General features: G+C 43.1%; 3 protein-coding genes across 4 annotated transcripts in view; 2 read left to right on the top strand and 1 right to left on the bottom strand.

The window, feature by feature from the left end:
- slc10a3 (solute carrier family 10 member 3) overlaps nt 1-542 on the top strand; it is a 2,195-nt gene extending 1,653 nt beyond the window's left edge. The window contains exon 1 of the mRNA XM_086109452.1: nt 1-542. This exon is cut by the window's left edge and continues 1,653 nt beyond it. The gene's annotated coding sequence lies outside the window, so the exon portion shown is untranslated.
- Nucleotides 543-17,338: 16,796 nt separating this feature from the next.
- Nucleotides 17,339-78,862, top strand: fanca (FA complementation group A). The gene is made up of 42 exons (XM_086108356.1): nt 17,339-17,576; nt 17,931-18,040; nt 18,563-18,656; nt 20,420-20,559; nt 23,271-23,366; nt 23,617-23,690; nt 28,446-28,555; nt 30,270-30,380; nt 30,560-30,623; nt 30,870-30,982; nt 31,123-31,199; nt 34,049-34,190; nt 36,155-36,288; nt 37,320-37,430; nt 37,649-37,744; nt 37,825-37,881; nt 38,008-38,090; nt 38,243-38,303; nt 43,974-44,023; nt 45,150-45,220; nt 45,326-45,424; nt 51,964-52,097; nt 52,205-52,275; nt 55,255-55,354; nt 56,385-56,572; nt 57,198-57,288; nt 59,323-59,514; nt 59,659-59,732; nt 59,807-59,935; nt 66,425-66,497; nt 66,584-66,747; nt 66,833-66,938; nt 68,193-68,252; nt 68,331-68,435; nt 69,943-70,058; nt 70,150-70,306; nt 71,137-71,199; nt 77,589-77,682; nt 77,965-78,046; nt 78,171-78,312; nt 78,393-78,491; nt 78,580-78,862. The coding sequence occupies exons 1-42, from the start codon at nt 17,516-17,518 to the stop codon at nt 78,664-78,666; spliced, it is 4,281 nt and encodes a 1,426-aa protein (XP_085964482.1). The 5' UTR covers nt 17,339-17,515; the 3' UTR covers nt 78,667-78,862.
- A 336-nt stretch (nt 78,863-79,198) lies between these two features.
- adat1 (adenosine deaminase tRNA specific 1) lies at nt 79,199-105,194 on the bottom strand. 2 transcript variants are annotated; one of them, XM_086108357.1, is made up of 10 exons: nt 105,134-105,194; nt 104,897-105,041; nt 97,424-97,492; nt 91,914-91,968; nt 90,229-90,359; nt 87,561-88,224; nt 87,222-87,367; nt 86,056-86,155; nt 85,817-85,903; nt 79,199-79,499 (listed from the first exon to the last, which is right to left on the bottom strand). In XM_086108357.1, exons 2-10 carry the CDS (start codon nt 105,036-105,038, stop codon nt 79,367-79,369), a joined length of 1,527 nt encoding a protein of 508 aa, XP_085964483.1. In that variant the 5' UTR covers nt 105,039-105,041; nt 105,134-105,194; the 3' UTR covers nt 79,199-79,366. The 2 variants fall into 2 exon arrangements, with proteins under 2 accessions (XP_085964483.1, XP_085964484.1); XM_086108358.1 differs by lacking the exon at nt 105,134-105,194 and having other exon boundaries at nt 104,895-105,041.
- Nucleotides 105,195-118,985: the final 13,791 nt, after the last annotated feature.

A 118,985-nucleotide genomic window follows, 5' to 3' on the forward strand; every position in this document is an offset into this window, starting at 1 on the left:
CTGCAATTTTTGGGAGAAAAAAAAAAAAGAACCTTCTATACCACTATGGGTGGGGCGCGGGGAAATACAAAACAAAAAAACAGCTTATACAGTTTTGCATGCCTGGTGGTTTTCACTTATGAAAAGGACAGTTGGCTGACTTTTTGTAGGTTGTACTTTTCATATTTCTATAAAAAACCAATGGCCTTATAACTTCTAGAGCGCTATTTGTCTCATTTCTCTGTATGTTATACTGTGACATTGTGTACAATTCCCAAGAAAGAAATACCTATGTAAAAGACTATATTTTTCTACCGGTAAATTACTTTTCTAAACAAATTGCAGATTGATTTGTATCATGTTTACAAGCAGTTCTATGTGTCTTAGCCAGTGGTGGGAGAAATGCAAGTAAGGGGTGTGGAGCGTTTTGAAGGTTTGTGTTTCAAATGAAAAAAAAAAAGAATTTTAAATTATTTGCTATTGATTGTGTTTGATGGATCTGTGTATCCACATACTTGAATATCAAAGCGAAAAAAACCCTAATAAAATATGACAAAAGAGCACTTTTTACAGTGTTTGTGTGGTTTAACAACACAACTTGCACTTTAATGTGCTACACGTAGCTGTGCGCCGTAAACGAAAATGCATGCCGTGGATATAAACGCACTCCTGTTCAAATGGCGGGGTTTGTGATAAAATTGGAATAAGATCAATAATTTCAAAACTTTCCAGCATAAATGTGACATGTAACCTAATACCCAATTGAAAATATATATTTTTAAATTGTTTCGAGGGAGAAAGTAAAAATAACTGCAATCATGTGGTTGCACAAGTCTCCTCTCAACTGGGAACGAAACTGTGTTTTCAATTATTAATCACATTTTCAACAAGTGAGCACATGCCACAATTTAAAAGTGCCCCTGAATAATCCCACCTCAAGTTCAATCGATCTAATATGCTTTACTAACATGTTTTATGCTTTTTTTGGGATAAAATGTTCCTATGTATCACAATACTTTTTATTTTAGCTTGTTTTAATAGTTGAATGTTGCAAGATATTGGCTGTTGTTACTATTGAAAATAAAACGTAAACAAATTGAAAGCTTAAGTTACAAAATAATTTTTACATTTAAAAAGTATCATGCCAAAACTACCATTTGTCTTGTCACCCCGACACACGGCACAGTTAAATGTTTTGAAAGTTTGAGGGGGGGGGGGCAAACTTTCAATACTTTGAACTGATTACCATATGTTGACCCCCACCATATATGAATGATTTTAGCATGTTTCAACAACAGTAGGATGAAGTGGCCCTCATCTTCCTTTCATTTTCCTGTACATGGCCCTCAGTAGAAAAAGTTTGGACGTCGATGCCTCAATGTTTTCAACAAAAGCTTTGGCAAGGCACATCCTCTTTCTGCAACACCGAGCATTTTGAAAGAGCAAATACAACATTTCCTCATTGATTGCTTTGACACCCAAATGCAAAATGTTTGTGATACAAAAACAAGACCAGGATCAATGATTTAAAAACCTTTTCCACCATTCATGTGACCAACCTTTTTGAAAGGCAAAGTCAAAATGAAAGAGTAAAACAATGTGGCTGTACAAGTGTGCATACCTTCTATAGCTTGGGATGTGGCTGTTAAATTTATTCGAGGTTAATCACAGGCACTTGACATGGTGGCAGGTCTGTGATGTGTACATGAGTTTGAATTTGATTGGTTGATTCTGAACACAGCCACATCCACTTATAGGAGGGTGTGCATAGTGGAGTTGTGGTAGAACCACATTACAGTATTTCAGTTGCATCCATTCGTTTTCTCTCTTGGAATTACTTTGAATACAGTTGCAATGTTCAGATTATAGGTAACGTCATTGGTGGAAAAGGTAAAAGAAAAAAAAGATCTTATTCTGAGTTTTTCATGTCACAAAAAAAAAAACTGGCATTTAAATAGTATAGAATAGAATGGTATTTTGTTTCTATTTTCACTGTCACCAAAACGATGAATATCCATTCGGCATCTTACTTCCCTCGCCCCGCATGTGAATTAAAAATGAATAAATAAATAATGAGTACATTAAATAGTTTTCCATTACAGCTCTGTGGTCCGTGCTTTATATTGATTTTCTTAGGCCAAACAAAAAAGATAGTGTGTTTCCGGTAACATGAAATTTCAGCATAGGGTCGGTAGGTCGGACAAAGTTTTTTTTTGTAATTCCCCCCCCCCCCCCATCAAAAATGTAAACAAAATAAACATAAAACAAGGAGACATTGAACGCCCCGCTCGCCGCCGAAGGCAACGTCCCCGCCGCTCCGCGGTCGGCGCTGCCGCCGCCACCGAATTAAGTTTTCTCCCCGCTGCGGACTCGGGGGACCAGGGCGCGCCGCAGCCTCCGTCGTTCTCCTCCGCCCTCGGTTTTTAACTGCGGTCAAGCCAGCCGCCACTCGCAAAATCGAAGTCAAGTGAGCCGCCACTGCGATTGTCAATACTGTGCATTACGGTAATCTGTCGCCAGCGAGCGGCGTTGGCCACCTTCAAAATAAAAGATCCACCACTTATGCATAAACGTCATTTGTTTGGGTTAAAAGAAATTAATAAAAGTAGAAAATAAGTAATTTCTTCGCTGTCGGGTAAAGATTCACCGAGGAAGAACAAGAACTCTCAGAACAGCACCAATAAGCGTTCTCAAGTGGAGATAGAAAATAAAGTCAAATTTCACGTGATATTAAAAATAAATAAATTAATTAAAGAAAACTATCTGGGTGATCGCGCAACCACACTAGGGCACGCCAGGTACACAACCACAGTACTGGCATTCAGATCGAATGTTCCATGACTAATTAAAATGCATCTCAAATATGACATTTTGAATTCCTCTGCTTATTTCAAAAGATTCTTGAAAATGAATTTCAGTTATCCCTCAATCAAACCAGACCTGCAAGACACGAGAGCACTGTAGGTATCCAACAAGACCATTCGGTTCTGATGTCGGCCTCTGAAAAGTGACAAGATGGCCTGCGTTCTGACATGACTTGCATTCTAACATGTTGATCTTTTCGCCCATTTATAGAACATCCTAAAAGAAGGAATCCAGCACCCCAGCTCTCCACCCAGACCACCCTCGTCCGGATCCGATTTTGCATTTTGAAATAAAAGGCCTCTGAAAACTGTCATGTTGACCTGATTTCTGACAAGTTGGCCTGAACGCCTAACATGTTGACATTTTCGACCGTTTTGAATAAATTCCTAAAAATTGAAACTTTGTTATGAGGGCTGTAGGTCTGGGAATAACTACAGCACTCCAGCTATCCAACGTGACATCTCCCGTCCGAATCTAATTATGCATTTGGGAATAAGAGGCCTCTGAAATGTGGCAAGATGACCTTATTTCCGACAAGGTGGCCTGAACGCCGAACATGTTGACATTTTCGACCGTTTTGAAAAAATTCCTAAAAATTGAAACGTTGTTATGAGGGCTGTAGGTCTGGGGATAACGACAGCACTCCAGCCATCCAACCTGACCACTTTCGTTCGAATCCGATGTTGCATTTGGGAATAAAAGGCCTCCCAAAAGAGAAAATATGACCTGGGTCCCGACAAGTTGGCCTGAACGCCAAACATGTGAACTACAATAAAACCCACTAGAAATAAAAGATTAATTTGTCGCTAGTTGTTTTCAACAAAGAGGGTGTCGCTAAGATGATGAGAAGAAGTCTCCAGTTCAACTCAGAACAGAATGAGAATTGAAAAATGCTCCCACGGATGCCGATACCAAAAGATCGGTGATTGGCTCATTTCGCTGTCAATCAAAAAGAGATTCAGCCTCAGACAGATCATCAGAAAAGCTGAGCGTCCGGGTCAGCCGATAAACACCCACTGTCCATAGACTCCCAGAGACGCTGAGCGTCCGATGGGCGGGACAAAACCAAAAAATTATCCAATGACTCGTCTCGTTTCAATGCATTGGGACTCTCCCGACGCCCTGTGTTCGCACGGTCGATGCTCAGCATCAACACGTTTTATCACAGTGAAGCTGCAAGAATGAATGAGAAGACAGTCGCATCGTAACCAGTAATAAGCTGATTCGGAACAAAAGTTGAGTGTGTTGTAGCGGGTATGAAGTCAATGACATGGACACACAATTGTATGTACACTGTCATGATGACGAAAGGCATGTTAAAAATTGTTTTTTTGTGGATTTTAGATGGAAGAAAGGTGCACATTTCTTTCCATTCAAAACTGTTGTACTTAATGCACTTTGTAGAATGCTAATTATTTCAGATGAGGTAATTGCAACCACCTGGGACGGGCCAATTGTTGATTGGACCTGATTGGCCTGAAGCTTAAGTGAACTCCCTTTATAAGAGGAATGAGGAAGTCACTGGGGGCCGGACAACTTGGAGAGCAGTGCTACACGTGGGCTGCTTAAAACTGGTCAACTGTCACTCCTGAAAATAAGGAAAACTGAAAAATCACCTTCCTGAGTCCTGGCTGAATTGCCTTTTTATTCTTTTTTCACCTGGCCTGCTGTTTCGCCGCATAACATACACACATATATTTGATCACTTATTTTTAGACATTTTAGGGGAAGCTGAGCTCCCTTTGCAGTCTGAGAGCAATCACCTCCGGTTGAAAGGCTTCATTGTATCTAGTGATGGGTCCATGAGGCCTCATGAGGCGTGTCGACACAATGACACACTGTGTTGATACTGTACTGATACTGTGTCGCTGACCACTGCCACCTGCTGGACCTTCAAAATCCCTGCAGCCAACCCACTTGACAGACTGAACAAACTGATTTGATGATGACGTGTATACAATGCACGACCTCACTCTACCCACAATAGCCACAAGCACCATTGTTTATGTTGTTGTTTATGCTGTTTATATTGTTTATATTGTCTATACTGTTCAGATTACATGCCTTTTTTATACAGTGTAGCTGCTATCCTTTCTTAGCTGTGTGTGTTTAATGCACAGCATGCTTGCATGCATGTATGCACTGAGGATTGAGAGGAAGACATTTCATCTATGCTGCATGTCATACATAAAGCATATTTGACAATAAAGATGACATTGACCCTTGACAATATCATTCACATCCATGCATTCATATTGTATCATTCAATGTGTTTCAATAATGTGAAAATCATGTGAATGGGGATGCTTGTGGGCTTTGTCTTCACAAATTTTGATTTAGAAAAATAAGATTCTCCAGTGTTTTAAATTTCAGTCTGTTGCGTTTAATGCATGCTATTTCCCCTGTTGTGGAGAACACACACACACAATGGAATAAGACATGTCAAAAATCCGGAGAGGCACTTGGTGAGACAAGGAGATTTTAATAAATACCTTATTCTCCAAAAGGAGATCAAAATGGCTCTACACGGCTGACAATTTATATTTGTCCGGAAGCTGCTCCATAATATGCACGTACTGTAGCGACGTCACTCGAGTGAAGCGCGTCTCAGCAGTCGATAGTCTGCTACTCTGCTGTGCGCGCGTGAGCGCGAGCACGTACTCGCGGCGCCGACCCAACCCACGCCACATATTAAGCTTTGAACTACGACAACAGCTAAACTAGCCTAGCCAATGTAATGAAGTCAGGCGGACACATTTTTTCTGATAATCAGTGTGTTTTCCGTATTGCCCAAACATATATTTTTATTCGAGCGAGGGTGAGGTCTGGCTTGTTTTTTTTTTTTTTTTTTAAATCAGATTGAACAAATCAATCAAAAATTGAACAAATCAGAATACAATTCTCAACAAACAGAAAGGGTCTGGCTTGTTTCGGCAATCGGCATCGTGTCGCCAGACGCACTTCCTTAGGATACACTGTGCCGGCTTTTACTGCGTCAACGCCCCCTGCACTGAGTCGACGCCCCCTGGACTAAGTGGCGCAGCTTCGACTGTGCCAAGCAGCCGATGCAGTCTAAACTGCACCGGTGCAGTTCACGTGTCAATCACGTAACGTAATGAAGCAGCACATGCACCGACACGTGGTTTGCTCTGTGAGCCAGGCGCATGCGTCAACGCATCAGTGTCGCTGGACCCATCACTAATTGTATCGTATTGTAATAATTTAAAGTCTAGATTAAAAAAGCAACTTGTTTATCCATCTCCACAATAACCATATTACTTTTTACAGATGATACACACACCAGGTCCGGTTGGGGGATAATTGGGATTCAATTTTTAAGAATTTTTTCAAAACGGTCAAAAATGTCAACATGTTAGACGTTCAGATCAACTTGTCGGGACCCAGGTCATCTTGCCACATTTCAGAGGCCTCTTATTCCCAAATGCAGAAACAGATTCAGACGGGAGATGTTCCGTTGGATAGCTGGAGTGCTGTAGTTATCCACAGACCTACAGACCTCACGGGATACCGAAAACTCAATTTTTGGGAATTTTTTCAAAATGGTCGAAAATGTCAATATGTTAGGCGTTCAGGCCACCTTGTCCGAAATAAGGTCATTTGCCACATTTCAGAGCCCTCTTATTCCCAAATGCATAATCAGATTCGGACGGGAGATGTCACGTTGGATAGCTGGAGTGCTGTAGTTATCCACAGACCTACAGCCCTCACGGGATAACGAAAACTCAATTTTTAGGATTTTTTTCAAAACGGTCGAAAATGTCAACATGTTCAGGCGTTCAGATCAACTTGTCAGAAATCAGGTCAAGATGCCAGTTTTCAGAGGCCTTTTATTTCAAAATGCAACATCTGATCCGGACGATGGTGGTCTGTGTGGAGAGCCGGGGTGTTCTCGTGTCCCCCAAACCTGGTCCTGCTGAGGGATGATTAGGATTCCTTCTTTTAGGATGTTCTAAAAATGGACGAAAAGATCAACATGTTAGAATGCAGGTCATGTCAGAACGCAGGCCATCTTGTCACTTTTCAGAAGCCAACATCAGATCCGAATGGTCTTGTTGGATACCTGGAGTGCTCTAGTGTCCTGCAGGTCTGGTTTGATTGAGGGATAACTGAAATTCATTTTCAAGAATCTTTTGAAATTAGGAGAGGAATTCAAAATGTCATATTTGAGAGGCATTTTAATTGGTAATGCAACATTGGATCTGAATGCCAGTACTGTGGTTGTGTACCTGGCATGCCCAAGTGTGTCGACAACCTGGTGTGGTTGCGCGATCACCCAGATTGATTTTTATTTTTATTTTTTTTAATATCAGATGAAATTGATGTGGAATTACCATTGACTTTATTTTCTATCTCCACTTGAGAACGCATTTTTGTGCTGTTGTGAGAGTTCTTGTTCTTCCGGGGTGAACGTATCGTTAGCTGACAGCCAAGAAATTGCTTATTTTATATTTTTATTAATTTCTTTTAACCCGAACAAATGATGTTTATGCATTCGTGGAGGCGCTTTTATTTTGAAGGTGGCCAACGCCGCTCGCTCGCGGCACACTACGGTAATGCAGAGCAGTGGCAATCGCAGTGGCGGCTCACTTGACTTCAATTTTGCGAGTGGAGGCTGGCTTGACCGCAGTGGTTTTTACTCGGCCCGTGGCGTTCATCAAATAGTTCGCTGAATTTATTCGATACATCAATGGATGCTATTTTCTTAACATTACGGTGCGAGCATGCGACTATAACACAGAAAACCCGGTTTAAACTGTCGTCGGAGATCGCCGCCGCCATGATTCAATGTTGTTGACAGACGACAGGGCGAACGACAACTCGCTCAACGTGAATATCGCGAGAGTTTGCACCGATGTAAACACTACACCAGGGGTGCCCATTAGGTAGATCCTGATCTACCGCTAAGACAGGTCCCAAGTAGATCCGAGGAGTGTCGAGAAGAAAAAAAACAAACATCCATTTGTGTGTCTTTGTACATGTTAGTAATATATTTTTTGTGTTAATATATACTAATCATCTTATCAGTCTCATTTTCACTAAAAAAATATTTAAAAAATAAAATAAAGCAGGTAAATCTTAAATTTACGGTGGCGCGTGATTACGTCACCGGAAGTTGTTAGCGCTCAGCAGTTTGCAATTGCACCTTGTGATCAGAGCTGTTGCACTCTATCTTTTATCGTCATGATTCTCATTCAGTTTGCTTCGTGTACAATTCACCGAGGGCACGAGCAAAGAATAGGAATCTAGGAGGGCCCAGGGAAGCACTTGGTACGTGTGAGCTACGATAGTTAACAGGCTGCAAAAGTGCGTCGCATGCCTTCGTTTCAGGCTGTTTCTCATCATGGCGTGCGCGTGCGCGTGCGCGCGCGTGTGTGTGTGCGTGTGTGCGCATGCGCGCGCCGGTAAGGGTAGGTTAGTTGATCGAAAAGTAGATCTTCGATCCAAAAAGTTTGGGCACCCCTGCACTACACCATAGGTATCAAAACTCAGGTCCTGGAGGGCCGCTGCCCTGCATGTTTTCCAAGTGTCCGTGTTGCAGCACACCTGATTCAAAAGATCAGATCATCAGCAAGCTCTGCGCAAGCCTGACATTGAACCTGTTGATATAGCGAGGGTTCACTATTGAAAAAAAAACGAGTGTTTTTGTAATTCCATACATCCACATTGGTTCATCTCATTTTACACTTAATTGAAAGTGTTAAGAATGTTACTTAAAATTGTACAGTTGATGTTTTATGATTTACAGTTGAACAAACGACACATTGATTCGGATGTTTTGGGGCGATCTTGTTTTGGTGAAGCAACAAAGGCTGGTGGAGGGAATTATAAACAGTTTTGTAATTGTCATTCAAGCATTGGTTGGAAAGCACAAAAAAAAAAGATTTCAGTTGTTTAGTACTCCCTCTCTTGAAAGAAGAATTGAGTTAGACAGGATTTAGGCCAGATCATGGTGTCAAAAAAAAGTTTATATCTTATTTTGATTTTTAAAGTCACACAAACCTGGCATTTAGTGATGGGTCCAGCGACACCGATGCGTTGACGCATGCGCCGGGCTCACAGAGCAAACCACGTGTCGGTGCATGTGCTGCTTCATTACATCACGTGATTGACACGTGAACTGCACCAGCGCAGTTTCGACTGCATCGGCTGTGTCGACACAGTCCAGGCTGCTAATTGACACGTGAACTGCACCGGCGCAGTTTAGACTGCATCGGCTGCGTTGACTGTCCAGGCTGCTTGGCACAGTCCCGGCTGCGCCACTTAGTCCAGGGGGCGTCGACTCAGTGCAGGGGGCGTTGACGCAGCAAAAGCCCGCACAGTGTATCTAAGGAAGTGCGTCTGGCGACACAATGCCGACTGCCGAAACAAGCCAGACCTCACCCTCGCTCGAATAAAAATATATGTTTGGGCAATACGGAAAACACACTGATTATCAGAAAAAATGTGTCCGTCTGACTTCGAGCGTCATGTCGGCTGTCATATAATAGGCTATTATTATATGAGAAGTGCTTTGTGAACGTTTGTACTGTACGTCATACTCCAGTTGATTGAGAGGTCCCGCCTATAAGGGGAAGTTCCAGAAAGTGACTGCAAGTGAGCACACCGCATGTTTGATGACTCTGCCACGTTCTTATTAAAAGTCACATAAAACGTAAACCTTGTCTGCTGACCATCATTACATCGGCTAGGCTAGCTTAGCTGTTGTCGTAGTTCAAAGCTTAATATGTGGCGTGGGTTGGGTCGGCGCCGCGAGTACGTGCTCGCGCTCACGCGCGCACAGCAGAGTAGCAGACCATCGACTGCTGAGACGCGCTTCACTCGAGTGACGTCGCTACAGTACGTGCATATTATGGAGCAGCTTCCGGACAAATATAAATTGTCAGCCGTGTAGAGCCATTTTGATCTCCTTTTGGAGAATAAGGTATTTATTAAAATCTCCTTGTCTCACCAAGTGCCTCTCCGGATTTTTGACATGTCTTATTCCATTGTGTGTGTGTGTTCTCCACAACAGGGGAAATAGCATGCATTAAACGCAACAGACTGAAATTTAAAACACTGGAGCATCTTATTTTTCTAAATCAAAATTTGTGAAGACAAAGCCCACAAGCATCCTCATTCACATGATTTTCACATTATTGAAACACATTGAATGATACAATATGAATGCATGGATGTGAATGATATTGTCAAGGGTCAATGTCATCTTTATTGTCAAATATGCTTTATGTATAACATGCAGCATAGATGAAATTTCTTCCTCTCAATCCTCAGTGCATATATGCATGCAAACATGCTGTGCATTAAACACACACAGTTAAGAAAGGATAGCAGCTACACTGTATAAAAAAGGCATGTAATCTGAACAGTATAGACAATATAAACAATATAAACAGCATAAACAACAACATAAACAATGGCGCTTGTGGCTATTGTGGGTAGAGTGAGGTAGTGCATTGTATACACTTCAGCAAATCAGTCTGTTCAGTCTGTCAAGTGGGTTGGCTGCAGGGGTTTTGAAGGTCCAGCAGGTGGCAGTGGTCAGCGACACAGTATCAACACAGTGTGTCATTGTGTCGACGCCCATCACTACTGGCATTTAAACAGTATGTGTATACTTTTTATATTCACTGTTGGCATCTACAGCATAGGTGTCAAACTCAGGTCCTGGAGGGTCGCTGTCCTGCATGTTTTCCAAGTCTCTCTGTTGCAACACACCTGATTCAAATGAACAGGTTCAATGTCAGGCTTCCGCAGAGCTTGCTGATGATCTGATCATTTGAATCAGGTGTGTTGCAACAGGGAGACTTGGAAAACATGCAGGGCAGTGACCCTCCAGGACCTGAGTTTGACACCTATGCTCTACACAAAAATGTAGAGGGTTGTTTGAAAAAAAACAACCCTCTAAAAGTTTTTTTTCGACGTAGAAATTCTGGGTCGGTCGGGTTACCGGAAACACACTACTTTTTTTTCTCCGCCTTATTCAATTCGATCATATTTATTTCAATTAAAATAAGTGAATGTGCCTATTTCCTCATTAAATACATGGACCGGAAGGGCGGCTTCGAGAAGCAGTGCGCCCTCACAGTGCCTCTCATGACAACCCACTCATCTGGTATGTCATACCAGGTATGACGTTCGTAGAGAGTTGGAGCATGCCCCGTTTGCTGTCTTTCTTCATGTCACTAATATACATTATAAATCACACGTACTGCACACGCTGAGGTTTAACACTCTAAGATAGTTAATGAATGAATGTGTTTGACATGTTGTGTCTTTCTGATTGGCCAGATATGTGAGTGCAAGTCCACTGTTGAGCTTGGAAAGTCCTGTGCCGCTTTGACAAGTGCCATTGCTTTGCTCCATATTGGCGCAATGGGTCGAAGAAACACAGCGCTCTTGGACGAAGCCTTTTTAAAATTATTGTTATTTATTTAACATTTTGCAAGGCATATTGAGATTGTCAGGCAGTTCATGTACGAGTGAAGCTTAGACCCTATGCTATTTTAATTTGAAAAACAATAGATTAGCACAAAAATACAGTTGGCCTTTTATTAAATGTTCTTTAATTTTTCATGCTATCACATTCCTGGAGGTGGGGCTCGTTGGCGAGCGCCTGGTGGCCGGGCCTACACCCATGGGGCCCGGCCGGGCTCAGCCCGAAGAGGCAACGTGGGTCCCCCTTCTCATGGTCTCACCACCCGTGGGAGGGGTCAAAGGGGTCGGGTGCAATGCGAGCTGGGCGGCAGCCAAAGGCGGGGACCCTGGCGGTCCGATCCTCGGCTGCAGAAGCTAGCTCTTGGGACATGGAATGTCACCTCTCTGGCAGGGAAGGAGCCCGAGCTGGTGTGTGAGGTAGAGAAGTTCCGACTGGATATAGTCGGACTTGCCTCCACACACAGCCTGGGTTCTGGTACTAGTTCTCTCGAGAGGGGTTGGACTCTCTTCCACTCTGGAGTTGCTCATGGTGAGAGGCGCAGAGCAGGTGTGGGCATGGTCATTGCCCCCCGGCTCAGTGCCTGTACATTGGGGTTCACACTGGTAGACAAGAGGGTTGCTTCCCTCCGCCTTCGGGTGGGGGGACGGGTCCTGACTGTTGTTTGTGCATATGCACCAAACAGCAGCTCAGCATACCCACCCTTTTTGGAGTCCTTGGAGGGTGTGCTGGAGAGTACTCCTGCTGGGGACTCCCTTGTTCTACTGGGGGACTTCAATGCTCACGTGGGCAATGACAGTGAGACCTGGAGGGGCGTGATTGGGAGGAACGGCCCCCCCGATCAGAACTCGAGTGGTGTTTTGTTATTGGACTTCTGTGCTCGTCACGGACTGTCCATAACGAACACCTTGTTCAAACATAAGGGTGTCCATATGTGCGCTTGGCACCAGGACACCCTGGGCCGTAGTTCGATGATCGACCTTGTGGTTGTATCATCAGATTTGCGGCCGCATGTTTTGGACACTCGGGTGAAGAGAGGGGCGGAGCTGTCAACTGATCACCTGGTGGTGAGTAGGCTCCGATGGTGGGGGAAGATGCCGGTCCGTCCTGGCAGACCCAAACGTATTGTGAGGGTTTGTTGGGAGCGTCTGGCGGAATCCCCTGTCAGAAGGAGTTTCAACTCCCACCTCCGACAGAGCTTTTCCCATGTTCCGAGGAGACGGGGGACATTGAGTCCGAGTGGACCATGTTCCGTGCCTCTATTGTTGAGGCGGCCAATCTGAGTTGTGGCCGTAAGGTGGTTGGTGCCTGTCGTGGTGGCAACCCTCGTACTCGCTGGTGGACACCAGCAGTAAGGGATGCCGTCAAGCTGAAGAAGGAGTCCTATCGAGCCTTTATGGCCTGTGGGACCCCAGAGGCAGCTGACGGGTATCGACTGGCTAAGCGGAACGCAGCTTCGGTGGTCGCCGAGGCAAAAACCCGAGCGTGGGAAGAGTTTGGTGAGGCCATGGAAGCCGACTTCCGGACGGCTTCGAGGAAATTCTGGTCCACCATCCGACGTCTCAGGAGGGGGAAGCAGTGCACCACTAACACTGTGTACAGTGGGGATGGGGCACTGCTGACTTCGACTCGGGACGTTGTGAACCGGTGGGCAGAGTACTTCGAAGACCTCCTCAACTCCACCAACACGTCTTCCTTGGAGGAAGCAGAGTCTGAGGACCCTGAGGTGGGCTCTCCTATCTCTGTGGTTGAAGTCACCGATGTGGTTAAAAAGCTCCTCAGTGGCAAGGCCCCAGGGGTGGATGAGATCCGCCCGGAGTTCCTCAAGGCTCTGGATGTTGTGGGGCTGTCCTGGTTGACACGCCTCTGCAACATCGCGTGGTCAACGGGGAGAGTGCCTCTGGATTGGCAGACCGGGGTGGTAGTCCCTCTTTTTAAAAAGGGGGACCGGAGGGTGTGTTCCAACTACAGAGGGATCACACTCCTCAGCCTCCCTGGTAAGGTCTATTCTGGGGTGCTGGAGAGGAGGGTCCGTCAGGAAGTCGAGCCTCAGATTGAGGAGGAGCAGTGTGGTTTTCGTCCCGGCCGTGGAACAGTGGACCAGCTCTACACCCTTAGCAGGGTCCTCGAGGGTATGTGGGAATTCACCCAAACAGTCTACATGTGTTTTGTGGACTTGGAGAAGGCGTTTGACCGTGTCCCTCGGGGAGTTCTGTGGGGGGTGCTTCGTGGGTATGGGGTACCGAACCCCCTGATACGGGCTATTCGGTCACTATACCACCGATGTCAGAATTTGGTTCGCATTGCCGGCAGTAAGTCGGAATCGTTTCCAGTGAGGGTAGGACTCCGCCAAGGCTGCCCTTTGTCGCCGATTCTGTTCATAATCTTTATGGACAGAATTTCTAGGCGCAGCCGAAGCGTTGAGGGCGTCCGTTTTGGTGGCCTCAGTATTGCATCCTTGCTTTTTGCAGATGATGTGGTGCTGTTGGCTCCTTCAAACAGGGCTCTCCAACTCTCACTGGAGCGTTTCGCAGCCGAGTGTGAAGCGGTTGGGATGAAAATCAGCACCTCCAAATCTGAAACCATGGTCCTCAGTCGGAAAAGGGTGGAGTGCCCCCTCCGGGTCAGGGGAGAGATCTTGCCCCAAGTGGAGGAGTTTAAGTATCTTGGGGTCTTGTTCACGAGTGAGGGCAGGAGGGAGCGAGAGATCGATGCAGCGTCTGCTGTGATGCGGACGTTGTATCGGTCTGTCGTGGTGAAGAAGGAGCTGAGCCAAAGGGTGAAGCTCTCAATTTACCGGTCGATCTACGTTCCAACCCTCATCTATGGTCACGAGCTATGGGTCGTGACCGAAAGAACGAGATCCCGGATACAAGCGGCCGAAATGAGTTTTCTCCGCAGGTTGTCCGGGCTCTCCCTTAGAGATAAGGTGAGAAGCTCGGTCATCCGGGAGGGGCTCAGAGTCGAGCCGCTTCTCCTCCACATCGAGAGGAGCCAGATGAGGTGGCTTGGGCATCTGATTCGGATGCCTCCTGAACGCCTCCCTGGTGAGGTGTTCCGGGCATGTCCCACCGGGAGGAGACCCCGAGGAAGACCCAGGACACGCTGGAGTGACTATGTCACCCAGCTGGCCTGGGAACGCCTCGGGATCCCCCGGGGAGAGCTGGAAGAAGTAGCTAGGGAGAGGGAAGTCTGGGCTTCCCTGCTAAAGCTGTTGCCCCCGCGACCCGGCCCCGGATAAGCGGAAGAAGACGGATGGATGGATGAATGGATGCTATCACATTATTGAGCAGTGTTAAATTGACTGAAGCATAAATCAAAGCTTTGAAAGTAAGGATGCATGATAACTTGTTTCTACTAGACATAATCCATAACTTCCTGCTTCCCCAAACCAATAACGAATGCCTTTAATACAATACACAGTACTGTATATGTATGCGGCCCGGCGGGCCAGTGGTTAGCGCAGGGTTCGGCAACACGCGGCTCTTTAGCGCCATCTAGTGGCTCCCCTGAGCTTTAGAAAAAAATGTTTGAAAATGGAAAAAGATGTGGGAGGGAAATTAATTTTTTAGTTTTAATTAAGGTTTCTGTAGGAGTAAAATCGTGACACAAACATTCCCAATGCTGTAAAAATGTGTATGTGTAGAATAAATATTACATGTCAACGTTTCTGTCAAGAAAGATTTGCATCATAGCCTGCAACACACGTTTTTCTATTAGCAGGGTGGGATGCAAGGCAGGTGGCTGTTGCCAAATAAATAAATAAATAATGGTGTTTCATGTACAATTCACAGAGGGTACTGGCAAAGAGAATCTGGAGGGCCGTGAAAAGCATTTTTAAAACGGTACACGTGAGCTGCGATAGTCAAAAACGCTGCAAAAGTGGGTCCCATGCCGCCGCGTCAGATCTCAACGAAAGTAGGTAGGCATGTGTCTGTAAGTGTGTTGTGTATGCACTGGTCGATCGCGGTAGGTTGGTTGAACGAAAAGTAGATCTTAGGTCAAAAAAAGTTGGGCAGCCCTGCTCTACAGAATACTCTGCACGGAAGGAAAAACATTTAATCGTGAAGGCTCATTGTGTAATTGTAGCAAACGTAGTCATTTTGATAGTAGGCTAATACAGCTCATTTACAGTGTAGATATAGATACATGTTGCAGCTCTGAAAGGAGAGGTGTGGTGTTGGTTTTTTAAAACGTACACTTTATTCATGCTTTTAACAGTCTCGACAAACAGACACATCTGCATCCGACTCCATCCCTTCTCTCCTCTCGTTTGACTCGAGAGGCGTTCAAAGACAGCCTCCGAAAAACGGAAATTAATGATCACTTCAATGACACTAAGAAAACACACCAAAACAGAAAATCAAGCGAGGAAATCACAAAATAAATTCTACGGGGGCGTTTGTGAACACACAACAAAGGAATGAATAACATAAACAATTCTGAGACAGTCCAGTCTCCTACATACATTCAGCATGTGTTACCTTCATTGTACATTTTATAGAAGGCTTTTATTTTTTTGCGGCTCCAGACATATTTTTTATTTATTTTTTGTCCTATATGGCTCTTTCAACATTTTGGGTTGCCGACCCCTGGGTTAGTGCGTCGACCTCACAGTGCAGAAGTACCGGGGCCACATACAGACTTGGTAGATGTCAAGTGGGCCGAACCATTAACATTACACCATATTGTGCTATGAATCACCAAAATATCATCTCTTTCCTTTGTTTTGGTCTCAAGAAGCGTTGATTGGCGCCTTCATATCATTTGCTGCGTTGGGTCTATCTTGGTGACAGACTGAGACTGCTGTTTCTTCCCCGATCAAAACAATGTTTGTCTTCTACTGTGATCAAAACAGTGTGCTCCCTAGCGGATAATCCATGAATTGCATTTTATTCAAAATATTCATTCTGTGTCTTTAATGCATTTTTTTTCACTTTTAAATGATTCCGCGGGCCGGATCGAACCTCCTTGGGGGCCGGTTCATGGGCCGTATGTTTGACACCCCTGGTCTAATGCGTGTATAATGCCATATATTTTGTTTGTCTAATATGTTAATCTCATAGACATGTTGTACTGTTCTGCAATGTTCCCTCTAATTGTCTGTGCGCGTGAGCATTCACATCAAATCCCTGAGAATTTCTTGGACCACGGTTATAACATGAGATATGCACACGGCGGCCAAACCATTATTTCTAAACCTGAAATAATAACACGCTACATGAAGTAGCTACGTTACAAAAAATGTCACACCACTTTTATATTGAAACGAAGGACATCATTGAATCGTGAATATTGTGACATGAATAAAATTCATTGTAGTTGGTAAGAATTGATTCGGAATTCATGCCACGTTTTATGTTGTAAATTGGCCCAAATTGAAATCAATGTACGTAAATGGTAAGTTTGTGATAATAATAAATGTTATAACATTAAAACGATAATCAATGGGAGTGTGATATTAGTGATGCTTTTATCACAATATTTGAGTATAAAGGTGCTTGAAAAAGTAAACTTAATGTTGCATAGTGTTACTACTATTTTACAAGAACTGTTCAGCTGTAACTTGTTATATACGTAATCACCTAAAGAAGGATCTTAAGGAAAAAATGATACTTTTCTAAAATTCACACTTTTCAAACGATGTTAAACAATATTCAAAAATTTGGTGGTGAATATTAATTGACTAATTTAAGACGATCATTGTACCAAACATTTAAACGCCGTCGAGTGTAGGCTATTCAAAATGTTGGTTTGTTATGCACGTTCTCAGTCAGCAAAGGCTACTCTGTAAATGGCCGGGGACCCGGTTCAAAATGGTGGCTGTGTTGCACGTCATAAATCAGGAAAGGCTCTATCCTGTATCTGTAAATGTGCCCCGTTCTCCCGGTTCAAAATGGTGGCTGTGTATATACGTCCTCAATGAGGAAAGGTTCTCTCTGGTTGAAGTCACGAAAGCGGCTTGCCAGATCCTCAACGCTGATTGGCTTTGGCATTAGCCAATGAGAGAGAAGAGCGCCAGAGCGGTGGGGAGAAAACATGGAGGACAAGATGAACCGTACCAGTTTTCATACATTTTCATAAAGTTGCAAAGGTCAACTACATAGTACAGAAGATGGTTACAAGGCACGGTCAGTCATAGAAACTGTGAGCGTCATAGCGCGACCTAAATTAAAAGGTTTTAGAAGCAGCAAGTCCATTCAGTAGTTTACTGAAATGTCACTGAGTGCTTCGCGTGACCGTGTCTCTCAGAAAAGAATTGTGTCGAGTCTTCTCGGTGAGTAACAAGCAACTTTAGTGTTACAAATACCCTTAGCCTGCCTGAGAATGTAGTCAAAATCAATCTTGGACAAGGCTCGGCAATAACCATTATGACTAGTTGTTTGACATTCGGCGCGGTCTCTTTGAAAGAAAAAAAATCTTACTCTTCCTGCGATGGGGATGAGGATGACTCAATAAAGTAACGTGTGACCCATATCAACGTAAAGATTTTTTAAAAATATGCTCCCAAATAAATTGAAATGAGCAATTACGTCATATGGTCAAGTTTTATTGTGTGAGCGCCATATATTTTGAACATCTGGAAAATGTCAGCGCATGTTGTGGCTCATCTGGCTAATTACGTTCCCAGCTGGTCGTGTTGTAAAAAGACTGAAGCAAGGAGATGGTCAGCTGCAGGAGGCAGCGATCCAGCTGTTAGAGCAGCAACAGGATCTCTGCAGCCTATTCAAGGAGATTGGGGTGAGTGACTGGTGTCCATAAGAAGTTCATAACATCCATCCATCCATCCATTTTCCGAACCGCTTGATCCTCACTAGGGTCGCGGGGGGTGCTGGAGCCTATCCCAGCCGTCTTCGGGGACACCCTGAATCGGTTGCCAGCCAATCGCAGGGCACACAGAGACAAACAACCATCCACGCCCACACTCACACCTAGGGACAATTTAGAGTGTTCAATCAGCCTGCCATGCATGTTTTTTTTGGAATGTGGGAGGAAACCGGAGTACCCGGAGAAAACCCACGCAGGCCCGGGGAGAACATGCAAACTCCACACAGGGAGGCCGGAGGTGGAATTGAACCCGGTACCTCTGCACTGTGAAGTCGACGTGCTAACCACTGGACTACCGGGCCGCCCTAAATTCATAACATTAAACATTAAAATGCGTGATAAGAAATAGTCATCTTGTGGTTCTGGCTTTTGTTTGTGTGCTTGAGACATGTTCAGACATGTGACATGTAAGAGTAGTTACTGTTGTTTTTCCAGAATCCAGATCCAAGCAATCCTTTCAACACTGACAAAGCTGAGCAAATGAATCAGACTGAAGGCATCTCATTCGCTATTGCAGGTTCACTTTTGGGTAAGACTTATGTTTCTTGGCTTGGCATCATTTAAAAATGTTTTTATGTGACATAGGCCCGCACATGACTTTGACCTATCAGATGCAACCTCAAATGTGCATCGCCATCCAATAGGTGAACAGTATCAAGGCATGAAATAACTAATGATGAACATTCAACTCTAATTGCACCACGGGGATAAATAAAGTTTTCTGAATCTGAATCTGAAAAAGTTTCTATAATTAATTAGCCAATAATACATTGGTCCTTCTAATTTTGCCGCATGTTAAATATTGCAATAATATCGATCACAATATTCAACACCTGCATTGCATATCGCATGGTTTTCCAATACAGTGGTACCTATACTTATGAAATTAATTGGTTCTGGAAGAAATTTGACTAGAAAACTTTGTAAGTGGAGACATGTTTTCCATGTAAATGCCCTAATGCGTTGCAAAATTCAGACATAAATGTTTTGTCAAGCATAAAAATGCATCAAAATATGTTACAAATACATTCTACAATTAGATTATTGCACAATAAATGAAAGTTGTGCGAAAGGTCTGCTCCGCAAAACATGCAGCAAAGCTTAAGCTGTAAGCAAATTTTCAGATGGAAAAATACGGACTAAATGGAAGCTGGACTACCTTAAGCGACATATTCAGCAGAAAAGTCATTTGAATGATGTTGGAATTATACAAAGACTCAAGATGGGAAAAGTGATTGGTAAAATGTTGCGGGAGAGCGCAAACGACCGGGAGAAAAAAAATTCGACCCTGATCAAGTTAAAGTTCTAATTGACTATATTTTACTTGCCATTAAAACAAATGCACCAAATATTGGATTGATGTTCATTTGATTCCTATTCAATGCGTTATAATATTACGTTAATTTTCAGTGTTTAAAAAAAAACTTCTATAGTAACAATATAACACTTAATTGTTAAAATAAGTTTTTTTTTCTTCACATTTTTAGGTAGTGGTGTGCCGCGGGATTTTTTCAATGAAAGAAATGCGCCTTGGCGTGAAAAGGATTGAAAAACACTGTTGTAAAGAACTGAGCACAGGATGTCTGCTTTTGTCGACTTTTAACAATTCTTCGAAAATGTCCAAGGCAAACATCAGCAGAGAGAGCGATCGCCCGACTGGTGAACAGTTTTTCTGGGGATTCACATTTACGTAAAAACAAAAAACTATCAGACACCTCATGGCCCGAGAGGCGAATGACGAAGACGCTGCATCAACACATATCTATCTACAGACATCGACACATTCGGTAGAGGTTCCTCTTCGCTAAAGGGATGCCAGGAAGATGCTAGGTAATAGCCAATGGCAGAGCAGCTATAAGTATGTTGCGTTCAGGAAACTCGGAGCTGCGACTAGCTGACCAAACTGTATTTTTACCTTTCGTATCTTGAATTTTCTTTCGTAACAAGAGGCAATAGTTTCCTGTTGAGGTTTTTTGTAACTTGAAAATTTCGTATGAAGATACCTTTGTAAGTAGAGGTACCACTGTATCGTGCAGCCCTAAATTATAATGGATGATTCAGCTTTTGAATAACATGTTCTCTTCACTTGAAAGTTGCAGAATTGATCCTCAGTTACTTCACAGCCTTGTTAAAGCATCCTTGGACCAAGTCACTATTGTGTAAATAGCTTGTCATGAATAAAGTGTTCTGAATATTCAGGTTGACAGATTTTTTTTGGAAAAGCACAATACCAGTGTGTTAAACAAACATAATGGGTGTGATGCCTCTTGTGATTGAGTTTTTTCTTCACAGTGTGTGGGTTGAGACAGCAAGCTGGGCAGCTTGGTGTCCCGTTAGTAACTCTCTCAGTGAAATTCGTGCTGGAGAGACTGAAAGGGATTACTGGAATTGAGGGCGACAAGACGAGGGAAGTTCTCACGGCATCTCAGAGAGTTTGTATTTTTATATTTATTATTGTCTGGTCATTCATCACTGCAGTAATTTGGGTTGGTAGAATTTCATGAAAGGGATGTTCTATGCAGCCTTACTAGTCTACAAACACACCATTCTCTTTAGTAGTGTGTTTATGCAATCTAAGTGACAAATTCCACGCATTTTATCCATCTCAGGGGGTGACCATTTTGCCACTTTCTGTCAAACACATTATTATTTAGAAGGCCCTGTTTAGACTAGTCGAGGTACCTAGAATATATGTAATGTAATGAAATTAATTTAAAAAAAAATTACGTTATGCTTACAGCTAAATATTTGACGTTTATCACATCACCCCCATCCTCCGATAGCTCCACTGGCTTCCTGTCGAACTTAGAATCAACTTCAAAATACTTCTCTATAAATTTAAAGCCATCCATAACCTCACCCCCTCCCTCCCTACCTGTCTGACCTTCAAATTTCAGTTCCCTCTCATTCCCTCAGGTCCTCATCTTCCCTCCACCTCTGTGTACCCTCTGCCCGTCTCAGCATGATGGGGGTGCAGAGCTTTCAGCCGCTCTGCCCCCAAACTCTGGAACTCACTTCCATCCAAAATCTGCAATATTGATTCTCTTCCTACATTCAAATGCCACCGCAAAACCCACCTATTCAAAATTGCATAATCAATTTTAATTAATCTCTTCTTTTATTATGTATAATTTTATCTGTGGTTTTATTGTTTCTGTTCTTGGTTGCAAAGTGTCCTTGAGTGTTTTAAAAGGCGCTCATAAATAAAATGTATTATTATTATTATTATTATTATTATTACTGCTCACTGTGCAGCAGGGGTCCTTAATGAGGTAAAATGAAGGAAACATCAAGGAATGAAATATTGGCTGATACATGAGAGACAATGTCTGGCTTCACTTTGCCCATCACGAGGCAGAGCACGTTCCCCTCCCATTCATTTTAGAACACACCCTATATTATAAACCAATCAGCAGCTTGTGCTTGATCGGGTTTCATCTGTGCCACCTTTTTTGGCCCAGTGAAAAACCGAACGGCACATTGGAACAACGCAATGAGTTTCTAAATGATCAGAGTGAAGAAGAGTGCTCTCAGTGAATATTCCTGAATGCCGTCGAAGTTTTGAAATGAGTGAATATTCATGTTTATCGGGGGTGTAACAAGACATTTTTAGACCGGTACGATACCTATCGATACAAGGCCTAGTGATTCTACACGATCGATATGTCGTTGTTGTTTTTTTAACAATATAATTGCATAGAATGAAGGACAATTCGATGTTTTGATTCAACATTTTTAATACAGTACCAATGGCTTTTCAGTAAATCAACCTGTACTAATTAAAGGTAGCTCCAAATAAAATATTTTTTTTCAGTAGACTTTATTTTAAAAGCACCAATGTGGCCAGCATCAATGTGCACTAATCCAGTGGCATCCGATGAAACTGGGCCGCGGCGCAGACATATCCATACATCCATTAAACCGATGTATTGTTACACCCCTCATGTTTATTAGAATCGTTAATATCCATCATAATAATCAAGATTATTCTTTTTTACATAATCACCCATCCCTCCTCTGCACACTGGTCCGTTTGTATGGACGAGCCGCTAATCAGACTTGGGCTTGCTCAGCCCAGGGCTGTAGCGGCTCCTGCCCAAGGCAAACTATAGGCATGCCTGCTTCCCCAGACACCCTGCTACTATTGGTAGTTCAATTTTAACAAAATGTGAGTTATGTTCTGTACTTTAGGACACTTTTTTCCGCTTCTTGAATATGTCACAATGATCTAACAAGATTAGCTCACTCTATTAATATTTCCCATCAGAGATTTTGAATATGAGTATTTATCAACTAAAAAAATTTGAATTTCTTAAGCCTTTTCTTTTTCCTGAGTTAAAGTCCTTAAAATCTTTTTTGTGGATTATTAGACAATGAGAGAGTCAACTCAACTATTTTACGGTGATTGATAAAAACAACATTTAATCAACATTTAATGCGATTTACCATTTCAATCACTTTTATACTCTCATCTTGGTGATGAAAAGCATCACTCGTGTCATAATTTACGAATGACTGATTATAGAATAATAATGTTGTGCAATTGAACAGTATTCAAAAAATTCTTTTAATGCTATTACACAATAAAATGCACCGCAATAACTGACCTATGGTGTTCTTGACAGCATTTTAAAAAATATGGAGATCCAGACAAATTTTTCTGGAAAGTGCGTTTCTACAGGTTGGCAGCTCTGTGTATGCGTGTTGTGTTCACTGGACAAACATCAGGGCCAAGCATTTAACTGTGCATTCACAACAGAACTATAAAGATGATGATGAAATCGATGTGCGACTTCTTCTGCTGAAAGTGTACTGTGGTTTCTTTGCAACTTCCTGTCTGCTAGTTTTGATCTGTGAATCTAGACTTTTTATATCAAGGTATTACAGTTTGAAGGGTGCTTCCGGGTAATTTAGTTGAAAAGCCACTCATTGACGAGAACATATTGTTAAAAATGGTCGAAATTTACATAAATCGTGGTATCTTCACTCCTAGATGCGAAATAAAAATACAGGGAGCTTTACTCGACCTGGAACGTCATTAATATCGTTCTTCATATTGTCTTGGAAAGATACAGTATATCATGTCTGTCCTGATGTCCACTATGAGTTTGTTCCCTCTGTCTAAGTCTATTGACGTGTCCAGGTCCAACTGGGTGTCCTGCTGGAGTCTACCAGAGAACTGATAATTCATGGAGCCCTCTGCCCCAAGGGGCTCTGGCAGGGGTACATGAATGATCAGGTGTGTTGACATTTAGTGTAGACTGCACATGATTCTTTTCAATAACTTTTATTTCTGAAAGTCTGTTATATTTTGCTCAAAAATATCGTTTTCTTTCATGTCTGCTTGCCAATTGTTTCGATCGGTCTGTATTACATTGCAGGCAGTTTTTATTTTACGAAAGAGTCGAAAATGTTCCACAGAGGAGCGAGCGAGCAGGTATCATGTGCTTAATATTGTAAATGAAATAATGCGGGTTGTGTGTTTACAGAAACTACCGAATCTACATGTGGTGTACCTACTTCAGTGTTACAATATCCTCAAATTGAAAGACATTTTAGAAAGGTAAGGAAAATTTATATTTTTATTGTTTGCATTCATTCACACTTCTTGTTGTTGTTGACACAAAAAGGACAAAATCTGACTTCAACGGACAGTTAGGACGGTGTAAAAAGTCATTGGCACCGCCCTACCCACTCTTGAGGACGTGCACACTGCAAGAATCAAAACAAGGGCACGGACAATCCTACTGGATCCCCCGCACCCTGCCCCACCACCTTTTCCAGCTTCTCCCCTCAGGCAGTCGCTGAGGGGAGATGGATTTGGTGCGCATCCATGCGCACCAAATCCAGCAGACACTTAAACAGCATCTTCCCTCTCGCCATTAACTTCCTAAACAGTCACTGACGTATACTCCACCGCACCAGACACTTCAAAGCGCTCAAGGACATCTGCACAATTGCACACTTCTTGCACTACAAACACTGCTACTGGTCACTTTAAAATGCTTCAATGATTTTCTGCACCAACTGTACAACTGTTATAATATTGTATTCTACCACTGATCACTTTAGCTCTGCTTGATATTTTGCACATTGTCTCACAGTTGTCACTGGGTGGTACCAGTATATATGTATATATATACTGTATATATATATATATACAGTATAAAAAAAATAAAAAATCCTCGTCTCACCCCTCGGGTGGTGTCCGTCCCTCATTCAGCTCGGGTCCTCTACCAGAGGCCAGGAAGCTTGAGGGTTCTGCGCAGTATCCTTGCTGTTCCCAGCACTGCACATTTCTGGACTGAGATGTCTGATGTTGTTCCCGGGATCTGTTGCAACCACTCATCTAGTTTGGGGGTCACTGCCCCGAGTGCTCCGACCACCACAGGCACGACTGTCACCTTTACCTTCCAGGCTCTCTCCAGCTCCTCTCTGAGCCCTTGGTATTTCTCGAGTTTTTCGTGTTCCTTCTTTCTGATGTTTCCATCACTTGGGACCGCGACATCCACTACAACGGCTTTCCTCTGCCCTTTATCTATGATAACGATATCTGGTTGGTTCGCCATTACCATCTTGTCAGTCTGGATCTGGAAGTCCCACAGGATCTTTGCTCTGTCATTCTCCACCACCTTCGGAGGTTTTTCCCACACTCACTAGTCCCCGGCCTCCTTCCTTTTAGCTTGCGTACAGTCTCAGGGTGCTGGATTTGGGATGGAACCCTCCATGCATGGTTAGGAGCTTTCGGGTCTTAACGTCCGTGGTCTGAATCTCTTCCTTTGGCCACCTTATTATTCCTGCAGGGTATCTGATCACTGGCAGGGCATAGCTGTTTATTGCCCGGGTCTTATTCTTGCCATTGAGCTGGCTTCTTAGGACTTGCCTCACTCGCTGGAGGTATTTGGCCGTAGCCGCTTTTCTTGTTGCCAGTTCGAGGTTGCCATTGGCTTGTGGTACCGAGGTACTTGTAGCTGTCCTCAATGTCTGCTATTGTTCCTTCAGGGAGTGAGACCCCTTCAGTGCGGACTACCTTTCCTCTCTTAGTCACCATCCGACTACATTTCTCAAGCCCGAATGACATCCCGATGTCGCTGCTGTAGATCCTGGTTGTGTGGATCAGGGAATCTATGTCCCTTTCGCTCTTAGCATACAGCTTTATGTCATCCATGTAGAGGAGGTGACTGATCGTAGCTCCATTTCTGAGGCGGCCTGTCTTGGTGATTACTTGGCTTTGGGGGTTCAGTCCTATGCAGAACAGCAGTGGGGAGAGTGCATCACCTTGGTATATGCCACATTTGATGGACACTTGGGTAAGTGGCTTGCCATTGGCTTCAAGTGTGGTTTTCCACATCCTCATCGAGTTCGCAGCGAAGGCTCTTAGGGTCCTGTTCACCTTATACAACTCCAAGCATTCAGTGATCCATGTATGTGGCATCGAGTCATAGGCTTTCTTGTAATCAATCCAGGCTGTGCACAGGTTGGTATGCCGGGACCTGCAGTCTTGTGCGACTGTTCTGTCAACCAGTAGCTAATGTTTGGCTCCTCTGGTATCTCTACCAATGCCCTTCTGTGCTTCGCTCATGTATTATCTTAGCCGCAATGATGCCTGACATGAGCTTCCATGTTGTGGAGAGACAGGTTATTGGCCGATAGTTGGATGGGACTGCACCCTTTGAGGGATCCTTCATGATCAGGATCGTTCACCCTTCGGTTAGCCATCCTGGGTGAGTCCCATCCCTCAGCAGCTGGTTCATTTGTGCTGCTAGGCGCTCATGGAGTGCTGTGAGTTTCTTTCGCCAGTAGGTGTGGACCATGTGGTGCTGTCCAGTTCTTCATATCTGAGACTCTTTCCTGTATGTCTGCCACTGTTATGGTAACTGGGTTCTGTTCAGGGAGGTTGCTGTGCTCCTCTCTTATGGTCACCAGCCATTGTGCACTGCTGTTATGTGCAACCTCCTTCTCACATATGCCTTTCCAGTACCTTTCAGTTTCCAGTCTTGGTGGGTCAGCACTGTTGTTAGGACCCGTGCCACTGAGCATACACTTTTGCAGGTTGTGTTGCGAACAGCCTGTTTATTCGTCTGGCCTCATTCTCTTTCGTGTACCGCTTTAGGCGGCTGGACAAGGCTTGGAGCCTTTGTTTGGCAGTTTCGAGTGCTTCAGGTATGGTCATCTGGATGTACCTCTCGGGTATCGGCCTTTTCATCACGCCTCTCTGGGCCTCCGTCAATTGACTCACATCTTTCCGAGCCGCCTTGATCTTAGCCTCCAACCGTCTTTTCCATGGTGGGTAACGTATCTCATGGTTTCCATGGTTGCTCTTATAGCCAAGCATCTCTAGGATCACTGATGCGGAAGCGTATATCAGCTCATTGGTTTCCGTGATTGTTACGGTAGGGATCGCCCTCAGTGCTGCATTCACACTTTCCATGAGACTTTCAGGTGGTACTTCACCGTTGTAATCGGTTTCTAGGTTGCCCAGCTTTCATTCTCGCCATGATCTTAGCTTTCAGGTCAGTTGCTACCTCGCTCAGCATTTCATTCATTGGGGCTGACCTCCCAATCTCTGGTATGACCTCCTCCTCTGATCTGGCAGCCTGGGGCCCTTCACCATGGAACCTGCGTTGTACCTCATCAATCTCAAGTTGTGACAGCAGTTGCCGTTTGTGGATGTTGGAACACTGAGCTACTCGTTGTTTCGTGGTCAACCGTGACTGTGGGTTTCGAAGTAACCATTTAGCCCACATTCTCTGCATGTAACCCCTCTGACTCGGGTTGCTTGAGTAGTAGCATTTCAACAGAGCCATGTTATCGCATCTCGCCCATCTCCGCTTTGTTCCAGTAGCCCGTTTTTCATCAAGGTGCTCGGGTTCCCCAGCACCTGACGCAGACCTTGTTTGGCCGGGCGACGTCTGACAGCTGTCTGCATGTCATTCGTTTTATTGTCTCTCATCATTGTATGAGGTAGGCATTCGCGTGAAGGATCTTGCCCAAGGACCCACACTGGATGGTCTTATGTGCTCATTTTTGCCCCAAGCGGGATTCGAACCACCGTCTCCAACTATACACACACACACACACACACACGCACATACACGTGTTGGTTAATTGATTGATTGTAGGGTCTGTTCTAAAAATATCTCACCAGTGACAGGACATTGTGACTTTCTCGGATTGCTGTAGAGGTCATTTTAAATGTAAACACTGGGAGAGATTTACAAAAGTTAAGTTTTGTATATGATATTTATGCTTCCTATTATTGTGATAAGTCATTAACATGATCAATGTTTTTACATTAATTATTAATAATAATACAACACACAATAATAATAAAACATTCTTGAAGGTATTTTGGTTAGTAGGTAGTTTATATCAAACTGGAAGCCAAGAGCATTAATCAGTACCCAATAAGTAGCTCTTAGTTTCAAAAAGGTTGGTGACCCCTTAGTTTCAAAAAGGTTGCTGACCCCTGGTCTCGAGTGTATCTCACCCCTCTCCGAGCAATTTGTATCGGCATAGAGCTTTAAGTGATCCTGTACCACAACATATGCCACCATTTTATGAATCTATGTGCTCTTTTTTTTTTTTTTTTTTTTGCCCCAAGCGGGATTCGAACCACCCTCTCCCATACGCCAAACCGATGCCTTACCAACTGAGCTATCCAGCCGCTATATTTAAAAAAAAAAAAAATATATATATATATATATATATATATATATATATATATATATATATATATATATATATATATATATATATATATATATATATCTCTCTCTCTCTCTCTCTCTCTCTCTCTCTCTCTCCCCCCATCCATCCATCCATTTTCCGAACCGCTTGATCCTCACTAGGGTCGCGGGGGGCGCTGGAGCCTATCCCAGCCGTCTTCGGGCAGTAGGCGGGGGACACCCTGAATCAGTTGCCAGCCAATCGCAGGGCACACAGAGACGAACAACCATCCACGCCCACACTCACACCTAGGGACAATTTAGAGCGTCCAATCAGCCTGCCATGCATGTTTTTGGAATGTGGGAGGAAACCGGAGTACCCGGAGAAAACCCACGCAGGCCCGGGGAGAACAAACTCCACACAGGGAGGCCGGAGCTGGAATCGAACCCGGTACCTCTGCACTGTACCTCTGCACTGTGAAGCCGACGTGCTAACCACTGGACTACCGGGCCGCCCTATATATATATATATATATATCTATATTTTAGAGCTGTCAAACGATTAAAATATTTAATCCATCATTCCAAGCTTTCATTCCTGCCTCTCACTGATCAACAATGATTTTTGTTGTTGTCATCACTTGGTTTAGTGACGAAGGAGTGAGGTTGTGGTTGGTGCCACAGCTGAAAGCTCTGTGTTGTTGGACACCACCTCAGGAAGAAAAAGAGGCCATGCAAACTCAACAGAAAGTATTGTCAGGTAAGGACACCCTGGTCTGTTACACTGTCACATTAATATTTTCTCCCATTTTCTTGAATTTTGACTTGCTGATCAGTTCACGAAATATCGTAGTAACAGAATTAAAATCAGGAATACTAGAAGAGACTTCAGCTGACAACTGTTATTCGGGACGGATCTACTGAGAATAGCGAAACCCATGAATAATTGATGCTCCCCGAAAGGTGAGCAAGATAATTAGTTGCCTATATTAATAGGTTTAACCATATGTAGACCAAATGCTTACAAACTTTTTCAAACACTTCTCTATGCTTAGTAATAGAGTACCGGTTCAGTACACTGTGAAAAGTATCAGAATTATTCTGGTTTTGGGTTGTTCATTAGAGTTGGTTATTTTGTTTTGGCTTGTTTTTCAAGCTTAGTTCGTTTTAATTCGAGCAAGTTTTCGTTTTTATTTATTTTGTTTGCATTAGTTTCAGTGGTTTTGTTTTTCTAGTACAGGATATTTTTTTCAGAAACATTAAAGAGGTCACAGTTAAGTATTCAATCATAAGAACCTTCTGTCCATCATTGTAAAAAACAACACACTTGGCCATTGTCTTTTGTCTGTGACAATCATAGTCAAAATAGATGAATGGATAGACAAGTAGGCGTGTCGAGGAATACAAGAGACAGACAGGCAGAAGGATGGATAGGTACATGAATAAATGCTGGTGGTTTGTTTCGTTGAAGCTTGAGTTTTACTATGTACTATTTGTTCATACAGCATATGAATCAAAAAAGGAGCACACTTGACTACCTAGCATTGCGTTGTGGGCGAGTTGAGTTCAGTGACAATGAGGAGAAACTCACCAGCGCAACAGGTGCTACGCGATGACGTTGCTTTTATTCAACACGATATGAGAAATACATTTCCCAAACAATTGTTTGACCTTCTTTGTTCCCTGTACAGTTGTGTAGTTGTAAAACCGGAACATTTAACCCTGAAACATATATATGAATTAAACAAAGTCGGAAACAGACATTTTCGCTATAATTATACAGAATTATATATTGATTGCATGGTCTTTAAATGAGGCGTTTGCAAAAAAAAAAATCACATCCTGTCATGTTTGTTTAAACAGTCATTATGACTTGACAATAGAACATATCATCGGTGGAAAAAAAAACATCTGTCTCTTGCCCAATCTTGTACCTCTAATTTGATATAAAGGAATAACCTCTGTGTGCAAGGAAACACAATCTGATAGTGAAGGCGTGACTTACGAGATTGTTGATCAGTTGTCATGATGCACTCACAGCTACGCTAATTGTGGGCACACATAAAACTTCAAACTGATAACCTAGAGTTATAAAAACATCTCCATTTTGAATTAGATGCTTCTCTGGGGTACCAAGCTAAATGGTGAGTGTTAGTCCTTGTGTGCCTGTGATTTGTGCCTGCCAGTGCTCAACAAATTAATGACACCTCATAAGCCATGCCTTCTGTCTCTGATTGGTTGTTGTTTTTTTTTTGTCGGGGTGCACTCGGCACAATAACTGTTGTAACAAATATGCTGAAAATTTTGTTTAAATTACACACTCCCATTTATACTTAACATTTGAAAATTGAAGTATGCTATGTGACGATGATTGAATATTAGAAAAGCCAAGAATAAGACGAAAATGTTTTACTGTCAAGCCATTTGATTTACTTTTGACAATAGCACATTTGTTACAAGCCTCTTGCTTCTAGCTATCTTAGGTTCGTTGGTTGGCGTGGGCTTCCAGTCGAGTCAGGAACAAGCAGCTGTGGAGAAGAAGTGTGTTCTGCTCTGCATCTCAGCACTTGATGATATGCTTTTCTGTGAGTGATTAATCACACAGCGCTGTCTATTTTCTCTGCTACAATGCAGGAGTAAGTTGGCATATTATTTACAGAACTCCATTTACAGCTCACTTTTATAGTGGAGGTGGAATAGTAGGAAGTTTAAAGATGCATTTGTGAGGCAGTTCATTTTTTCAGGGTCTATTTTTTTCTTTCAGGGCTTCTGGACACTGCAGATATAAATTCATCACAGGAGTCCTCTGAAACTGCCACCGAGCGATGGTTCGTTTTTTTTTTTTTCATGAGAGAAACATATACAGTGTTTATGCATTTACAAGTAGAGAATCAGGTCTGCATTCTTTTTGTGTCAACATTTTTAAGCTCATTTGTATTGAGTTAATTTTATGTCACTGTGTGATTTTAATTTACTATTCAAGGAAGTATTTAAGATGCCCAAAATTCTTCATGTGACATACATGACTGATGTAGCTGTTTTCTTTCTGTGGGTGTGTTCTGTATTTGATGCAGGTGTCAGCTATTTGATACCTCATTGTGTGACATTTCAGCTTCTCCTGATGCCCTTCAGCGCTTTTTCATGCACTCACTTACACAGACACTTGCTTACAAGCCTCAACTTGCAGGTAAATACATGCAGCAGTCCCTTTGGATTTAATATTGCTTTTAAGATAAGTCCTTTGTAATTTTATCATCTTAAATGATAGACTGCACAGTTTGGTTACAATCTAAATATGAATTCTATTATATTGACAATTTTTTTTAGTGTCAGATGCAATTGCTCTCCAGAACAAATGGACCTTTGCAAATACCAGTCCGTTGCTAACATCTCTTTTCCGTAAGGTAAGTGTGAGTCTTTGTAAAATAAGATAAGATAACCTTTATCAGGCGCACAACAGGGAAATATGAGGGAAGTCTCTCTCTCTCTCTCTCTCTCTCTCTCTCTCTCTCTCTCTCTCTCTCTCTCTCTCTCTCTCTCTCTCTCTCTCTCTCTCTCTCTCTCTCTCTCTCTCCCCCTCCCTCTCCCTCCCCCTCTGGTCCCTCTCCCTCTCTCTGGTCCCTCTCCCTCCCTCCTCATGTGGGCAGTGACAGTGAGACCTGAAAGGGCATGATTGGAAGAAACGTTTCCCCCAATTAGAACTCCAGTGTTTTTTGTTTTTTTTTGGTTACTTCACTTCTGTGCTCGTCACAGATTGTTCATAACCAATACCATGTTCAAACAAACATACATAGTCAACTTCCATCCATTTTCCGAACCGCTGAATCCTCACTAGGGTTGCGGGGGGTGCTGGAGCCTATCCCTGCCGTCTTCGGCCAGTAGGCGGGGGACACCCTGAACCGGTTGCCAGCCAATCGCAGGGCACACAGGGACGAACAACCATGCGCGCGCACACTCACACCTAGGGACAATTTAGTGTGTTCAATCAGCCTGCCATGCATGTTTTTGGAACGTGGGAGGAAACCGGAGCACCCGGAGAAAACCCACGCAGGCCCGGGGAGAACATGCAAACCCCACACAGGGAGGCCGGAGCTGGAATTCAACCTCTGCACTGTGAAGTCGATGTGCTAACCACTGGACGACCGGGCCGCCTAGTCAACTTCTAATCAGTAATTAGTTAAAAAAATGAATTGTCTGAGACGTAGTTATGTAACCATACAGATACCAATCTATGATTGTATGAATTTTCCATTAAGGGACGTCAAGTCAAAAATATTTTTTACAATAGTATGTTTTCTATTAGTGCCCCCAGTAGGCTAAACACGCTCTTCTGAATAATATTGCTATTGTTCAATGTGAATCAAGCAGCAAAATCAATCAATTTTTATCCATTTCACTGGTGGCCATTTTGCTGGTTGCTTTTAACTGAAAATGACATCACAGTGCCAAAGGGCTCAGCTTGCAAACATCACATCTCCAAACCCAGAAAACAGGTGAGCCATGATAGATCGTTACCTGAGCCCTCAGGTACTGTGATGCCATTTTCAATTGACAGTAAGTAGCAAAATGGTGGCCCCCTGAGATGGATAAAAATGGGGGATTTTGCTGCTAATTCATATTCCATAAAGGCAATATTTATCAGAATGTCGTGTTTAGATGAGTGGGGGTGTATAGAACATATTGTATTGAACAATTTTGACTCGACATCCCCTGTGCTTGGTGGTGGCTGCTTCTTGGCAGCACGCGTGTACCAGCACTGGTTTTGATTGGGAGGAATCAAAGCACCATTTGACTGTCGGTGCTGGACAGCGCGAGGCGCTTGTGTTTTTTGCGCCTGTAATGGGCAGCATTTTTCACAGCTCTGGTTTGTTGAGCGGAAATGTCGGTGCTGTTGGACAGTCTGCGACTGGATGGATGGATGGCTTTTGGAGCCGATGATGAGAACAAAGGAGCGTCAGCGCAGAGCGCAGATGCATTTGTGGAACTGGAAGTTGCCGCTTGGAATTGAAGCGGATTTACATGGGACAGGAGATGTGAGGCAATGTCTGTTTTCGTCAATGGACGCTACAGCTTCTTGTTTGCTTTCAAACTTAGCTTGTAGCAGACGTGTGCACATTTTCAGCATGACATCTTTGATCCACTAGTGAAAGGACACTTTGATTCTCTCCTCTTTCATCTATAACTGTTTCAAACAACAAAGTGTATGCAGAAAAAGTGGTTAAGATTGTATGACTGTCTGCGTCTTATGTGTTGTGTGGTATTATTTTGTCATTTTATGTTAACTGTTCTGTTGGTAGTGGCACGGGTATCCGCAGCGGCTCCTCTCTCTCTCTCCTGTGGTTGAGAGGAAAGAAATTTCATCTGTCATGCATGTTGCACATAGAGCACATTTACAATAAAGTTGACTTGACTTTCACATACTTTGTGCGCAAATGTTAGTGTTTGGGGAACTTCCTTTCAGTTGGCTCTTAACTTGGTTCTTGTTGGAGGCGGGGGAGGGAGAGGTTGTTTTGGACACGGCGGGATCCTTCCGCCGTCCTCTGCTCCCCGCAGGTCCTCCGCGTGTTCGTTTGAATTCGGGCTGAGGTGAGGTGTGCAATCAGAGGCTGGAAACGGAGAAGATCTTGCAAGAAGCTTTATTTGAACGTTCAGGGCACAAGTGTGACACAAGCAATCGTTGCGGTCAAGGCACAAATGCGCAAAGGCAACATCTCTATACAAGTCTAATATATCCTAAGCGGGGCGTAACTCCTAATGGATATCATCCTTTCGGTTTCTGGATGACCACTCTAATGTTCTTGGCCTTTTATCATTTCCTAATGGAATCATTAAATACTTTTATTTTCAAAAATACTTTTATTTTCGAAAGACATAAAACATAATGGCAGTGCTTTTGATGTTGCAACATTTTAGCTTTTCTTAGAAGCCGTCTTAACGCTGGCTTCCACGAAAATCCTAATTGTTCGCAGGGCCTCTACTTTTGGTTGGAACACAGCTGCAAGTGCGAAAACGCAAGCTAGCCAAGAGATGCACTTACAGCGTTGTCTGGTCTATTTCTGCAAAAGGTGTTCACATTATTTTCCGTTGCTAAGACAGTTCAAGTCAAGGTCACATCATAAGGTTCAAGTGGCGGTCACATTTCAAGGTAGAGTAAGGTCACACTGTAGTCAAAGTCTTTCTGTCTGCAATAAGTAGTTTAAGATAAACATGCGAATAGATAAATGATGGCTTCATTCTCTATTTTTTTTTTAAGTTGACTGTGGTCTTCAGCATGGAGCAGCTGCTGCATCACCTACAGCAGGTTTTAGAGACCCATGAGATCAGCTGGAAACATGTACTTTGCTTCCTATCCACTCTGCTGGTGTACAACCCTTCTGCGCAACCCAGTTTGAGAGGTAACATTTTCAATGGCGCCATTACAGTCTTGAGGAAGATGATGATGTCTCTGACTGGTTGGCCACCCCTGTCCTACATTTTACTGACATGTGATCGTTCTGTTGGAGCTACGCTCAAGGAAATGCCAAAATTAATTCTGTAGGGGGGCTATAGAATTTATTTTGTGATTTCCTTGCTTGATTTTCTGTTTTGATGCATTATTTTCAATTTTTGTAGTTTCAGTGAAGTAATCGTTAATTTACGTTTTTAGGAGGCGGTCATGAACGCCTCTCGAGTCGAACGGAAGGAGTGTAGCTCCATCGAGTGGATGCATTGCAGATTGTGTTTTATAATCCAGTGCGTCCAATCTATGAAAAAAACCCCAACAAAATAGGCCATTCATTGAAGCTGCGCCTCATAATCCAGTGCGCTTTTTAGTGCGGAAAATACGGTACTCTAACCATTTGCAGCAGTTCTCCACAAGTAACAATGCTTTCATTATTTACACATAAATCCATACTGTAAGTTTGTATCATTGAATGACATTTGTTGACAAGTTTATTCAATGGCCCTGTCATTCAAAACTCAGCAAACCCTAATTTTTACAAGCAATGCATTGGTGAACATTCCTAGTGCAAGGAATTGACCTGGATGACACTGTTTTACACACAACCTTAAGTCACAGTTTGTTTAAAAATATAAAAATTTAAATAAAAACATAGAACAACATCAATATGACACAGAGTTAAACAAATACATATATGTTAAGGATTAATGTCCTTACAACATCATTAATTAAATGCATTGCGCCATGCGGGCAGCATCTCGGCCCGGGACAGAAAGAGACTGGAGCGACTGGTCAGGAGGGCTGCTCTCTAGACACTCTGGAGGAGGTGGGCAACAGGAGGATGCTAGCTAAGCTAAAAGCTATGATGGACAATCCCTCCCACCCCCTCCAGCCCGCCCTGACAGCACTAGGTAGCTCCTTCAGCCAGAGACTGTTACACCCGCGCTGCAAGAAGAAAGATACCGCCGCTCGTTCCTACCGACTGCTGTCAAGGCTGCTGAATAAAAAATGAAATGATGTGACAAACATTGGTAAATAGCACAGCCACCTTATCTTTATCTGTGAATGCAAAAAAATAAAACTTTGCTTTTTCTTCTTTCTTCTTCTACCCACAATCTTGCTGCTGTAGACTGTAAATTTCCTCATTGTGGGACAAATAAAGGATATCTTAATCTTAATCTTAATGTTATGTTTTGCATTCTAAATTTTATCATTAATCGGCCGATTAATCAGTAACGTTTTTTTATTTCTGCATCGATATCAGCCTGCAAAAATCCCTATCGGTCGACCCCTCAAAAGTGTAATCTAAACAAATGAAAGTGATGAATAAGAAAATAGTAATTTGGTTTAAACCAGCGACCATCCCATCGTTCAATTGAGAGAAGAGGGGAAGCATAGCTCTGCACTGGTCCAGAAGACCCCCCCCCCCTACTTTTGGGATTCGTTCACCTATTCTTGTCACCACAGATCGCATGTCACACAGCCCACCTGTCTAATCAATCAATAAGTGTGATATAGGTGGTCAAAATTGTTTTGAATTTCTGATTTATTTTACTGTGTACATTAAAGTGGGTGTGATGCATTGAAAACATGTAGTTTTGTTCATGATCTATTTATATATTTACTGCCTCCCCCCCGATCGGATGTGAACTGCAGAAAAAAAAATAACCAAAAAAATCAAGAGCCGGGTTTAATTTTAATTTTTTTTTATGCCTGTTAATTTTCAGCAAGTTATTCTTTCTTTAACAGAAAAGTACCAACGATTTATGATGTGTGCTTGTGTACATGATATCAACATTGTACTTGTCATTTAGTGTATTTTCAGTTTTTGTCATGAGTTTAAGAGTAATTGTATTTTTGGTCAATGTACTTCGGTCATTTGTCTTTGTGTCTGATGTTTCCACCATTGCCTCTCAGCACTTTTATCCAGATTGCTGACTTCTGCATTTGATGGTTATGACTTGGAGAGCATGATAACAGCATTTTTGTTGGCGCGGCAGGGGGCACTGCAAGGACCTGCCATCTTCCCTTCCTACAGCGACTGGTTCAAGGTTCAGTATTCTTCCTGGGTTCTGTATAATATGAATCATCATTGTTGTCATTACCTTGTGACTTCCATGGAAGAGATGTCAACAAGCCCTGTAAATAAATATTATCACGTCATATCCTGTATTTCAGAGGTCCCAAGCCTGATGACCATATGAGTTGCCCACAGGCTTTGCTCACCAGTGAAGGGACATTGTGATTTCCTGTTCCCCTTGTAGAACTGATCAATATAAGCTCTTGCAGGCATTCATAGAATTAAAGTGTTGTTGTGAAATCATTGTTGGGAATTATTGTGAAAAATAATGAACATGATCAGTTCTTCACATTAATTTCATTCATTATTAACAGGCCATCATGAAAGGGACCGTATTTTCCGCACTAAAAGGTGCACCTAAAAGCCTTCCATTTTCTTAAAAGCTCATAGCGTCTTAAAATCTGATGCGCCTTGTGTATGGTCATTACGGTAATATTTCGACCCCAAAATGGATCCTCGCTCGAGACATGCTGACAACGCAGAGTTCAAACTTAAGGTTATGCAGTTGAACACGGAAATAGAGCAGCGGCAAGAGAGTTCAACGTTAACGAGTCAATGTTATAACTTGCTGTTGGTTAAGTGAACTGTTTCGCTGCTTTATTAAATAAGTTGTACTGACATTTGATCGTTCTGTTGCGTAGCTCCATCTAGTGGATGCATTGTAGATTGTGTCTTATAATGCGGTGTGCCCAATGTATGAAAAAACTTACAAAATAGGCCATTCATTGAAGGTGCGCCTCATAATCCAGTGCGCCTTTTAGAGTGGAAAATACGGTAATTTGAGCAAATTTGTAATTCCAGAAACAGGTATCAAACTGGTAGCGCTTTACATTAATCTGTACCCCTGCTATGTTTTAATTTTCAGGTAGTTTTTGTACTTCAAAATGTACAGAGTAATAAGTCGTCTTCTTAGATCATAAGATATGATGGTAGCATACAGTACATTTCAGGTTTTAGGAAATTCTCTTTTTCATACTTGAATTTTTGTTGTTGTTGTTATAGGAGTCTTTTGGCATGGCCAGTGGCTTCCATGCTACCAGCAAGAAATCTCTGGTGTTTTTGCTCAAGTTTCTGTCTGACTTGGTTCCGTTTGAACCCTCACAGTACCTTAAGGTAATTTTCTGCACATTGAGTGGTACATGAAGCCAAATTGTAATTCGAAAAACCTCTGCACATCAAAGAAAAATACTAAGCACTCTTTGCTAGACATTTTGTGGGTTTTCAAAAGACCAATCAGTTTACATTTGAGTTTGGTGTAAATGGTGCAAATTAAGATAGTGTAACAATTAAATCAAGGACAAAACCTAAATCTCCATCTTTCCACCTGTAAGGTGCACATCATTCACCCTCCATATGTACCTGTGAAATACCGTAGCCTCTTGATGGAATATGTCTCCCTGGCCAAGACAAGACTTGCTGATCTCAAGGTAAAATATCAAAAAAATGTGGCATTCAATAATTATAATATGTTCGGTTGTTTGCTAATCTCAAATATCTATGTTTCCAGCGATCAGTGGAGAACACAGGTCAGGATATTTCAAGTGCTGGAGATGCACCATCCCAGGTACAGTGACATCTTGTGGCAGAACAAATGTGTTATTGGCAATGAGGTTGTAAGACAGACTTGATCAAAATTTGCTCATTTTTGTGGTGTCCTTTTTTTTATTTTTATTTTTTATGTGGGCTGCAGTGCCAGGATGTAAAGGATGTGGAGAAAGCCTGTTCTCTTTTTGAGAGTACAGGAAAAATCTCCGCCACTGTTATGGAGGCCAGGTACTCTTAATTAATTAATTAATTTAGCTTCTCACTTTTTTTTTTCCGCGTCCATGTATAATGTTTCTGTACTCTTTTATATATTAGGCAATGGTTAAAGTGGTAATACAGCAACAAAATAAACTCTTCAGGTCACAATCTTGTCCTCACAGTATTTTCCGTCGGACATATTTCCTCTCACGGTTCCTTCCTGCTCTGCTGAGACCAAGAGTGGTGAGTCTTGACTTTATTTTTATTTTTTTTATGATCCTTTTTATTGAACATTTGCATTTTACAATATTTCTGCAATTGTTTATACATTATATTGGAGCTGCGATCATGATGTCTGATTTTCTTGGAAATGTATGTGATAAGTGACGCCGATCAAAGCCTTTTATGGCCGATCAATTACTGTTAAGTGGCCAATTGTTCTTAACCAATATGTACTCTAACATTTTACAGCAGTAGCAAACATACAAAAATACAAAGAAAGCTGTACAATATTTTCGAGAAAGCGATTCATGAACACTATTTTTCTTTTAATTTACATAACAGTGTCAATAGTCACAACTTGAATTTTTTTCGATAAATAGCTTAACTTTCTCAAGTAACGTTCAATGCACTGCAGAATGAAGCTGCTAATTGACCTAGATGTAACAATTTTACACACACCCTAAAGTGAAGGTTAAAAAATAAATAAACACCCACATAGTGACATAAATGGGCGCAATAAATATGACACACATTCAAATGGTATTAATAGAAGCACGCATACATGACAAGGATTAATGTCCTCATAACCACGGTATATCATTAAATGTATTGTGCCACACTTGAGGGTTGAGAAAGCTATGGCTTATTTTCAAAGCACATGCATTGCCTTTGACTTTGATGGGAGCATCGCCAACATCAGTGGACAAGTATTAGCATCTGGCTTTGTTGTGGTTCGCTCAGCACTGTTAGAAACATTCGATCGCCGCTAAGAGTTTTGCAATGGGTGGCAGTCATTGTCTGGCCTTGTAATTTGTGTTTAATCCATATAGGTCATTTGCAAACAGCTGCTTTTACTCAGGGTTCGTACGGGTCCATAAAGTTCATAAAAATCAATAAAAAAAGAAGTTGTAAAATTATGTTCTTAATTGTCCATAATTTTCAGGGAAATCTTCTAAAATCCATAAAAATCCATAAAGATTAACCTGCGGTGTTCATTTCATTTGTGTATGTCATTTTCCCCACCCTTCCAATTCATAGTTTTGTCGGAACATGCAGGACCTGGTACCCGCTCTGCTTTTTCGCAGTCTCCGATTAGTTCCGACGATGATCACGTGAGCACTTCGGGTCATTCCGGGAAACAACAATAGATTGACGCCATCCTGGGGCAGTGAATGGATGGTTTGCTTGCCGGCTCGGCAAACAATTACCGTATTTTCTGGAAAAATCTATTCATCGAATTTATCGATCTCAACAAGTGACAGACAAATATGTAGCGACGCTACTTGAGCGAAGCGCGCCTCAGCAGTCGATAGTCCGCTGCTCTCTGCTGTGTGTGCGTCAGCTAAGCTTAGCTGTTGTTTCGGCTAGGCTAGCTTTTTGTTGTCGTGGATCAAAGTGTATTTGATTTGTGACGTCGGTTGCTTGGTTGAAACCAAAAGACGTGCGCGTGCGTACATGTTGGCGCGGACGCACACACAGCAGAGAGCAGCGGACTTTCGACTGCTGAGGCGCGCGTCGCTCGAGTGGCTTCGCTACAAATATTTCGGGACAATGCTATTGTCAAGTGGCGTGGCTGGAGAAGCCGGAGTTCTGTGTTTGGGTCGGAAAAATTGCTGGCGATTATATATCGGCCTACTGCCGAGTGTGCAAGAAGGGCATCTCCGTGAGAGGTAAAACTTGTCATAGCCTCCTGGTCAAGTCAAATGCATTGAGGCACACAGCAAAACAGAAGAAAATTGATCGCCAAGAACTTGCAAAAGAGATTGAGGAGAAAACTAAGTCACTGTCTGCTATTCCCTAATTGTCATATCAGTTTCATATTTGTCATTATAAAACATGTCTGATCATTGAAGGTGATATGAGGGAAAATAATAGGGTTGGACCATTTGGGATTTAGACTTCTGACATGCATTTCAGCTGTTCAGGTATACTGGATACTGCTAAGATGGGCAATCAGTACTACTGTTACTGAAACCAGATTTTTCTAAACCCTGTCCAGGTAACCCATATGACCATTAGCTCTGTTCTTAGAGTTGTGTTTCTTCGAAAATAAATTGAAGCTTTATATTTTCTCAATTTAAGTTTTTCATTGTGCGTTTTATTTGAGAATTAATTAAAAAGGTTTTTTTTCATTTTCCTACCTGTGATACAGGTAGCAAAGTGAAAATTTGACATACAGTATGTCAAATAAAGGGTTAAGTGACTGCCCCAAAAATAAAGATGTGCCCTTCCTTTGGCAGCAATGATTTGAACACCAGCTCAGTGATATGTTTCTGTTCAGCCCGTGTATTGCTGAGCGGGCATTAAATCCACCGTGAATGGAGAAAAAGTCCTTAAAAAATGGCTAAATTGGTCCACAAAAGTTATTAAAAGATCCATAAATAAAAAGCAAGTGGAAGAGTGGGAACCCTGTTACTTGGAGGAAATAATGATCCACATATCCCCCTATTTTCCAAAATGTTACAGACCAGTGACTGGATCATAATCTGGTTCTGCATTTTCTGGATCAATTTAAAGCAATGTCCTGTTGTCAAATAATAAAAGGAAATAAGAAATGTAACAATTTTAAAAAAATTGATTAATCAATTAAAAAAAAACAGATTAATTGATTATTTACTCGTAAAATTATACAGCTACGCTCAAGGAAATGCCAAAATAAATTCTACTTTGCAGATTTTCCTCTTTCGCAGGAGGTCTCGGTACCCATTAACAGCGATAACAGCGATTTTTAGATGGGTTGCCCCTCGTCTGGCCAGTCTGGGGGTACTATACTGATGCTTGACCCAGCTTGGAGACTCACCCATCAGGACGCACTTCTGGGGGAGTGGCACCTTCATCCAGTGGTGGTGCACACATTTTGGGGTTGTTTCTGGCCAATCTCTTTGTCTCTCAGTACTCCACCCACTGTCCCCTTTGATTTTCCCTGAGGTAATCCACCAGCCTCAGGGCCAGAATGCGCTGGCGTACTCTTGGCAGTGTTGCCTTCTCATACCTGTCAACTCATACGGTTTAGCCATAGTTCATACGGATTTTGTGGTGAATCTTATGTATATGGCCGTATCGCACAAATCATACGGATTCTGAAAATTTGGTGAAAAAAGTAACGCCGGAATACAACTCTGAACACAGTAATGCCACTAAGTAGAATGATGATTAGACATTAACCAGACATTGTGTTATGGAGATCTACAATAAATATCATTGAAAATTTCGTGGGTTTTTTCTGCCGTTATTTTGACATATAAAATCCTTTGGTATGTTATAAGGATTTTTTGCTCTTTATAAGGATTTTTTTGGTAGTTTATACAGGTTGGCGCTCCGAAAAGTTGACAGGTATGCCTTCTCTATGCCTTTCCGCCACTTTGTCTGAATTGACTGATACTTCAGGAGAGCCACATGCTGCTGCTGGGGTTCCCATTTGGCCGGCACTTTTTACAGATTTTATAGCGTGACTGTTGCTTCTGCCCATCCACTGGGCATGGTCTTCAGCTCTTCAGATGCTTCTCCATGGGGTGTGTTGGGATTCCTTGTGACTATGCTGGTATTAGTCATTCCATGCTGTTAAGTACTGCCTCCGGCAGGTAGCATGGATAAAATAGAGAGACGGTTAGGTCACTGCGGTTCTGTGAATCCTGAAGGACTGCCAGAGTGTCTTGGAGAATCCTCATGTTTGTGCGACAAGAGTCTATAGGACCTGCCTCTTATACCCACATTGGGTCACTCAGAGGTCACTAATGATGTTTGTTGGTCTGCATACTCGAACTGTGTGTGCGTAAAAGGACATTTACGCCGGATTGTGGATATTATTCATTAAATCTTTTTATGTGGTCCTTCACATGATTAAAAACAAACTTGATTTGTGATATGGTGGGAATGCATCCATGAAGTGACATGCATGTTTATCAAACATTAAATATGGCCACCATGTATGTCTCAGCCCCTTTAGCGGGCGAGGGCAGTGGGATGTGCCTTGAACACCTCAGCAGGAGGGATCTTGACCAGATGCCTGAACTATCTCTTCTGGCTGCTCTGTGTGGAGGAGCTGCGGCTCCATTCTGAACACCTCTCAGATGGCCTAGGTTCTCACCCGATCTCTCCGGAGGAGGCAAGACACCCAGGGTCTTGTTCTTTTGGTCGCTAGCCACAGCTCTTCACCATAGGTGAAATTGGGAATGTAAAGTGAGCTTTGATTTTCGGCTCACTCTTTCATCACTACGACAGACCAATACAGAGTATGTATTTGATACACACCGAGGCATGTTGATCTCCTGCGCTTCTCTTCCCTCATTTGTGAATAAGACTCCAAGATACTTGAACTCCTGCACTTGGTGCATGATCTCATACCTAACCGAAAGAGGGCACGTCACCGTTTTCCAGCTGAGGACCATGTTCTAAGATTTAGAGGTGCTGGTTCTCATCCCAGCCACTCTACATGCAGCTGTGATCTTCTCCAGCGAGAGTTGAAGGTCATGAAATTATTGAACTTTCAGAAACATATCGCTGGCAAAAAAAAAAAAAAAAACATTTAATACTTAGGTCACCAAACCCGACCCACTTCCCGCCTTGGCTGCAACTAGAATTTCTCTCCTTGAAGGTTCTGAACAGAACATAGGAAAGCCTTGGCAGATTCCAATCCTCACTGAAAACGAAGGAAACTTCCTGCTGGACCAAACTCTGACACGATTTGCACAAGGACCAATTGGCCTGTATCAGGAGGTCCAGTACCCTATAGTGTCGGAGGCAAGGCTGACGAGTGTGATCACAACATTGATCACCCTATAGCTGGAACTTACCCTCCAGTTCCCCATCCAAAAAAGAGATAACACAAGTTTTGCAATACAGACACACTGTCTCTGTTATCCACGTCATGTTTCAGAGGTGGATCAACCAAGACAGCCCCAAAACATCCAGACCCTTAAGGAACTCTGTTTGAGAGGAAAATTGTTGTATGGACAATCTACAAGCGGGCTATATTTAATGCCCACCCTTGGAGCCCTGCACCCAGGCACTTTTTAACCACCTAAGCAACCTTAACTCTAGAAATAGGAGTGCCCACTTTGGAGTCCCCAGGCTCTGTTTCTTAATTAATTGGAAGGCCTGTCCGTGGAAGCTCGGAGTTCTTCCCAATCCAATCCACAGTCTGATGTCAACAGTACCTCATCCCAGTTGAGGCAAGCAATCACCATTCAGCCCCACCTCCATGCCTAGCACCGCAGGTGACCCTCGTCTGAGTGAAGGGAAATGTAGTATTTTATTTTTTATTTAATTTTTCAACAAAGGGGTTTCTGAGCCATATGTTCTCTGGTACCTCATCTGGATCTGTTTTTCCCTGGTGACCCTACCAGGGCTATAAATCACACCTGACAAAATTAGTTCCAAGATCACTGGGACACATAAGATCCTGTCCTATTATCAGGTGCCAGGTCAAGGAGGGGTATGGTTATGTCATTTTAGGATTTTATTCCAGTTCATGAAGAGGTCGAATAATTTTACCTTATATATCAGTATATCAGTTCTATAGAACTGTAGGATCAATTGTAATAATTTGACATAAACAGTTGCCCATGGTATATTCGCTCGTTATATTTATGTCATCCATTATAGTTATTGAACATACTCTGTATCTCAGAATGTCACAGAATATATCTCATAAGTCTCAAAATGATGCAGATTTGCTTTTGACAATTTTAGCTACCTGTGAAAGCAGATGCTCAAATGAGCTTCATCGAGGCCCTGAAAAGGTGAGTACCTGGCTGCTATTGTTGTTTTAAATGCTAGTTGTGGTGCTTTGAGATTTTTATGGTGCCTTGTTATTTTTATCATTCATTATTTATTCCCAAGTCCTCATGATTTGTATTATTGTATTACATTGTAAGCAAGACACAATAAATCAGTGATTCTCAACTGGTGCGTCAGGACCCAAAAGTGGTTCACGGATTTATTTGGGGTGGGTCACAGACAGGTAGTAGAAAATTACAGGGGGTCAGGCATGTGCACAAAGACCACTATGAAATGACAAGAGTTCAATTTACACGAAAAACAAGAACAAGATCAAAAAGACTAAATAATACTAGTACTTACAAAACGAGGAACAAAGAGAGCAAATCGACCATGAACGAGATTGAGAGGTCAACAAAACAACACTTGAGCATCAACAGCAAGCAAGGTCAGTAAATCCGACAACAAGTAGGCAATTTAGCAGTCCTTAAATACTGGGCAAGTCTTTGACTGGGAACAAGGAACAGGTGCGCCTCCTGGAGGGAAATGCCCTTCACTCCAGCTGGAGCTGAAACAACAACAAAGACAGACATGACATTTATATAGTAGAATGTTGTATGTCCAGTCGCTGCTTAGAATTATTTGTATAATGGTTTGTAATAATCATATATAGTTATAGTTATTTATATCTACATATTTAATAATTATTGTGTAATTGTAGTAATCATATTTTTTTTAAATGAATACTGTACTGACTAATATAGGAAAAGTAGGATCTTATGTAAGGAGTAGGACTAGATAAGTTTATACTTCTACTACGTATCGAGCATGTGATAGTCTGCTTTGCCTTTGCTATATTTTTGATTTTTATTTTATTCCTTGATTGTCCTATAAATAAATTTTCATTTCCATTTTAATTTGACTATAAATGATTTTACTTGTTTAAAATAAAGACAATTTCTTTCGTTCCAATTCCACATCATTGCTTATTTTGTGAAAAACTGTCATTTTTTTATATTTATCTGTAATGATCATCAAATGTTTGTCTTTATGTCGTGACTGGTTTAAGATAAATGGTTGTATTTGAGAATCGACAACAATAAGTGAACTCTGATAATTATACATGTTATGTTGTAATCATGTGTTTAGAGCAGATAAGATTCCTGCCACACAGTATTCGTCATACATGGAATCTTGTCAGAGACTAAGACAACAAACAAGTAGGTTCATTTGCAGTACATGTGCATACACATATCTACACAATAATGTGAAAATGTTTGATGTTATAATTTGACATGTTGAAACATTCAACGCTGTGATTGCAGGGAGTTCCCTCCGTGAGGAGAATCATGATGACCCTCTACATGTCCTAAAACTTCAACTGCAGGAGCAAAGAAAGCTTGTCCCAAATGGAAATGATGGAGGTAGATTCACACATGAAGAATAAATGACTCTGTGTTGAATTCAAAATTAACAAGAGTGGGAGTGCGTGGCTCCTCCCACAATTCAATTGCCCGCTCACTCTTGAAGATGTTCAAGGAAGCGGTGTGCTTTCTGTCCTTCTCTAGTGCATCGTCAATCTCCCAATGGGTTTTCAAGGAATTAAGAAAAAATTAAGAAAACCTTTATTCATCTCGCAATGGAGAAATTACCAATTCACAGCAGCAAAGTTATGAAAGGAAGAAGAACAACAATATATAGGAGCTGCTGGAAAGGCAGCCACTCTCGCGGCGCCATTTTGAAGTCAAAATAACACAACACAACACATAGGACACAGACAGTCGTGCAATCTTCACCACTTTTCTGCATACACTTTGTTGTCTGAAGCAGTTATAGATGAAGGTGGAGAGGATCATTTCTGCTTGGCTCTCGACGAAGGCGGACGCTTTTTCGCACAGCTCCTGCCCCCACCCCCCACCCTCTCCCTGCTGGCCACTTAGTCTTTGTGCTGTCTTTGTCTAACTTTTCCTAGCCTCCTACCGTATTTTCATCCGAAGAACTAACCATGGAATTAGTTGGCTGGTCTCTCGATGCAATCGACAACATTTTTTCGACGGAAAGAGCAGGCAGTGGGGAGCCTGCTTGCCCTCCGGGGACATTTGCTGCCGGATACGCCCTGGATCCATGGAAAGTGGAGACTGGTGTGCCTGGCAACACTGTCCGTGGAGGATGTGGAAGACATCTACATTATTGGCCTTTTGATAACAGGTATGCTGCTGTTTGGTGTTGGCAGCTTTCTGTTCTATCGCAAAATTCAACCGACGGGAGCGGCTTTATTGGAAGTGAAGAGGCTGCCGGTCATTCTGGATGGTTTGGCGCGAATGTCCAACACTCAGACTCAAGCGGGGACTGAGCTCAACCGCAATATTGTTGCGGTTTTGGAGCGACTCCGCGCGATCGACAGCAACATGGAGAAGTTGGAATCCGCGCTGCGGAAAGAGTTTTCGGATTCGGGCTGATCGGCGCCAGTGAAGAGATACAGACCACGGACTCAAGGCTGTCTGAAATTGTTGGCGGCCGTCCCTCCAAAACAAACAACGCTATCTGGCCTTTCCCCTGGATGGAAGTACGCATGGAATCTAGGGTCCCCACCATCACCCCCCTCCTTCTCGGCCATGGACTGATAAGCCGGGACTGTCTTCATGATGAGCAGACCTTGACGAAGCAGCTATGACCTGTACACGCATACACATACACAACTGGACAACCACACGCGCATACACATCCTTGTTATCACCGTCTTCATCGCTCCGATTCTTTTCCCCCGTGACGTGGTTCGATCTGCAGAGCGCACGTGTGCCGTGCAGCTGGTCAGGACGGCCGCATCGCGGTGACCCCCCCTCACCCCCTTCCCATTCATCCTCCCCCTTATTACATGTTATGTCTTGTGACTTGTTGTAACTGTCATATGCTTATTTATGTGCTAGGGTCTTTTTTATCCTGGACTTAAATTATCCTCAGAAGAGGATAGTTCGAGCGTGTTTTTTTTCCCCTCTCCCTACCCAGCGTTTTGCTTTCTGAAGTCTGATTGTAATTTCCCCATTGCGGGACAAATAAAGGATATCTTAATCAAAGTGTCCTTCCACCAGTGGATCAGAGACGTCATGCTGAAAATGTGCACACGTCTGCTATAAGCTAAGTTTTGAAAGCAAACACGAAGCTGGAGCGTCCATTGACGAAAAGAGATTACCCTATTTTCACGACTATAAGGCGCCATTAAAAGTCTAAAATTTTCTCCAAAATGGACAGGACGCCTTATGATGCGGAGCGTCTTGTCTATGCGCTGAGTTCCAAAACCTGACTGACAGCCGACACGCTGTTTATATAGAGAAAAGGCGGAAGTGACTGTGGACAGGCATGCGGCAAAGAAGTCGGCCAATCAGTGAAGGGTGGGCGTGTATATATACACATATGGAGAGCGAGAGAGAGAAAAGGCAGATGTGAGTGAGGACAGGCATGCGGGGAAGAAGTCCGCCAATGGGTGAAGGGTGGGCGTGTAAGTGGACGCTAAAGGTACGCCCCAAGCAGGTACCAACACCTGTATAGAGTGTGGCTATGTGCATTGTTGCAAAACAACTTCGGTTTTGGTTTCTAAGAACCCCCGAAAATAAATTCTACAAAGAGACACGCCTACGAAGCTCAGTTCAAACTTCAAGCCATCGGTTATGCTTTTGGCATGCGTGCCCATCTCACAGCAGTGGTGAAAAACCAAGTCAAGCAAATGAACTCTGAGCTTGCCGTTATTCCCGGAGGCTTGACTAAATAACTCCAACCGCTGGACATCGGCATCAACCGGGCGTTCAAAGTTGCAAACGGCATGGGAACAATGAATGATCGACGGCAAACACAACTTTACAAAGAGTGAGAGGCAGCGCCGGGCGAGTTACGCCACAATTTGCGAATGGATTGTGGCTGCTTGGACGAACGTGTCTGCTTGCACTGTTGTTCGGGTTTTTGGCAAAGCCGGCATCATTTCTGTGGAGCCACATGGCAATGAGAGTGACTGACAACGAGAGGGAACACGGCGTTTTTGATGGATTACCGGTACTTGCACAATTGTTCAATTCTGATACAGAGGATGAGGACTTTGATGGATTTCTGGGTGATGATTGATTGAAAAACGTGAGTACATTGTACGATGGCTAAATAAAATACAACGGAACTCAGTTTTCCGTTACCTTTTTAAAAACGTGTTTTTAGCTTGTATCTGTATGTCTTGGCATGCTACCGTATGCTTCAAGCTAACGTGTTTTTAGCGTGCGCGCATGCATGCCGTATGTTTAAGATGGCGTATGTTTTACCACTTTAAAATTGCGCCCAATAATACAGTGTGTTTTGTCTATGTGTAAAATACTGAAATAGCACCCATTAATGAGACTGCGCCCAACCATACGGTGCGTCGAATGGTCGTGAAAATACGGTAGTTCACTTCTCCTGTCCCACGTAATCCGCTTCAAACTCCAAGCTGTGACTCCCAGTTCCAAATCCGCATCGGTGCTGCGGATCTAACGCTCCTTTTTCTCATCGTCGGCTCCTCAAGACTTACATCCATCCAGCCGCAGACCATTCAACAGCACCGATCTCTCCGCTGAACAAAGCGGGGCTGTGAAAAATGCTGCCCATTACAGGCGCAAGACAGAAGTGCCCCGGGACTGTCCAGCAACGACAGTCAAATGGCGCAGACATTCCTCCCAGTCAAAAACAGTGCTGGTATACCCATGATGCCGAGAAGGCGCAACCACCAAGCACAGATCCTCCTTGATGAATGTCGTGGCCAAAAAATGCTGTAAAAAGTCCACATCAGGTCCACACGACGTAACAACAAACACAAAGTGACAAAACAAACACAAAAACAACAAAAATGTACAGTTTATTGTGAACATTGTAATGTGCAATGTTGTTCACATCCATGCTCGCCGAGCAATGCCGTAAATGCGTATTTGTAGCTAATGTAAAGATCCTGTTGATTATCTTCTTTTTAACACCTAATACATTATTTTTGTAGCCATTATGCAGGCCACTTTAAAGGACAGATTGACAATATCAGATGACATATTTTATCAAATTGCAACATGGTTTTAAATACAACTGTTTGTTTTTTTACCTGAAGAAATACTCAACGGTTTTACCCTGGTTAATGTGGGGATGCCTGACAGAGTTCTCTCTACTATGAGGCCCAACGCGTGTTCTCCACCCCATCCCAACATCACTTTTAAAACATTTCTGGACTGTTTCGGGTAGGGGTTTTAAACATTATAAATTGCTCTCTTCAGATGGGCAGCTTCTCTGTGGCCTTTAAAGCAACAGGGGTACGGCCACTTTTGAAAAGAAACCATTTAGATTTTATCACTCTTTGCAATATTTTAAGCAACATTTTAGGTGGGCTAGTTTTTATTCAACTCAACAACTCAGCGATTTCACTGTGAAAAGTTCCAATCCGGTTTTCGGATAAAACACAGCACAGACTGCTCTTGTCAAAATTTTTAATGATTTTAAAGGGTTTTTAATGATAATTTTGATTACAATAAACAAATGAGGTGGCCCGGTGGTTGAGTGGTTAGCACATCGACCTCACAGTGCAGAGGTTGTGGGTTCGATCCCGGCTCCGGCCTTCCTGTGTGGAGTTTGCATGTTCTCCCGGTGCCTGCGTGGGCTTTCTCTGGGTACTCCGGTTTCCTCCCACATTTCAAAAACATGCTTGGAAGGTTGATTGAAAACTCTAAGTTGTCCCTAGGTGTGATTGTCAGGACGAATGGTTGTTTGTCTATGTGTTCCTTGCGATTGGCAGGCAATCAGTCCAGGGTGTACTGCCTGGTGACAGAATATCCAGAATGTTCTTCAGAGGTAATGACAGGGTTTGACATCTCTGTGCTTGCACACAAAAAAAAAATAAAAACAAAATCAGCACTTCGAACTGACAGGTAATCATGCACCTCCACATTGTCTTCTTTCAAGCATTAACCAAGAAATTTTACATCCTGAACTTATATTTGAAAGAGGAACATTTTGGCAACTTTGATAAGATAAGATATCCTTTATTTGTCCCGCAATGGGGAAATTACAATCAGAATTCAGAAAGGAAAAACGCTGGGTAGGGAGAGGGAAAAAAAACCACGCTCGAACTCTCCTCTTCCGAGGATAATTTAAGTCCAGGATAAAAAAGACCCTAGCACATGAATAAGCATTAGACAGTTACAACAAGTCACAAGACATAACATGTATAAGGGGGGGGATGAATGGGAAGGGGGGAGGGGGGGTAGGGTAGGGTAACCGCGACGCGGTGACGATGACCAGCCGCACGGTCACCGTTGCGCTCCGCATCATCGAACCACGTCACGGGGGAAAAAGAATCGGAGCGATGAAGACGGTGATAATAAGGATGTGTATGCGCGTGTGGTTGTCCAGTTGTGTATGTGTATGCGTGTACAGGTCATAGCTGCTTCGTCGAGGTCTGCTCATCATGAAGACAGTCCCGGCTTATCAGTCCATGGCCGAGAAGGAGGGGGGTTGGCGGTGGGGGGCCCTAGACTCCATGCGTATTTCCATCCAGGGGAAAGGCCAGATAGCGTTGTTTGTTTTGGAGGGACGGCCGCCAACAATTCCAGACAGCCTTGAGTCCTTGGTCTGTATCTCTCACTGGCGCCGATCAGCCAATCCTCAATTCCTTTTCGAAGCGAAAATTCCAACGTCTCCATGGTATTATCGATCGCGCGGAGTCGCTCCAAACCGCAACAATATTGCGGTTGAGCTCAGTCACCGCTTGAGTCTGAGTGTTGGACATTCGCGCCAAGCCATCCAGAGTGACTGGCAGCCTCTTCACTTCCAATAGAGCTGCTCCCGTCGGTTGAATTTTGCGATAGAACAGCAGGCTGCCAACACCAAACAGCAGCATACCTGTTATCAAAAGGCCAATAATGTAGATGTCTTCCACGTCCTCCACGGACAGTACTGTCAGGCACACCGGTCTCCACTTTCTCCATGGATCCAGGGCGTATCCGGCAGCAAGTGTCCCCGGAGGGCAAGCAGGCTCCCCACTGCCCGCTCTTTCCGTTGAAATTTTTTTGTCAATTACATCGAGAGACCAGCCAACTAATTCCATGGTTAGTTCTTCGGATGAAAACACGGTAGGAGGCTAGGGAAAAAAGTTGGACAAAAGACAGCACAAGAAGACTAAGTGGCGAGCAGGGGAAAAAAAATTAAGTGGGGGCGCAGGGAGCAGAGCAGAAGCGTCCGCCTTCGTCGAGAGCCAAGCAGAAATTTGATTGTCTAGAATATGAATGTCCTGGTCTGAAACAAAAAATAAATAAATAAAAATAAAAACAGGGATTGAATGCAGGTCAGCAAATCTTCTCCCTTAATTTGCTGCATTGACCTGATGAAAATGATGTCCGGTGGGTTTCCGGATCATGGCTATGCCATCTGGCGTTCAGTCAGGCTTGATTGGAGTTCATGAGTGAGTTCTGGGATTTACACATGGGTTTCAAATTTAATACACAGACATTCTAGCCTTTGAGATGCAAGGACTTAGGAAATCAGAGGTTGCTGTGTGATGCACAAGATGGGACATGGGCTGTGCATCAATCACAATGCAATGTCAAACTGTAAAATGTTCAGTTTTAGAGTGTCTTTGTGGTGACATCAGAAGACGCAAAAAATAGCAGAGGGGTGTAGCCTGGTGGAGTGTGTTCAGTGTGCTAACAGTAATCGACCAACCAGAGGGAAAGGCCTCCATGTTACTTCCTGGTAGGTTTCTACACAAACACTTTAAAGGGAAAGCTTGCACCAGGGGTCCGATCGTCCTTGCGCAGTGCCCCGCGGCAATCACCAAGATAACCAACCACAGTGTGCAAAGACCCTTACTATGCAGAGAACAGCATTCTTGAATGTGGTTATGAAGTATAAGAGGGATATCAGTCAAGTTGGAAATTCCTGATATTTAATGTTGACCATAATGTTCCATCAGATATGTCGGCTCACCTGTCAAAGATCTCCAACACACTGAGCTTCATTTTTCCTGGTCTTCCTGATGACCCTTTGGAAAAGAATATCATCCAACTGAAGACTGACATGCTTTCATTGCCAGAGCTCCACTTGCAAGTATGGTCTGAAATCCACTCTTGTTTTCACCGTTTGCAGTTTGCTTTTTGTGTGCATTTGTTATTCATATTACTGACTTGGAAGTCTTCTCTCCTTCTCATCCTCAGGTTGTCGATGTGGTTTTAAAAAACTTTTGCCAGTGCATTTTAGATGCTTCAAAAGCACACCCTCCAAATAAGTAAGCACTCCTTTTTGAAAAATAAAAATAGATATTGCTTTACTTGTTTCAACACTAGACATAACGCACACCTATTTAGTGTTCACATTGTACAGTATTCACCACTATTGGACACCAGATAACCCCCAAGGACCGCATGAGTTGCCCACAGGCCCATTCAACAAATAGGTTACAGGTGATGCTACATTGTAATTTTCTAGAAATATTGTTCATGTACAGTCGTGATCATTTGAAAATGTAAATACTGCGGAGATTAATAGAAATATTTAATGTTTCATATAGTGCTGTCAAGCAATTAAAAAAGGTGTGTTTAATTGGGGTCTGTAATTAATTAATCTAATTAATCTATATTTTAATCTCATCTAAAAATTCCTGAAAAAAACCCTATTTTCATTTTAAATTCATTACATCATTGAGGCAGATCAAAAGATAAAAGAAAAAGTGGCATTATAAAGTATTTTATTGTTTTTCTGCAGACTTGGACGGATGCAGTCCTAGCCATTTACTTTCTGCTGTATTTAAGACTAGTCAGTCCTACCTGTAATCTTTAGTTTCGACCATGAAGGGGAATGTCACTGTTTTGTTTGTTTTTGTAAATCTCCAAAGAATTACAAAATAACAATAAAATATAACATCAGGTCCTTAAAAAGTGCTTAGGTTAACATATCAAAAACAGTGAGCACAATTTTCTGAGCAATACAAGTACTCAACACTGAACTTGCTTCAGATAATAAACAATAAATAAAACAGACCCTTAAATCACAGTGCTGCAAGTTAGCACTTCAGAAATAGCACTGTTCATCATGCCAAACTAAAAGTGGTGAAATAAACATCAATCACTTCTAGTAGTCTCCAGAGGACACATCAACTATGCCTCGTACGTGTGGTGTTTTTGAGTTTAGTTTGCCGAAGCGCTTTGCTATGTATGGCTCGCTCGCTATATTGCTAACGCTTTCGGTGCTAACGTTAGCTGTGGCTGCACTCGAGACTGGGTGCTTTGCATTGATGTGGGAGGCTAAATTTGAGCTGCTTCGGTGGTAAGCAAACTCCTTCTTACAAATTAGGCACAACACTCTACCATTATAAATTGTGTTATCACGGCGTTTTTGGAATGTAAATTTTCCATTCATTGTGCCGAGAACTCTCACGTACTCCTCACCGCTCCTTACTAAGCCCGCCCAACTCCAATGGGAGCCTATCAGCTTCGGCTAAACAAGCCCCAACATAATGGCAGCCAATCAACGTCCGCTTCAGGCTGTGACTGACAGTTGTTTCCCCACCCTCAACAACTCGAACACAGGAAGCCAACGCATAAAAAGGGCTATTAGAAAAAGGCGACCGACCAACAGAAACAATAAAGGCAGAGATTAAAATGTAGATTAACGTGATTTTAAAAAAAGCGCTAAATGTGATGTAATTAATTAATCACAATTAACGCGATAATTTGACACCTTCGTTTCATCCTGATGCTACAACTGCTTGTCACCTCCCTGCTTGGTGTTGTGTGAGGGCATGTTAAAAAAAAAAAAAAAAAAAGAGCATCACACGTTATTCAGCCTGTCCCTCACCCAGCCTGTCCCTCACAGATGTTTGAGCACATACTTCCTGCCAGTTATCAACCCCCACAATGTTTTTTCCCCCCAACATGCTGTATTATGGTATATATCGGAATCAGATTTATTGGCCATGTATGCAAGAAACACACAAGCAATTTTCTTCTCAGTTACAACCCTTTCAGAGGAACATAGACAAGATACCAATAACCAGCATAGGGGAGACAGAAGGAGAAGCCTGGCGCGTCGCTGTTAAGAACAGATAATACACACCGCTTGGGAATTAAAATAATGACTCTGTGCTGTTCTCCAAATTGTAGCATCCAGGGAAGAGGCATGCAGTAATGGCCCAAATATTCTCGCTAAAATAACTCAAACTTGTGCCGTACAGCCACATATTAAACACAGCTGCGTATTTGTTATCTAGTAAGGGAGAGCCAACACACAACTCAGTCTTTAAACATGTTTTCTGTGCTTATCTTCAAACATCTATAATGTATTTAGAAACACATCTCTGAATTCACTGTACAGTGAAACTCCTCTGCAACGAAATCATGTTTGCAGCAAGAAATTTTTCACAACAGGGGGGTTTTCACTGTAGCAAATTTGATCTCAGATGTAAGCACACACACACCCACACACACACAAACGTATGTGTACTCTATTTTTATTCCAATAGTGCATAAGTATGAGCACACACTTATTTGACACTTCATACTGTCAGTGTAGAAAGAAAAAAAGTGAAAGAAATTGCAAAATTTACGATCAGCATTCACTTTCACTTACATCAATTTCTTGGATAATGTCTTTTATTTTGCTTGCTCCGTCTTTCATTTTGATCACTTTTACCCTCTCTTCCAGCATCAGAGCTCTTCTTGTCTTAGCTGTTTGACATCCAAAGGTCCGTTTTGTAGCCATTTTAGCAATGCAACGTCCATCCTCGTCTGAATCTAACAATAACAAATACTTCCTGGCATGCAATGAACTTTTAAGCCAGCCACGGGATGCTTCGTACTCCTCGATGGCCATAGTTAGCTCTCGAAGGCTAAAAACCTTACGCTAACTGGAGCGCTAATGAGAGAGAAGCGCTCCAGTTAGCATAAGGTTTTTAGCCTTCGAGAGCTAACTATGGCCATCGAGGACTACGAAGCGTCCCGTGTGTGTTTTTAGCATGATAAACAAGTAAAGCATTCGAGGAAACGTTCGTTTATTTGAATGTCCGTCGAGCCATAAGCAATTTACTCTGAGCAGCTAATCGGATGCTACGAATCTAGCTTCAGTATCTACACACATAGACAGTGAGGTCCCTCTTGGCCAATCGGAGGTTGTTGGTCACCCCTGACATAATACATGGCATTAATCAAGTGTTGAAATTGTTAACTCTTTAAAATTCTGTGATGCAATCACTCTGTGTGTGTCTCTTCAGACAGAAAATGTGGGCTTCCAAGTTTGTGTGTGTATTAGTTTGTAACACACAGTTCCTCTCCTGCCTTCTACAAAGACTTTGGCATCTGCTCCATAACCAGGTATGCAGATGTCCGCTTGTATTCTCTCGAAAAAGCAAGACTCAGATTTTGGGGTCAAATCAAAGTGTTGGAAAGTGTTGCAGTTTTTATTCCATACCATTGCTTTGTTTATGTGGTCAGTCAATTAATTGAAACTGGAGCAATTCAGATGATGATACTACACACAAGAGGTTGTAGCAGCGTACTCTTTATAAATGTATATGTATTCTCATACATGTATTTTAAAAATTACCATAATAAATGGAATACATTTAAATATTCTTTTCACCTTTTGAAAATACATGGCAAATACGTAAGAGTGAGGAAACAAGGTGTTTGTTGAGTGATAGTCTCACCAAATGACTTTTATCGGCATTGCTTAGTGTAAAGCAAGTCTATTTCGGTTAGTTTTTGTTTGATTTTTCAAACAAACATTGACACACCATCCATCCATCCATTATCTGAGCCGCTTCTCCTCATGAGGCTCGCCGACATGCTGGAGCTGGATCCTAGCTGTCATCAGGCAGTAGACTGGGTCAACTCTGAACTGGTTGCCAGCCAATTGCACATAGACAAACCATTCATGCTCACAATCACTCTTAGGGACAATTTAGAGTTTTCAATCAACCTTCCATGCAATATTTTTGGGATGTGGGTGAAAACCGGAGTACCCAGAAAAATCCTACGCAAGCACGGGGAGAATTTGCTTACCCCCCACAGGAAGGCCCGGACCCTCTATCAAAACCCAGACCTCTTGGCGGACGTGCTAACCAGTCCTCGGACGTGCCACCCGTATTTTAAACACACAAACACACACACATGCATACACACACGCACGCACACACACACATACTTTTGAGGCAATAAAACTGGTGATCCAGTGGTGATTACTAAATATGCAGACAAATTGCAGTGATCATCACATAAAAGTTATATGATTTTTTAAAATTTAAGAGTAAAATCTGAAACTTGTGTTGTCTATGTTATGTAATGCTGTGTAAACATGTGAATTAGATTCTAAGTTGTTTTATAAGATGTCTTGTTTCTAAAGGGGAGCGTGCTGAGCGACCTACACATCATTGGTCTAGCAGCTTTTCTGGTCCACCTCCATACCTCCATGTCCCAAAGTCCTGGAGTGCAACTGATTTCGCAAAGGCAGCCCAACCCAGTATCTGTCTCAGAGGCTCTTAGCTCAGCACTCGTCTGCAACACACGCACCCGCATGCACTTTTGTGTCAGGTGAATTTGAGTTTTTATGATATAAGGGTCGTAATTTCCGGACTATAAGACAATACCTTTTTCCCATGCTTTGATCCATGCTGAAACTTCATAACAACCATTTGTGTAGTTCAGTGGCAGGCTTCGATGATGAAATCTTTTACCAGAATTGTCCTCTAAGTAAGCGTGAATGAAAGAGAGACTGTGAACGTGTGCATGAAGGAGTTTAGCGGCCGTGGCTTTCTGACACTGAAGAAGAGGGCTTTGGTGTGTTTTGTGCGCAGAAAGAGGAAGATAAATATAGTAATGAATTCCTTTTCTGGGAGGCTACTCTGTAACTAGCTAGCTGTAGTCGACATTGGAAAAAACATTTATCAGTGTTTAAGGTAATTAATTTGATTTATTTTATTTAAACCCATCTATGTGACCTCTTTCCATTGCAAATATTCCATGTTATAACATGGTGACACGGGGCAAATGAAGCGTCGTGGCCAATATATGTACATATTTTTTTAAATGGCTGAATGTAGTTGTTTCATCTTGAGCTGTGCTCCTTGTAGTCCGGAAATTCTAAAATATGGCCCCAAAATTTAATGACATGTAATCTGCATGTCATTATGTCAAGTCCAGTTTTTTAATCACTCAGGTTTTGTGTGGCTGCCATGTGCTATGGGATCTGTAGAGGGGACTCATTGCCTCAACAGGATGACTTGACTCCCAACTGCCTTTATAAGAAGGTGTGTCTCCATCGTCTTTTTTGTTTTTTTTTTACATTTCAGAGCAACTATACATGTAGATGTTATAATGTTTGATGGAAAAACCCTCTTCGAGTCAACACAGCTTCTGGCTTGCTGTCTTTCTTGTGTGAGAGGGGGACAAACATTGTCACCTTCAGAGGGCCCAACGAGGACAACTGGCGTCCCACGGGTGCCCTTGTTTTCCCTCTTCAGCAGTTACACCTACCTTGCAACTCAGTTATGGTTGGTTGTCTCTCTTGATACCTAGCCGGTTGCTGCTCCGGTGCCTCTGAAAGCAACTTCACTATTTGTTGAAAGGCCTTTCCTTAGGCCCCTGTTCTATTGAGAAGCCTGATTGTGGTCATAGCAACAAACCGTTTGCATGGGGAACATCTTGAGTACTGATGACGATATTTACAATAAATTTCAAAAATCCAATGCGTATGCCAGCTTCTCATCACCCAGTAAATTCATGGATATCAAAGAGTTTCTGGGAAGTTGACCACAGAATGAGTTCTGGCTTGAGTTGCGACTGGTCGACTAATAAAAGCACCAGCAATTGGATGCTCTCATTTAACCATCATTATGTACACATTCATGATAGTTAAGTTGAAGTCTTAAGATGACAGTACATTGAAATTTTCTTATCTTTGCAGCTTGTACCAGCACTCCTGACATGTTTGTAAATGATGCAACTTAAATTGAAGTGATACTGGGGCCTTTAAATTTATTGCTGTAAATGTTTGGTGCATTTTAAAATGGAAACAGTGGCTATACTTTATTTAATGTTGCACTAATACTGTCCTATGAAACTACAAATACAAAAAGAGATACTTGTAAACCAGTGGAGGGTGATGCCTTTCAAAAGTAGGCCTTCACTCAGCTCAAAGTTTGTGTGTGAAATCATCTTCTGAATTAGCTTTCCATTTATGCCGTAAAGAGCAGTTAATTGAGATTGTTGATTACTCTGAGGATGAGATAGTTGATAAAAAAGTTAAATATACTGTCAATTCTATTTGAAAACAGCAACTTGTGCAAACATGTGTGCTTAATGGTCATTCAAGTACCAATCTGGTTGCTAGTTTTCAGCATCGTTCAGAACTCACCTTTGAGCGGCAGTGGCGTTAGATTTGAGGGAGTTACAAATGCAACTTGAACTACAGAAGAGGACCAAAAAAATAAACCTGGGTTGACATCAGAGTTCCACAGTTTGATGTTGCCCAGAATCTTAATTTGTTTCCTTCTTTTGATGACTCAGATCCTGCTATTTCACTCTGTTTTGAGGTATTAATGACTCCAGGGCTTGGTCTGATGGAGGTAAAACTGTTTTTGCAGTGTGCCCTCACAGGAATAGCATGTGAAGCTTTTTCAGGACTGAATGTAGCTGACATTAAGGTTTATGCTCCAGTTAAGTCTTCAGTCGACCAGCTTGTGCTGGACGCGTATCATTTTCCGTAGAGGAAGAAATTTGATGGTCAGACATATTCAGAATATGTGCATGATTTGACTTGTCCTCTCAATCGATGGTGTAGACTTAGAGCAATCACCTCTACAATGTATAAATAGTTCAGTACTGTATTGTATAATAACTGTAAAAAATAATGCTGACTATCAAGTACCAAGTACAACTTTATTGTGCTGTCTGTGAAACATACAGCACATTCGAAATTCCGTCCCTCTCACATTTTTTTGCTTTTTATAATAAATACCATTTCACGGATTTCACTTATTACTGGTTCTTTTTGGAACATAACCCCCGCGATAAACGAGGGATTACTGTGTGTGTGTATATATATATGTATATGTATATGTGTATATATACATATATATATATATACACACACACACACACACACCTATACGTATACCTATACATTGTATTGGTATGTGTATATACATATATGTGCATACATCCAAGTGTCCAATTTGATTTATTATGTTCTACTTCAAATTGTTTTGGCTCAAAACTTACTGTTTTCTTTCTGTCCCAACGGCATTGTCTTGACATCAACTTTACATTTATACCCATTTTAGCTTCAGTACCTCATCCCAAGGCTGTTGCCTGAAGCCAGAAGACCTGTTTCTTATGGTAAAGGAGATCAGGAGGTGAACAGCATTGGGCTGTTGTGTAATGAAAAAGAGACCACCACGAGCTGGAAAAAGACAGCTTTGTATCTGTGGAGACATCCTGCTTTCAGGAGGCTACAACACGAGCCACAATATCAGGTCGAGTGCATGCATGCTAAATTGTGTTCTGCTTTTTTTCACAAATCTATCAACATTTGGTTCATCTAGTTATGTCTTCATACTTTTGATTTGTTTTCCTTGATGTAGATTTATAATACAAAGCCACCCACTTCCCTTGTGTAGTTATTCTTCTCAGAATGGCTGGCAAATGAACTCCAAGTTGACAGAACTAAAGACACATTTTCTGACTCTGAACGGTAATACAAATGGCTGATGCACATTGTATACAACCAAAGGACTGGATAATGGCATTTCTGCATCTGTGCATTAGGCTGGAATATCATCAGTGGGCCTGTCTGCACCTCTACCTGACCCGTCCAGAGAAACAGGGCGGCTGCGGTGGAAGCGTGAAGAGTCTTTGCTCTCATCTCATCACTGCAATCATGGACCAGCAGCAAAGGTTGTTGCACATGTTTGCTTGTCACATAAAATATAAGTTGTGATGTGCCAGAAAACCAGCGTGCCAAACTGATTGTGGCTAAAAGTGTACATACACATTTTGTGGGGGGAAAACACTCTTAATTGTGCCGTTCACCACAAGCTTAGTGGGATGCATGAGAAGATTCATAAAATGGTGGCATATGTTGTGGTACAGGATCACTTAAAGCTCTATGCCGATACAAATTGCTTGGAGAGGGGTGAGACCAGGGGTCACCAACCTTTTTGAAACTAAGGGGTCACCAACCTTTTTGAAACTAAGAGCTACTTATTGGGTACTGATTAATGCTCAGGGCTTCCAGTTTGATATAAACTACCTACGAACCAAAATACCTTTCAGAATGTTTTATTATTATTGCGTATTGTATTATTATTAATTATTAATGTAAAAACATTGATCATCTTAATGACTTATCACAATAATAGGAAGCATAAATATCATATACAAAACTTAACTTTTGTAAATCTCTCCCAGTGTTTACATTTAAAATGACTTCTACAACGATCCGAGAAAGTCACAATGTCCTGTCACTGGTGAGCGATTTTTAGAACAGACCCTACAATCAATCAATCAACCAACATGTGTATGTGCGTGTGTGTGTATGTATATATATATATATATATATATATATATATATATATATATATATATATATATACCGTATTTTCACGACCATTCGACGCACCGTATGGTTGGGCGCAGTCTCATTAATGGGTGCTATTTCTGTATTTTACACATAGACAAAACGCACTGTATTATTGGGCGCAATTTTAAAGTGGTAAAACATACGCCACCTTAAACATACGGCATGCATGCGCGCACGCTAAATACACGTTAGCTTGTAGCATACGGTATGCCAAGACATACAGATACAAGCTAAAAACACTTTTTAAAAAGGCAACGGAAAACTGAGTTCCGTTGTATTTTATTTAGCCATCGTACAATGTACTCACGTTTTTCGATCAATCATTACCCAGAAATCCATCAAAGTCCTCATCCTCTGTATCAGAATTGAACAATTGTGCAAGTACCGTTAATCCATCAAAAACGCCGTGTTCCCTCTCGTTGTCAGTCACTCTCATTGCCATGTGGCTCCACAGAAATGATGCCGGCTTTGCCAAAAACCCGAACAACAGTGCAAGCAGACACGTTCGTCCAAGCAGCCACAATCCATTCGCAAATTGTGGCGTAACTCGCCCGGCGCTGCCTCTCACTCTTTGTAAAGTTGTGTTTGCCATCGATCATTCATTGTTCCCATGCCGTTCGCAACTTTACTTTGAACGCCCGGTTGATGCCGATTCCAGCGGTTGGAGTTCTTTAGTCAAGCCTCCGGGAATAACGACAAGCTCAGAGTTCATTTGCTTGACTTGGTTTTTCACCGCTGCTGTGAGATGGGCACGCATGCCAAAAGCATAACTGATGGCTTGAAGTTTGAACTGAGCTTCGTAGGCGTGTCTCTTTGTAGAATTTATTTTCGGCGGTTCTTAGAAACCAAAACCGAAGTTGTTTTGCAACAATGCACATAGCCACACTCTATACAGGTGTTGGTACCTGCTTGTAGCGTCCCTTTAGCGTCCACTTACACGCCCACCCTTCACTCATTGGCGGACCTCTTCCCCGCATGCCTGTCACTCACGTCTGCCTTTTCTCTCTCTTTCTCTCCATATATGTACATATACACGCCCACACTTCACTGATTGGCCGACTTCTTTGCCGCATGCCTGTCCACAGTGACTTCCGCCGTTTCTCTATATAAACAGCGTGTCGGCTGTCAGTCAGGTTTTGGAACTCAGCGCATAGACAGGATGCTCCGCATCAAAAGGCGTCCTGTCCATTTTGGAGAAAACTTTAGACTTTTAATGGCGCCTTATAGTCGTGAAAATACGGTATATATATATATATATATATATATATATATATATATATATATCCAACAGCGGCTGGATAGCTCAGTTGGTAAGGCATCGGTTTGGCGTATGGGAGACGGTGGTTCGAATCCCGCTTGGGGCAAAAATGAGCACATAACACCATCCAGTGTGGGTCCTTGGGCAAGATCCTTCACGCGAATGCAATGATACAATGATGAGAGACAATAAAACGAATGACATGCCCGGCCAAACAAGGTCTGCGTCAGGTGCTGGGGAACCAGAGCACCTTGATGAAAAATGGGCTACTGGAACAAAGCGGAGATGGGCGAGATGCGATAACATGGCTCTGTTGGAATGCTACGACTCAAGCAACCCTAGTCAGAGGGGTTACATGCAGAGAATGTGGGCTAAATGGTTACTTCGAAACCCACAGTCACGGTTGACCACGAAACAACTAGTAGCTCAGTGTTCCAACATCCACAAACGGCAACTACTGTCAGAACTTGAGATTGATGAGGTACAACGCAGGTTCCATGGTGAAGGGCCCCAGGCTTCCAGATCAGAGGAGGAGGTCATACCAGAGATTGGGAGGCAAGCCCCAATGAATGCAGATGATGAGATTGGGAGGCCAGCCCCAATGAATGAAATGCTGAGCGAGGTAGCAACTGACCTGAAAGCTAAGATCATGGCGAGAATGAAAGCTGGGCAACCTAGAAACCGATTACAACGGTGAAGTACCACCTGAAAGTCTCATGGAAAGTGTGAATGCAGCACTGAGGGCGATCCCTACCGTAACAATCACGGAAACCAATGAGCTGATATACGCTTCCGCATCAGTGATCCTAGAGATGCTTGGCTATAAGAGCAACCATGGAAACCATGAGATACGTTACCCACCATGGAAAAGACGGTTGGAGGCTAAGATCAAGGCGGCTCGGAAAGATGTGAGTCAATTGACGGAGGCCCAGAGAGGCGTGATGAAAAGGCCGATACCCGAGAGGTACATCCAGATGACCATACCTGAAGCACTCGAAACTGCCAAACAAAGGCTCCAAGCCTTGTCCAGCCGCCTAATGCGGTACACGAAAGAGAATGAGGCCAGACGAATAAACAGGCTGTTCGCAACACAACCTGCGAAAGTGTACGCTCAGTGGCAGGGTCCTAACAACAGAGCTGACCCACCAAGACTGGAAACTGAAAAGTACTGGAAAGGCATATGGGAGAAGGAGGTTGCACATAACAGGTTGCACAATGGCTGGTGACCCTGAGAGAGGAGCACAGCAACCTCCCTGAACAGAACCCAGTTACCATAACAGTGGCAGACATACAGGAAAGAGTCTCAGATATGAAGAACTGGACAGCACCAGGCCCGGACATGGTCCACACCTACTGGCTAAAGAAACTCACAGCACTCCATGAGCGCAGCACAAATGAAGCTGCTGAGGGATGGGACTCACCCAGGATGGCTAACCGAAGGGCGAACGATCCTGATCACGAAGGATCCCTCAAAGGGTGCAGTCTCATCCAACTGTCGGCCAATAACCTGTCTCTCCACAACATGGAAGCTCATGTCAGGCATCATTGCGGCTAAGATAAGGGGACACATGGATCAATACATGAGCGAAGCACAGAAGAGCACAGTAGAGATACCAGAGGAGCCAAACATCAGCTCCTGGTTGACAGAACAGTCGCACAAGACTGCAGGTCCCGGCATACCAACCTGTGCACAGCCTGGATTGATTACAAGAAAGCCCATGACTCGATGCCACATACATGGATCACTGAATGCTTGGAGTTGTATAAGGTGAACAGGACCCTAAGAGCCTTCGTTGCGAACTCGATGAGGATGTGGAAAACCACACTTGAAGCCAATGGCAAGCCACTTACCCAAGTGTTCATCAAATGTGGCATATACCAAGGTGATGCACTCTCCCCACTGCTGTTCTGCATAGGACTGAACCCCCTAAGCCAAGTAATCGCCAAGACAGGCTATGGATACCGCCTCAGAAATGGAGCTACGATCAGTCACCTCCTCTACATGGATGCCATAAAGCTGTATGCGAAAAGTGAAAGGGACATAGACTCCCTGATCCACACAACCAGGATCTACAGCAGCGACATCGGGATGTCATTCAGGCTTGAGAAATGTAGTCGGATGGTGACTAAGAGAGGAAAGGTAGTCCGCACTGAAGGGGTCTCACTCCCTGAAGGAACAATAGCAGACATTGAGGACAGCTACAAGTACCTCGGTATACCACAAGCCAATGGCAACCTCGAACTGGCAACAAGGAAAGTGGCTATGGCCAAATACCTCCAGCGAGTGAGGCAAGTCCTAAGAAGCCAGCTCAATGGCAAGAATAAGACCCGGGCAATAAGCAGCTATGGCCTACCAGTGATCAGATACCCTGCAGGAATAATAAGGTGGCCAAAGGAAGAGATTCAGACCACGGACGTTAAGACCCGAAAGCTCCTCACCATGCATGGAGGGTTCCATCCCAAATCCAGCACCCTGAGACTGTACGCAAGCCGAGAAGGTTCCAACGGATGACGTACTCAGAGAATGTCTCAGACAATGGGGAACAGAAGATGAGGCGCTGGAAGAGGGACCATCATGGGAGGACAAATCCCTACACGGGATGTACCACCGGACCATAACTGAAGTGGCTGATCTCAAGAAGTCCTATCAGTGGCTAGAGAAAGCTGGCCTGAAGGACAGCACAGAGGCACTCATCCTGCCTGCTCAGGAGCAGGCCCTGAGCACTAGAGCCATTGAGGCCCAGATATACCACACCAGACAAGACCCAAGGTGTAGGTTGTGCAAAGAGGCACCTGAGACGATCCAACACATAACTGCAGGGTGTAAGATGCTGACAGGGAAAGCCTACATGGAACGCCATGACCAGGTGGCTGGCATAGTCTACCGAAACATCTGTGCAGAGTATGGACTGGAAACCCCAAGGTCAAAATGGGAAACACCTCCGAAGGTGGTGGAGAATGACAGAGCAAAGATCCTGTGGGACTTCCAGATCCAGACTGACAAGATGGTAATGGCGAACCAACCAGATATCATGATAATAGATAAAGGGCAGAGGAAAGCCGTTCTAGAGGATGTCGCGTTCCCAAGTGATGGAAAAATCAGAAAGAAGGAACACGAGAAACTCGAGAAATACCAAGGGCTCAGAGAGGAGCTGAAGAGAGCCTGGAAGGTAAAGGTGACAGTCGTGCCTGTGGTGGTCGGAGCACTCGGGGCAGTGACCCCCAAACTAGATGAGTGGTTGCAACAGATCACGGAAACAACATCGGACATCTCAGTCCAGAAATGTGCAGTGCTGGGAACAGCAAGGATACTGCGCAGAACCCTCAAGCTTCCTGGCCTCTGGTAGAGGACCCGAGCTGAATGAGGGACGGACACCACCCGAGGGGTGAGACGAGGATTAATTTTTTTTAAAATTATATATATATATATATATATATATATAAAATACAATCTTAGTTATGTTTTCATTCATTCATTCATTCATTCATTCATCTTCCGAACCGCTTGATCCTCACTAGGGTCGCGGGGGGTGCTGGAGCCCATCCCAGCTGTCTTCGGGCAGTAGGCGGGGGACACCCTGAATTGGTTGCCAGCCAATCACAGGGCACACAGAGACGAACAACCATCCACGCTCACACTCACACCTAGGGACAATTTAGAGTGTTCAATCAGCCTGCCACGCATGTTTTTGGAATGTGGGAGGAAACCGGAGCACCCGGAGGAAACCCACGCAGGCCCGGGGAGAACATGCAAACTCCACACAGGGAGGCCGGAGCTGGAATCGAACCCGGTACCTCTGCACTGTGAAGCCGACGTGCTAACCACTGGACTACCGGGCCGCCCTAGTTATGTTTTTAACATGAGAAATTATACAAAACTCAGAGTGAAAAATGACGCCCAAGCAGTGATAATTTTACAGTTTAAGCCCAACGAGTTCCAGGGACTCGCTGATCTCTCTCTTCCTCGCTCTCCCTCTCCCCATTGTTCGACCACAGAAAAGTGTTGCAAATATTTTGCAATAAATGCTCCTGTTTCATGGGTTATTGTGTTGTGTTTATCTTCTGTGTTAAAGTGGTGGTGGTGGTGGGGGGGGGGGTGGTCAAAAGCTTTCACAGCAAACAAGTGTGGAAACACCAGAGAAGTGTTGTCATATTGTGTTTCTGTTAAATTACAGGACGTTTCATGCAACGCTTGGAGGTAATAAAATATCAGCATTTTTTGCTCGTTCTTTGTACTATTCAACAGTGAAACCAAATGTATTGGTTTTGTCTTTCAAAATGTAAATGCCCATCAAATCCTCTACTCATGCTAGTCGTTTTACCATGTCTGCGAGCTGCACATTGAATCTGAATGCAGTTATAACTGTAAGCAGGTGAACGCCCAATTGGCACACGTACGGATGCACACACACGTGCACACGCACACGCAATGCCAAGTGAATTACAAAACTGAAAAACCTAGGTCCATGACAGTGTATTGTCCTGTGTAGAGCATACCGAACTGATGATTGCCCCATCACCAATGAATACAACATTGTGTTTACAGTGAACCGTGTCAGGGAGATCACAGACTCTTACAGAAAGGAACCTGTTTCCCAGACATTCTCTGTAGATTACAGGTATGGTTGTCACTCAACACTCATAACACCGCAGTCAAAAAGTACAATGGTTCAATGTCTGTGTGTTTATGTATGCACAAATACAGGAAGTGATCTATGAGATAGAGTTGACCAACCTTTCGGGCAGTCATCCTAGCAGAACCGATATATGTGACTTGCTGTTTGAGTTGGTGTCTCAGAGGTTATCCAGTTCATTGAGCTCAGATTCAGCACATCTCAGCTGTGAACACACACTGAACATATGGAACAGGTACGCAACAAACGCACCATGCGGTTTCGCGCAACCCTCAAGTTTGTCACCTTTGGAAACCTTGATGTGTGTCTGTGTGTCACAGAATAATGCTGGCTCTCCCATCGGTGTCATTTGTTAAAGTAAAGGCTGAAGGAGACAGGATGTATCTTGACTGTAAAAAGCTGATACAACATGTCAACAATCATCAGGTGTGCTTTAGTGTAACGTCTGATAACATCCAAACAACTATTTATGACATACTGGGGTAACTCAGGGATCCACGAGTTTCATAGTCATCCATCCACCACAGAGATGTTTGTGCACAGAACAGTTTTATTTAGATCACCTTAAAGTTTGTTTTGTAAGGGTCTTCAAGAGCACAACATAGATCAATTTTCAAAATTCTTTTGGCTTTTATGAATAGTAATGAGAAAAGATTGATTCTTTTCAGTTTTATTTGAACTGCCGGTACTGCAAGTGCAGTCATGTGCATTTATGGGTGGCCTTCGGAGCAGGTTACAAACAACACCTGCACTGCATCATATTGATAATATTTTTAATCTCATTAACTCATTTAGCTACAATATCTCACAAAAGTGAGTATGCTCCTCACATTAGGTTAAATATTTTTTGAAGTGTTTCTTCAAGGGAACATAAGAAAGAAATGACACTTTGCTACAATGTAAATTAGTCAGTGTAGACATTGCATCATGGTCTAAATGTACTGTACCCTTAATACAGTGATCCCTCACTTATCGCCGTGAATGGGGCCCTGCCGCGATAAGTGAACAACCGTAAGGGAGGGTTTGCTCCCCCCTAGGAATATTTGTGTAAGGGTATGTGGGTACCAGCATCTTTAAAATATTTAAACAGTATTTAAACTATACTTCACTAAATCTTTAATTATAAAAAACTTAGACAGTAATTAACATTAATCAGCACTGCCTTCTGATAAAGGCGAAGAGACTTGTGTTACTCTCACTTTATGCTCTGACAGTGTAGCTCCTGGCCAGCTATCCTCGCGCAGCCGATATCTTTATGATAATTAATCGGTATTGACGAGGAGGAGGCGAAAAGAGACGTGCTGCTGCTTTTGGAAAAGCCCAATCACCCTCTCTCTCTTTCTCGCTCTCTCTCCCCCCTCTCTCTCCCCGCCACGCACGTAGCAAACACAACAGAAGAGAGAGTATGCCAGAGAGAGGCAGGCGAACAATCAGATAGTCAACCGCATAACGAAACACAAGGGAAGGTGTTGGGCGGGGCTGCAAGATGCACACGGGATAAATCCACTCGTGCTGTCATTGATTGACGTCGCCCCAGGAACTCTGGAAAAAAAATGCGATGTACTCAAGCCGTGATAAATGAAGCGCGATATAGTGAGGGATCACTGTACTTGATAATGTGTACACATTAATGATGTATGTGATTTGTATATTTTTTTGACTTCTCTTTTGATGTTTCAGAGAAGTATATGTTCACCTAGCGGCTTTTTGTCCCTTCAGCTGACATCACACTTTCTGAGAGTGAGAACTAAATACTCAAAAAAAAATCTTCTCAGAACATACCTATGTGCTGTTAAAGCTATCGTGTTTCCTCTCCAGAGCGTTTTATGTGTTAGTTCACGCTGCAGTCTTGTGGCAGAAGAATTCAACAAGGCTTGGTGTCAGATCACTAATCAGTGCCCTCTGCTGCTGGTCTCAACAGTGGTAGGTGCCATCTTTAAAAACACTGAACTCCTTTTCTAATGTTGCCTCCTTCAGACTAGACCGTTGAAGAATTTCCTCTCAGATTACCTTTAAATGACATATATTCGTATTCATATACATTTATACTGTCCATAGACATAACACTGAATAGAAATGAAAGCGCAACGTTTATTTTTGCTCCCATTTTTCGTGAGCTGGACTCAAAGATCTAAAACTTTTCCTACATACACAACAGAACATTCCACTGAATGAACAATCCTGCCATGTTTGATTGACAGGCACATGTAGGCCGCCATACAAAAAAGTTCATTGCAGCCATGGTCTATAATGAACAGGAAATGAGCTATACATTTTTGAAAGTTAAATTTTGGCCCATTTTTGCACATTTACAGGAGTCATACTTTTGCTCCTTTGCCTTAGAGCAGCGGTCCCCAACCTTTTTTGTCCCACGGACCGGTTTAATGTCAGACAATATTTTCAGGGACCGGCAATTAAAGGCCGGATAAATACAACAAAATAATATGATATGACCTGCACGAAAACGGTAGTATTATAACCATAATAATAAACATGAATCACGACACAAAGAACGTCCTAACTGGCTGCAACATTCTCTGGTCGCTATGGTCACGTTTAAACCTGCCTTAAAAATAAGATAGACCTTAAATACAAAGTGCATGAAAAATACGACTCACCATCGCCGCATATTATGCAGAGTGGGCTTGGTGCGTGGAAATGTCCCGTTGAGATCAATCTGTATTTTAAGTAGGACTCCTGATATTGTCTATTAAATGTAGCCTTCTTTTTTTTTTGAAAGTCGTAGGCTCCTCCTCTGTCTCCTGGCTGGGCCTTTCCCCCTTCCCAAAGACGTTTTTTAAAAAACGTTTATTTATTTATTACTCATTTTGCTAGCTCGTGGGTTTCACTTTAGCCGTAAACTATCACGTGACCGAGAAGCGCGCCATCACCTGCGTCAAGAGTGACACATTGTAGACAGATGTAACAGAGAATCTGGTACATAAAAGTAATGCTCAGTAAAAGGAATTAAAAGTGTGCTTCTTGGAAATAAAACACACACATCTCCATATAAAGCCCGTGCATAAAACCTATTATTTGCGAGTCTTGACACAATCAATAATATATATACTGGATATATACTGTACAATTGAAAAAAAATGTAAATAGATATATTGTATCTGAAAGACCAATTGCTGAAGGCAAATTGATGTTGGATCGGAGGAATTTAACTCAATAAATCCACGTATTGGATGGATCCCTATACCCCTACAACAGTTAGGCGATGAGCCCTTCAGGAGTGTGGTCCTCACACACTGGAACTTTCCCCTTTTCACCTAATCCCCAAGCATCTTTCTTACTTTTCTCTAGGTACAGATGCTACTTTTCCCTTGATATTTATTCTCCTCTGTTTCTGTTTAACTTTCTTCCCCATTCTGTAGTGAGTTTCAGCCAGTTATTTGTGTACTGGTTTTTTTTTTTCCGGTTGTAGTACTGGTGGGAGCAACTGTCGGTAGTGCTGCTGTCATTATGGTCTCGTCTGCGAGATGGGGAGACTCCACCAAAACAACTGCAGCTCATCGTAAACAGTCAAAGCTGGGCCTGCAGGTAGGAATAGCTCTCAAAATGCTCTGAAAGTCTCAAGTATGTTCTTTTGTAGTTCTTGTTTCTGATCATTTTGATCTGATCTCGTCTGCAGTTTAATGAGGGGTCAGTTGCTGCATCTCCCCTCGGCTCCAGCACTCTTGTTAGCCTCCAGCTTGTATGTAAGCTTACAAGGCCGAGCTGAAGGCAAGCAAAGTGTCAGCGATGCTCTGACTGCGTGGCAACCAGAGAGGGACATTAAACACAGAGAGGTAAAAAGTTGGACTAAAAAAAATAAATTTTCTGGCGTGTATGTCAGACATGTACAATACAATAGTCTAAGTGAGTCATACAGAGGTTGATATTACTTCCCCTTTTCACTGAACAGTACATGCTCTCCTCGGCTCTCTCTCCTTTCCTGATTTGTGTTTCTGGGATCCTCCAATCTGAATGGAATCAACCCTTACTAAATGCAAACTATCTGATAAAAGCTCTCTTGTGGTCTTTGGTTGACATTTTTCCCTGACTCGTTCATTACTTGGACTATACTTTGACTATACTTGGTCGAACATTTTGAAACGTCTACATCAACAATATAACCCTTTATTGGGAATTCGCTTACCCATTATCGGGTGCAAAAAGATGGCATCGAAACATGTCAGCCTTCTGTAAGATGAGGCCCAACCCGTGTAATAGAATTAGCAATGACTAGACCTGATTAGTTCAAGAAGGTGTATTATCACTCTTGAGTTTTATTCTGGTTTTTTTTCTTTTCTTTTGTTCGTAGAACACAACATTCATCGTAAAATCTTTTGATGCAAAGATGCTTGAATGAACCACCATTTTTGTAAGCAGAAGCAGAACAGCTGCAAATGACCTAATTCCCTTTGAGCCCAGATAGAGCCCTCAATCTCTCCCTTCAGATCAGCTCCCTATAATGGAGCAAAAGACAACAAAACAAAGTCCGGTTAACCCATGCCGTTACAATTGCTCAGAGAAATTGAGAAACTGTTAGAAATTAAGATAACATACTATATATTGTCATGAATGCAATCCTGGACTTATTCTTTCATGAATGCAATCCTGTGACTTATTCTTTCAGGTTTTAACGTTCTTGTTTTTCCTGTGCGTGAACAATTACCTGTCAGCCCTCCTGTATCCTCAGGTGAGTCAAACTTGTTTCAACCCCAAACACACTCCACCGAAACACAAAGTCAGTAGCCCACTGGATGTAAAAGAGCAGTCAGCCCTACCATCGCGGTTTTTTGTCAGTTTGCCTAAAAATGTTGGCATTTCGCTCTGCAAGAACTCAACTTGACGACACATTAGGTTATCTACAGCACCAGCATGCAAATATCATTTTTTTTCTGACCCAATCACAGACCTGTTGACAATTTTTCAATTTTGGGGGAAAATCTGCACGTTTTCACATATGACGGAGTACGTCTGAATAAACACAGGGCAAAACGACGGACTTCCAATGTCTTCAGCAGTGTAAGTCACTCGTTCCATTGCAGCGGGCGAGATTATCCAGAGCAGCTGAGAAGGCAGGAGCCTGGCAGCCAGGTCAATCAAACACAAAGTGAAACACAAACTCACCCTTCCTCCCTCCGAAATAGATAAGAGTTCAAGTCATTTGCACCCCTACTCACCGCCACCGGATTTAACTCCTTCCTCACCCTGCCAAACACCACCGCCACTTGGCTCTGCATTGTTCCTGAATGACTGTCACAGATTTTACAGACACGACGAAGAACCACTTTCAATATTAGAGTCCAATTTACACCTTGCATCGTTCTACCATGTCGATCCCAAGACTCATCAAACAGCCATCAACCAATTTCCCGGCCCCACTAATCCCTCGAATCACCTTCCTCTTCAACCATGAAGGATCATAACCCAAGTTTTGTTTAATCTGCTCTGGGTCTACTGAAAAACTCTCTCAGAACAAGTCAGGGCCCTATGAAATGACAGAAACATTTTCTATCCCTATGATTATCCCTTTCTGCTTGGCTCTCAACGAAGGCGGACGCTTTTGCACAGCTCCCCTGCCCTCACACCTTTTTTTCCCCTGCTCGCCACTTAGTCTTTTGTGCAGTTTTTGTCTAACTTTTTTTCCCTAGCCTCCTACCGTGTTTTCATGGAATTAGTTGGCTGGTCTCTCGATGTAATTGACAAAATTTTTTCGACGAAAAGAGCAGGCAGTGGGGAGCCTGCTTGCCCTCCGGGGACACTTGCTGCCGGATACGCCCTGGATCCATGGAGAAAGTGGAGACCGGTGTGCCTGACAGTACTGTCCGTGGAGGATGTGGAAGACATCTACATTATTGGCCTTTTGATAACAGGTATGCTGCTGTTTGGTGTTGGCAGCTTGCTGTTCTATCGCAAAATTCAACCGACGGGAGCGGCTCTATTGGAAGTGAAGAATCTGCCGGTCACTCTGGATGGCTTGGCGTGAATGTCCAACACTCGGACTCAAGCGGTGACTGAGCTCAACCGCAATATTGTTGCGGTTTGGAGTGACTCCGCGCGATCGATAATACCATGGAGACGTTGGAATCCACGCTGCGGAAAGAATTTCTGGATCAGACTGATCGGCGCCAGTGAGGAGATACAGACCAAGGACTCAAGGCTGTCTGGAATTGTTGGCGGCCGTCTCTCCAAAACAAACAACGCTATCTGGCCTTTCCCCTGGATGGAAATACGCACGGAGTCTACCCCCACCACCACCCCACTCCTTGTCGGCCATGGACTGATAAGCCGGGACTGTCTTCATGATGAGCAGACCTCGACGAAGCAGCTATGACCTGTACACGCATACACATACACAACTGGACAACCACACGCGCATACACATCCTTGTTATCACCGTCTTCATCGCTGTGATTCTTTTTCCCCCGTGTCGTGGTTCGATAATGCGGAGCGCAACGGTGACCGTGCAGCTGGTCATTCTCGGACGCGTCGCGGTTACCCTACCCCCCCCCCCCCCCTTCCCATTCACCCCCCCCCCCCCCCCTTATACATGTTATGTCTCGTGACTTGTTGTAACTGTCTAATGCTTATTCACTTGCTAGGGTCTTTTTTATCCTGGACTTGAATTATCCTCGGAAGAGGATAGTTCGAGCGTGGTTTTTTTTTCCCCTCTCCCTACCCAGCGTTTTTCCTTTCTGAATTCTGATTGTAATTTCCCCATTGCGGGACAAATAAAGGATATCTTATCTTATCTTATTACAAGTGCAGAGAAATTACAAGAAATAAGTCAAGAGCTATAAATCTAGTTAGTACAGCCTTTCCAACTTCTGAACAAAGCAGTGTCTCAGTTTCCCTCTGCAAGTCTAGTTCAGTTCAAAATTGGACTGCAAGTTAACAAATCAGGGCGGCCCGGTGGTCGAGTGGTATGCGTGTCGACCTCACATTGCAGAAGTATCGGGTTCGATTCCAGCTCCGGCCTTCCTGTGTGGAGTTTGCACGTTCTCCCCTGCCTGCGTGGGTTTTCTCTGGGTACTCCGGTTTCCTCCCACTTCCAAAAACATGCCCCGTAGGTTAATTGTTTACTCTAAATTGTCCCTAGCTGTGAGTGTGAGCGCGGATGGTTGTTCGTTTCTGTGTGCCCTGCGATTGGCTGACAACCGGTTCAGGGTGTCCCCCGCATACTGCCCAAAGACAGCTGGGATAGGCTCCAGCACACCCCGTGACCCTTGTGAGGATAAAGTGGATCGGAAAATGGATGGATGTTGATTAATGATATCCTTATGACCTTTGAGCTTGATTGATAGAAGCAAACCAGCGGTTGTTCCGATTAAAACTAAGGCACGTGAGTCTCGGTTTGCTTGGTTTTGCTTTGGACCGCCATTCATTTGTGGTTATTTACACCTGTATAAGCATGGAACAGTGTGGGAAACGAAGCCTGGTCCATTTAAAGTGGACCAAACAATGCGTGTGTGCATACACCCATAGTAATCTCAAAAAGCTATTTTTTCATTTCTTTCCTTTGCTTTTAAATGACTTTTAAAGTTTTGGTTACAACTAATTGTTGTCAATGTATGCTTTTTTTGGTTGTTTTGTTTCGTAATTTTAATGAGCTCACTTTGTTCTCTCTGTGTTGTGAACGTCTTCAGCTGTTCTGTTGAAGACTTTAAGAATTTGTTCTTCTGGTTGTGTGAAACACATTGAGTTGCCCTGCGCACAAAATCCATCCATCCAACCATCCATTTTCTGATCCGCTTATCCTCTCAAGAGCCTATCTCAGCCGTCTTCGGGCAGTAGGTGGGTGGACACCCTGAACTCGTTGCCAACCAATCGCAGGGCACACGGAGACGAACAACCATTCGCGCTCACACTCACACCTCGGGACAATTTACAGTGTTGTGCATGTGTTGGATTCACCTGGCGCTTTAAGAGGGGCGGGGCTGCCACTGACAGGTGACCGTTCGCGCGACGTATAAAAAAGCAGTTACATTATGTTTCGTTAGTGAATACACTCGCTTCGTCGTCGGCATGGCCCAATGGTTGTTACCTGCTTCTGCTACTACTTCTGTTACATCTACTACGACTACTACTACTACTTCTGCTGCAAAGTGCTCCAATAAATGTGTCAAAAAAGTACAGATAGAGTGATCCTTCCATGCTGACCGACGATCCCTATTCAGAGGGCCGTGAAAAACTCGGCCAGCAAGACTGAGCAAGTTCTCACACCTCAAACCTGTCCCGAGATTGGCTGAAAGAGAACTTCGGAGGCCGAGTGATCAGTCTCAAGACTGATTTTGAGTTGGCACCCCATAGCCCGGACCTAAGCCCCCCAGATTTTTTTCTTTGGGGCTATCTTAAGGACAGAATCTACGCAGGGAAACCCAGAACCATCACGGAACTCAAGAAAGCCATCAGGGAGGAGATGAGAGCCATTACCAATTCAGTCTGTAAGAACGTCATGGACAACTTTGTGCTGCGCCTCAAGAAATGCACGGAGCTAAATGGAGGCCATCTGGAACATATGCTGTAGAACGGAGAAAAAAAGGCCAAAGACCCTAGTGTTTTGATGTGATGTTTTGAATACAATAAACTAGTTATGGCCAAAGTTTCATTTCATTCAGACAAAACACTAAGAAACTGGGCGTAATTAGAGTTGGGGCCCGTTTTTTCCTCGTCTCACCCCTCGGGTGGTGTCCGTCCCTCATTCAGCTCGGGTCCTCTATCAGAGGCCAGGAAGCTTGAGGGTTCTGCGCAGTATCCTTGCTGTTCCCAGCACTGCACATTTCTGGACTGAGATGTCCGATGTTGTTCCCGGGATCTGTTACAACCACTCATCTAGTTTGGGGGTCACTGCCCCGAGTGCTCCGACCACCACAGGCACGACTGTCACCTTTACCTTCCAGGCTCTCTCCAGCTCCTCTCTGAGCCCTTGGTATTTCTCGAGTTTCTCGTGTTCCTTCTTTCTGATGTTTCCATCACTTGGGACCGCTACATTAACTACAACGGCTTTCCTTTGCCCTTTATCTACGATCACGATATCCGGTTGGTTCTCCATTGCCATCTTGTCAGTTTGTATCTGGAAGTCCCACACGATCTTCGCTCGGTCATTCTCCACCACCTTCGGAGGTGTTTCCCATTTTGACCTTGGGGTTTCCAGTCCATACTCCGCACAGATGTTTCGGTAGACTATGCCAGCCACCTGGTTATGGCGTTCCATGTCGGCTTTCCCTGCCAGCATCTTACACCCTGCAGTTATGTGTTGGATCGTCTCAGGTGCCTCTTTGCACAACCTACACCTTGGGTCTTGTCTGGTGTGGTATATCTGGGCCTCAATGGCTCTAGTGCTCAGGGCCTGCTCCTGAGCAGGCAGGATGAGTGCCTCTGTGCTGTCCTTCAGGCCAGCCCTCTCTAGCCACTGATAGGAATTCTTGAGAGTCAGCCACTTCAGTTATGGTCCGGTGGTACATCCCGTGTAGGGGCTTGTCCTCCCATGATGGTCCCTCTTCCAGCGCCTCATCCTCTGTTCCCCATTGTCTGAGACATTCTCTGAGTACGTCATCCGTTGGTGCCTTCTCCTTGATGTATTCATGGAGCTTGGATGTTTCATCCTGGACAGTGGCTCTCACACTCACCAGTCCCCGGCCTCCTTCCTTTCGGCTTACGTACAGTCTCAGGGTGCTGGATTTGGGATGGAACCCTCCATGCATGGTTAGGAGCTTTCGGGTCTTAACGTCCGTGGTCTGAATCGCTTCCTTTGGCCACCTTATTATTCCTGCAGGGTATCTGATCACTGGCAGGGCATAGCTGTTTATTGCCCGGGTCTTATTCTTGCCATTGAGCTGGCTTCTTAGACTTGCCTCACTCGCTGGAGGTATTTGGCCGTAGCCGCTTTCCTTGTTGCCAGTTCCAGATTGCCATTGGCTTGTGGTAGACCGAGGTATTTTTAGCTGTCCTCAATGTCTGCGATTGTTCCTTCAGGGAGTGAGACCCCTTCAGTGCGGACTACCTTTCCTCTCTTAGTCACCATCCGACTGCATTTCTCAAGCCCGAATGACATCCCGATGTCGCTGCTGTAGATCCTGGTTGTGTGGATCAGGGAGTCTATGTCCCTTTCGCTCTTAACATATAGCTTTATGTCATCCATGGAGAGGAGGTGACTGATCGTAGCTCAATTTCTGAGGCGGTATCCACAGCCTGTCTTGGTGATTACTTGGCTTAGGGGGTTCAGTCCTATGCAGAACAGCACTGGGGAGAGTGCATCACCTTGGTATATGCCACATTTGATGGACACTTGGGTAAGTGGCTTGTCATTGGCTTCAAGTGTGGTTTTCCACATCCTCATCGAGTTCGCAACGAAGGCTCTTAAGGTCCTGTTCACCTTATACAACTCAAAGCATTCAGTGATCCATGTATGTGGCATCGAGTCATAGGCTTTCTTGTAATCAATCCAGGCTGTGCACAGGTTGGTATGTCGGGACCTGCAGTCTTGTGCGAGTGTTCTGTCAACCAGGAGCTGATGTTTGGCTCCTCTGGTATCTCTACCAATGCCCTTTTGTGCTTTGCTCATGTATTGATCCATGTCTCCACTTATCTTAGCCGCAATGATGCCTGACATGAGCTTCCATGTTGTGGAGAGACAGGTTATTGGCCGATAGTTGGATGGGACTGCACCCTTTGAGGGATCCTTCATGATCAGGATCGTTCGCCCTTCGGTTAGCCATCCTGGGTGAGTTTCTTTAGCCAGTAGGTGTGGACCATGTCCGGGCCTGGTGCTGTCCAGTTCTTCATATCTGAGACTCTTTCCTGTATGTCTGCCACTGTTATGGTAACTGGGTTCTGTTCAGGGAGGTTGCTGTGCTCCTCTCTCAGGGTCACCAGCCATTGTGCACTGCTGTTATGTGCAACCTCCTTCTCCCATATCTGTCTATCTATATCTATCTATCTATCTATCTATATATATATATATTTTTTTTTTTTTTAAACATCTTCCATTTACGTATTTATGAAGTGTGCCCAAAGTTTGCTGAATTTCCTTTCTGGAATCCCCTTCTTGAGTTTGTAATGTCACCTATTGCTGTTTCTTAGGAGCACTGCCATCAGAAAGCCTTAAGCCTCTGCACAGAAGTCCTGACTGTGCTGGTGGATTCTGCAGACTGGCTACTCATCTTTAAATCTAATGGTAAAAGGTTATTTTTCTTTCTCTGAAAACCAGTATTACTGTTAAAAACAAAACAAAAAAATACACTGTGAGAGCTACTTGTAGAACATGAAAGCATTTGAGGTTTGTTTGATCTTTAACATATTTCTACTGTGTTACAAAGGAGATTTTGACTGAAACAGTAAATGTCATTTCTGCGGAATGCTTATAAAAAGTGAAAGCGTCTATTTTACTCCCAGTGAGGTATCCCGACAGCTGTAAATGCCATTTAAAATACTGTATACTGAATCTAACTTTCTTTAGATGCTGAAAAAGGTGCTTACCACAGTTTTCCCTTGGTGATGTCAAACAGATTTCACCACTTGATGCCATGGGTCTTCTACAGGTTAGGATTCAGAATATTGTGATTATTAAAATAAGTACTTCCTTGGGAAATGTATGAATAGCCCTGACATGCCTGATAATGTTATGTTTTCTGTGAACATATTGTGTGTGTCTGTGTGTTTAAGCCTGTTACTTCAGCAGAGTCCTGAGCTTCAACAAAGAGCTGCACGTTGTCTGGGCTTTCTCAGCACCGCTGTCTCCTGCTACATCAGCCTGCTGCAGCTCTTCTTGGATGGGTCCTCTGTCATTGCCACACTTGGAAGTCAGGTAACCAAGCCTCAAGCCATATCCACCCTGCTCAATTCAAATGTAATTCACTTCCTTTATATCTGTGAAATTGATATCAGATGGAGTCTGGGCAAATTCTGAGCCGTACCAAAATCTTCCTGCTGAGGGCCATTTCTCAGATGCCAGCTTCCACTCTCTTCTCCAGGCACATCACGCAGGTAACTGACATACACGTGCTCACCGTAAGCTTCTTTTGATTTCTTCTCCTTGTTCAAAATCTTTCTGCTGGTGTGTTTCCTGGTGCAGCTGAAGTCCCTGTGTGTGGACTTGGACCCAGAGGTGGCAGCAGCTCTTTCTGCACACTTGGACATTCCAGAGCGCCCTTTCCTCTGATAAGGCAACTTTGGTTCAATACTTCAACTCCAAATAACTGCGAGACACACCAAATGTTTCTCTACCGTGTTCTTGGATGTGTGCTCTCGCGGCCTGGGCCAAATTGGAGGACTAGAAAGTTGAGGTTCTAAATCACTGGAAGTGGATTTTTTTGAAAATGGCCCAATAAACCTCTAATATCTTTTTTTTGCCAGGATTGATGTGAGTTCTTGTGACTTTTTAGACCTTCAAGATCCATGTTGTTTTCTTGTCAGAAGGCAGTCATGAAAAACAAAACATCACAAACAAATTTGTCATTATAGCAAAAGCAAAGACGTGCTCTGGAGTAATTTTTGCTGAATTGGCGGCCACTTTTGAAAAATCCTGTCTATTTCCCAAAACAAAGTGTTATCTCACTTGTATCTTAGGCTACAATTATTTGCATGACGCTTAGTTAATCCCACACCAAAGGGGACCTTTGCACCATGACTTGACTCAAAGGCCTATTTTTGGGCCTTAACTTTCTTTCTAATTAGGAGGGAGTCGGCACAGATTTACGAGGGCAATGACTTTTTTACTATACTCCAGAGTGGATCCATTTGTGTGTCGAGACGACATCAATGAAAATGGTTATTGTTCTGAGATTTGAGGGACACAATCACAAATCCAAGTCTATCGTGAGTTTGTTCCTCCAATAACCTTAGTCGAGCTATATTGGGTTTCATTTGAAGAGCAGGAGGTCTCTGTCACTGCGTGGCCAAAGAGGGAAGGCCTGATTGCGAAGTAGCTGCCAAGCTTGTTGGTAGACCTCAGATGCCTCCTTGTAGTCCAAGTACGTGTGCAGATCAGTCCTCCTGTGGATATACAATCGCATAATACTCATTCACACCTGATTATTTGAAGCAGCTTCTTTTCCGAAAGAACAGTTTTACGGCAGGGGTATCAAACTAATTTTTGTCGCAGGCCTGATTATTTGTAACAGTTTCCCTCGGAGGGCCGTTATGACTGAAACCATATAAAGAAGTCAAGAATACCGGTCTATGCAGTTACTGTAATAAGATAAGAAGACCTTTATTTGCCTCACAATGGAGAAATTCCCATTTTTTCTTTTTTTTTTAAGACAAGATAAGAATGATGGGGTTTGGGAACAAGAAACTGCTTACAGTATCACTCTTCTTTATTACAAATGAGAATTAGAAATTTGGTACACATTTTGGCAAGCATCTTGAAAGTTGTCATCTTTGATTTGCGTTCGCGGGCCACATAAAATGATGTGGCGGGCCTAGAGTTGGACCCATTTGGTTTACGGTATTCAATAGAGCATTGACTTCCGCCAAAGCTGTACAATTTCAAACACCAAGCTTTTTGACTGAAAACTCAGTAAATGTGAAATGATCATTTGCAATCCGTCCGAGTTGTGGTGATAATCCACATTACAGGAGCTAGCCACAGACCATGCAGTAAAAAAATGCAGTCAAAGCTTTGTTGAGCTCAAAACTGGATATTCCAAATACATTCAATAATAATATGTGCGCTTCTCTCAAACCACTGGAAAAAAAAGGTTGTACGGCTATAAAGTTAAGTTGATCTTTTTTATGTATTTATTTTTGGGAGGGCCAGTCCTTCCTTGCCTGGTTGGGAGTTTGCATTATGTAATGCCAGTAATTTTATGGGCCCCGCTAAGCCTTTTTTGACTTCCTTGTGGGTACGGGCTATACAAATAAAATTAGCTTCAATTATAGGTTGAAGTCTTATTTGACTTTAAAATTGAGAACTGAAGAAGCAGAAAAAAAATATAAGACCTATAAAAATAAACTAGTAAATATTATAAGAACCAGTAAAAGAGATCATTATCATGCACTATTAGAGCAGAATAAAAGTAACACACAAGAAATATGGAAGATACTTAACCAAGTAATCAGAAATAGTCCTAAAAAAATGGATTATCCAGAGTATTTTATCAAAGGCAAAAATACTATTTTGGAAAAAACTGCAGAAATAGCAACTGAATTTAATGAGTATTTTGTCAACATCGGCAGTAACCTAGCAAAACAAATTCCTGATCCAACAAACTTGTTTGAAATAGATAGATATGTAGAAAAAAACTCCTCCACGATGTTCCTTACTGCTGTAAAACAAGAAGAAGTATCAAATATTATAAAAACTTTTAAAAATAAAAAGTCAACTGATTGCTTTAATATTGACATGACAATAATAAAGCAGATTATAGAATATGTAGTGCGACCTTTCACGCACATATGCAACCTGTCATTCAAAGCTGGTATCTTTCCATCAAAAATGAAAATTGCTAAAGTTATTCCAATCTATAAAAGTGGAGAAAGACATCGGTTTACAAATTATAGACCAATATCACTACTACCACAATTTTCAAAAATATTAGAAAAACTATTTTCTCGCAGACTTGATAGCTTTATACAAAAGCATGCGCTGTTAAGTGAGAATCAATATGGCTTCAGGGAAAAGCGGACCACCTCAATGGCAGTTATGGAGTTTGTGGAAGCAATAGCCACTAATATAGACAACAAAGAATTTACTGTTGGGGTTTTCCTAGATCTAAAAAAAGCTTTTGACACAATAGATCACAGTATATTATTGAAAAAACTAGAAAGATATGGCATTAGAGGTGTAGCTTATAAATGGATAAAAAGTTATTTAGAAAACAGATATCAGTACGTGCAACTCAACAATAAAAAAACTAATCAACTAAAAATCACTCACGGAGTTCCTCAGGGGTCAGTGCTTGGTCCAAAACTATTCATCTTATATATAAATGATATCTGCAAGGTCTCAAAACAATTTAAATGTGTCCTATTTGCTGATGATACAACTTTCTACTGTTCTGGAATAAATCTGAAACAGCTCCTGACAACCGTAGAAAACGAATTAAACAAATTAAAAAACTGGTTCGACAGAAATAAATTGTCACTTAACCTGAAATAATCGAAGTTAATTGTTTTTGGCACAAGACCAATCAAACACCAAGCTAAAATTATGGTAAACTCAATTGAGATAGAAAGAGCGTATGAAACCAAGTTTCTCGGATTAGTAATAGACTCAAAACTATGTTGGAAGCCACATATCGATAACGTAAAAAGAAAAATAGCCAAAACCGTAGGGATCCTCTACAAAACCAAGGAAGTGCTAAATAAGAGATCTTTGTACACATTGTACACCTCATTATTATTACCATATATGACCTACTGTGTGGAAATATGGGGAAATGCCTGCAAAACAAACACACTCCCTATTCTCAACCTACAAAAAAAAGCAATTCGAATTATTAATAGATCAAAATATACGGAACCCACAAATCCACTATTTATCAAATTAAATACGATGAAATTTTATGACCTGGTTGACTTTAAAATCGCCCAATTAATGTACAAAGCACACAATAACCTGCTCTGCCAAAACATTCAGAAGTTTTTCGAAATTCGAGAAAGCAGCTATGATTTAAGAGGTACCAACTTATTCAAAAAACTCAAAACAAGAACAAACATCAAGCAAAGAAGTGTATCTATCAAAGGTGTTAATCTGTGGAATAATCTCGAAACCGACCTGAAAATGAGTAAATCGCTTGCTGAGTTAAAAAACAAATTCAAAAAAATAGTACAAACAACCTACATCAATCAGAGTTAAAATGATAAATTCAAAACATTAAATATAATGATAAATCAGAACTAAGTTGATAAATAGAGAAAGGTATATAAATATCCATTATGAATTTAAGAGAAAATTGACACAAGAGTGTCAGGGTGTGGAAGTATATAATCCCGATACAAACCAAAAGTTGTAAAAATATCACGGTTAAGGGTAAAGTATGAGCCTTAATGGAGACTTCTTTCTTCTTACTTTTCTGATTGATATAAAAATGATTTATTAGATACAATCACATAACGGGGTAGGACTAGATAAGTTTTTTACTTCTTCCTACTCCCTTGAACATAATAACTGTGTTGAATGAAGATTGATTTCTTTCTTTTTACTTTTTTTATCTACCTTATTTTCTGTCAAATTATTACTGTATATATGTTTTATGTTCAATAAACAAACAAACAAACAAAAACTTTATCTACAGTCACTGGATAAAGCTTTTGGTAACTTTTCATTTTCAACATCTTTCAATGAAGTAGCCAAAATTTACATTTCTCATAGGATTTAGTTGTGGAATATGATTGCAACAGAAAAATCCACTAGTTTCCATCCATCTTTGCGGCTTTGCCATTTCACTGCCTTTTACTGAAAATCACGGTGCCCAAAGGCTCATCTTGCCAGATTCCGCAAATGCAATCGTAATCACTTTAGACTTCTGGCGATGCATTGAAGATATTATTTACAAGAAAATGTAACTTCCCCTTGAATATATTTGAAAAGAGACAACATTTTAAATGAAATGAAAAATGGTGGACTTCCTCTTGGGTTCAGAGACTTTTTCGCAGGTCTTGGGGCTGTTACGTATGCCTGCCACTTTTTGTTGAACTACCGTATTTTCACGATCATTCGGCGCACCGTATTGTTGGGCGCAGTCTCAGCCACAGGTGCTATTTCTGTATTTGACACATACACAAAACGCACTGTATTATTGGGCGGAGCCAGGCATGGTAAAACATACGCCATCTTAAACATACGGCATGCTAGGGGCGTGCCTTTAGCGTCCTCTTACACACTCACCCTTCACTCATTGGCGATCGGTACCTGCTAGGGGCGTGCCTTTAGCGTCCTCTTACACGCCCACCCTTCACTCATTGGCGACTGGTCCCTGCTAGGGATGTGCCTTTAGCGTCCTCTTACATGCCCACCCTTCACTCATTGGCGGACTTCCGCATGCCTGTTGCCTTTTCTCTGTATAAACAGCGTGTCGGCCAGAAGTGCTCTCAGTCAGCCTTTGGAACTCGGCGCATACACTAGACGCGCCGCGTTATAAGGCGTCCTGTCCATTATGGAGAAAATTTAAGACTTTTAATGGCGTCTTATAGTCGTGAAAATACGGTACATGAAACGCACATCCGGAGCTATTTTGTTAAATATTTGGGGTGAGTTATTTTTGGGGAAAAAAAATTACACAATACACTAGCTATTGATATTTTATTTCACAAAATCTGTGTGCACAAAATTTCATGTGTTTTCATGTACGTTTAGACCAGGGGTGTCAAACTCATTTCATATTGTGGGCCACATACGGCCTCGGTAGATGTCAAGTGGGCCGGACCATTAAAATTATACCATACTCTGCTATAAATAACCAAAATAATATGTCTTTCCTTTGTTTTGGTCTAAAGAAGCACAAGACCACTCGGAAAATGTTGAAATTTAATGAACATATCTTTTACAAAACATTTCATGAAGCACCTTAGATTTCCTTAGATCAGTGGTGGGCAAACTACGGCCCGCGGGCCGGACCCGGCCCGTTGGTCTTTTTAATCCGGCCCGCCGAAGATTGGTGCACAATAAAGGTTTGATTGCATTCATTTCGTTTGGACTTGTAATGACAGGTATTTCAACACCAGGTGGCGCAGTTACTTCAAGTTGCAGAGCACAGGGAGGGAGGGGAAGACGAAGAAAGAGGGAGAGAGTCATGACCATGGAAGGGAAAGTGATATGTATCGGATTAAACGAAGCGGGTAACAAAGTACGAAACATTCAGGAGACGCCTGGAGTCGGAAAGACTCAAATCTACGAGACTTTGAAAAACAAGGAAGCGATTCTTACTCAGTCCGATTCTGGCAATTTCCATGCTCAGAGTGAATTGCTTGTGGCTCGAGTAAATGAACATTTCCTAGAACGGTTTGATTGTAATCATGTTAAAAACTTTCCGCAAACTGGACCGCTAATAAGAGTCGGAGAGCAGTCAAATGTGTAGAGCGTGAACAGCAGGAGGCTCAGTACACATCCTTGAGGAGAACCGGTGCTGAGTGTGATGGTGGAGGAGAATCTTACATTATTACTGGCATACAAAGACATTGTGCTATCTTCTTTATTTTCGATTTCTATTTCTAACTTTTGGCCCAGCCCTCCACAATATTTTCTGCTTCTCATTTGGCCCCCCCCGGGAAAATAATTGCCCACCCCTGCCTTAGACAAATGTGCGATTTACTTTTATCATTCACACATATGCATTGCAACTGATCCCACTGATTGTATAAAGGCACAAAACTTTAACAAGTAATTGGTATTGAAAAATATAGTAATGCACTTTAAGATAAACCAGATTTATAAAGAAAGGAATTTTTAAACCATTTACACGTGCATATAAAATCTAAATTTAATCCCTGGCTACACCTAACAAACTCAGGAGAGTGCTATTAAATGTGTATAGAATAGAATAAAGTATTCACGTCTTTGATATCGCCTGCTGTGTTGGGTCTGTCTCAGTGACAGACTGAGACTCTTGTTGTCTTCTACTCTGATCAAAACAGTACAAACATTAATTCACTTTTAAATTATCCTGCGGGCCTGGTCAAACCCCCTTGGGGGCCGGTTCCGGCCTGCAGGCCGTATGTTTGACACAGATTTAGACCATCAAAATCAGCATGATTTTGCTGGCCAACCAGTGCATCGCCATGGCAACCTACCATTAAATGTTCGTTCGGCAAGCCCGCTCCTGTCCATTTTTAAAACTCTTCTTGGCCCATACTTTCTATGGCCTTTGACACAGTATGACAGTTGGCATTGTTCTGTTTGATGGTGTCTTTGTGTTAGCATCAATTCATTGATAAATGGATTGATTAATTGCTGATTTCTGAATTCAGTATTAAAGCATTTTTTTTAATTCATTGTTTTGCTATGACAATTTTTGCTCCATGTAAAGCACTTTAGATGCACCAATGACTCTTTGAAAGTGCTCTGTAAATAAAGTTGAGTTGCAAAGGGATGTTTTACGCACACCTCTGTGCGTATGCAGACTTTATAAATGAGTGTGTTGCAATAAAATACTTGCGTAGAGGAAGAAATAGAAGAATTTGTTAATTGTGTCACTCCTTTTTTTTTTTTTTTTTTTTAATCAAAGCTCATCCCTCATACACAGTCCAAGATAAAGAATTTGGGGTTTTGTTTGTCATTATGAAATTAGATTTGTGAAAACAATGGAGTGGCTTGATTTACGCTTCAGGGTAACAACAGTGAGATGATGAAAGCGCCTTTGTTGTGGTACCTGAGAGAGTCAGGAAGTGCAGAAGCATCGGTAGACGACACCAGAGACAAGAATGAATGGAAAAGTTCCAGTTTACACAAAGCAGACCTAGACAGAGAGATAAAAATGGGAAAAATAGACACACCTAATTAAGATGATTTTAAATAGATCTGCAGTCATCAAATAATCAAATGTATATATTTATTGATTTATGTATGTTGTTTTTTGTTTTGTTTTTTACGAGAGTACTGCATGCCGACCTAGCTTTCGCTGTACCCAAGGCCTTCTTGGTGACTCCTTGTTTGAAGCCGCTGGCAGTGACATCAAGTGGCTGCTCGGGCACTTTACACCAGCTGACAGCTGAAACACAGCAACACGGAATGGGTCCTCGTCATTTCCACTTGTTTGTTTGCTTTCGATTATGAATGTTCTCGTTTTGTCATAAATATGAATGACACAAAGATGGCCATCCATGAACACAATTTTCCATTGTTTATAAGTTGCCAGTTTTAAAGCATTCATAATAAGTAGTAACTACAGAGTACATCAATTTGATGACTATTTAGTTCATTTTTAAAACAATGAAAAAGATGATGTGCGCCATTTTTATGTGATATCCTGTCCTTTTGCTCCAGCATTAACCGGATATACGAAATGCACTAAGGAGTGGCACCCAAATTTCGTTGTGTTCTATACAATGACAATAAAGGCGATTCTGATTTTGATTCTGCTTTCCGAGGCCATTTTCACAGAAATTTCAATTCCAGTGTGCCAGTACACCAACGCGGCAGTATGGCAAAGTTGCCCGGGCTGCATGGGCCCTTCATTGCTGCTTATCGCTGTTTTGTATTACTTTTTGTCAGATTCAAGTTATTTCTCTGACCAAGGTGGGGTTTTTTGTTTTCGGGGGGGGGGGGGGGGGGGGTCAACAACAGTGGGGTGCAAACAAATTTGGTCTTTTGTGTACAAGGTGTGTCAGAAAAGTTACAGAACCCGTTTTCATCCTTTAGTGAAGCCCAGATGATCAACCAGCACGTCTACAAAGAGATCCTGAGGTGTTTGGTTCATTCCTTGAGTGAGAAAATATGATATTTAAAGCAAGACAATTTATGCCTTGAGCATCTGACAGATCATGGCCGAAAAGAACATTGGTGTGCTGCAGCAAACTCTCTCGGTACATCAGCTGGATCTGTATGAATGCATTCTAATTTCCCGACCTCAAGGGTGTCATCAAGGGGAGACGTTTTGAAAACGTGGACGACATCAAGATGGCCGTGAAGACAAAGTTGTGGAGGGTCACGAAAAAAATACGTATGAAAGTACGATAGACTCCGGGGGATTACTCCATGGGAATAATTTGGATTTTGTAACTAAATTCCAACAATTTTTCAGACACACCTCGTATGACTACTTGACCACACACTACCTGCCCCACAGGGTGTGATGCATCCTTGTCCTTCCCTGTGCTGGAGCTCAGTCTGGTGACGGCTGAAGGGAAATTCCAATTCTGAATGGAGAAAAACTGGTTGCGACACTGAGAAACCAGCAGGGAGGTCTGCTATATGGGAGCATCTGAATAGCACAGGACAAACACAACATAGGAGCTCTCAATTAACACAGTGAATACTACATGGAACATACACATTGTTCTGTATATGCTACACTGAAACCAAAATCATTTGTACAGCTCTTCAAAAAATGCAGAGAATAAGTCTTTTATATGACAAAAGTAAAATAGGTATTTGAACCATACGGTAAGCCTTACCTTGTGATCAAAGCTCTTTGCATGGCCTCGTGGCTAAAGGGGCATTTTCCTATCACTACGGTGCTAAAGTAGAGCGCCTCCTGTAGGTAATGGAACAGAAGAGCACCCTGGAAGCCCAACACCCCCCAGCGAGCCATTTTATCACTGCACGAGAGAGACAGAGTTGACTCTCCTCGACCGGGCTTTAACCGCAGTAATCCTGTGCTATGGTAGCCCATCCCCGGTTGAAGAGGGTCAGCGAGGCCACCTGGTACAGACTTGGCTCCTGTTCTATGAATATCATAGACCTGTAAATTCAGCGTAGCGCAGACGATAGGGCTCACGTTTGACAGGGCACTGGTCTTCAGAATCAGCTCGGCTGAAGTTAAAGCATGTGTCTCAAGATGTGTTTTGGCAGATGGGCTCTGTGAAGGCTCACCATCACTTGCAGATGAGGACAAAGGCAAGGAAAGGGGCTGTTTCGATTCTTGAATATCGTCTGGATTTATCTCTTCGGGGTCATTTTCTTCTTTAGAGGGCCGCTTGGAGTCTTGGTGTGGAATATGTGCTTTGCCTTTTCTTTTCAGCCCTACTCCAACTGTCCCGTGAGCAGTCTTCATGGATGTGACAGAAGTACACACTTGAAGCTGCCTGCCATTAGTGGGGATTATGGAGGCATCACCACCTAGTAGACAAGAGTTGCATATAAATTAGGATGAGGTGTTCCCTGTTTTTAAAGGTTATTACAGTATGACAGCTATATTTGGTCAGTAGTGCTTGTCTGAAAAAAAATCGAGATCATTTTTAAATTCAAAACAAATAATGACAATTTTAAAACAAATTGTTAATTCATGTGTTTTTAATAAGGACAATTCTATATATTTTTTTACTGTAGACTGAAAACATGTTGATATGAATTAGAAAGAAAAGCTGAATATGTAATATTTTCAAGAATATTATAACTGGATTGTGAATTTTCACTTGTATGTGTGCTATTTTTTTTAACAATATATTGGCAAATCTAAAGTGCTGAAAATGATTTGCTGTCTTCGACCATGCAATGTTGATGGCTGAGTAAACCTGATGTTTTTTGGTGCCCCTGATAAATGCTGATTTTGGAGGTACAAGAAGACTGTCAGATGCCAGTGTAACAGAATACCACATTTTGAGGTGATCCAAAAAAAGGGGGAAAAAAAAGAGAAAACACGGAACAGACTTAAAATATAGGGTGCTCCAGTGATGGATCAAAAAATTTGCCAGTGTGACAGCAAGTTTCGGTGGGGGTTTACAACAGCAATCCATTATCCGAACCCACTTATCCTCACAAGCATTGCAGTCGTGCTGGAGTCCATCCCAGCTGTCTTCTGGCAGAAGACAGTGGTACACACTCAACTGGTTGCCAACCAAGTGCAGGGTTTACAGCATTACTGACTATTTGTTTTATTTTGTCTTGAGAGGGAAGAAATTTCATTTGTGCTGTATGTTGATATTTCGTGGACCGGCAACCGTCCATGACACTCCTGCTGGTGACGCTCCCACGACGCACCACAACTGCTATTTACTTTGCCCACAAATTTAACCTTGCTGGCTGTCCAGGCTTTACTGAATAACATTAGAGTTGCATAAAGCATTCCTATTTAAAAAATAATAATAAAGAACACGCAAACGCAAAATCGAGTTTTATTATTTTTTGTAATCGAGCAAACATAAATGAAATTAAAATTGTATTTATGTTGCACAAAATGGGTGGCACGGTTGTGGATTGGTTAGCACACAGGTGTCAAACTCAAGGCCCAGGTCATTTTATGTGGACCGCGAAAGCAAATCATGTGTGTCAACTTGCAAAATCTAACGAAATGTCAAATTGTCATGTGTAATAAATCATGTTAAGATTTTGCAATAGTTTTGTTCCGCTGTTTACACTCACTCGAAAAATAATTGAACAAACTATTATAATGACTGATTTCAAAACTAGTAATCTATTAATTTGTTGTGTACAAGTCATAATTTTGTGGTTTCACTGTTGTAACTGCCCTCCTAGGGAAGACAGAACTCCAAAATGGCCCACGACTAAAATGAGACACCCCTGGTTTAGCACAGCCGACTCACAGTGCAGAGGTTCGGGGTTCGATTCCAGCCCGGGCATCTGAGTGTGGAGTTTGCATGTTCTCTCCGTTCCTGTGTGGGTTTTCTCCGGATACTCTGGTTTCCTCCATGTGTGTAGTAGGTTAATTGAATACTCTATATTGTCGCTAGTGTGAATGCGAGTGTGAATGGTTGTTTGTCTGTGTGCCTGGTGATTGGCTGGCAACCATTCAGAGTGTAACCCGTGACCCACGTGAGGATAAGCGGATCAGGTAACGGAGGGATGGATTTGCACAAAACTAATGTGTGCTCATTTCAACTACATTCTGATTTTTTTCTGACGCAACAATAAGTGTGATTGGCAAACAAACATTTGTGAATGTGTAAATATGTGCAGAATGTGGACCAGGAGAGAAGGTGCCTGTACATATTCACAAGAAATATAATCTAATGATAGTAGTGGAAAAACAGCAGACATACAATTGGCAAAATAAACAAATAAACCAAAAATATCACAAAAAATAAAGAAACATTCGTACACACACTACTTCCTACGGAAAATAAATTGATGTTAGGTCTTCCATACAGTCAAGCAGAAACTTACATGGCGTATGACTGGTGAAGAAGAGGAAAGAAATTCCTGGCTGAAGCCTCCATTTCCCTTGATGCATTGTCTGACAAAACACAGAGCTTCCCCTTCCGCTCACAGCTCTGTGCAACTCCTGGGTTAGATATCTACAATATACACACAAAAATATGCTCAATGAACCCAAATCCGGTGGCACGATGATCGACTGTTCATCATCTCCACCTCACAGCACAGAGGTCATGGGTTCGATTCCAGGTCCTGGCCATCCTGCGCAGAGTTTGTATGTTCTATGGCCTGCATGCATTTTCTCCGATACTCCAGTTTCCTCCCACATTCCAAAAACATGCACCGTAGTTCGACTGATCACTCTAAATGATCCCTAGGTATGATTGCGAGTTTGTCTATGTGTGCTCTGCGACTGGCTGGCAACCAGTTCGGTGTATACCCTGCTTGCTGAACCAAGACAATTGGAATAGGCTCCGGCACGCCCGTGACCCTTGTGAGGATAAGCGGCTCGGGTAAGATAAGATAAGATAACCTTTATTTGTCCCACATTGGGGAAATTTGCAGTCTACAGCAGCAAAATTGGGGGGTAGAAAAGAGAAAACAAATAATGGATGGATGATTGGATGAACCCCAAATCATTGATAATGCAGCGAACTGAGCCAAATTCGTTAACAGGTATTTATACCATCCTATGAGCTTTAAGCACACCCTTCGCTTCATTTGGCGAATGTATCACATATGATCTATGGGACAAAACACTTGAAAGTAAGGCTGAATGATTGATGGGGGGGGGGGGGGTTCATTTAAATAATCATCTATAATTATGTGACTTCGTGATCGTCAAAGCAGCATTTTTTTAAAGCGCTCTTATTCCCACTCCCCTTCCCCACCCTCAAGTCATTCGTGACCTTGGGTGACTCAGGGCGTACAAAAGCCGGTGCTACCTGGAAAACAGTCCTTCCGAACCTTCTCGCGTGAACACGAGGATTCTGAGTGACCGGACGCCTTGGCGGTCATTTGGGACTCAGAACCGTAGTTACATACGTAATCGTTGTTCTATGACATCCCTCCAGAAAGCCACAGAGAGCAGTGCTGAAAGCATGGAGCGACTAATACCAGCGAAGTCACGAGGAATCTCAGAGACAAGCCTCACTGAGAAGCTTCTGAAGAGCCAAAAATCACAGAGTGGAAGGGGAGTGTTGACATCCCAGCACAGACTACATGAGTAAACCAAGGTGAATCAGGGCATATAAAAGCCCATGACCCCCATAAAACAGTTCCTCAGAACCTTCTAGTTCGAATAATATTGAGCGAGGTGCAGAATTTACATGTCGTCTTCATTCTGGCAACTAGATTTTGCGGTCAAATAGACGGCGGGATCGAAGGCAATGTACACGCTGCAGGGCGTGATGGCCAATTCGTAATTTTTTGTTAAATCCAATCTTTTTATGTACCCGTTCACATTTCAAGATCAAATATGAACGGAACACGTGTGGCAATCAGAAGAAAGTCCGCTGCAAATACACACAGCTGTCAAAGTTATGGTCGTGTTTGCGCTGGGATATCGTGCGCGCAATATCCTTTGTGAATAGGACATTACGCTGAGGCAAACTGCCAGTGCAAATTAAGTGCAAGGGTTATAAGCGGCTGCTTTTCAATCTTTGTCGATTCGGCCCTGTGCGTACAGTACCCACCTGACACATCCTCTTCTGGCAATGACTTCTGCATGGCTGTCATTGAGAACATCACCTAAGCAGAGTAGAAACAAACTGTATCACAGGAAAAATGATTGAAACACAGAGCTATAAACAGGGGTGCCCGATAGGTTGATCGCAATCAACCAGGAGCTTGGACTGGTCCAAATTTGATCTTGAGGGGTGTAGAGGGAAATTGAGGAAAAAACAAAACATTTGTCTGTCTGTGTGTGTTATCAATATTATATATTTTCTTGTTAGTGCACACTGCGCCCTAGGGATCCTATCAGTCTCATTTTCACAAAAAAAAATAAAAATAAAAATAAAAAAGAAAAGAAAAAAGGCGCCTGACCTGCATTACCGAAAGTTGTTAGCGGTCAGCAGTCTGCAATTGCAGCTTGCGATCAGAGCCGTTGCTATAATAAATCCTCGTCTCACCCTTCGGGTGGTGTCCGTCCCCCATTCAGCTCGGGTCCTCTACCAGAGGCCAGGAAGCTTGAGGGTTCTGCGCAGTATCCTTGCTGTTCCCAGCACTGCGCTTTTCTGGACTGAGATGTCCAATGTTGTTCCCAGGATCTGTTGCAACCACTCATCTAGTTTGGGGGTCACTGCTCCGACCACCACAGGCACGACTGTCACCTTTACGTTCCAGGCTCCCTCCAGCTCCTCTCTGAGCCCTTGGTATTTCTCGAGTTTCTCGTGTTCCTTCTTTCTGATGTTTCCATCACTTGGGACCGCGACATCCACTACAACGGCTTTCCTTTGCCCTTTATCTACGATCACGATATCCGGTTGGTTCTCCATTGCCATCTTGTCAGTTTGTATCTGGAAGTCCCACAGGATCTTCGCTCGGTCATTCTCCACCACCTTCAGAGGTGTTTCCCATTTTGACCTTGGGGTTTTTCAGTCCATACTCTGCACAGATGTTTCGGTAGATGATGCCAGCCACCTGGTTATGGCGCTCCATGTAAGCTTTCCCTGCCAGCATCTTACACCCTACAGTTATGCGTTGGATCGTCTCAGGTGCCTTTTTGCACAACCTACACCTTGGGTCTTGTCTGGTGTGGTATATCTGGGCCTCTATGGCTCTGGTGCTCAGGGCCTGCTCCTGAGCAGCCAGGATGAGTGCTTCTGTGCTGTCCTTCAGGCCGGCCCTCTCTAGCCACTGATAGGACTTTTTGAGATCAGCCACTTCAGTTATGGTCTGGTGGTACATCCCGTGTAGGGGCTTGTCCTCCCATGATGGTCCCTATTCCAGCACCTAATTCTCTGTTCCCCATTATCTGAGACATTCTCTGAGTACGTCATCTGTTGGAGGCTTCTCCTTGATGTATTCATGGAGCTTGGATGTTTCATCCTGGACAGTGGCTCTCACACTCACTCGTCCACGGCCTCCTTCCTTTCGGCTTGTGTACAGTCTCAGGGTGCTGGATTTGGGATGGAACCCTACATGCATGTTTCGGAGCTTTTGGGTCTTAACGTCCGTGGTACTCGCAGCGATGGCTGTTTGAAAGTGCTGTATCAATACAGTTGAGTTGAGTTAAGTTGAATCTCTTCCTTTGGCCACCTTATTATTCCTGCAGGGTATCTGATCACTGGCAGAGCATAGCTGTTTATTGCCCGGATCTTATTCTTGCCATTGAGCTGGCTTCTTAGGACTTGCCTCACTCGCTGGAGGTATTTGGCCATTTCCTTGTTGCCAGTTCGAGGTTGCCATTGGCTTGTGGTATACCGAGGTACTTGTAGCTGTCCTCAATGTCTGCTATTGTTCCTTCAGGGAGTGAGACCCCTTCAGTGCGGACTACCTTTCCTCTCTTAGTCACCATCCGACTACATTTCTCAAGCCCGAATGACATCCCGATGTCGCTGCTGTAGATCCTGGTTGTGTGGATCAGGGAGTCTATGTCCCTTTCACTTTTCGCATACAGCTTTATATCATCCATGTAGAGGAGGTGACTGATCGTAGCTCCATTTCTGAGGCGGTATCCATAGCCTGTCTTGGCGATTACTTGGCTTAGGGGGTTCAGTCCTATGCAGAACAGCAGTGGGAAGAGTGCATCACCTTGGTATATACCACATTTGATGGACACTTGGGTTTGGCTTGCCATTGGCTTCAAGTGTGGTTTTCCACATCCTCATCGAGTTCGCAAAGAAGGCTCTTAGGGTCCTGTTTACCTTATACAACTCCAAGCATTCAGTGATCCATGTATGTGGCATCGAGTCGTAGGCTTTCTTGTAATCAATCCAGGATGTGCACAGGTTGGTATATCGGGACCTGCAGTCTTGTGCGACTGTTCTGTCAACCAGGAGCTGATGTTTGGCTCCTCTGGTATCTCTACCAATGCCCTTCTGTGCTTCGCTCATGTATTGATCCATGTGTCCACTTATCTTAGCCGCAATGATGCCTGACATGAGCTTCCATGTTGTGGAGAGACAGTTGTTGGCCGATAGTTGGGTGGGACTGCACCCTTTGAGGGATCCTTCATGATCAGGATCGTTCGCCCTTCGGTGAGCCATCCTGGGTGAGTCCCATCCCTCAGCATCTGGTTCATTTGTGCTGCTAGGTGCTCATGGAGTGCTGTGAGTTTCTTTAGCCAGTAGTGTGGACCATGTCCGGGCCTGGTGCTGTCCAGTTTTTCATATCTGAGACTCTTTCCTGTATGTCTGCCACTGTTTTGGTAACTGGGTTCTGTACAGGGAGGTTGCTGTGCGCCTCTCTCAGGGTCACCAGCCATTGTACACTGCTGTAATGTGCGACCTCCTTCTCCCATATGCCTTTCCAGTACCGTTCAGTTTCCAGTCTTGGTGGGTCTGCTCTGCTGTTAGAACCCTGCCACTGATCGTACACTTTCGCAGGTTGTGTTGCGAACAGCCTGTTTATTTGTCTGGCCTCATTCTCTTTTGTGTACCTCTTTGTCAGTGGCATACATTGTAGCATACATCGTACTCAACAGGCTACCTGCTCTTTATTCACCAGAGGCTCATCAACCAAGTCTCTTATTTCTCTCCCGAAACAGTGTCTTCTCCCGCTTGGTGTACATTACCCTTCTCCGCTACGTACAATTTCTGTACATAGCTTGTAATGGAGGCTCTCGCTGGCAATCCGTAGTGGAGTCGTTCGACGCAATGCGAATGATTTCAGCTTGAGTCTAGCTGTGGACAATGTTGACAGGCTTGCATGCAGTAGCCTTACATTTCGCTATGGCTTCAGCAAATTTGTTCTTCGTCGTGTTATCCATTTTCTTCGCTTTGAAATTATTCATAGCTGTCTGTCTCAGACGAGGAGCCGGAGTACTCACATCAGCTGTGTGCTTGGCCATTAAGTGGTATTTCGGACTTGACGTGCTGTGATGATAGCTCAGTTTACGACTGCATAACATACAGGTCACTTTGGTCTTGTCAGTGGAACTATCTGGCAACTTTTTAAAAGTAAACTTTCCATTCATAAACTCTTTAAGTATCCGTTTTCGGTGTCTCGCGCTGCCGTGGCTGGCAAAACAGACATGCGCGTGGACCTATGCAGCGCGCTTGTTGTTTTGTTTCCGGTTTATTTATAGAGCAACGTAACATCCGCTGTGACATGTTGCTGCATTAATCTCGCAATCAAAACTTTAATCACGTTCAAATTGATTTCATTAATATATACCGTATACACACACACACACACACACACAAATCCCAAACTAGCTGTCCCTATGTGAAACAGTAATTGCCCCCCTTGTTAAATCACAACGTAACTGTGATTAACAGTTTTGAGAAAACTGAGTTCAATTTCACACCTTTGCACCACATTTGATGAATCAAGAAGTCACAAATAGAATCTGTCAGACGAAGTGAAATAGGCTCCAAGAGCAAAAGGTGACGCTGGGAAGGACATCATCATCAACACGTGCCATCAGCACCAGGGACCCCCAAGGATTTGTCCTCTCTCCGCTGCTCTTCTTCTTCTACACCACAGGTGTCAAATCAAGGCCTATGGGCCAGACCTGGCCCACCACATCATTTTATGTGGCCCGCAAAAGCAAATCATGCATGTCAACTTCCATGATGCTTGTTAAAGTCTGAGCCAAAATTTCAAATTGTCATACTTAATCCGTAATCACGGTTTATATGATTACACAAAAGTCATAACAGCCCCCCAAGGGAAATCATAACTACATTACGGCCCGCGACAAAAATGAGTTTGACACCCCTGCTCGATACGAACGACTGCACCACATTGCACGGCACGTTTGCAGACGACAACACAGTCATCATCACAGGCCTCTCATCAAAGACGGCAACGAGTCTGCATACCGACAAGAAGTGGAGCAGCTGACACTATGGTGCAGCCAACACAACCTGGAACAAACACGGTCAACCCTGCAGAGATGATCGTGGACCTCAGGAAACATCCTTCACCATAGCTGCCCCTCACATTGTCTAACCGCCGTGTGTCAACCGTCGAGACCTTCAAGTTCCTGGGAATCAGAGTCTCTCAGGACATGAAGTGGAAGGCCAACATTAATTTCCATCCTGAAAAAAGGCACAGCAGAGGATGTACTTCCTGAGGCTGCTGAGGAAGCATGGCTTGCCACAGGATCTGCCGAGACAGTTCAACACAGCAATCTTTGAATCAGTCCTGTGTTGCTCCATCACAGTCTGGTTTGGGGCTTGCAGCAACAGACTGTCCGGCAAAAGTACTCACAGGCAAGAAGTCTATACTCTTGTAACAATAGAAATATATATGTTTCAAAGTATGAATCAAGGATCACACTCCTCAATTGGCAAAGCATCATTTTATTATTAAAAAAAAATAAAAACCTGAGAGCCCTGCGTATGCGCTTCCATGATAGGCATTCAGAGATTCCTGCAAACCCTGTTGATTCCATTGGCCAAAGAACATATCAAGAGCAGAAGTGACTCATGTGTGACAAACAACGATCAAAATACCTAAAAAGACGAGCTTGAGAAATATTTCACATTTCGATTTGTGTTTTTTTCCATTCTGGAATTCTCTTTTTTGCATAATTGTGACATTTTGATATATCAAAAGGGTAGACAGTATAAGCCTCGGTTTCAACCTTTGGTCTTTCTTTGGACTATGTGGATGGCGTATTGACTGCTGATTTGAATTGACCAAATAAACTAAATGAGTAAAAAAAACTAAATGAAGAAAATGAAATAAAACTTCCTAAATTGCCTCTTCTCCCTCTGTCTCCGAACCAATACCTGTACCTCAATACAGTACCTCTTCTTCATGTCTGACGAACAGCAGCCCAATTTCCACCAGCAAATGTGGTTCAATAGCACTGCTGGTGGTCTGTTTTTCCCCCCCGATTGGTTAATAAATGGATCGGCCGTTCAGGAAATTATCTAAATTCCTGATGGCCACCTCACTCCTGTTTATGCCAGATGCCCATGCTGACCCATCATTACCAATTTCTTTGGGACCGTCATTAGAAATACAAAGTCGTGTAATCCTCAGGGCTGATTTAAGCAACACATCAAAAAATTTAAATCCCACATACCTTTGGGACTCATGGCAGTCTGTCCAATACACTTTGTTCCAGTTCCAAGGGAAACGATTTCTTTTGTAACTGAGAAATAAAGGAGAAATGAGAGGATTAAATGTGAACAGTGGGTGTAAAATACCTGTAAATATACGAATGAGAAAATAAAATCAGAGGAATAAGATTATCTTTTTCAATTTCTTCAATCGCTGAAGCCTCTGGGAGACATGTTCAGGTTTAGCAAAACATTTGCATGACTGTTTTGGAGTCGGCAAACAGAGGAAGAGAAACAATAAGCGACGTCCTCAGGTGAATATTGAGGACGTGACGCTCATCAGTAAAAAATCCATGAATAAACTGCATCACATTAAAACCCGGGTTCAAAGTTTGGGGGAAAAAATACTGACTTACTGTATAGTCCGGAAAATCTGGTACATTGCACTTAAACTGGCAACGGGAGGTTTATCCTGCACTTCAAATTAAATATTTCAACAAAACAAATACATTTATTATTAATAAATAAACTCAAACTCACAATATTACATCCCATGTCAAGTCAATAGACTGTACCTTTTCGCACTGAACTTTGGTCACATTACATTTGAAGATATATACAACATAGTGTTTTAACTCTGTAGTCGACAGCCGAGAAAAAGAAACTTACAATGACAAGTGTTCTTGAAGACCATTTGTCCTTCAAGTATCTCTTTCAAACGTTAACAGTTAAACAGTCCTAATTATGTTCACAATAACTGCAGCAAATTAAAAAAAAAAACTCACACAACAAATAGTTTGTAGAACATAGATTGAAAGGATTTCAAACATTTTTGTCATTTAAAACCCCTCCATTTAAGATCCCCGATGTTCGGTCCTCACACGGCGAAGTGCCTTTGAGACAACTGAGACCCTCCTTAATATGGTGGCATCAGAACAACTTCTGGGTCGCGTTCAATGTTTTGAAGAGCGAGGAGATACAGTGCTGTGAAATAGTTCCTGATTTCTGTGTTCTTTGCATATATATCACATACAAAGCATTCAGTTCATCAAAACAATTTTAGTATCACACAGAGATCACCCAAAGAAATACAAAAATATGTTTCTAAATGCCAGTTTAATGTATTACAGTGCCAAAAATAAAAATAAATAACCAAATTACCCGACCCTATGTGAAATAGTAATTGCCCCCACATTGTTAAATGACATGTGACTCATGACAGTTGAGGGAAAGCTGAATTCAATTTCACAGGCAACACGCTAGCTGCCTAGCATCACATTTGTAGAGTCAAGAAATCACATAACTCAATTGTATATACTGTAGTTGGTTTTTTTAGTGTGTGTGGCTGCTGTCTCTGCAATTGTGTGTGTGAGTGAGAGCATCTGACAACAGCAGTCCATTTCACTTTCGGCTTCCAAATCCATGAAGCTTGTTAAGTCAATATGTGCTTAGTTTGTGGTGTAAATCTTATAGTCAGTTGTTAGCGTTTGGATTCCTTAGTTTTGGGCTAAGTCATTACTTTGTGTGTCAGCTTTTGCTTCCTTGAGATAGATGTTTGAGACCCATTTATGAAACCTTGGTGATATGTTGTTTTACATATGTTATTTTGAAAATATATTTCTGCCTTTGGCTTATTTTCTTATGCAAAATGTAATGAATTGTGTTAACATGGGGGGTGACACGGTGGTCGACTGGTTAGCACGCCGAAATCACAAATTTTGTGTTTTCATATCAAATATGAGGTGGGGCTGGTTAACCTACTCAGGGAAAAAAATATATATATTTCTTTTCGCCAGGAGGCAGCGACCACTACCATGAAAAATAAGTTTGGAAATCTCTTCATGCCTGAACTATCATCAAAAGGAGATTTTTTTTTAGAAGACATGATAAATTACAGCACCTTTGGTAATCAAGGCGAATTTTAAAGTAAATTAAAAATGGCAGACTTACTATTAGGTTTCGCATATGTCTCCAAAAGATTTTTTTTGTAGTTTTGGGGCTGTTACATACACCTCCACCTCCAAAATCTCGTTGGTCTTGGAAACGGGTACAACCAGGGCTGCTTTGCAAAAAAAAAAATCTATATCGGGGCGTTATTATTCATCCATCCATCCATCTACCGCTTATCCGGGGCCGGGTCGTGGGGGCAACAGATTTAGCAGGGAAGCCCAGACTTCCCTCTCCCTAGCTACTTCTTCCAGCTGTCCCCGGGGGATCCCGAGACGTTCCCAGGCCAGCTGGGTGACATAGTCTCTCCATCGTGTCCTGGGTCTTCCTCGGGGTCTCCTCCCGGTGGGAAATGCCCGGAACACCTCACCAGGGAGGCGCTCAGGGGGCATCCGAATCAGATGCCCAAGCCACCTCATCTGGCTCCTCTCGATGTGGAGGAGAAGCGGCTCGACTTTGAGCCCCTCCCGGATGACCAAGCTTCTCACCTTATCTCTAAGGGAGAGCCCGGACACCCTGCAGAGAAAACTCATTTCGGCCGCTTGTAACCGGGATCTCGTTCTTTCGGTCACGACCCATAGCTCGTGACCATAGATGAGGGTTGGAACGTAGATCGGCCGGTAAATTGAGAGCTTTGCCCTTTGGCTCAGCTCCTTCTTCACCACGACAGACCGATACAACATCCGCATCACAGCAGACGCTGCACCGATCCGCCTGTTGATCTCCCGCTCCCTCCTGCCCCCACTCGTGAACAAGACCCCAAGATACTTGAACTCCTCCACTTGGGGCAAGATCTCCTCCCCGACCCGGAGGGGACACTCCACCCTTTTCCGACTGAGGACCATGGTTTCAGATTTGGAGGTGCTGATCTTCATCCCAACCGCTTCACACTCGGCTGCGAAACGCTCCAGTGAGAGTTGGAGAGCCCTGTTTGAAGGAGCCAACAGCACCACATCATCTGCAAAAAGCAGGGATGCAATACTGAGGCCCCCAAAACGGACCCCCTCAACGCTTCGGCTGCGCCTAGAAATTCTGTCCATAAAGGTTATGAACAGAATCGGCGACAAAGGGCAGCCTTGGCGGAGTCCTACCCCCACTGGAAACGATTCCGACTTACTGCCGGCAATGCGAACCAAACTCTGACATCGGTGGTATAGTGACCGAACAGCCCGTATCAGGGGGTTCGGTACCCCATACCCACGAAGCACCCCCCACAAAACTCCCCGAGGGACACGGTCAAACGCCTTCTCCAAGTCCACAAAACACATGTAGACTGGTTGGGCGAATTCCCACATACCCTCGAGGACCCTGCTAAGGGTGTAGAGCTGGTCCACTGTTCCACGGCCGGGACGAAAACCACACTGCTCCTCCTCAATCTGAGGCTCGACTTCCTGACGGACCCTCCTCTCCAGCACCCCTGAATAGACCTTACCAGGGAGGCTGAGGAGTGTGATCCCTCTGTAGTTGGAACACACCCTCCGGTCCCCCTTTTTAAAAAGAGGGACTACCACCCCGGTCTGCCAATCCAGAGGCACTCTCCCTGTTGACCACGCGATGTTGCAGAGGCGTGTCAACCAGGACAGCCCCACAACATCCAGAGCCTTGAGGAACTCCGGGCGGATCTCATCCACCCCTGGGGCCTTGCCACTGAGGAGCTTTTTAACCACATCGGTGACTTCAACCACAGAGATAGGAGAGCCCACCTCAGAGTCCCCAGGAGGTGGGAGTTGAAACTCCTTCTGGCAGGGGATTCCGCCAGACGCTCCCAACAAACCCTCACAATACGTTTGGGTCTGCCAGGACGGACCGGCATCTTCCCCCACCATCGGAGCCTACTCACCACCAGGTCGTGATCAGTTGACAGCTCCGCCCCTCTCTTCACCCGAGTGTCCAGAACATGCGGCCGCAAATCCGATGATACAACTACAAAGTCGATCATCGAACTGCGGCCTAGGGTGTCCTGGTGCCAAGTGCACATATGGACACCCTTATGTTTGAACAAGGTGTTCGTTATGGACAATCCGTGGCGAGCACAGAAGTCCAATAACAAAACACCACTCGAGTTCTGATCGGGGGGGCCGTTCCTCCCAATCACGCCCCTCCAGGTCTCACTGTCATTGCCCACGTGAGCATTGAAGTCCCCCAGCAGAACAAGGGAGTCCCCGGCAGGAGTACTCTCCAGCACACCCTCCAAGGACTCCAAAAAGGGTGGGTATGCTGAGCTGCTGTTTGGTGCATATGCACAAACAACAGTCAGGACCCGTCCACCCACCCGAAGGCGGAGGGAGGCAACCCTCTCGTCTACCGGTGTGAACCCCAATGTACAGGCACTGAGCCGGGGGGCAATGAGTATGCCCACACCTGCTCTGCGCCTCTCACCTTGAGCAACTCCAGAGTGGAAGAGAGTCCAACCCCTCTCGAGAGAACTGGTACCAGAACCCAGGCTGTGTGTGGAGGCAAGTTCCCGACTATATCCAGTCGGAAATTCTCTGCCTCACACACCAGCTCGGGCTCCTTCCCTGCCAGAGAGGTGACATTCCATGTCCCAAGAGCTAGCTTCTGCAGCCGAGGATCGGCAGCCAAAGGCAGGGTCCCCGCCTTTGGCTGCCGCCCAGCTCACATTGCACTCGACCCCTTTGGCCCCTCTCATGGGTGGTGAGCCCATGGGAAGGGGGACCCACGTTGCCTCTTCGGGCTGTGCCCGGCCGGGCCCCATGGGTGTAGGCCCGGCCACCAGGCGCTTGCCAACGAGCCCCACCTCCAGGCCTGGCTCCAGAGGGGGGCCCCGGTGACCCGCGTCCGGGCAAGGGAAACCTTGGTCCATATATTTTTGTCATCATAAGGGGTCTTTGAGCCGTGCTTTGTCTGGCCCCTCACCTAGAACCTGTTTGCCATGGGTGACCCTGCCAGGGGCATAAAGCCCCAGACAACTTAGCTCCTAGGATCATTGGGACACACAAACCCCTCCACCACGGTAAGGTGACGACTCATGGCGGGGCTATTATTATTTTTTAAATCCCACGTTGCCAGGACCTGTTTACCAAGTTTAATGAGTTTTTGTGCATGTCTAGACCCTAAAAGTAGTGTTTTCTTGACGAATAGTATGTTACCATGACAACAGCTTTTCAAGAAAATTGAAGGCATAAATACTCTTCCGACCAAATCTGAGGTTAATCTGGGTCAATCGGTTGAGAGGAAAAACATCAAAGAATAAAACATAAATTTCCTTTAGCCAGTAGGTGATGCTAGCCCTATGATAAAAATTCGTTGGTAGATGTCCTCAGATGTAGACTCATCAAATGTGTCAAAAATTGATCATGTGGGTCAAGTTACAACAGCTTTTGTCATCAAGGCAGCGACGAATTGTAAAGTTAAAAATGGCAGATTTCCTGTTAAATTTAGCATCTGGCTCCAACAGACTTTTTTAAAGTCTTGGGCAGTTATATATACCACTGAATTTTCATAGCTCTAATAATTCCTCCAAAAACAATATGGACCTCGCAGCAATTGCAGCTTGGGCAGTAATAATACTTCCTACAAAAACAATGGGGACCTCACACTGCTTGGACCCTAGTAAGAGGAATTTCTATGAAAACAATTTGGTCAATGCAGCATTCAGCGCGAGGACCCTAATAATAATAATGATAATAATAATAGTAATAATAATAATACTGTAATAATACTAATAACAACAATAAGTTCTACAAAAAAAATCATAACAATTGGAATTCTAATTACAACATTGTAGAATATTTAGAATAAAGGTTTATAAATATGTACCGTAATACAATAATAATGTAGGCTTATTTATATGGAAAAAAGATAACTCTCCTGTGCGGACTTCTCGTCAGTCTACCTTTAGTGCCCCGCCATCCCCGTCTGTCATTCATGAGTGGTTTGTTCCATTATGCTTCAATCGCCAATTCAGCATAAGTTTATTTCGGATATCTGGACATGTCGTTGAAATGCATCAAGAGTCAGGAGCGCAAAAGAGGAAAAGAAAAAAAACTGTGAGATGATACTTGGGCGTCACTTGCAGGTGTTTGTTTGTGTTGTTACAGCCAAATTTAGATTACCACAATAACTACAGCCAGGTTCAGATGATGCGTTCACATGCACTTCAGTAATGCGATGATCAGAAAACCCTGGTTTACGTGGTTTGGTCAATGGTTCAATTTCTTTCCAAATATATGACGTAAAAACCAACACATTGATTATGCTATGAAAATTAAATGGAATATTACAAGACAAAGTTGTTTTATATGCAATGAGGGCTCCGTCCTTTTAGCAATCTATACCAACATTTTCGAGAGGTTCAGAGGCCAAGACCGAAATCTATTGGTGAAAGTATAATTTTGGAGAAAAAAAATCGATCTTAATGCTGTGTAGATTTCTCCCTTTCGTATTCACAGTTTTCACATTATGTCCGGAATAATTATATAGTGCCCTAACACAGGGGTCCCCAACCTTTTTTGCCCCATGGACCGGTTTAAGTCAGACAATATTTTCAGGGACCGGCATTTAAGGTGTGGCGGATTAATACAACAAAATAATATGGTATGAGCTGCATGAAAACTGTGGTGTTTTCGAAATATAATAATAAACACAAGGAGCGTCTTATCTGGTCGCAACACACTTATCGCTATGGTAATGTTTAATGCCTTAATAACAAAGTCCATGTCCAGTCTACTTCGTAATTTTGTTTTAGTCGCCGTTGCTGCAGAAACTGCCCACTTCACACATATTCTGGCGATCTCAGAGTATTCAGCCATAACTTGAATCCAGTTGTCTCGAACGTACTTTTAAGGCCACTGTCATTTGCGACCTCCAAGCAGCTTTTTTACTCATTTTGCGGACTTCAGCGTTTTGTTTTTGAGCGTCATCGGTCACGTGACCGAGAAGCGTGGCTTGACGTGGGTCAAGCGTGACACAGACGGATGTGACGGAGAATCCGGTAATTTTTCAAAATAAAACATCTCTCGTATTCCGAAATAAATAAAACGGAAATAAGGCAAGTTCTTTCTGTGCGGCCAAATGCCCGGTACCGGTCCGCGGACCGGCGGTTGGGGACCCCTACCCGAACAGTCCTTGTCCTCAAAGGTAGAAAGTTGAAATTTCCATGAATTTGTCTTTTAAATATTGGCCTGAATAATAGCATAATTATTATTATTGTATTTCTGAATGTAGGATCAATGCTTCAATATGTTCAAGGAGGAACTCAAGGCCAAGTGAAAGTTTCAGATGACTAACCATACACCACAAGTAGTAAAGATCAACCATCAACCAGCAGGTCCATAGGCTTTGCAGCAGCATCCAGCATCAATCTCTTATTTTTGTGAACGTTTTTGAATTGTTAATACTGACAATTAAAATAAAGCAAAACTGACAAATACACTGATATTGTTCATTTCTGACAAGAGTGGTGCGGTGCGGATATGTGTGTGTGTGTGGGGGGGGGGCACCAACAATTTGTGCTTAGGGCACCAAAATGACTAGCACCGGCCCTGATAACAAGCACACAAGCGCCGACAGATACAATACACTCACACCTTTATCTGATTTTCCACATCTCGTGATTTTCACCACAGCGGCGAGCGAGGTCCATCCTCTGCCCGGTTCGGGCTTTCCTCTCCGGGGGAGCTCGTTGAAACGTTCATAACACAATTTAGCAATTTCATCAGCCGTCACCATGGCCTGTGAAGTGGGTTTCATGTAAATTAAAATGTGGTTAGGTGATGCATGTTGATCGATATGAAAATACGTTAAAAATCTGTTTATTGTCTTACTTTTTCACTCAGTTACTGCACAGCCACTGAAAACGATGAGGACAGAATACAACTACTTCCGGAGCAGGCGAAGTTAAAGTTTTCACAATAAAAGGGTCCATAGAGTTGATCTTTGAAGGAAAACAAGCCAGTAGATGACAGATTGAGTCGAATTAACGTGAATTCCACTTTAGAATTATAACCGACAGTCTATAAAAACTTCCAACCAGGGGTTAGCGAGTATACTTGGCCGGACGATCAATGTTTGATATTTCCTTTGTTTGTCTGAGTTAGGGACCGTCCACAAGTTACATGTATTAGGATTATTGATAAATGTGTGGGGCGGCCCGGTAGTCCAGTGGTTAGCACGTCGGCTTCACAGTGCAGAGGTTCCGGGTTCAATTCCAGCTCCGGCCTCCCTGTGTGGAGTTTGCATGTTCTCCCCGGGCCTGCGTGGGTTTTCTCCGGGTGCTCCGGTTCCTCCCACGTTCCAAAAACATGCATGGCAGGCTAATTGAACACTCTAAATTGTCCCTAGGTGTGAGTGTGCGCGTGCATGGTTGTTCGTCTCTGTGTGCCCTGCGATTGGCTGGCAACTGGTTCAGGGTGTCCCCCGCCTACTGCCCGAAGATGGCTGGGATAGGCTCCAGCACCCCCCGCGACCCTAGTGAGGATTAAGCGGTTCGGAAAATGGATGGATGTATAAATGTGGGACATGTATTTTATATTTCTATACATATAAATATTTTCTTTGGCTTTTGACTCAGCATGAGACTTGATTTTTAGCTTTAATGTTTTTGTGCTTTCTACTGTCTTTGTTATTAATTTATTGTTTTATTTTTTTGTGTCGTATATATATGATTTTTATTTATGAGATAAATATTTTTTTTTTTGCTCCATGTACAGCACTTTTTTTGGAATGTGGGAGGAAACCAGCGTACCCGAAAAAAACTCACGCAGGCATGGGGAGAACATGCCAACTCCACACAGGAAGTCCAGGGCAGTGGTTCTTAACTTGGGTTTGATCGAACCCCAAGGGTTTGGTGAATCAGTCTCAGGGGTTCAACAGAGCCTCTGCCATGGAGGTTAAAACGCACCCGCTTCAACATGTCAATTAGTGATGACATGCCCGCTTGGCCATCACTGGCTTGTTCATTTTGTGCACAATTAAAAAACTTGTACTTTATCCATCGATCCATCCATTTTCTACCGCTTATCCGGGGTCGGGTGCGTTCCCAGAAGCTGCACCGATCCACCTGTCGATCTCTCGCTCCCTCCTGCCCTCACTCATAAACAAGACCCCAAGATACTTAAACTCTGAGAGGGCACTCCATCCTTTTCCGACTGAGGACCATTGTTTCAGATTTGGAGGTGCTGATTTTCATTCCAAACGTTTCACACTGTGAAACACTTCAGTGAGAGTTGGAGAGCCCTGCTTGAAGGAGCCAATAGTAACACATCATCTGCAAAAAGCAGAAATGCAATACTGAGGCCACCAAAACAGACTCCCTCAACGCTTCGACTACACCTAGAAATTCTGTCCAGCGCTTTCACAACAGCTGCAGCTGTAACAAAGCGCTTAACAAAACAGTTAACATAAATGAACAGAATCGGCGACAAAGGGCAGCCTTGGCAGAGTCCAACCCTCATTGGAAACAATTCCAACTTACTGCCGGCAATGCGAACCAAACTCTGACATCGGTGGTATAGGGACCGCCCGCAGCCCATATCTGGGGGTTCGGTACCCCATACCCCCAAAGCACCCACCACAGAACTACCCGAGGGACACGGTCGAACACCTTTTCCAAGTCCACAAAGCACATGTAAACTGGTTGGGCGAGTTCCCATGTACCCTCGAGGACCCTGCTAAGGGTGTAGAGCTGGTCCACTGTTGCACGGCCGGGACGAAAACCACACTGCTCCTCCTCAATCTGAGGCTCGACTTCGCGACGGACCTTCCTTTCTAGCACCCCTGAATAGACCTTACCAGGGACCCACATGATGTGACTGCTCCACACACAAAGACAAAATCAAGCCAGTCACCACAGCAATTGGTAATATTGTGCATTACGGTAATCAGCCGCCAGCGAGCAGTGTTGGCCGCCTTCAAAATATCAGCTATCTAATTCATGCATGCACGCCAGTGGTTTGGGTTTAAAATAACGTTCTAAATTTTAGAACAGGGGTGCACAACCTTTTTTGTCTAAAATAACATCTCTGCGGTTTGGCAACCATTAGTTCACCCAAAGAGAAGGCAGAATGTCTCAGAATCGCACCAAGAAACATTCTTAAGTTGCGATAGAAACAGGAGTTCATGTAAATGCTAACTAAAATTAAACCTGATTTTTAAAAATCATTAAAAATTCAATTTTCGTTCTCCCATGACCAGACGAGGTCTTGAGCACACAAGGGCACACCAGGTATTCAACCAGAGTATTTTCATTTGTCATGTTTCTGTTTGTGACCAACAGGTGGTGCTGTAGGGTTCCTCCTGCAGCTGCACTCCTGTTGGTCATTATGTGATTATTGCTTTAAAAGGACTCCTAGCCCGACCACTCAGTGTCGGGTCATTGTTTGTTTGTTGCTGTCATGTTTGTTTTGTTGTGTTTCTGTGACTGTTAGTATTTAGCTTCAGTCGTGGTTTTTGTTTGATACTTTGGATTCTTTTTGTTATGAGGACTTTGTTTTGGATTTAGTTTTCTGTGTTTTTATCAATACAATTTGTCCAGTTCACCCTGCTCCTCCTTCCTGCCTGCTTTTTGGGGTCCACCATGCAACGTGCCATCTTAATGATCTTTCATTCGGATCATTAAGACCTGATTTTGCATTTCAAAATGCCTCTGACATCTGCAATTTTGACCTTTTGGACCTATAGACCTGACGCGGAGGTATGAGAGGCACTTTTGCAGCCTGTTAAATGCACGTAGCTTACAATTGTAGCTTACATGTCCTGTTTTAAAACATTTATCCTGGCACTCCAGATTCCGATTCTTTGCTAGTGCCATCGAAGAATTGCACATGAAACAAACTGAATGAAAATTAAAAGCAAACAAACAAACAAAAAATTATATATCGCAACAGGTCTGATCGCAAGCTGCAATTGCAGACTGCTGCCGCTAACAGCTTCCGGTGATAGAGGTCACGCACCACCGTAGGTTAAGGGTGACCTGCTTTTTTATTGTATTTATGATATAAATACTCTTTTGTGAAAGTGAAACAAATCGGATGCTTAGGGTGCAGTGTTTACGAACACAAAAATTTAACAACACGCACACATACCGTTGGGGTGTTCCAGTAGGATTAGATCAGTGTTTCTGAACCTTGTTAGAGGTACCGAACCCAACCAGTTCATATGCACATTCACCGAACACTTCATTTGTGAAAAATAAAAATATGATTCAAGAAGTGTTCCTTCAGTTTTGTGTTGCTCAACTTGGCATGACAAATCATGCAGATAGGACACTGAATCCCATCACTTTCCGTGATGCATGTGAATCCATGGTGTAAATATTTGTCTAACCGTTTTTTTTTTTTTTTTTTGCTTGACATAGCATGTATTTAAAAAAATTCTAAAAAAAAAATCAGACGACGTACTATCATGACAGTCACTCGTTGACAACTGAGTGAACTAAATTTCCCGCAGCACTGATTGGACAAGCGATGTAATGTGATCATCTGCCGTGGGCGTGTCATAACTAATTGACATGTTGAGTCTGCTGTGTCTGAACCTCAAAGGCAAAGGCTCTTTTGAACCCCTAAAACCGATTCACCGAACCCAGGTTGAGAACCACTGGATTAGATATTCCTAAAAATAGACATGCACCGAATCGAGACAGGAAACACATAACACAACCAAAGTCAGAACACACTTTTGCAAAAGGGGAGACAGTTGCTTCCAGTGCACCAAGGTCATCCAGCGCTCTGTTCCCCTTCTCCTCCTCTTATTAACATAAAAAGAGGCAGTCCTAATGTGTAATGAATAGGCCAATGTCTGAGTTTGTGGTCTTAGAGCAATTCAAAGCAGTTTACAGCAAGTGATGTGTTTTTATATCATAACACATGTACAATAATATGCAATTATACCATCGTGTCCCTCCTGTTTGTCAAATAAAAATACGGAACTTTGCTTATCATACTGTCACATTTCACAAAGATTTTTTAATGATAATAATAATAATAATAATACATTTTATTTTTTAGCGCCTTTCAAGACACCCAAGGATGACAATAATTATGACAATAATTACAACACATATTTTACCAATAATCTTAAAGATTTATCTCACAATCATCATCATCATCATCAATTTGTTCTTCTTTCAACGAGTTCTATGATGGACTGATGCTAAGTGGAAAAATGTTCTGACGAGTCCACATTTCACATTGCTTTTGGAAATTGTGGACATTGTGTCCTCAGAGCCAAAGAGAAAAAGAACCATCATGACTGTGATGGACGCAAAGTTCAAAAGCCAGCATCTGCGATGGTGTGGGGATGTGTTAATTAATGCTTAAGGGTACATACAAGTTTTGGAGAAACATATGCTGCCATCCAAGCAACGTCTTTTTCATCGTCGCTCCTACTAATGTCAGCAAAACAATGCCAAACCACATTCTGCATGTGTTACAACAGTGTGGCTTCATATTAAAAGAGTGTAGGGACTGAATGGCCTAGCTGCAGTTCAGACTAGGGCGACCAACTGTCCCACATAGCACGTGTTTGAAGTGCAATCCATGTGTCATGCAAATTGAAGCTGTGTTACGTAAAATCAATGCTTGCTCAAATACCAGACTTCGACACGATATCGCCCCAAGCACCAGGCAACCAAATGAATATTATTTGATAGTTTGGCACAGCTCTTTCGCCACACCCACCCCTCAAGATAGACACGCTGGCACATGAGCACACACTTTTATGAAATCGAAAATGGAGAAAAAAATTTTGCCTAGTCAGCCACCAACTAAAAAGAGATGTGTGAACAGAAAACATTGGGAAAGTCAGTATTTGTGGCTATAGCAAGGGTCGAAGGGGATCTTGAAAGGGCTTTTGGTGACCTTTTGTAAAACATCGTTTTAAGAAGAAATTTCATCTGTTCTGTATGTTACACATACAGTACATTTGACAATAAAGTTTATCCAATCCAATCTTGCATAGAGGGGACTGCGATGTTGTCGTTTGACTCACGGAGGCACAGCTCTATTGAGTTGTGCAGTGATTCTTAACCAGCATGCAGTGGCACATTATTGTGCCTTAAGAACATCAGGTATGCTGTGGGAAATGATCCAAAATCAGTTATTCGTATTTAAAATATATTTATTTTATCATAAAAAATGGTTTTGTTCATTGATCAAAGAAAGGATAATCAAATTGCTCTTCCACTAGATGGCTTTTTCTGTGAATCGTTTTGCTCAGTGGTGTGCCGCGAATTTTTTTTCGATGTGAAATATGTACCTTTGCTCAAAAAAGGTTGGGAAACATTGGAGTCATGAATTCCCACACTCATTTTTTATACTATAAGATATTCACTTTAATTTAATGTATTTTACTTATTACTGTATTCATGAGCAAAGCAATAGACAGGAACATAAGAGAATGCCTGTACAATAATTATGAAATACTGAGCAAAAATCACACCAATTTATAAGAGGTAGATGCTCTCTAAACAGAACTCTGAACATTCAGCACTTTAATGCGCTTTTGGACAGACAAAGAAAATGAATACAATAAAGGAAACATACTGAAGCAGTCTACAGTCTGCAGCATTTATACTCACCAAATACCCATCTACAAGACAGATCAGTATTCAAATGATCAGATATCAATTGGCCAAACTCGGAATCAACAAACTTTTATTTTTTGGAACGCACACTACTCGTCTATCTTCAATAGTGATTATTTTTTCTTTGTCTGTGATGAGCTCTCCTCTCCTCCCACCCATTTGGTCATTTTCCCGGCATCTCGTGTGCTCTTTTTGACAAGGGCCAAAGCTTGTTCCCGCACTCACCCTCCTCTTCCATTCTTAATTTTTTACCATATTTTCACGACCATACGACGCAACCTATTAAAAGGTGTAGTGTCAGTTACGGGTGCTATTTCTGTATTCAACACATACACAGGATGCATTGTAATATTGGATGCAGGCATGGTAAAATGTATGGTAGCTTAAAAAATACTGTAGCATGCATGCACGCAAGCATCTGTTTTTAAAAAGGTAGTGGGAGCAAAACTGAGTTTGGTTGTACTTTATTGAAGTATTTAACAATGTACTCACGTGATTTATTTATTTATATTTTTTTATCAACCCTCATCCTCAAATCGATCAAAGTGCTAATCTTCTGTATCCGAAATAAACAGCTCGGCAAGTTCTCTTTCAAACATGCCAGGTTCGCTCAGGTCATTGGCACTCTCATTGACGTGCGGCTCCTCAGAAATGATGCTGGCTTTTGCGAAAGCTCAAACAACAGTGCAAGCCTGACATGTAAGCCCAAGCCTCCGCAATCCATACACAAATTGTGGCATAACTTTGCGCTGCATCCCAGTCTAAGTAAAGCTGTGTTTGCAATTGCCCACGTCGCACACAACTTCACTCTGGCCATTTCTGTTCATAACCATGGCAACTAAGCAAAACAGTCAAAGTTAACTTCACACACCCCATTGTGCAAATCGCTACTGTTGCTCGTCGACTTCTGATTGAGTGTGGTTCACATAGTGCATGTTGGTGATGCGGTTGGGTAGGATCTGCTGGCAATATTTTGTTGCATTTTAAAATGCAAAGTGGTCTTGTCACCCAGCGCTTGCCATAGCCCAAGCGGGAATGGAGGAATGTGGGGTTTGGTTGAAAGAACAGTTGGTAATGGAAGCCAAGTGAGGCCGGCAGAGGGACAAAATAATGGATTAAAATCTTCAAGAAAGTGTCTTATTTTTATTGTAATGCAGAAGATTACACTTTTTACTGCAGTAGGAATGAAAGATGGCCAGCTTTTCCTTGTAATCTGCCGGATGTTGCTCCGCCACGGTCGCAAAAGCACCAAGCACCATGGATTAGTTGGTCTTGAATTCTGTCGCAATTCTCTCGCGGTTGCTCGATTCCCATGGTCCTCCACGTAACTGATGGCTTGCAGTTTAAACTGTGTTTTGTAAGTGTGTCTCTTCATAGCTGCCATTTTCGGGATCTTGTGTTGGACAATGCATGTACTGGCACCTACTGTGGGCGTGCCTTTAGCGTCCTCTTTCACACTTACCTTTCCCACTTCAACATCCGTAAACTGTCCTCAATTACGTCACCCTTTCCTCCGTATATGCAACGTGTTGGCTAGAGGTAAGATTGGGCGGCCCGAATTCGGGTCGGGTCGGGCTTCTCTCTCGCTGACCTTTTTTTTTTTTTTTTTTCGAGGCCGTGAATAGTTTTGGCCACGAGAAACCATGGTTCGCAAAAAAAACATCACAACACGTATTGTACTAAACTCTTGCAATGACAATTCAAGAACTCCTTCCAGTCTCTGTCGAGTATCCACCCGTCATTGTTTGTCTTTGTCTCTCTGCTACTCTCTGAAAGTGCCGCGCTCGATTCTTAAGGACGTACTGCTGCGGTGGTTTACGGCCCAATTTTCAACCCGTCAAAATGACGGACGGCCTTAAATTTTCCCCGTCCACTCTTAAAAAAAATCCGTCCATGATGGAAAATTGTCGGTTAATGTAACCTCTTCAGAAACAGAAATATAAAAGATGTAAATGTTTATACAGTCTTGTTTAACTTAGATTTCGTTCCAAAAGACAGGCTTTGTTATCAGAAATCACCCCTCCTCCTCCCGAGTCCTCACAAATAAAATATGAAATGTCAGGTTTGCTTCGGGCTCAAGCCTGCAAATCAAGTTAAGTGATCGGGCTCGGGCCGGGTTGGGCTTAAATACCCTCGGGCCGGTTCGGGTTGGGCTAGATTTTTGAGGACCGATTTTAGCTCTAGTGTTGGCACAACATCAGTCTGTCAAGCGGACCCCTCATCGAAGTCACACAACAGCCATTCACAGATTTTGAAACTCGGTCCATACACAAGGTGACTAGAATTTTAGGCGCCCCGTCCATTTTAAAGAAAATTTAAGATTGTTATACATATCTTATGGTCATGAAAATACAATACTTCTGCTTCAACACGTCAACATTGAGAGACGATTTCCATAGTTTTTGCCTGCATTTGCGCATTGTACATTGCGTGACAATAGCATGTGCACTTTTATGCTCTCGTGTACGTCTCACTCAATATATATTGTCCACCAAGAATCCCAATCTAGTCCTCTCCTCTGGTGCGATTTGGGCCCGGCTAGGATTTCAAGCACTTCCTTGCTTACATCTTCATTGTTAGGTTCCTCAAGATTCAACAGGTAAAGATTCCATTGTTTACTGTACCTTTCTTGTTGTTCATGTCTCTCCTCCATTCCAGCCACTTTGATGGTCTGAGCACCTTCACCTCGTCTTCTGCACCTTGCCATTCGATTTTTAGACATTTCAGATGTTCTTGGATGGCAGCAATATATCTTGTATTCTTTGTCACCATATCTTGGAATTCAGCGAAGTGTTGTTAATGGCTTTCAGGATGTCCACATTGGACACCACCTCCTCCTTCCTCGAGACAGGAACCATGTAGGACATCTTTGGGTTAGGACTTCCGGATGGTGTTAGAGGCAGAGGTGTGCACAAAATGGAAAAATCTGTTATATCCATGTCAACCTTAATCCCATCTGACTTCAAAATCACTCCGCTTTTGGCATCTCTCTTGGTTTTATATCCACGCAAAATCATGAACCAGGAGCTGCTAATCAAGGCAACTAACCTTGAACAATTTCATAGACAGGTCTTCAAAACTGTCCTTTGGCAGCACAAGTCAGTGTCTGGCAAACATAAAAAAAATAGTTTAAACAGGTGTAGTTCAAAATTATTATTATTAAAGTTATTCTGAGTCCTAATGAATCATTTTAAAAGAGTGCTATTACATCAATATTCACGAGCTCAACAAAGTGCGTCGACATGGGTCACCATTTTGCCATTCCCCATGTTAGAATTTTGGACTGCTTCTTCACGTAATCCCTGAAACGTGTGACGTGCTGTACACTAGACTGTCCACTTTAGGCTTGTTGCTTGGTCTATTATGCCATAAGAAATTGTCAAGTATTCACATAATTTCGACAGCACTCTTGCACTTTGGTTTCATGTTCTTCCTTTGATAACGGCCCAGGCCAAATGAACGATGTGAAAAGTGGAATATTTTTTATTACGGTAATAATATGCCATTCTATATTTTTCTGTACTGTCACGTGAGGAGTTATTTACATGCAATTTTGGCGGCTGAATAGGGTACTGAGACCTGCAGCTACAACAGTCAGTTATTGTAGTTCGGTATCAGATCACATTGCAGCGCCTCTTTAATTTATTTTCTCAGTTGGTTACTTCTTTTTTCCTTCAACTTCTCCCCTCAACTTTTTGTCATGAACTCCGTCTGGTGTATGCGGTGCTCTTGAGAAACGCGTGGTAAAGCCTTTTAATTATCGTTTTGTTACGAATTATTAAACAAGTGCTTTTGGAAAATCTAACTGCGGTCAAGCCAGCCTCCACTCGCAAAATTGAAGTCGTGAGCCGCCACTGCGATTGCCAGTGCTCTGCATTACGGTAGTGTGCCGCCAGCGAGCGGCGTTGGCCACCTTCAAAATAAAAGAGTCACCACTCATGCATAAACGTCATTTGTTCGGGTTAAAAGAAATTAATAAACGTATAAAATAAGTAATTTCTTGGCTGTCAGCACAAAAAAGCGTTCTCAAGTGGAGATAAAGGCAATGGTAATTCCACATCAATTTCATCTGATATGTTGACATTTTTGACCGTTTTGAAAAAAATCCTAAAAATTAAAAGTTTGTTATCCCGTGAGGGCTGTAGGCCTGGGGATAACTACAGCTTTCCGGCTTTCCAATGTGAAATCTCCCGTTCGAATCTGATTATGCATTTGGGAATAAGAGGCCTCTGAAATGTGGCAAAATGACCTTATTTCCAACAAGTTGATGCCAACATGTTGACATTTTTGACCGTTTCGAAAAAAATCCTAAAAATTAAAAGTTTGTTATCCCCTGAGGGCTGTAGGTCTGAGGATAATTACAGCTCTCCGGCTTTCCAACGTGACATCTCCCGTCCGGATCTGATTGTGCATTTGGGAATAAGAGGCCTCTGAAATGTGGCAAGATGACCTTATTTCCAACAAGTTGATGCCAACATGTTGACATTTTTGACCGTTTTGAAAAAAAATCCTAAAAATTAAAAGTTTGTTATCCCGTGAGGGCTGTCGGTCTGAGGATAACTACAGCTCTCCGGCTTTCCAACGTGACATCTCCCGTCCGAATCTGATTATGCATTTGGGAATGAGAAGCCTCTGAAATGTGGCAAGATGACCTGGGTCCTGACAAGTTGATGTGAACATGTTGACATTTTTGGCCGTTTTGAAAAAATTCCTAAAAATGAAAAGTTTGTTATCCCCTGAGGGCTGTAGGTCTGGGGATAACTACAGCTTTCCGGCGATCCAACGTGACACCTCCCGTCCGAATCTGATTATGCATTTGGGAATAAGAGGCCTCTGAAATGTGGCAAGATGACCTTATTTCCGACAAGTTGATGTGAACATGTTGACATTTTGGACCATTTTGAAAAAAATCTCAAAAATTGAATCCTAATTATCCCTCAACCGGACCCGGTGTGTGTATCATCTGTAAAAAGTAATGTGGTTATTGTGGAGATGGATAAACAAGTTGCTTTTTTTAATCTAGACTTTAAATTATTACAATACGATACAAAAAAGCCTTTCAACCAGAGGTGATTGCTCTCAGACTGCAAAGGGAGCTCAGCTTCGCCTAAAATGTCTAAAAATAAGTGATCAAATATATGTGTGTACATACAATTGTGTGTGCATGTCATTGACTTAATACCAGAATCAGAATCAGAATCAGAATCATCTTTATTGGCCAAGTATGTAGAACACACAAGGAATTTGTCTCCGGTATAACACGCTGCATTAGTATCATCGTAAACAACAAATCATTGAACCATTTTAGAGTAACCAGTAGCAGTATTTGTAGTACAAGAAGAGTGACTACGTCAGTGACTGTTTAAGGAGTTAATGGCTAGAGGGAAGAAGCTGTTTTAAGTGTCTACTGGATTTGGTGCGCATGGATCTGTAGCGTCTGCCTGAGGGGAGTAGCTGGAAAAGGTGGTGGGCAGGGTGCGGGGGATCCAGGAGGATTTTCCGTGCCCTTGTCTTGATTCTTGCAGTGTGCAAGTCCTCAAGAGTGGGTAGGGCGGTGCCAACGATTTTTTCCGCCGTCCTAACTGTCCGTTGAAGTCGGATTTTGTCCTTTTTTGTGGCGGCCCCAAACCAAACCGTGATGGAAGAACACAGGATTGATTCGATGACTGCCGTGTAGAACTGTCGTAGCACCTCCTGTGGCAGGCCATGCTTCCTCAGCAGCCTCAGGAAGTACATCCTCTGCCGGGCCCTTTTCAGGATGGAGATGGTGTTGACTTCCCACTTCATGTCCTGGGAGACTGTGATTCCCAGGAACTTGAAGGTCTCGACGGTTGACACGGGGCAGTTGGATAGTGTGAGGGGCAACTGTGGAGAAGAATGTTTCCTGAAGTCCACGATCATCTCTACAGTCTTGAGCGTGTTCAGCCCGAGGTTGTGTCGGCTGCACCAGAGCTCCAGCTGCTCCACTTGTTGGCGGTACGCAGACTCGTCGCCGTCTTTGATGAGACCGATGACCGTGGTGTCGTCTGCGAACTTTATGAGTTTGACAGCTGGATCTGTTGAGGTGCAATCGTTTGTGTAGAGAGAGAAGAGCAGTGGAGAGAGGACACATCCCTGTGGGGCTCCAGTGCTGGTGGTGCGTATTGATGATGTTGTTGCTCCCAGTCTCACCTGTTGTGTCCGTCCCGTCAGGAAGCTGAGGATCCACTGGCAGATCGTAGGGGACACACCGAGGTGGAGAAGTTTGGGGGTGAGGAGTTCCGGGATGATGGTGTTGAACGCAGAGCTGAAATCCACAAACAGAATCCTTGCATAGGTCCCTGTGCTGTCGAGGTGCTCGAGGATGTAGTGCAGACCTATGTTGACTGCGTCTTCCACCGACCTGTTTGCCCAGTAGGCAAACTGGAGAGGGTCCAGCAGGGGTCCTGTGACGTTCTTTAGGTGGTTCAGCACAAGGCGTTCAAAGGACTTCATGACCACAGACGTCAGGGCGACAGGCCTATAGTCGTTCAGTTCCGATGTTGCCGATTTCTTGGGAACTGGGATGATGGTAGACTGTTTGAAGCAGGATGGGACCTCACACAGCTCCAGAGATCTGTTGAAGATTTGTGTGAAGACCGGAGCCAGCTGGTCAGCGCAGACTTTCAGGCAGGAGGGGGACACTTTGTCGGGCCCCGCAGCTTTCTTGATCTTCTGCTGCTTGAAGAGCCGTCTCACGTCCTGTTCGTGGATCTGTAGTGGAGAAAAAGAGGGTGGAGGGGTAGATAGAGTAGTTTCTGGTAGAGGTGGGTGTGTGTGGGAAATGGGGGTGTCCTTTTCAAATCGGCAGAAAAACATGTTTAGTTCATTAGCAAGACCCTTATTGTTCACTGTTTGGGGGGATGGCATTCTATAGTTAGTGATTGCTTTCAGGCCATTCCATACAGATGCAGAGTCGTTAGCAGAGAACTGGTTTTTCAGCCTCTCTGCATTGCTTCTCTTAGCGATGTTAATTTCCTTTGTCAATTGGTTTCGGGCATGTTTGTACAGTGCCCGATCTCCACTTCTAAATGCGGCCTCTTTCTCTTTCCTGAGTTGCCTGAGTTTGGGAGTAAACCATGGCTTGTTATTGTTGAAGGAGCGGAAGGACTTCGTTGGTACACACATGTCCTCACAGAAACTGACGTATGATGTTACAGTGTCTGTGTATTCATCCAGTGTGCCCGTTGAAGTTTCAAAGACGCCCCAATCAGTGCAGTCTAAGCATTCTTGTAGAGCTAGCTTTGCTTCATCTGTCCATTTTTTCACAGTCTTAACAACCGGTTTAGCACATTTGAGTTTCTGTCTGTATGTAGGTATTAAGTGGATTAAATTGTGGTCAGAAAGACCCAATGCTGCACGGGCGACCGATCGGTATGAATTTTTGATTGTTGTATAGCAGTGGTCTAGAATGTTGCCTTCTCTGGTGAAACAGTCGATGTGCTGCTTATATCTGGGAAGTTCACGGTTAAGATGTGCTCTATTAAAATCGCCCAATATTATCAGGGGTGACTCTGGGTATTTTAGTTCGAGTTTGTTTACTTGTTCGGCTAGCGTGACAACGTCGTTCTTCTCATCGTCGGCTCCTCAAGCCTTACATCCATCCAGCCGCAGACCGTTCAACAGCACCGATCTCTCCGCTGAACAAAGCGGGGCTGTGAAAAATGCTGCCCATAACAGGCGCAAGACACAAGCGCCCCGGGACTGTCCAGCAACGACAGTCAAATGGCGCCGACATTCCTCCCAGGCAAAAACAGTGCTGCTGGTATATCCATGCTGCCGAGAAGGCGCTACCACCAAGCAGAGTTTCCTCCTTGATGAATGTCGTGGCCAAAAAATGCTGAAAAAAGTCCACATCAGGTCCACACGACGTAACAACAAACACAAAGTGACAAAACAAATCAAAAAAAGCAAGGCTCACAAGAGCACTTGCCGACGGCTGCCTACTCAGGCGCCATCTTGACTTCAAAGTTTATTCCCAAATGCATAATCAGATTCGGACGGGAGTGGTCACGTTGGAAAGCCGGAGAGCTGTAGTTATCCCGAGACCTACAGCCCTCACGGGATAACAAACTTTC

Source organism: Hippocampus guttulatus, chromosome 4 (assembly GCF_054856545.1).
Source record: "Hippocampus guttulatus isolate MCC_2025c chromosome 4, RoL_Hgut_1.0, whole genome shotgun sequence".
In the NCBI taxonomy this organism is placed as follows: domain Eukaryota; kingdom Metazoa; phylum Chordata; class Actinopteri; order Syngnathiformes; family Syngnathidae; genus Hippocampus; species Hippocampus guttulatus.

What these genes read in the sequence shown, in the direction of transcription:
- adat1 (XM_086108357.1), bottom strand. Translation starts at nt 105,038, where the DNA reads ATGGTGACGGCTGATGAAATTGCTAAATTGTGTTATGAACGTTTCAAC. An exon ending in CAAAGAGCTTTGATCACAAG is followed by an intron (nt 87,368 to 87,560) that starts GTAAGGCTTACC and finishes TGTGCTATTCAG; the next exon opens with ATGCTCCCATATAGCAGACC. An exon ending in CATCACACCCTGTGGGGCAG is followed by an intron (nt 86,156 to 87,221) that starts GTAGTGTGTGGT and finishes GCTGTGTTTCAG; the next exon opens with CTGTCAGCTGGTGTAAAGTG.
- fanca (XM_086108356.1), top strand. Translation starts at nt 17,516, where the DNA reads ATGTCACTGAGTGCTTCGCGTGACCGTGTCTCTCAGAAAAGAATTGTG. An exon ending in TGACATCACACTTTCTGAGA is followed by an intron (nt 68,253 to 68,330) that starts GTGAGAACTAAA and finishes TTTCCTCTCCAG; the next exon opens with AGCGTTTTATGTGTTAGTTC. An exon ending in TTGCCACACTTGGAAGTCAG is followed by an intron (nt 78,313 to 78,392) that starts GTAACCAAGCCT and finishes AATTGATATCAG; the next exon opens with ATGGAGTCTGGGCAAATTCT.